We start from the raw sequence: 109,830 nt of genomic DNA on the forward strand, positions 1-109,830 counted from the left end.
CTTTTGTCAATGTCATGGCAGCTCCCCAAGGACTTGTCTGCTGCAACACCCAAAAGTTATAACAAAAGACCTCGATGATAAGAGAGAAAATTCTAAACATGTCCAATGAGAACTTCCCACAGTTCCTTTTGTTTTAGGGCTTTGTGCTGACCCAGGGAAGTGGAAAGGAAATAGCCGCAGTTGTATTAAATAACGTGCCCCCTGTGCTGTGTGAGTTAACTTTGCAATACAGCAAGCTGTCACCTTTTAGCTGAAGATATCAAAGCACTTTACTAATATTAATTGATTAAACCTGACAATGTCCTGATGGACACATTATTAGATCTATGTTACAGAAGTCAGGACTCAAGTGACGTTCCCATGGCCACACAACGTATCACATGTAGCAACAATAGTTTTGCTCTAAACCCTATGTCCACGCTGCCTCCCTTGCCAAAATAGAAAAGGACCCGCAGCTGAAAGACATGGGTCTGTGAACTTTTTCAGGGTTTGTAGGTACTACATTTTAAATGATGTATAAGCATCTATGCACCCGCACACACATGCACGACAGGAGTTCGAGGACAATTATTCGATTTCTTGAGGAAGTCTCCAGTTTGGCAATTAACTTCAGCACCCTGTGATGGGGTGAACAAACCCCACACTGGGCCCAGACTGGTTAAAGGACAATACTGGGCCCATGTAGCCCTGCCCCTCCAGACCTACAAATCATACTCCATTTGGAGAGGAAGATTAAAAGGGAGCTACCCTGTTGAGTCAGGGAGAGTCTGGGGAGGAGGAGAGATCTACCCTGAGGGCTCCTGGACAGGGTGCCAAAGAAGCCTCAGGACTGCACGCTGAGCCCAGCTGGGACTGAAACTTTAGTTGTCTTTTCTTTTTCTTTGGTTACCTTATATTGGACTTGGAGCCATGGGGGGAGAGGCAGATGGTAGGAAGTGACCCAGGGACAGTATTTCCAAGGGTGTTCCAGGGTGCCAGACACGGTTGACTCTCATAGGTCCCAGGGTTGGAGCCCAGTGGATTGGGAGGGCCTGGGCTCCCCTCCTAACTGCTCTCACTGCAGGAGGTGCATTCCAGTCTTACTCCTCTGCTAAGAAGTGGGCAAGGTCATTGCAACCTGAGGTGAAACTAACCCCATCCTCCGGGGAGGAACTGGACTGAAAGGATTTTACTCTGAGAGGGGATACTGGGTGCACTGCCCACTGTACCACCTGACCCTCCGAGGGCTCCCATACACGCCCACTTAACTTGACTTCATTTGGAATACTCACATGCTTAAAGTTCAGCACCTATGCAAATATTTTGCTGTATTAGGGCCCAAGAAAGGACTAAAGGGCTGAAGAAGGAGAAAAATGAATGCTGGGACTTACAGAAGTGAGTGACATTGCATAGATCTGCTTTGTCATTCTTCTATAAGGTCACGTTGATTTGTTTGTATATTTCAAGCACCGTGCTTTGGTGCTTGTTGCACCATTATAATGGAGCAGCGTTAGAACATGTTGCCTTTTATTGACAGTAACAGAAAAGAACCAAGCAGACCAGAAAACAGCTGCTCTTCCAAACAACTATGATGGAAACAAGCAACCTGGGAGCTACCTAGGACTCTGTGTATAACAGCTAAGCAACATGTTTGCACTGAATGCTCTGCACATGACACTGAGAGCACATAGCCAAACCAATTTAAAAAATCTTCTATGCCATTTCACAATCTGGGCTTCCCAGTTCATCCCATTTCTTCTGTTCATTTGGAAACTCTGATAAATATTAATATTTATCTTTTATTTTTATTAATAACTGCACTGCACTTTAAAACTTCAGCATGATCAGCGGTGTGGGACAACTTCTACCTCCCACTCTCCGCAGCTACCAAACACTATGAATTTCATGCGACCAGTGTGCTTCCAGGAACCGATACAGCAGATCTATATCCCACAAGTGCCTACAATCTACTATGGACATAGCAATCAGGGACCTATGGGATCACAGAAGGAATGTGGAGTCTCCATTGGTGCTCTGTCATCGGGGCATAATCCCCCAGCCCCTTCTCCATGCAACAATCCAGTTATGTAACTATCTCCCTTAGAATTTCCTTTCATGCCCACGGTACCTATAATCCATTTGTTCAGACTCTATGCTAGGGTGAAGATTTGTTATTATTGTTTATTTGTACTGCAGTAGCAACTAGTGTCCCATACTAAGGTCAAGATTCCGTTGCTTGGGTGCTCCACAAACACATAGTGAGAGATGTTCACTACTTGAAGAGTTTAGTCTAAACAGAGACGTGAAATGAGTTGGCCAAGGTCATGCAGCTAAGTGGTAGAGGGAGGAATAGAACCCAGCTGAAAATGAAGATGTGCCAAAGACTTCCCACATAAAGCTAGTGATGGATGTTTCAATGTTCTCTTCTAAGAGACACCACAAGTTCATGTTATATAGCATGCTGCATCAATTCCTCTCTGCCAACATGGCCACACAACAGCTTTCCTGCTTCTCCCTGCTTCTCCCTGGGTCGAAGGGTTCATGATATCTTGTGTTCCTGTTTCATAGGGTCACAGAGTTTAAGGCCAGACAGGATCATCAGATCATCTAATCTGACCTGCTGTATAACACAGACCATAGAATTTCACCCAGTTACTCCCGCATTGAGCCCAATGACGTGCATATGGCTAAAGCATATCCTTAATATCTAAGGCATTGTCACATTCTCCCCTCTGGACTTCTTTTTTTTAACACTATCTTATGCATTTCCGAAGACATCAGAAATCACCTGGGAACGGTCCATTTATGGAAAGGAACCCAAGAGCAGCCATGAACTGAGACAGATGGATTTAGCGAGATGTGGGATTGGAAACTAATTTTAGTTATTCCACTGCAAGCTCATCACACTGTCAGTGTCACGCGCTTTTTATCTCCCATATCACATCCAACAGTTACCTCATGCCAGAGCCATCTTCTGATGGAGACCATTGTAGGGAATTTTCCTAATATTTTCCTACCCATATTTTGGAAAACGTCCTACCACATGTCACTGCCGTCACTAGACCAGCATGGGTCGCATTGCTCCATCACTTCCCTGAATGGCACATGCACGGGTGTTGTCATTCCAATTAGAGAGGGACCTTGAACCAGAATCCTTGCATTTGAGCACTCTCAGATTTAAGGAAATGTGCAAAATCTGCCAGATCTGAATTTTTTGAATGGCCCTTATTTTTATATTGGCTGGGCTAAGGAACCCCCTGTATATTGAATGTGAATTTTGAGATCTGACCCAAACACTGTTATAGAATGTTATTGTAGCATCCCCTGTCTGACTTTATCCTGCAGTGGATAAAATGTGTGTATTTTTCAGAAGGAGATTTATTAGTGGATTTATAAAGACAAGCAGTATTTGGCATCATGGGCCTTGAAATATTGTACATGCTGACTCTGGAAGTAAGAGGCATGCACATTATCCCATGAAAATACACACGTTTCACCTTCATTAATCTTACATTGCTTGAGTGGAAAAGGCCCATCATGACTGGGAGCTAGAGCACTCTGTTATTCATTGAAAAGGCACTTATTCTTGAAAGTGAGACAAGAGAGGGGTTTTTAAAGGGCGGCTATATCATAAGCCACAAACAAAATGTTCTTCGTATTGAAAGGCAAATAACTTGCAGAACTGGGAACAGAGAGCATATCTGCTAGTGATTAAAGCAGGGCACTGGAGCGGGATCCCTGAGAGCTGGGTTCAAGTCTTGGCTCTGCCACAGATACCCTGTGTGACCTTGGGCAGGTAATTTAATCTCTCAATGCCACACTTCCCCATTTGTACAATGAGGATAATAATATTTCCTTTCTCTCACTCTTTGTCTATCATGCTTATTTAGATTGTAACCTCATCAGGGCAAGGATTGCCTCTCACTACGTATATAGCGCCTAGCACAATGTGGTGCTGGTCTCAACTGGGGCCCCTAGGCATTATTATCATGTAATACTAATATAAAATATTTGTTCACATAGTGAATACTTACAAATAATAGATACACCAATAGAAATATGGGTCAGTTCATGAGCAATTTGTAAGCAGAACAGAAGGAGGAGCTTTAAAATGAATTCCACGCACAATGAATATTATTTGCAATGAAGAATTCAAGCAGCTGTAACAATAACACAGAAAAGTATGAGGCTTAATTAAATGATATTTCGACAGTTCTTTGAGATCTTTGGATTCGAGCTAGGTATGCACCAGATACTGGTTCTGAACCTCCTTGGATTTGGAGGAAGTTTGGGATTTGGATCTGGAATTTGCATCTTGACCTCAGCTCTATAAGAAAAGTTCCAATGAGAACACACTGGATCCAATCCCTGTCATACTCTGGGAAAGTTTAGAGCTGTACTGGACCTGAACACATCCCATCCTTAGCTGGGATGAAAGGTGCTGTGGAATATACTAGAGGTGATCAAAATTTTTTCATTGAAATGTTGTTTTCATTTGGGTTGTTTGGTGGTGGATTTTTTTCCTGGAAAATGCCTTTTTGATTAAATAGAAATTTTTGCATTTTTTTTTTAATATTTCAGATCTTTGTCAGAAAACTGAAAAAATTTGCTTTACAGTTGCTGAAAACTGAATAACGTTTGGTTTTCAGGTTTTCAGTGTTTTGATGACAACCAAAAAAGAAAGGTTTCAACAAAAATGAACAAAATCTTGTAAAGAAAAAAATAATTTCCTGACCAGCTCTGTATATAGATGCAAAAAATTATTAGAATTCTCTAAAGGAACTAGTTACTGCATATCTAAAATCTACCTTACTGGATTCATATTGTGAGAAAGACACAAGATTTTATTATACCTAACTAACAAACTTTTGTACCAGACTTGAAAAAGAACTACCCACAAGTTCAAATCCAAAACTCGATGGCACACATACAGTCTCATACTTTTTCTCCAGGGGAGGCTCAGTTCTAGACAGGGTAATGAGAACAGATGATCGTCAGTTAAAAAATAATTATACTAAAGAAAGGTGGGACCCCATTAAAAATCACTTCACATTCTTCTTCCCCATTTCCTCTTGCAAAAATAAGGATCACACCCTTTCAATCATCGCATATCCTTGCCCTTGACACTTCTTAAAAGCCCTGCTTCTTTTTCTAGCCTTTCAGCACCAAGCATGCGTCACACATTCCTTCAGAGACCCCTGCAATTCCACTGCCTCATGAGAGAAGAAACCCAGAGTGGCCGCTGCTAGGCAGAAGGTGTAGGCGACCCGAGATCAGATTTCATTTTGGAGCCACTTCCATTAGGGAATGACCCTCTGAAAAACAGAGCTGCTCCAGGGAGCTGTGCTCCTTCAATTCCCACTGATGTTAACTGGAGTTAAGGGTGCGCAGTATCACCCCTGACATGCTCAACACGTAAAAGGGGGAAAATCCTTTCTGTGGTCCATGGATTGTTCCAGGTTCCCCAATTTTCATGGGGATATAAGAACTGTGATATCAGATTGGACCAGGGGCCCATCCTATCTCTGGCAAAGGTCAATATCTTCAAGGGAAGGTCAAAATATTATTTAAATAATGTCAAATGAGCCATGCTACATGTGCTGAGGAGACATTGTTCCCTGACCCTGTTGTGATCAGCTTAAGTCCAGAAAGAAGCTTGCGATTTCATTAGCTATACCGTACCATGCACAACTACAAATGTATTAGTGGGGAAAAAATTATCCCATCCTTCTTTGGATTGTCAGTCACATCGCATAACACATCTCTGGGAAGCGCTCTGACACTAGGGTAGAAGAGAATTTACAGTATCATTAATAATAAAAATACAATGTAGCTAGCACTGTAAATTTACATGGCACTTATCAGCCACCCCATGATTCTGATCCAGGTCCCTTTGAAGTCAATGAGTATCTCTCTATTTATTTCAGTTGGAGTGGGATCAGGCCCCATGTTTGCAGAGACATCACTCGCTTGCTTTAATCCCAAAATAACTACCTGTTAAACAAACACAGCAAAAGAACAGAGCTATATCTACCACTTGAGTGCTAATTAAAATAATCTTTCTGTTTTTATGCTATTCCCTCACCTGAACTTCCCTAAAGTGCCTTAGAGTGTTTTGTCCAGGTTAGCTACCAATAACAAAAAAGGTAAATTAAATCTGATTTTAGATGAAGGAGAAGCCCAGTTTGTATGTAACACTGGCCTCCATGCATGCTCAGTAAAGCTCTCTTCCCAACAATGCGGCCTACCTGTCATGTCACTTATTGCTCATAAACAGGCACACTGTTAATGCCATAAAGTTAATAACAGTAGCAAGGATCAGTAATATTCCCTCTCCTGCTAGCCTGCTTAATCTGTTTAGCATAGGTTTCTGCGTTTAGCTCAAAGGACGTTTCCTTTTCCGCTCATCTCTATCACACATATGACGTGAATATATATGAAAAAAAACCTATAATTCTTTTAAATGAGTTTCAGTGGAAAAGTGAAATAAAACAGCCTTATTTCTAAGCTGTGAAATCCAGCCTTTTAATTCAGCAAGAAAACTGCATGGTTTAAATTCTTCATCCTGCAAAGCAAAGGAAACAGGAAACTGTTTTTATACCAGATGTCATGTAGTGGTACTGTACGTCTGGCAACCACCCAACAGCTGTACGGGGCTAAGTCATGTGAGCTAAGCTATTCAGCAGTGGCTTGTTTGTGTAAGACAGTAGGCTGTGTTGCCCTTAGGAGAATTGTTCAAAGAGTTATCGGACAAGAGGGGAAATGCAAAGAGATTTAGAATGTTTGAGCTGTAATTCTGCTTGTAACAAGGTATTAATGAGAGATGGCACATTTATAGGTTTCAGAGATATATGTCAGATTACCTTGTATACTCCAGTCTTTACTTATGACTATGGTGTCTGCTGGCTGTGAAATGTGACAATCATTGTAATGCTTTGTAATTTTATAGCCAAATAAACCAAACTTACACTGTAGGCTAGAGATTCTAATCTACAGTGGCATGAATCTGGAGTGACTCCACTAGAGCTACTCTGGATTTCTGTGGGTTTAACTGAGAGAAGAATTTGTTCCAATATGTGGCCAAAGACCAAAGATAATCCCTGGAGTTATAAAACACAACTCACAGCCATAGAGTGAGAACTAAACCAAAACCTTGGTTCCTAACAAACAAACACACACAAAACCCACTTCCAGCTCTGAATCTCATGGCAAAGCCCTGTCTTTGTAATGGGTCAGAGCAAAACCATAGATTCAAACACTTCCCAGCACTTAAATGCAGATCTGCATTTTTTTGCTGGTGAACTCTAGCAGCAATTTCTGTCCATCTGTCAAGGAAGAGCCAGATATGACCATGTACTGATGATAAGGGCAGTTAGGGCCCAATCCTGTGAGTTGCTGAGCGATTTCAACACCTCTTGACGTCAATGGAAGCTGAGAGCATACACTACCTCTCAGTAGATGCTCACCTCCTTGCAAAAGGTATGCACATTTATATGCAAAATCAGTGCAACCTTCGGGTGTTTGACAAGTTCCATGCATGGCCCTTGGTGTTGACCACATCTGGTATATCTGAAATAAATCCTGATACAAAAAACAAGACATGGCAAGAAGCTAAGAATGCAGCAAGAGACTGCCAAAGATGGAGGGCAGAGGTGAGGGTCCAGTGTTCTGCATAAGCCAAGTCAATAAAAAAACAGGACCTTTTGAAACCACCTCTGTCTGTAGCTAGCAGCACAGCCCTTGTGGTAAATCTACACCCCGTCAGAACATATTTTTCCAAAACAGTCTAAATGCCACAATTCCCGCTTGGAATGGTCAGACACAGACGCTCTGAGATGGAAAACCATGAAGAACTTGTAGGCAGTAACTTGTGACTTCCTTAATCTCAATTTCATGATGGACGTAAGGTCACTCTCTTCCCCCCCCCCTCCCCCATGCAGCATAGCCAAGAGATGAATCACTCAAGAAAGGAGCTTTGCGCTTTCACTTTTTAATTAATAAATAATGACGATCTGGGTTCAGATCCAAAACCTCACTAAGTTTTGGGCTGCTCAGATCCACAAAAGCATAAAATTCAGATACAGACTAAGTTTGGGGGTTCAGGTTCAGATTCATAGATAGCCATGAAATTCAGATCCCGCTCTGAATGTTCTCCAAGGACTGTCTGATTCCAGCTGGGCCTATATGTAACAATAAAAATGAGCTTGGTCATTTATTTTGTTAAACTTTCATAGTAAAATGTCAAGCTGTTTGAGAGGAGAGTATTTGAATGAAGCAAAATAACAAAGGGTGACATAAATGTATGGCTCGATGCTCTTAATTAATGAAAATTCCTCTCTGTGAAAATAAGCTGAATAAATACAATTGTCCTTATTCAAAATTGCATAAATGAGTGCAACATTAATGAAGTTAGCTAGAGTTGTGCCCCTTCGTTTTATTTGTTTGCCTGCAGTACTCAAACTTTTTGAAAATTCAAAATTCTGAACATCCCCTCTCCCTCACCCCCAATTTTTTTTTTTTTTTCTGAAAACATGTTGAACATTTTCCATGAAAATTTTTCTGTGGTTTTCAACCCGTTCTGGTCACAACGTACTGCCCCTCAGCCACCGTGCATTGATTTACAGCAGTCTGTGGGCCTTAAGGTTTCGTTTCATGCCAGTTAACACAAAGCTCACTGGTGGGAAATGAAATGAGGACACTAGATGTAACACAGCTCATCAGTGAATGTCATCAGTGAACCTGCCAAGCCAGACACATGAGAAGCAGTAGTGGCATAAACATTTTATGAGCCATTTGCAATGGTTTCAGTGCTCCCTGCTGATTTTGTTTCTAAACATTTCTGTGGAGGTCATCAGAGCAGAACTCCTCCCCAGTCAGCTGGTGTAGCTGTTTTGGGTTGAACGGGAAACAATGGTTTATAAAGAGAATAACTAGCTAAAACAAATCCTGCTAAAAACATTTGCTAATTGCCCTTTATTCATATGGGCCAAAGATGGTGGTGCCAGCACAGGTACACAGTGTCCGTATGTAGGAGAACCAGGCACAGATCTGCTGGCCATGCCAGAGGCTGTCCCCTGCCTGCATTTCTCCTGTCCCCAAAACCTTTTTCCACAATGCATAAACACAAGCTCACAGCTGCAGTGAGTGCAAAATTTCTGCCTTCTACTGCTTAATATAATCACACCAGTTCCATTGTCTTCAGGGCCTTCCGTGGTCTTATTATTGTCGTTATTATTTATTATTTGTATTACCATAGTGCCTAGGAGCCCTAGGCCTGGACCAGGACCCCATTGTGCTAGGTGCTGTACAAACAGAACAAAAAGATGGTCCCTGTCTCAAAGTGCTTTTCATCTAAGTAAAGCCTTTACTTGGGCTGGACAATTTATCTCTGGAATAGGGGACAAAGGACACAGGTGTAACTCTGTTAATATTTAAGTAGGCTTTTATTTACTGTTGGTATAGAATACAGAATCCTAGACCTAGGCTCTGTGTCATTTGCATGTTCGGTTGAAATCATAACAAAGCTGCATGGACAAAAGTTGGCCACACATGCCAAAAAAAGTCAGCTCCAAGGGGGAAAAGGAAGGGCAGATCCAGTCCAAGGAGAAAATTGGCCTATCTCAGAGGGTCCAAGTGCAGAATGTTTACAAAATGCTCATTAAGGGAGAGGGGGTTTGTGAGATAGCAACAGAAAATCTGGTGGACAGCTTACACTACAAGAGATAAGAGAGGCAAGGCTACCATAGGAGAGAGCGTGTTATATCCAATTACTGAGACCTGGTTTTGGATGGTGTGGGGGGAGGGAGAGAGCGCAAGCAAGGACTGATCACAAGCTTCAGGCAAGGGCTTCCAAACTTGTCAACTCTGTGACACAAGCTGCACACAACCCAGAGGATAAAATAGCCACTTAGCCCACACGAGAGCTAAATCTTGTTGAGTGCGGTTGGAGGTTAGAGCGGAGGAATGGATACTGTCACCATTCAGCTGTGGGCAACCCTCTCTCTGTTGGTGCACCTTGCAGCTTGCAGTCCCATCATGAGCCTGGAGCAGTCTTCCCTGGAGGAAGATGTGCCCTTCTTTGACGAGCTCCTTTCGGAGCAGGACGGCGTTGATTTCAGCACGCTGCTTCAGAACATGAAAAACGAGTTCCTGAAGACATTGAATCTCTCTGATATTCCCCTGCATGAAACGGCTAAGGTGGAGCCCCCAGAATACATGTTAGAGCTGTACAACAGGTTTGCCACTGATAGGACATCAATGCCATCCGCAAATATTGTTAGAAGCTTCCAAAATGAAGGTAAGAGCCATACTCCTCGGAGTGAACTAAGAATGAGTGGGCATTGCTTATAACCAACAAGACACCTGTTTACAATGCGTGGCGCATGAAGGCTGAATTGCGGGGGGGAGAAGTTTATAGTGATTAGATAGAGATGCAACTGGAGTTAACGAACTAACACGGCATATGCCTAATCAACCAGCTCACACTGCTTTTCTGATGTAACCTTTCCCCCCATCCTTTGCCTATTATATCTTTGAGACAGTAAGCACTTTGGGGTAATGTCTTCTTTTATGTTTGAATATTATGGGTGTGTAATACAAATAAATCGTCACCATCCCAGGAAGCATGTGAATCACTTATTTGTTACCTTCATAGGCATCCTATTTTCAAAGAGAGACGGTAACTGAATTAATGGGAAAAACCCTCTTTCACAACCCACGCAATGGTACAAATTCTTGTTTGGGAAGCCCAATTTCTTCATGGATTCCTAACCAAACAATGAATGACTCTCTAGTAATATTTTCCCAATTTAGTCTTTAATGGGTCCCAAGGCTTGGTGTGTGAAGTAAAGTCAGATATAGAAATATCTGCAGCTAGCAGCTCTCTATGATGACTTTTGCTAACCCTTGGTGCTCATTTTGGGGGAAATAAAGTATTTTCTATTTTTCAAAAAATTTCAACTAAAAAATGCATAAAATCATGAGTTTAGACAGTTACACATATCGTGCAATTGAAAATTTCCTGCAATAGCTACATAACGAGAGGAATGTAAGGCTCACGTACTAGCTGCTGATGATTTCTTTATGCTTCATGCATGAGTAACAATGTAGGCTATATATTTAAAAGACTTTTCAACAAATCATTTATGCCCCAGAAACATTCTGTTTGCCAGTAGGATTGAGATGATTTTTTTTAACAACTCAGCTTTACGTGTGATAATTCAAATAAAAATGGCTCTTCTATCATGCCAGTCTCAGTTTTACTGATGAACTCCAAAACTACAAGATAACAGAGCAAACACTGAGTATATATGACCTAAATTTGACAACTCAGCTAGATGCTCTGACTAATTATGGGCTAATCTATACCTCATTCAGATGTGTGCATTCTTATCCAGCTACATGTTTCTGGTTTTAAAAGGCTCTGCCTTAAAGTTCAAATCCACTTTAATTGTGCATTTCTTCAACATATAGATAACATTTAATTGACTGAGGGCTGGATTGCAAACCACTTATGCGTACTGAAGACCATGGGATGAGTGACTGCTCATGAGCGTAGAGAAGGCATTCACAATCTGGCCCTGAAGGAATATGGAATAATGAGTATTGTCCTTTTCTGACCCTTGCAATTTTTAGATGAAAAAGTATCAGGAATATAAATGGACTATAATTGGGCAAGTACAGTATACTGACGGGGAAATCCTATGTGTTTTACTAGTGTAAATCAGCAGTCATCCTTTATTTTTAGTAAATGGAACAATGCACAGTTCCATTCATTTTTGTAAACACAACAGAGATGCCAAGCATCCTTTTCACCATTACATGAAGTCTGCAATGGCCATGTCAAACTCAGGATAACTTCCTACCTTCTTGGCAGATTCCTGTCCTTTCTTCTAGTCCAGAACTACAGGCATAGATTCAGATACTCATATGCTAATACAAATGCTTTCCACATGCACACATACAGTACAGAGGATTTATTTTAATTCTCTCTCCTTTGTATGTCAAGAAAGTCAATAACAACTAGGGAACCTGAATTTTATGTCTTATGGGCCTTTTAGATGGTTAAAAATAAAGTGCTTGCAATTACATTGATAAAAGAGATGGAACAGATCACACAATGCAATCTTTATACTTATCTGCTTGTGTTAGTAGAAGATAATAATGGAAATTGAATGGCTGGAAGCAGTAGAACTTTATGACGATTGCTCCTTAGCAGTTTTAGCTCATGAAGCAGTCCGGCTCCATTGCAGATATGATTCTAATGTGGTCATCACTTACAAATTTAAATAAACTTTTCTGGGCTAAATCCTCCTCCTTCAGACACCAGTGCATCCTCATTGACACCAAGTAAGATGTATAGGTAATAGTTAGAGGGGAATTTGACCCTTTGAGTTTTCCTGCTCAGCCAGTCTTGTGGGCAGATGCCCATCCTGACTTATTTTTCTCTCTAATCAGGAAGTGAGACACCCAGTTTCCCATAAGGGCGTGTCCCTAACCCCTTCCAATGAATTATTCATGTCCGTCTTCTATGCAGTCAGCTGACTTTTCCCCACCCCAAGACCATACATATCCCCATGACAGTGGACTTGTTCTCCAGCATCCTGCAGCCTGGGAAGCTCTCGAGGTCACTCTAAGTTCTGATGCCACTTCCAGTTTTGAAGTGAGTCACGCTCACTAGACATGCATCTGGATTCTGAGTGCTTTCAAACTCACAACTAAAGTCAATGGGAAGAGAGGGCAAACGGGACCTCTCATGTTTGGCCTCTTCGATATTTTTTTCTTTTTAAACAACAGATGGGTTTGCAAACATCAGAAAACACTGAAGTCCAATTAAAGTCAAGGGCTACTCATGTGCTGAAGTGCTTTGCTACTTCAGGGCAAATATTTGTAGCTGTGACAACCAAATGTTTCCATAAATATATCAATCCCAGAGTCATAGAAATCAGAGATGGGAAAATGTACAAATTCCATGCAGTCCATTCCCTCCACCCTTGTAGACATGTCCACTAAGTCTATATTTCCTAATTTGGTTTCAGGGTTGTTATTGATATTAGGGAAATGCAGCAATAAATACAAACATTTTTCTAAATTTCCTATATGAATGAAGAAATGCAGATGGTGTATGTATAAACATAGATAGATTAGATTAGATTAGATTAGATTATTTGCTTGTTATACATTTGATTAATTAATACTCTCAAAAGCTCCTAAGTAAGTACAGCAGTTTTCTTTTGCTCCTTTTAAGACAGATCCAAAACCTATTGACATCAAAATGGGAATATTTCCATGGCTTCAGAGGGCTTTGGATCAAGAAAGACCTAACTTCCCATTCCGCCTAGTTATAAGCCTTTGCATCACCCTAAACAACTTGTCTCTATCCTTGGTGGTTGCAGTCTTCAGACACTGGTGGAAGCTTATGGTATCATTTGTTTCCATTGGGAGATCTATGCAACACTTCATCAGAGACAGCAGATCAGCAGTAGGGATTTTAATGTGTTGTATCAGATCACCAGTGAAAATACAAATTCACCATATATACCTGAGGAGTGTGGCACTGTAAATAGGATAATTGAAGGTAAAGGAGATCACACTATTTATGAGGGGATCTACTGGATATTCCATAGAAAGACAGATCCCCTCTTAATAGACAAAAAGATACGAATGCAGCCTACTTTTGCTGCAGAAACAGTTTGTGTCATTCTGCCCATCTCCAATCCCCCATGTCCCTTCAGTTGGATATACACCTCTACCCCGATATAACGCTGTCCTCGGGAGCCAAAAAAATCTTATCGCGTTATAGGTGAAACCGCGTTATATCGAACTTGCTTTGATCCGCTGGAGCACACAGCCCCGCCTCCTCAGAGCGCTGTTTTACCGCATTATATCCAAATTCATGTTATATCGGGTCGCGTTATATCGAGGTAGAGGTGTAGTATTCTTCTTCACTTCCTGTCCTAAAATTTTGTGTAATGTTGATATTCACATGTTAAACAGCTGTTGTATTTGCACTCCAGACGTGGCTTCCTTTCAGTGCTGGGCAAAGCGATTCCTATATACAATAAATATAATGTGTACAATCAGTAAGGACCTTTTATAAAGCACTTCAGTAGCCACGTTGGAAGAAAGAGAGCTATAAATCCAAGTTCATTGCTATTATCATGATCTGACCTTGTTTTCCTTGAAGATCCAATACAAATCATCCACCTCACTGACGACACGAATAAAATTTTGTGTGACAATCCATTATTCCTATTTATTATAATTTTCCTGTAACTGTTCACACTGAAACCAAGGAATACAAGTCATGAAAGGCTGAGTTCCATGCATGCATATTTCTGCTGGAAATATTTGCAGTTCCAAAGTATTTATTTACGTTGATCTTTGTCATTTCTAGATCTGACTTCCCACCCTATTGGTGTCACAGGAATCCGGAAATACCCTCTTCTCTTCAACGTCTCCATCCCTCACCATGAAGAGATCACGATGGCAGAGCTGAGACTCTACACACTGGTGGAGCGGGACAGAATACTCTATGATGGGCTGGATAGGAAAGTCACCATTTTTGAAGTACTGGAGAACAACCATGCGGGGAGAGAAGGAGAGGAGAGAAAAATGGTGGCACTTGCATCCAGGCAGATCTACGGCACCAACAGTGAGTGGGAGACCTTTGATATCACAGATGCCATGAGGCACTGGCGTAGGTCAGAGTTGACCACTCACAGGCTGGAAGTGCAGATAGAGAGCAGAGAAGGGGAGGAGCCAAACGGAGAGGGGAAACTCGATATTGACATCAATTCCGAGGCCAAGCATGTGCCTCTGTTGATTGTGTTCTCAGATGACCTGAGCAATGACAAAAAGGAGGAGAAGCAGGAACTGGACGAAATGATAGACCATGAGCAGCTGCTGGATTTGGAGAACCTGGGCATGGGCAACTTCCACAATGGGCCAGGTGAAGAGGCGCTGCTCCAGATGCGCTCCAACATCATTTATGACTCCACTGCCCGGATCCGGAGGAACGCCAAGGGCAACTACTGCAAAAGGACTCCACTCTATATCGATTTCAAGGAGATTGGCTGGGATTCCTGGATCATCGCACCGACGGGATATGAAGCCTACGAGTGCCGGGGAGTGTGCTCCTACCCTTTAACTGAACACGTCACGCCAACTAAACACGCCATTGTCCAGACTTTGGTTCACCTGAAGAATCCTCAGAAAACTTCCAAAGCCTGCTGTGTGCCTACCAAGCTTGATCCCATCTCCATCCTCTACTTAGACGCAGGGGTGGTTACTTACAAGTTCAAATATGAGGGAATGGCAGTTTCAGAGTGTGGCTGCCGATAGTAGAAAGGAATGCATGCCCCATGCGTGCACCAGGGGAGTATTTAATAATTCAGTCTGTAAATTTGTACATTTTGCATTTCCTATTTAATAAGGTTATTTAATGAGGCGTGTACAGATAATTGTATGTTTCATGTCTTAGGGAACGGGCAGGTCATATGATTGTACGGAATGTATATTTTGTTCCAGTGCTTGCTTCTTCTTGCTGTTTCGCTTCTTATGAGAGAAGCTTCCTTCATAAACAAAATAAAGAAGGAAAACCAGATCATTGGGTTGCTGGGGTTTTTTGCCCCAAAATAGACAGCTTTAATGCCATGGAATAACACTCATGGATTTTAGTTCTTAAAAAAAAATGTGTTGTGGTCAAGGACATTGTTTGAAATGCATCCCCACTACAGGGATTAAAACATGGATTGAATGAACATAATAAAGTCATATGTTACATGCTTTATATTATGACATATTCTAATAGGTGCATTCCCATCCCTGCCTTCCCCCCACGAGCCCAAGTTAGCATTTTATTCTCAGGCATGTTCCTGGGTATTTATGCGTCGTGTTTGAAGTCAGTTAAAACAGTTTTGAAGTGATTGTGTTCACATTAAAATTTGCAGTCAGTTAAACCTTGAACCTGATGTAATACCCACTTGAGAGTTTGGATTGAATAATTGGCTAAGATGGAGAGATAAAGTCTTTGTCAAATAACCAAGTAAAACATTTTGCAAAATCATCCCATTTGGTGAAAACTGGTACGTTTCAAAGGGCAAACGTCATGGGTAGATGCTTAAAGTGAGTTCAGAGCCTAAATTCCATTTCCCAAACAGATGGAAGCACTTAGGGCCAGATTTTCAAAGGTACTTAGGTGCCTAAAGATCCTGGGATGTTCAAAAGCACCTAAAGGAGTTAGGTGCCTAATTCCCATTGAAATTACTGAGAGTTAGGCTCTAAATTGCTTAGGTATCTACTGGGATTTTCAAAAGTGTCTATCTAGATCTTTAGGTACCTCAATACTTTTGAAAATCTGACTCTTCAGAACAATCACCCCCATTAAGAGTCAGTGGGACTTAGGCTTCTAAGTCATTTAGTTGCTTTTGAAAATTTTACCCTGGCTCTTTAAGAAATATCTTTACCAACCTGGGGTTAAACATAAAAGCCATTTTAGCAGGGATAGTTTAGCAGTATCCAAAGAGAGGGATGGAAGCCATGAAAAGAAAGGACATTTCCCCTCTTCTAATGCCCCTATCTGCAATGTTAGGTGGGGCAGTGCTCTGGCAGACTGCCCCTTTGCTATTACACAAAGCAAGAAATGTGTCTACCATTTGTTTATTATTGAATCCCTTGTATATAACAGGCAGGGGCGGCTCTATGTATTTTGCCGCCCCAAGCACAGCATCAGGCAGCCTTCGGCGGCATGCCTGCGGGAAGTCCGCCGGTCCTGCGCCTTTGGCATACCCGCCGCTGAATTGCCACCAAAACCGTGGGACCAGCGGACCTCCCGCACGCATGCTGCCGAAGGCAGCCTGACTGCCGCCCTCACGGCGACTGGCAGGCCGCCCCTCGCGGCTTGCCACCCCAGGCACGTGCTTGGTGCGCTGGTGCCTGGAGCCGCCCATGATAACAGAGCTGCTGACTTTGGATGTAAAATTCCACATTTGATGCATGTTGCATATCAAGGGCCAGGACTTTAGCTGGGCAAAATCTGCATAGTAGCTTTATTGAAGTCCTCAAAGATACACTGATTTACACTGGCTGGGAGCCTGCCCCCCATGTGGCTAATATGTTATGTATAACTAAATCTATATAATCCAACTCAAATGGCAAGTAACACTGTGCTTAGTCTATTTAAACCTAGGCAGAAAAGGAAATCCCTCCACCCCAACTACGCAGAGAGGATCTTTCCTTTCTGTACGTGTTGAAGTTGTCAATTCATAAAGACATTGCTCCCGCACACACACACACTTAAACTATATATGATGGAGTCACATGCCATGTTTCCGCCACTCTTCTGCAACAAATCATGGTGATAAGAAGGTGTCGGAGCTGAGAAACAATAGGCCCGTCACTTTATTTATATTAAGCTGCAAATTTGTCAGATTCTTGGGGAAGTGTAAGTGACGTTGACTCCCCCAGCCTCCGCCAGAGCCTACTGTACTGTCCTGCATCTGTTCTACACTTTTAAGGCAAAGTTATCTTCACTGGAAGTGATAAGAGACTTGTCTTTGAAAGAACTGACTCTGACACTTCATGGGAATGAACACAAAGGACTTTATCGAGCACCAACTGAAACCAGTTTCACCGCCATCCACGCAAGCCCTTCTGTGCTTCCCATTATTTATTGATCTATTTATTGACTGTCTGCCTTTGTAATATAATGTAGAATACAAAATGTTTTATTTTTGTGCTCATATGTATTCCCACTCCGATAAAACCTTGTACTGAACAACTTATATTTTGAGGCCTTCTGTTGAGCATTGCTCCAAAGTGGGTTGTGTTTTGTTTTGTTTTTTTGGTATAGATCTTTGTAAATATAGTACATTATTATCATCTTTCCTGCCTTCAGACAATCCATCACAGTGATTTAAGAAAGCATCTTGGAGAATGCATAGTCTTGTCTGATAGATACAAGCTCTATCAAGGATATAATTGCTTTAAGTGCTCTAGCTATGTAAAGTAGTGCAGAGTAGGTGGTGCATTTCCAACTAGCACGCTCAATCAATGGAGCTACATTGATTTAGATCAGCTGGGAAAATGATTGTCATTGCCTTATGGACCATTCCACTTTGCAACTTCATAATTTTAACCTTGAATAAATGGCAGGTTAAAAACATGTAATAGATGTGAAATTTTCTTAATCCACTAGCATGAATCATTTTAAGTGAGACCCCCACAAATACCTTTTAATATGGCATGCCCAAACTATCTGCAGTTCATATGAAGCTAGTACAAACCATTCACCGTGTCAGTGGTATAACAATTATTGTTTGCACTAAGCCATCATTTATTTTATCATTTCTTTTCTGCAACAGGCTTGTGTATATTTGTACCCCTTTCCTCTACTGAATAACATCAGAAAGGCTCAACCGCATAGCCAATGACCTATACTGTTAACAGCCAGTGAAGAATCTCCTTTAGCTTGAGCTCAGGTAGTCGGAGACTACAAAAGGACATGTGTTCTGTTCCCGCACTTGTCACCATGTGGTAAAATAATGGATTGTCATAGATTTGTTACATTATTGTAAAAAGGGTAAGAAAAGTCCCATTGCCTATGGTATACATGCAGGATAAGGTCCATGGTACGAGTCAACAAAAAAATAGAATGTAGGGATCAATTCTGCAAACATTTATGCACAGGAGTAATTTTACCTGTGAGTGAGTTACATGTATAAGCATTTACAGGATCAATATATAGGAACATAGGAACCAAGTCAAATTAGTACAGTGGTTCATCCAGTCTATTATTAATTAACCTTTATACTGCAGTACAACAAACCGCTAAGGTACTAGTAGAGTGCCAGGTTTGCCACAACTCAGGCAAATGCTGAAGGCACTTCAGCTACTAGGCTTTATAGGCACTAGCCCTGGCTAGTAGTGGCTGCATCTTGTCTCTGACCGCAGACAGTCAGAGGAACCCAGGTATCAGAGGAATGTGCAAGAAACCCCCTAATGGCAATTAGTAAGAAAATAAGAAACATCTTATTATGATGTTCTTTGGGAAAACATTGTTAAACCACAATTTTAATAGCTCATGAACCATGCATTTGTGTATGCTCTATATTGTTCATAACCTGAGATTTTAACGAATCAGAATATTTCATTTCTTTGTAAGGTTTCTGTTTAAAATAAGGACATTTGCTTTAATAGAATGACTTCAACCCAGTGCAAAAGATAACTGGGTAACTACAATTTCCTGGTCTGTGCATTGCAATTACAATATAAATATTGTTTATATTATGACCATGCACAGTTCAGTGGGAGTATGTGGTCTATTTTTTTTTAAAGAGAGTTTTTCTTTGTGCCATTTTTAAATTAATAAATAAAGCCCGATACTTCAAACACATACATGCTTAACTTAAAGCATGGGTGTTGTCTCCCTGAGTTCATACTTTATATTGCAGCATATAGCAATGTGTTTGGAGGTTCAGGGCCTTGGTTGCTAAAAACAATGCTATACAAAATGTCATGTTTCACATGCTGTTAACAATAAATAACAAATGAATCTCTTGAAACATTTTCCAGGGCTGGGAAGAGATTAATTATATTAATGAAAAAATATAATTTATGATTTCTGCTTCTTACATTTTTTACACATTTATTTTTCACTTTAATTCGTAGCCTAAATTGATTTTCTTTTCTTTCCTGACCTGCTTGATGTCAATGTTAATGGACTTTTGACTCTTATTTTTTAAAGCCAAATAAAAAAGAAAAGGTATTCCTAAGAAAATAGTTTCAATTTTGGAGTGTTCTTTTTAAATAAATTTTGCAAAATATCCCTAAAATGTTGCACATTACCAAAATATATATTCTTTGCAAACTACCTACTTCAGCAACCTTTGCTCACATAAACTATCAACTTCAACGGGATTCCTACTTCTGACGGTTTATTATTTATATTGGAGTAGCACGTACCATCTGGTCTACACTTCAAATTTAAGTCGCCATAGCTGCAACTCTCGGGGTGGGAATAATCCACACCGCTGAGCGCCATAGTTATGTCAAGCTAATCCCTGGGGTAGATGCATCTAGGTCAACAGAAGAATGCTGTTGTCAGCATAGTTACTGTCACTCGGGAAGGCAGTGTTCCTACAGCAACAGAAAAATCCCTTCCATTGCTATAGGATGCATCTACACTACAGGCTTTTGCTGGAGTAGCTACAGCACTGTAGCTATGCCTCTATAGTTCCAGTGGTGTAGACATAGCCTTGGTGTCCCAAGCAATTTTAGGTCCCCTTTGTGCTAGGTACTTCTACAAACATAGTGGCAGACAATCCTTGCCTTGAAGAGCTTACAACCTAAGTAGACAAGACAGACGAAGGATGGGAGGGGAAACAGAGGCACTGAGAAGGGAAGTTATTTGCCCAAAGTCACACAGCATGGAATAGAGTGTAAATCACGTGTTAGTAAGGCTCGCTGATGCGAGTGAGGGTTGCAGAGTTCTGCTCTCAGATCAACACATGTGGTTCTGGGTGAATTTGAACCTCTGAGAGTTTTATTCTCCCCGGGGGAAAAGGTTCAGCATTCGTGGCCAGCTCAGATACGCACCTAAAAGTTTTGATGTTTCTCCAAACTATCTACATCTCTTGGGTCTGCAAAACTGGACTAGAAATTGCCCCCAAAATAAACTTTCCCATGTGGTTTTCTTGCACTACCCCTTCTAGGCCTGGCTGAAGATAACAGAACCCAGGAGTCCTGACTCATGGTCCCATGCTCTCTCCACTAGATCACAGCCCATCTCATGGCACTTTGCGGATCCAGTCATCCCCATGCTCTGGAACTGCAGCCTAACTTGGTAGCTCAGAATCTCCTTCCCCGGCACCACTGCCCCCAACTCTGTATGACTCCCGCCCCTGAGATTGAGAGCAGTCTGAAGTGTTTTGCTGAGCCAGTAGGGCAGGCAGAGCTGCATGAGAAAACCACATGATGAACTGGCAGCAGATCAGAGCATTCTCTCTCCCTAGCTGTGGCTGGTTGTTGTGTGAGGGGAATAGCACCCACCAGTGGCCCCGCCGATCAGCGCTTCCCCCTCCCCACCTCAGCGCCTCCTGCTCGCTGCGATTAGCTGTTCAGCAGTGGGCAGGAGGCACTGCAGGGGAAGGGTGGAGCGAGGGAGGGCACACTCAGGGGAGGGGCAGAATGGGGTGAGAAGAGGCAGGGCAGGGTGGGGCCTTGGGGGAAAGGAGGTGGAGGGGGCAGGACCTGGGGCCTGGGGCAGAGCAGGGGTCAAGCACCCCTGCAGAAATTAGAAAGTCGGCACCTATGAACCGGGCCATGACTCCCAGCAAATCACACCCCCTTATTCCTGGCTATCACCTTCCCCTATTGCCAGGGCTGGCCCTAGACGAAATGGCGCAGCAGGCGAGGAGTGTCTTCAGCGCCCCTCCCCCTCCATTTGTTAAATGTTTGAATACCTTAATTTTTATTTCATGCACAATTTGCATGCATGATTTATCCCTGTCATATAAAACAATGAATTTGCATGCTAGAATCTGTAAATCTGTACTTCTACCTCACTGACTGACTGGCAACACCTCAGACCTTATACACCTGTGAGGGCATTCTAGGTTTGAGGAAAACGTAGTTCTCAGAAAGTCTGGAAGGTTCCACAAGAGTCTACAAAGGCCCAGAACATTCTAGGAGGACAGTAAAAAATGAATCCACACACTGAATATTTGAAACATGTGACTTCAAACATTCTATTTTCTCTTTTGTTGCTAATCACAAAAACAGCCCCCTGAGTCCAGCGCCACCAAGCCCCGCACCCCAGGTGGTTGCCTGGGTTGCCTGCCCCTAAATCTAGTCTCTGTGGTGCCCTGGTTTGTCTTTGAAACCCCTCCTGGCTCTTTTTAAATCTGAGGAAGAGGGAGAGCCAGTTGCTCCAGTTTTAGGTCCTTGATGTGGCTGCCTATGGGGGGAGGTCGGGATGCACCCAGAAAGAGTGGAATTAAGGAATCTGGGCTGCAGCAGCCATCTGTGAAGCAAGAGGTGGCCGTGAGGTAACTGCACCCAGATTTGGGATTAGCCATTGGTTGGAGGTGTGAGCCCGGACAAGGGGAGTTTGTCTCTGAAAACCCCTCACACAGCCAGCTCTCTGACACTCAGAGCTGAGGGGAAAACAGAAGATGACTTCAGGTAAGGACACATTGCACTTTTCTAGCGCCCTCGGTAGCACTTCACAAACAGGGACTCACTGGCCATCACCACACTCGGGGCTGATAACTAATATCATTGCCTCTGTTTTCCAGACAGGCAAAATGAGGCACAGAGAAGCTAAGGCCCAAACATTTCAAACCTGGCAGCTTCTAATTCTAGGTGCCCAAATTGAGATTACTGATGCCAACAGGAAGCCATAGATATTCAGAATCTCTGCTGATCAAGCCTTATGTTTCTTCAGTGGGTCGCCCAAAAACTGAGGCCGTTTCAAAAATGTTGTCCCTAAGTGATTTGCCCAAAGTCATGCACTCAGAAGGCAGAGACAGGAATAGAACCCTGGAGCCCTGACTCCTACTTCCACTAAACAACTAAACAACACTTCTCAGGATGCACAGAGATCTACCTGAGAGCTCTGCCTACCTGAAAGAGGGGATTTAGGCTGGAATTTTCAAAGGAGCCATGAAAATCAGTGGGGGTTGGGTGCTAATTTCCCCATGCCCTTTGAAAAATCCAGCCTTAGCCGCCAATAAAAGGAAAGATACAATGAAGCATTTTCTCTACACAACACTAAGTCAAATCCTCACTACGCCCTACATAAAAAATCATTTTCTGGCACTTATAACATCTGCTCCAAGTGTTTGAAAAACTACAGCCCAATGTTAATTTAAACTTCCTTAGGACCCAGTTCAGCGTTTGGGGAGCAAGCACAGTTAATAGGATGGGAACTGTGTTGATGCTGGGTTGCTTACTATGTCGGGAAACAAAGCCAGAACAAAAACCAGCCTGAGATAGAGGTTTTGTTTATACTGCTGACCCATCTGTCTTCATTAACGCGCTATTTACAGGAAAAGTTAAAAAAACGGCTTCTGCTCCTTCTTTAGCTGCAACAGCAACAAAAAGAGGCAAAAGGGTTTGTTTGCCCCCAAACTAAAAATGGAAATGCTTATCAGAACCTCTAGGAAGGAGATGTTTATTATAGGAATTTTATTATTGTTGGTTACTAGAGTTGAACTCAGGCATTTCAGCCAGAACTTGTTCGTTTCTAGACACAGAAGCCCAGATCCTCAAAAGTGCCTAGCTCCTACTGAAATTAATGGGAGTTAAGCACCTGAATACTTTTGAGGGGCAGTGCTTAATTTGTGCCCCGGCACCTATAGGCCTGGGAGTTCATCGCCCCGGCACCTCTGGGCTTGCTGCGTCAGTTATGAAAGTAAAAAAATTTCTTGAGTCCTGGCACCTCTTTCATTACAAATGAAGCACTGCAGAGGGGTTTAGGAAGGGTGGGTATCCCAGTGAATATTTTGCTCTCCTCACTCTGAAACAAGCAGCCACCTCCAGCATTCTTACAAACAGCAGATCTTTGGCAGTGAAATGGAGGCATTGATGAGCCCTGAGGTTGGCCTTGCTTCATTAAGCAAAATGTGTGTTCATACCTCACATCAGTTTACGGGATTATATGACAGGGTTGCCTGTAGCTGCAGGGGACTGGACTTGATGACCCAAGAGGTCCCGTCCAGTCCTATGTAACTAACATGAGGTAAAACCCTAGTGTAGTTTTTGCACAAGTTAACGGGTTGAGGTAAACCCTAAGCTCTCCCACAGTCTTAACCATTGACCTACTAACTTGTGTCAGAACTACAAACTGCCTTGTCTTCACAAGGATTTTCCTCATGTTAGTTACCATGTGTTAGCAAACGCCAGGTAAGCCCACACCTTCACACATCACCAGGTGAGATATTTCACCTGTTTTCATCCTTTCCTTAATACTAGCTTAATGGAACGGGTAGGGCCACCGCCAGAATTTTGCTACGGAGTGGGAAGAGGTTATCTGTCTGGCTGCTCCAATTTTGAGTAACATGACAAATCCATGCACCAGGTCGCAAAGCCACTCACCAAAGCTTGGCCCACCTGCCCCTCCGTCATGACAGGGGGCGGGGTGGGCCCGGCAAATTTGAGTGAGCGGTGTTGTGACTTGGCTCACAGGGTCACATCATCACTTATGTAAATTTGGCCCAGCCACGCCTCTAGTTTCTAATCAGGAGCTTCCCCCACTGCGCCCCTGACAAAGGCGGAAGGAGGGTTTAGTGATTAGAGTACTAGCCTAGGAATTTCACTATAAGCTAGAAAGTGCTTTAGTGTCTAATTTCTGTAAAGGTCTAGGATACATCCCTATTCATACTTCATTCATGAGTCATATTGATTAGCCTCCTTTTCAATGTTTTAGAGGCTTTGCAGCTCCTTTGATTGCCTTTTCTTTCTAATAAACAAAGGAACTGTGAAGGTTAACACAGTAATTAATGCAGCCGCAATAAAGGAAATGATAGGAAAGGAATGGGTTTCCTTGGCACAAAACAATGCTTCCTGAAAAGAATGAGTTTTTTTCTCTAGCTCCCAGAAGAATTGTGGTTTCTCAGCACTGGGAGTGTGTGTGGGTGCACGAGGTCTCCCCGGCTCACTCTCGGTATTGGCGGTGGCCGGTGATGTGCTCGATGTAAATGTCCCGGGACCAACGGATAGTGTCCGAGACCATTAGGCGTCTCATGAGCCGCGCGTAATGACAGCCCACCCCACAGGTCCTCAGCACGCGTTCGTTACACGGGTCCCAGGCACCCAGGGCCCCAACGAGCAGAGCGTCGACGTGCACCTCGTAACCCTTAGTCCGCAGGGTGTCAGCCAGGGGGGGCGTATTTTTCGAGCTTGCGGGCTCGGGCTTCGCGGAAGGCCGGGGTCCTGTTCTCGAACGGAATCGTTACGTCGACCAGGATGATCTTTTTCCCCACCTCGTCCGTGACGACGATGTCCAGGCGCAGCGGGCTGTCGGTGCCGGGGACGGCGCGGTTGACGGTGATCTCTCCCAGACGCGGGTTGATGGCCTTCACTAGACGGTCCTGGACGGCGTTGTGGCGTAGCTGCCAGGCTCTGGCATGGGGCTTGCAGCAGCATAGGACGTGGGGCAGGGTTTCGTTGACGTACCCGCACTTCCTGCAGCGTTTGTCCCGGTTCCCGTGGCGGATGGCACCGTTGAGCGGGACGCAATTCAGCCGGGCGCGGTGGATGAACCGCCAGTCGGCGAACCGGGTGAAGCTGCCCGTGGGGAGGAAGTGGTTGCTGGAGTCCCACTTGCTGGTTACTTCGAAGACTTTACCCTGGTCCGGCTTTTTCTTCAGGGTGTCCACGTAGAGCGCGTGGACGGCGGCCTTCAGTGATCTCTCCAGCACGCCTCTGGCTCCAGGGGTGACGATGATGTTGTCCTCCGTTCCGATCCGCGGTATCAGGACTCCCAGCTCCTGCCGTTCCTCGTTCCATTCCCAGCGGCAGCCCAGGCGCTTTCCCAGCCGGCGCGTGGCATTGCGGGCGCGGGTCCACAGCGAGGCGAAGTCTCCCCTCTCCCGGGCGAACTCGCCATCCAGGGAGCCGCTCATGAAGGTGGCCACATCTTGGTCGGAGGGGGGTCTGCCGATTCGTTTCTCGGTGGCGGCGTGGAGGGCGGTCGTTGCAACGTTCTTCACTTTGGCGTCCGGGCACGTCAGGAGGCGGAAGGCGTGATGAGGCAAAGCGTGAGACGCAGCCAGTGGGGAGATTTCCCCTTGACTTCAGTGAATTTTAGATCAGGCTGAGATCCTTTCAAACTCAAATCATTTTGCTCAGTTTTTAGGAAGCAAAAGGATGTGGATAATCGTAGAATCCTAAAAATATGGGGCTGGAAGGAACCACAGGAGGTCAACTCGTCCATCACCCTGCTGCAGGACCAAGTATACCTAGAAATAAAAATCTACTGCAGATGTCACATTCATAATAATGTTATGCTGTGCCCTTGGGCGCATCATCGGCAACAGAGATCAAACCTGGGAATCTTAAACATCAGCCTCTATTGCCGGAGCTAGAAGACCCAGCTCTAATGAGTTTTAAAGGAGTATTAAGCCTGATTTTTTCCATCACATACTCCCATTTTTTAATGGTCATGACTCCCCTGAATTCAACTGAGTTACTTCAGTCTCAGCCAGAGGAGAATTGGGGCCTAGGTCTCTTCTTTAGACAGAGAGAAAGGGCCTTCATCACCTCATTAACTGTTGCTGCAATTCATGCTGCTCTGGATGCAGACGATCTCACACCAAGGCAATAGGCCCTCGTGAGTACAGAGAAGTTTATGAGCCTTTAGATATCATTGTAAACAAAAAAAAATCCTTTTTTAAAAAAGTTCTCCTTTGAAAAGTGGGCGGTGTGGACAGTTTTGATGTCTTTTGCCAGTATAGCAGCTGGAAGCTCTGTGTTGTGAATCAAACCTTAGCTTACCCTGATCATGCCTTTTTGCTGCTTAATATGATACATTTCAGTGCTGGTGTGTTGATTGAAAAGGTGGGGTTTGATTATAGGATGTAAAGGCAATGTGTCAGTGGAGGTGCTCCATTGACGTCCTTTGAACAACACCTCACAACCACCAGTGTCAGACCCAGATTCAGCATTGCATTTAGGCATGTACTTATGTCACACTGAATGGGACTTAAGCACATCCTTAAAACTAAGCAAGTGCTTTGCTGAATCAGGGCTCACGTAAGTGAGAGAAGAATCAGACACATGGTTTCTCAGGGCTGTCGATCACCCTGAACTACTATATTACCTTGAAGATTACTTAACACAGGATCGACTTCATTGAATTCATTGAGTAGGTAGCAAATATTGCTTGAACCAAATGTGACCTGCAAATATCTTAACAGGGCTGTGCTACCAACAATTTTTCTCTCTCTGAGTTCTTTGAATACATTAGAAACAAACAAACGTACCAGGAGCCAGTTAAATGTTTGAGTGCCAGGCATGGAAAGTCAACATCAGATAAAGGAGATATTGTTGAGATCTTAGATGATTTCTTTGCTTTAGAATTTTGCTTTATAAAAGAAGTGGAAGGTGACATCCAGGGAACGTGGGTAACATTTCCTTAATGAAAGTGAAAAAAGGAGCTCTGTTTTTTGAGGAAGTTCTATAGCCTGTGTCATGCAGGAAGTCAGACTAGATGATCACAGTGGTCCCTTCTGGCCTTGAAGGCCATTAATTTATGAAAGCCTCCAAACCTTTGCATGGTCTTTCAAACTACATTCGTCAAGTGCTGCAAATGTTGGACTTAGATTCTAAGATTAACTAAGGGCTTATTTTTAAGATGGTCAAGTTAACTGTCCCTAGATATGTAGCCATAAGAATGCCAGCTATGTTCTGTGATAGTGACATTTATATCGCGTGGACCAGATAAATGTCAAAACCAACCCTCTTTCTCAATCATTATTATTTCTTCATGTCTTGGATCAGCGTGCTCAGTGCTGAACAGACAGAGGTAGAAGTTTGACAAAAATAAACCGCCAAATCAGTTGATTGAATGCCTCCGAGGACTTGACAGAATGTGGAAGGCTGCTGGCTTGAATCCCGCTCGGGCTGATGGTGCCTAAAAGTTATTTCCATCTAATGGCTGACTGGTCAGTAGCCTGGGAGCTGGTAATCTCAGTCCAGTCGCTAATGGACAGGTGCCCCCCTTCACAAGTGGTACTATCTCAGTCGAGAAGCCCAGGAGTGCCTGGGCACAGAAACTGAATTAACCCCTCGCTCTTTGGAGTTTGTTCGTCCAGTGTACAGCTGCTTGAACTATATTAATGAAAGGCTACTCTTTGCGTTGCTCTGGTATCTGGTCTGTGGAGAGCTGGGGGGAAAATCTCAGTCTTCAGAGGCAGTCAGAAGGAGAATCTTTCACCTGCAGTGCATTCATTTTTAAAATCCTTCATCTTAACTAGATCACTCCTTTATCCAGCACTGCTACAGCAGAAAGGACTTACAAACACACATGCCATGGATCTATTCCTGCAGACAAACTCCTACGCCTTTAGTGTCGAGGGAGTTCCTGGCACTTTTGTCTGCAACAGGATTTCAGGATCAAGAGATATATAGACCTGGTCCGTTTTATGCATGTGCACGTACGCACACACACATTATTTTCTTGATAATTATTATGATCATTTAGCACTTTAAAAATCATTGATACTTAAAGTATAATCTCTTTGGGGCAAGGACTGTCTTTCTGTTCTGTGCTTGTACAGCCCCCAGCATAGTGGGGTCCATGATGGGGGCTGCTAGATGCTACTGAAATACAAATCAGAACCATAACAACTCCTTTCAAGGGAGTTCCTGGCACTTTGTCTGCAAAAGGAATTCAGGATCAGGCGATGTATGGATCCAGGGCATTATATGAGTTGCCATAGACACAGAGACCTAGGCTGCTTGGCTTCTTTCTTTGGAACTCCCAAACAATGTCGTTTAGCTGTGTGCTGATGAAGCTAACCAGGATGCAAGCTTAAGCTGGTGTTGAAAAGATATGCGTTGAGTTAAGTGAGAAGGTTCTAAACACAGGGTGGTCTCTGAAAGCAAGAACAGTAGTTCACTAGCAACCACAGCTAAACAACAATCCCATCGTCCGTAGTGCTCAGGTTTATGTTGGCTTTGCTGTAGCAACTCCTTATCTTTTTGGAGATTAGAATATTTGAGATCAGGAGTTGCGAGATTTGGTGGGATCCATTTTCTGAGCTGCCGCTGCAGGCTCATCAGGCAAAGTCGAAATACGAAGCTTCAGGAGACAGCGGTAATGCTCAAATAATGAGGATATTCAACTAGCTGCTAGGGTGAATGCCATTTACTGAACATCAGACAGAATACTCAGCCAAGGGCAGTTCTGCTGCCTAAAGTTTAAGCCACCTATGCTGAAAACAGAGTGAACATCATACCCCAGCAATAAATGGGACCGTTTATCATTTTTGCAATCCATTGCTCACAGAAAGCAACCCTGCCAGTGTAATTGCCAGTGCTTATCCATTCCCAGGGATTATAACTTTAGCTGTGTGCCCACCTCTTCCCGTTCAAGTCTCCCTGGCCGCACCACCACTGGACACTGAAATGCTCTAGTCTTCAGCCTTGTGAAATCCAAATTGCACTGCTGGGGAGTGTGAAAGCAGGGAGCAGGCGGTGAACCCAGACTCCAGCAGAAAATTGGAACAAAATTAGGCCTATATGGGAAATACACAAAATGACATGACATGACAGCATAGTGCACAGTTATGACGGGCATGTTTCTGGGGCTGACCTACATAACTAGCTCAGCAACTGCCTCAGAAGAAGGCCAAAGATGGACTCTCCTTTGTGCCTTTCTACAACATGCTCTGAGGGCTTCTCTCCACACAGAAGTTGCAGCAGTTTAACTTAAATCGGTTTAAAAGCCAATTTAGCTAAACAGCTGTGAAGCCTGGTGTGGATACATTTATATCAGTTTTAATCTGGTTTACATTGATTTAATTACGGCTGTTACAGGTACAAGCTAGACTGATAGAATCCACGTTTGAAGCAATTTAAGTGTGTCCACATATAAAGTTGCTTTGGTTCCATTCAATAGTTTTAAAATAACATCTTCAGTTAAACCAGTGGCTACCCAGCGTTTCTTTTCCTTCTTCCCTCTAGGTTACACCAGTTTACACCATGTCTCACTGTCTTGTCACTCACCAAGGTATAGCTTCCACCAGCTCTGAATTTGCCCCAATAGTATTGATTGCATGTATATTTCCTAGGCTTCAGAACTCTTCTGGTTTCCTCTTTCATCCCTAATTAGGATGTCAAAGATAAACAGTGCCCTCTGAGCAAGGACCTTGCTCCCAGTTAATGGCAGGACTGGGAAGGCACAGGGGATGAGCCGTGCTTTGTAAAATGTAACCCATGGAAGCCCCTTCTCTACGTGGGCTGCAGCATGCATTCCTCTGTGACATTGTTCAGGGCACTGTGAGTAACACTAATGAGCTCCAAAACAGGCAAACAATTTAGACAGAGAGCCCGGCATACTCCCCAGAGATGCATTAACCCCTGCACTTTATTCTTGATGCAGCATCATAATAATATTTGAGACGCAGCCGTCATCCCAGTAGGATCCTGCTGCGTGTCACGAGCTGCACATATAGAATTCACTCACCACTGGAACATACTCACCTCTGGGATTGGTGGGAAGTAGGCAGCGTACTGAGTAGCAGTGGAAGTGAGAAGCGATTTGGGCTATGGATACCATGACTAAGGATATACAGTAGACAGAATGCCCCTGAATGAAGTCTCACCTGAAAGACCCGTTCCCAGTGGTGCTCAGTTCAACTGACTCTACAAGGATTTCAGTGTAAATTGCTAACGGTCAGAGTAATTAACCAGTGGCACAATATACCAAGGGTCATGGTGGATTCTCCATCACTGGCCATTTTAAAATCAAGTTTGGATATTTTTCTAAAATGTCTGCTCTAAGAATTATTTTGGGGGCGTTCTCTGCCCTGTGCTATACAGGAGGTCAGACTAGATGACCACAATGGTCCCTTCTGGCCTTGGAATCTATCAATCTATGAGCTTGTGGGTCTAAGGAGTTTAGCTCTTATATACCACAGGGTTAGGCCACAAAGTCACCCATCCCTCAGCATGACAAACTAAGGGGAAGCTCTATTTAAATGCCACTTAAAGAACAAGGGTTTGAGTCAGTCCCTACAAACCTGGATAGCCAGTGGAACACAAGCTGTGGTCTCGCAGAGACAGTAATGGAATGATGCAACTCTCATGCCATTGGGACTGGCCAGAACAACCTCATCAGTATGTGGAGCAGAGATGGATTGATCCAGTACTTCTACTGGACAGCCTCCTCCAGTGAGACGCCAATGGATTTTATGGCTGCTTTCCCTTGGAGGAAAGCTACAAAGCAGTGCAGGTGTCTCCTTGGGTTGAATTGACACTCCTAGGGCTGGATCTGGCCCTGTAGTGAATGTGAATTATAGTCATGTTTCAAGGTGGTCTATGGTGAATACTTGCTTGCTGGTTGACATTTCGCAGCATATATAACTGACAAATATGTGTATTTCATAAGCATTTTGGAGATAGAACAGTGATCATACACAAAGGCTCATAAATGTTTATGTCTAACTGAATAAATGCTAATACAATGAAGAGGCTGATTTGGTTAGTTTTTTTCCCCTCCCCAATGGTCATTTTCTCTCTGCCCAAGGCAGATAAGCAGCTACTCAGCATCATCTAGCCTTTGTGCTGCCCCTTAGTTAATGGGTAACCTGGCAGAGCGTTTTTGTGGTCAAAGGGACCATTGGTACCAAAGCTGGCAACCTCCTGCCTCTATTCCTCAGCCAATTGATCTGTGGCAGCAGGAGGAGGTCAAGATTATTTGGAGGCCACCAAAGTCTGGTCAGAGCAGGTAGTTTAGTTCTTTTCTGGAGCTATTCCCTACTTGCTCTGTAACTTTGGACAGGTTGTTTAGATTTAAATTTTCAGAAGGTCCATAAGTTTTGTGTATCTCAGTTTTTGGGAGGCCAATTTCAGACACTAGAGCTAGATATTCAGAGGCACTGAGCAAGCATCGAAGTTAATTGGCATTGTGGATGTTCAGCACCAATGAAAATCAGCCCATGGTGTCTCCAGTTGAACACCCAAACATGGAAACTAGTGTTTCCTAGGTTGGGGAATGTGTTATGTTCCCATGAAAAATGTCAGTGAAAACCAGGGAAGAAATCATTCTGTCTAAAATTTTCTTCAAAAGTTCTCAGGTTTTTGTTCGAAAACTGAAAAATTTTCAGCTGAAATTTTTGGTGTTTTGTCAAAAAACAAGCAAAAATTGGGGGGGTTGGGGTGTGTGTGTGCTGTGAGGCTTAGTGAATTAATGTCTGTATAGTATTGTGAGATCTTTGTATAAAAGACACCATGTTCCAGCATTTATACTGTTGGTCCTTGATCGAAAGGTGCCACAGAAGCGCAAGATGTCGTTTGTGTTGTTGCTACATGTTTAGCTGCGCTCTCTGCCACAAAACTGAATTGCAGCCATCTTCTTCAGTGTCCCTCTATGTCCTGTGCTGTGGGAGACCAGGCATTATTCAAACTTGGGCCAATGCCCCCAGGGACAGTCCCATCTGAAATGTTAGGCCCATACTTGGGGCAATCAGCCTGTCCCACCACCCTTGCAGCTGCAGCTACACAGCTGTTTTTAGCATGCTAGCTTGATCAAAGCTAGCCCAGGTATGTGTACCCGAGCTGGAAATTACAGCTGCAGTGTAGATGTATCCTTAGTCTCTCTGGGCCTCAGTTTCTCATCTGTGAAATGAGGATAATAGCACTTCCCTACATCGCAGGGGTTACTGATGGAGGCCATATAACTATACACGAAAGAAAGATGGGGAACACAGGTACAGAGAGACCAGTCGCCTTGCTGAAGGGCACACAAGAAGCAGGAAATTGAACATGGCCTCCTTAGCCTTAGGTTAATGCTCCAACAATTGACCATCCTTCCTAAGTGAAAGCATGGATGCAGACAACATTATATCTCGGCTGTGCATTGTGTTAGGTGCCAACATGCTTTGCCCCCAGTCTGAATCCCTGGGTGTTATTTCTGAGCTATCGAACGAAACAGAAGAATGACTCTGCCGTGAATTCATTTATAAAATCCATTTTGCTGGCCGCTCTCTTTATATTTTTGCTTCACTCTCTGAATAAACAGGAACGGTTAGGAGTGGGTGACAGCAATGTAATCTCCTAGTGCTTTTCCATAACTTCTTGTGATGTTCTTGACCCCAAGCCAAGGCCCCGACACTGCCAACTGGTGGGAGGGTCCAATCTCATTGTGCTAGTAAGTTTCTGAACCTGCATGTCAAATGTACCAAAGGGTGTTGCTTACCTCAGTGATAACAAGAGCTGATCCCAATGATCAAGACAACTAGACAAATAAATATCCTGATACTCCTTTCACTCATATCAGCATAAAGCTGGAGCAAAGCCATTAAAGTAAATGCAGTTATGCAGGTGTATATGAAAGGGGAATCAGGTCTTTATATGTATGGGTGTATAAGGGAGACTAGCCTATTCAGGATACAATGGGTCAGCTACAGGCTAAAGAGGAGGAAATAAAAATTCAGTACAAATGAAATGAGATGCTGCCAGTTATGAGACCTGATTCTCACTTACACCAAAGCTCCTTTACACTGCTCTGGTGTAAATGTAATTTATAGAGACAGTTCACTTTGGCTGGAAGATGAGAATCTGTGTGGCGGAGTAAATGCAAACCAGTGCAATACAGTGTTAGGTCCCGATGCTACAATGCATTGTGCAGTCATCTGCAGGAGCAAGGGTCTTATTTGCAGAGTGCTTCTCAAACAAATGGTATCCTACAATGGATTTTAAAAAATGGAACTATAGAGTGAAATGGCAGATGCCAGCAAAGGGCGAGAGTGAGGAAGAATGACAGGCAAAGGAGATATAATCAGCTGAGAGGTGAAAGGAGATGGAAAGTCAAACGGGCACAGCGATTCAGGAGCTGCTTAGTGAAGGCTCTGACTTCAACCAGCAGTAGCCAAACTGCAGGAAAGGGCACAGCTGGAATGCCTGCATTGGATAGGGAGAGGGCAGGGAGCGGAACAGAGAGAAATAGAGAGAGAGAGATATGTTTGGGGCTTCTGATTTTAGGGTTTAACCGATAAACACCAAGAAACAAACAAATGAAATCAGTGTTTATCCAATAAACACAGAAAAATTACCAGACATGGTTACTCAATTCATGTTGGCTTGTCTACATGAAGCAGTAATGCGGACTATGGAGGGTGTGCTGACTGGTGTAAGGTCACTCTTCCATGGAGTTGCTCCTGACTTACGCTGGTGTAACTCAGTGCCGAAGCAGGCCAGGAGTTCTATTAGAAGGTTGGTTTTTGCGCTGTGGAAGTGGTTTCAGACAGGCTATCCTGACAACCGCAGGCATTTGTGGTTTAGCAACTCAAAAGCTATTCTGTGCAGTAAATTGCAATAAAGTTACGTGAATAACTAAATAACAACAGAGAGGCAGTGTTGCCAAGTGGATAGAGCACAAGACCTGGGTTCTAGTTGCCGATCTGCCAGTGGGTAACCTTTGGAGCTCTGTGCCTCAGTTTCCCCATCTATAAAATGGGCATAGGGATACTGACTTACTTTGTAAAGCACTTTGAGAGCCACAGATGAAAAATGCTCTATAAGAACAAGGTGTTATTATAGCTATGTGAAAGGCATCCTGTGTCTTTTCTTTGTCCAGTAAATGCAGTGCTTAAAGAATGTGATAGGGTGAGTGAGGGCCCTGAAAACCACAAATCGCTGGCCAGGATCATGGGCAGCTGCAGAGCAAACTTTTCCTGTGCTGCCTGTCACATCAATAAACCCCCATCACTCCTGCTATGGAAAGAACACCTCTAAGGGTGTGAAAATACTTCAGTTTCCATAGGACATTCAACCCTTTGCTTCTCCGCTACGCCTGCCAACAGGGGTGTTAGATCTTGTGTTCTGGAAAACTGTCTACTAGGTACTTGACTGAAGTCCCCAACTAACACCATTAAAAACCGCCACACAGATTCTCGTCTTCCAGCCAAAGTTAACTATGAGGCAAAGTAATGATCGAGCAAATTTAGGGTCCAATCCTGCCGTCATCACTCAGGTGAATAAGCCTCAGAACCCAAAAATTGGGCCAGGTTTTCAGCAGACCTCAGCACACTGGGCATGTATATTGGGTGCTGAGCACTTTGGAAAATCTGACTGCAAATGTGGCTGTTGGAATCTGGCCTTGGAAGTCTAGAGGTTTTACTCACGTGAGTAATGGCTGCAGGATAAGAGTGTCACAGAAAAGAAGGATAGAATTAAACCTTTGCTGTGCATAGATATTGACTAGGGGACTCAGGCAAAGCCCACTGAAGTCAGTGGAAGTCTTTCACATTGGATCAGACCCTGTGCCAATTATTATCACAGGGGTGAGAACAGAATGGAAGCAAGGAAACATTGACTGGGGAAAGGAAGAATTAGCCACTCGTGTGCTCAAGAAGCAGAGGGCATACACTTTTATATCTGTGCTAATTTCTTTAATAAGAGACTAACACTCCTCCCCGTTCCCCTCCTCCCCACTCCAGCTGTTTTACCCATAGTTAAATGCACTGGTTTGAAAATAGCTCTTTGGATGCAGCAACAGCAACTCAGCCAGCCGAAGAGATTAAAGGAACATTCCCCTGTTCCCAGTTCCTGTTATCGGAACATTGTGTTAAGAGGGTCTAAATATCACATCATGTTTTTACGCGTGATAAGGCAAATTTGCACAAGCCGCACCAGCGGCTGCAGATGATATTACTGTACGTAAGAGCTTGCTCCATCGCTTCTAATAGAGGGTCAGGAAAATATGCTGGGTGAGGACAAAATAGTGCCACTGTTTCTGAGAGGGCTGTATATAAACAGTGAACGGCTCTGCTTGTGATGGATGGGAGTACTCCAGTATTGAAAAATTCCCTGCCCAGCATTTCCTGTACACTAGGCCAATCCTGTACTCATGGGGTGAATTGCTTGCAGAGTACGCTATCTGCAATCTAAACTCTTTCAAGTTTAAACTATCTGAAGTGTAAACTATACATGGTGCAAATTACCCATGCTATGTAGACTATCAGCAACACCGATTGTTTGTGGTGTAGACTATCCCTGATGGAAGCTATCTGCGGTGTGAAATCACAGCACAGTTCCTCAGTGTATAAAATAACTACAGTGTAAACTATGCACACTGTCATTACCCAGGGTTTAAGCTATCTGCAGTGTATATTATTCACACTACAAATCACCCCCGCTGAAGCAGTTATTTACACACAATCCTATTGGGATTGCTTGTGGAGTAGCTAAGGGATTCCCAGTCTGGCCCTCAGTCTTTTTACGACTCAGCTCCCCATCTGTAAAAGGGATGGGGGGGATAATGCTACTTCCCTGCCTGTCAAGATAAATTCATTAACAATTGTGCGCAGTTCAAATTTAATTTTTTTTATTAAAGCTAATGTTTAAAATCAAATTTACACAAGTTAAGAAGGAAGGTACTGTACATCTGGGGTCAGGCTTGAGTTATGAGAGACTATAAATATCGGTTTCAAGGTTCACAAGATACATGCACAGTACATAACCAGCATAGACCCAGATTGGGGTGTGGGAGTTTTTAAAGCATCAGTGAATAAGTGATCTTGGGTACGCCACCCATAGAGTGTATTTAGAGTCCAAGCCAGTATTGGTGTAGCGAATAGGTACATGGGTGGGGTGCATCCCTTGGTTCGTCAGGGAAGGAAGCGGGTTAATTCCCTGACCAGCGGTCATGGAAGAACCTAACTAGAATTCTATATTGGTACAGGCAGTACTGTTGGGTGACTGTAGAGGGCCACATTGTACCAGCCTTACTATCACTGAATAGTAGCTTGAAAACAGGCGACTACTCAGAGAGTAAGGGATTACTCAGAGTAAGGATGGAGGGGATTTTCAAAAGCACAAATGGAGATAGATCCCCAACTCCCATTGGGTTTCAATGGCAGCTGGTCACCTAATCAAGGGCTAATTTGTCAATTCTTTACTCATGTTGCTGGGAAGTTATTTGCAAGAGTAGCCCAATTTTTTTTTTTCTAATTTAAAATGAGCCCCCTTTGGAGCCCCGGGTTTTAGTTATTAAGTAAATCTAGTGGTGAAAAACATGCTCACTGTCTTACTCTCCTCTCTTATGGACAAGCCCTGGTTAATGTCTAGATAGCTTTCCCTCATGTCTGTCTAACCTTTCTTTCACAAAAAAAGAAAAACTTTCTATTTTATGCAGCAGCCAAGCTAAAAAAAGAACCATTACAATCATGCCAAAAATGCAACATTGATAAAACTTGCAGGGAAAAGGCAGCCTAAATGTGACCGCTTTCAGATCCAAAGAGAATCATGTGAGAAAGAGGATTTTATATCCTCACAGCGTGTGCCAAATAGGAACATCTCCTTGGGTCCAAGGATGCAAATATACAGGAGCAATGGAAAATGGATTGTTTCCGTTAATCTGACAGTGTCAGGTAGAGAGAGCAGACCTATTCTCCAGATCTTTGGCCTGGTAGATGTGATGTCCTTTTGCTCATTCATGCATAGTTAAAAGAGTATAGAGCTGTTCAAGTATATGCGGCAAGTTATAATTGCTCCAAGTGTAGAAAACTCCTACGGCATCTAACAGAGGATGAGAATCTATGTTTTTCAAAATAGTCTATAGAACTGAAGAGAGAATTCTGTTCCTGCCATAGGATTCCCTAGGGTGAAAACATCTTAAAAAAGAGACTGCTCTTTGTTAAACTCAATGGGCCTGGTTCTCCATGACCCTGAACCTTGCACAACCAGTTATACCTGTGCAACAAAAGGGCCCAGTGGATGTAAAATGCTGGCACATCAGAACGGCAGCTTTGCACAGGTGTAAATAATAATAATGCCCGGTTGTTATCCAGCACTTTTCATCAATAGATCGCAAATCACTTTGCAAAGGAGGTCAGGATCATTATCCCCATTTTACAGATGGGAAAACTGAGGCACAGAGAGATTTGGGGTGGCCGGTCCAGGCAAAGAGTACATCCCTCCCCCCCCACCCCAAACTAACTTCCACAGGAGAGAGAAAACACGTGGCTGCAAGCACAGAGGGAGCGGCTAATACTCAGCACTCCTGGGGGGTGGGACGGGGAATGTCCAGCAAGGCAGAAAGCATGGCTGTGGCTTCCTCTCTTGGGCCCCATCATGCCCCAGCAGTGAATTTACAAGAACGAGAGAATTCTGAGACCCTGTATCAGTTTGCTAGGGCCTGTTTCCTTTCTTATACCTGCAACAATCTCCTGAGACTGTGCTACCCTCTCACCTGACAAGTCAGGGCAAAGGTGTGTTGACAGCACAGTATGGCAAGCGTGCACTGCCTCGGTCTATGCCATAATTCTCCCATGGAGACCAAATTCTCTACTGGATCAGTCCACTGAAGTCACTGCAGTGACACCAGCAGAAGATCTGGCCCACTGCAACTTCACTGATAGTACCTGGCTCTTACCCATATTGGGGAAGCACAGTTAAGCTGGGTTTAGCCATGGCTCCAACTGAAAGGACTGGGCCAACGACTGTGGACAATGGCAAAGGGTGTGAAATGCGTCTGTTCCAGGGTGGGATCTGATTTTGGGATTATCAACAGCTGTTTTGTGTGGGCCATAGGCACAGAGTTCAGATTCAGACCTGCCTTTGGTTCAGACCCTGATGTAAACCTTCCCCGGGTTCCGGTGTCTTCAGAGACAGAGTGTGGGTTTGGGCCATGTCTAATACAAAGTGAAGCCAGATCCCGAATACAGAGTGAAGTCACATACACACACCAACACTAACACTCATTTGATGGGATGCCTATATTACTCCCCAGAGCTGTTTGCTCACCCACCTCCCCACCACCGCCAGCCCCATGCACTAGGAGTTTCCAGCTTGCCCAACCTCCAGATTAGAATGTGTGCATCTTTTAAATAGTATCATTGCAAACACTGCAAATTTTAATGGTCAGAAAATCTTTGAGGAGGTTTTTCTGATCTTCGGAAACAGATGTGGTTGGACAGAGGTCCTTCTTTCTGGCCTATCTGCAAAGGAAGTGGTGGAATTTGTAGTTTATACCAAATTAACATGCACTTGTCCTGATCTCAGAGACCTTTGAGACCCAGCCAAGTTTTCTCACGTCACTAAGATCTGCTGTTGGTCTATTAAGGAATTAGCTGCCTCTTCATACGTTTGATCTCAACAGAGAGGACCCTGTGACATTTCCAGCACAGATGTTAATATTTCCCATAGACCTATTTCATGTTTCCCATAGACCTATTTCTAGTTGTCCACCAAATGGTAGCACACGGTTCTGCCCAACCGACTAACGTGCTTTGACTCTAAATGAGGAAGAGCACCACTAAGAAAAAGTCGTAATGAAATCCAGTGGTTGGAAGCTGAAGCTAGACAAACTCAGACTAGAAATAAGATGCAAATTTTTAATTGCAAAGGTAATTAACCACTGGAACAACTTGCCTAGGGGCATGGTTGGATACTCCATCACTTGCCGTTTTTAAGTCAAGACTGGATGTCTTTCTAAAAACTATGCCATAGTTCAGCCAGAAGTTAGGGGTCTGATGCAGGAATTACTGGGTGAGGTTCTTTGGCCTGTGTCATGCAGGAGGTGATCAAGATGGTCTCTTCTGGGTTTCAAATCTACAAAAAAAAGGGAGTTCAGTCTCCAGGGCCTATTCAGCTCTTGGCCTCTCTGATTAGGGTTACCAGATAGCAACTGTGAAAAAACGGGACAGGGGGTGGGGGGGTAATAGGCGCCTATATAAGAAAAAGTCCCCAAAACAGGACCGTCCCTTTAAAAACGGGACATCTAGTCACCCTATCTCGGATGAAACTGCCAAAAATGGGGGGAAGGGGCATGTGTGTGTGTGTGTGGGGGGGGGAATTAGTGTCAGTTGTGAGGCTGAATTTTGTGATGTGGACACCTAGCACTAGATGGCACCCACTTTTCAGAGGGTGATATATGCCACTGTTGCCTAATACTTTGGAAGTAGGAGGATAGCAGAAAGGGTTTGTTAATGGTAATTTTTAATACATTATTTTAAAGGGAATCAAGTTTTTATAGCAAATGCTAGAACAAAGAACTGAACGTTTTAGCTCGGAGCAGGGCCGACGAGAGGGGGGGGAAGCTGGTACAAATTACCAGGGCCCAGTGGTCCGGAATGGGGCCCGGAGCCCGGCTTCCCCCCCCCCCACCCGTAGGCCCTGTTTAACTGGTCCGCCCTTGCTGGAGGGTCTGAGAAAAATTTTTCACCGGGGCCCGAACCCGCTCTTGGCAGCCCTGTCTAGGAGGAGGAAGAAGAGCCAGAAAACAGCTGGTAGGTGGTAACAACTTTCTATCATTTCTACTGAGCGGTGAAGCAGCTGAGTCCGGAGTTTCAGGGGTCCCATTCACAGTGAGGCGAACGATGTTTTTCAGTACCAGCAGAACACTGCAAGTGTTAAGAACTGGACTCAGGAAGCCATTCCCATTGCGTATCAACAATATTGAACCTACTAACTTATGACCAACACTACCTATTTTTGTATGCTAGTCCCTGGCTCTTTTTATATTAGCTAGCTACATATGCACATATCTACAACTATGTACCTACCTTTGATACAGGACTCTTGTAACTGTGAGCCTGGTCTAGGGAAAGCAAGTTAGCACCTTTTTGAGCATGGGGGAGAAGTACATTTAAAATAGTTCTGGCTAACACAACTTCTCTCTAGTGTAGACTGGGCCATTGTTTGGCATGGAGAAGATCTGCATACAGTATGGGGAAGAGAGCCAGGGCTGCTGATCTGACAATTTTCACCAGTAGCGGGTTCACTTTAAAACCTTGGTTTGATTGACTGGTTGATTGATTGAAGTGGAAAAACTTATTTGAGATCAGACAGGAGAGAAAAATGAATGTGTGTAAATTGGGCCCTGAAAAATTCTCGAAAAGCGCAAAAATCAATGGGCACTTATGGAAATGTTTGGCCTAAGCATATAGAAGGTGACTACCTTGAAGACTACCATGGTCTTCTATAAGTGTGGATCATATTACAATGCTAGATGGAGACCTGTAGGTGGCAGCAGGGGTGCACTCAAAGAATTGGCATTGCCATGTATAGAGGATGTACCCTTAGTCTGTATCCGCAAAAAGAACAGGAGTACTGGTGGCACCTTAAATGTGTTAGTCTCTAAGGTGCCACAAGTACTCCTGTTCTTTTTGCACTCTGACAGGCCTTGCAGTCCTATGGATGGGGCTTGGAAGGCAGACCTTGGATGTGGTCAGAATCATTTTATCTTAGATGCTCTGGAGTAGAGCGTTAAACTCTCCTGGGTCCAGATTGGAAACCCGGAGTGAGTCCTACTGTGATTCTGATATAGGCACTTTGGAGATTTCTCCTCCAGGAAAGAGGAACAATGCAAACTCCAGCTGTTTTATCTCATGCCCTCCTTTTAGCTGCTATTCATATTACACAGCCCATCAGCATGTAAATCACACTTGGGCTTTCCATGCACTGAATACCTACTAATACTAATACTGCACTACAAAAAGTAATTTTCCCTCTGTTGATATATGGAGATATACCTATCTCATAGAACTGGAAGGGACCCTGAAAGGTCATCAAGATATTCACCCCTTCTTGTCAACTGCTGGAAATGGGCCACATCCACCCTAATTTAATTGGCCTCATTAGCACTGATCTCCCCCTTCTCCCCCTCCCGACTTGGTAAGGCAACTCCCAGCTTTTCATGTGCTGTGTATTTATACCTGCCTACTGTATTTTCCACTCCATGCATCTGATGAAGTGGGTTATAGCCCACAAAAGCTTATGCCCAAATAAATTTGTTAGTCTCTAAGGTGCCACAAGGACTCCTTGTTGTTTTTGCTGATACAGACTAACACGACTACCCCTTTGAAACCTGTACTAAAAAAAGTATGACTATAACAGGGTTTAAAACAGGGTTTAAAAGAGAACTAGATAAATTCATGGAAGTTAAGTCCATTAATGGCTATTAGCCAGGATGGGTAAGGAATAATGTCCCTAGCCTCTGTTTGTCAGAAGGTGGAGATGGATGGCAGGAGAGAGATCACTTATGTTCTTATGTAAATTGGTGCAAAGTGACAGCACCTTCTTCTGACTTCCATTTCCTACCCAATTAAACACTGGGGAAGGAGTCTTGCCCCTGGGTTGTAAACACTCCTTAGCTGGCCAGAAGAGACTTCGCAAGCATGGGGGTGGCTGGGAGTGGGAGTGAGCGGGATTGCCGGACGCATCACTGGGATGGTTTTGAGTAGCTCTGTGGAGCCCAGTTCACATCGCTTCCTTAGCATCTGTCTGCACCGTAATCAGAGGTGTGATTGGAGCATGTATCGACATACCCAAGCTAGCTTTGATCTAGTTTGCTCGGGTAACAATAGTTCACATGGGCTAGCCACTCAAGTACAAACCCAGGATCCCTGGTGCGCTTGTACAGCCTGTCCGGCAGCAGCTTCACTGATATAATTACTGGAGCTAAATCAGCTCGCTCAGCTTGGGTATGTGTACAGGTTCTTCAACCACACCTCTGACTGCAGTGTAAACATGGTTATGCTAAGAGCTGCTTCAGGCCCTATGGCTGGGAGTTTTGTGCTGTGTCCCTCAGGATGGATGTAGCCTACAGCTTATGACTTACAGTGCTGAGCGTAGTAGCTATATCTAGGTCCTGATCTGTTACGGCCTTCCTGGGTGACCTTGGGCAAGTCACTTATCCTCTGTGCCTCAGTTTCCCATCTGTACAATGAGGATAATAGCACTGCCCTGCCTCACAGGGGTGTTCTGAGGATACACACATTAGAGATTGTGAGGCGCTGAGATACTACAGTAATGGGGCCATATAGCCTGCTAGGCACCTGCCGAGTAACTTACCCCTGTTGTTTACGTCATTGCTGAAATTAGCCCATGAGAGCCTCATCTAATTACTTTTGGTTCAGGCTCTGGCCTACTGGAGGTGACTCTCAGACCAAGGCTTGGTCTACACTAACCCCCCAAATCGAACTAAGGTACGCAACTTCAGCTACGTGAATAACGTAGCTGAAGTTCGAAGTACCTTAGTTCGAACTTACCTCGGTCCACACGCGGCAGGCAGGCTCCCCCGTCGACTCCGCGGTACTCCTCTCGCCGAGCTGGAGTACCGCAGTCAACGGCGAGCACTTCCAGGTTCGACTTATCGCCTCCAGACAAGACGCGATAAGTCGAACCCAGAAGTTCGATTGCCAGCCGCCGAACTAGCGGCTGGGTATAGACGTACTCCAAGTAATTGTGTATTATGGGAAAACTATTGTTTCTCATAACTAAGGTTGCAACAAGGATGCTATCGTAGGGAACAATCCTCCACACGCACCCTACCCCGCAGAGGAAGAGAAAATAACTTAGTAGGTCTTTTTCCATGATTAATTTCTATTGTGGGAGCACAAGGGAGGTGGGGGCATTTACCTCTGTAAGGAACCTCATTTAGCAATGCTTTTACTTTTATTATTTAAGGCCAAAGGTGTAAATAGTGCTTTAAAAATACTTAGAAAGACAAGGTCCCCTCCCCTGAAAATTTGCAGGCTTGCTCTGGTTCTTACCATCTATTTTTAAGTTAGTTAGCGTTCCAGGTACTAAACCACAGTTCAAATGGTATCAATCTTGCTATCTTATTCCGGGTGTGGCTGACTGTATGTACTTGCTGCCTTGGCTAGAGAGTGTTGACTAACCTTTCTTTAGCTGGAAAATCACAGGAAATCACAAACACAAACACCGCCAAGTTATTTTTCAGGGCTGTCTGCTGTTTCTGTTTTCTCATATGGAGTATGAGCTTTGTAGGCGTTAATCTCCATAGTTCTTAGAATAGAAAGAAAGTGATGGAAGGTTCTGAAACAGCTTCCCCTGTGCAGTGGGGACAAACTACCTACTTAGTTCTAAGATGAAGAAGCTCGATAAATTTATGAAGGGGATTGCAGGAAGGGGTTGCCTGTAGTAGCAGGGGACTGGACTCAGTGACCCAGGAGTCCCTTCCCCTCCTATATCCCAATGAAAGGCTGTCCTGTCATCTATTGGCCAGATCCTCAGCGGTGTACCTCCGGATAGCACTGCTAAAATCAATGAACTTTCACTGATTTACACCAGGGTTTCTCAACCTTTTTCTTTCTGAGCCATCCCCCAGCCCCAACATGCTATAAAAACTCCATGGCCCAGCTGTGCTACAACTGTTTTTCTGCATATAAAAGCCAGGGCTGGCGTTAGAGGGTGGCAAGGAGGGCAGTTGCCTGGGGCCCCACACCACAGAGGGAACTGTGAAGCTAAATTGTTCAGGCTTCAGCTTCAGTCCCGGTGGGACTCAAGGCCGCAGGCTGCAGTCCCGTGTAGCGGGTCTTTGGCTTTCTGCCCTGGGCCCTAGCAAGTCTAAGGCCAGCCATGCTTGGTGGACCCTCTGAAACCTGCTCACAGCCCCTCAGTTGGCCCCAGACCTTGGTTGAGAACCACTGATTTACACCGCTGGAGAATCTGGCCCTGTTCATCTAAGTCAAAGCACTACTGTGATGGGATCCACGCTAAGATCCTAAATTCCGAGGCTGATGGGGTAGAGGGCATTATAAGACACAACTTATGATTATCCCCTCTGCTGGATGAGCTGAGTGACTATGGATTGTCTTGCATCTGGCTCTCCTCCCTCAGAAGGCAGGTGACTGTTATATTTGCAATAACAGCATTCAAGACTCCAGAGGCCCAGTTAGAAAAAATAACGACTGCTTTTAATTAAGAAGCTTAATTCAACTGTGCTCAATTCAAACGACATGGGCAAGAACATTGTGGCTTATCCACAGCTCCCTCTCACAGGCTACTGAGTGACAACACACTGGGCCAATAATCATTACATCATCAGAACAAGCTTTTTCCGGCAATGATACAGACTAACGCTATTTCCATCATGTAGGTTTTGGGAGGGCGGCATTGAGGAGCACTGCAGACAGGGGCAGCTCCAGGCACCAGCCAGTGGATGGAGGTCTGCCAGTCTCGCAGCTTCGGCGGTGGGGACGCTGATGGTGCAGCACCGGCTGACCTCCCGCAGGCATGCCACCGAATCCAAGTGACCAGCGGATCACGCGCAGGCGTGCCGCCAAAAGCTACCTGCCTGCCATGCTTGGGGCAGCAAAAAACATAGAGCCGCCCCGGCTGCAGATTTTGAAAGATTCCAGGAGCATTGGCGATAGGTGAACCTGATGAAATCGGAGGTTTTTTGAAACCCCATGAATGACTTTTTTGGGAGGGTTCCCCAAAATAGTTCAACTTCCCCAAACCTTTCTGTTCCCTGTACTTGAAACTCAGATTTATCACGAGGCTGTTTCAGTTTAAAGAAATGCCAGCGTGATTTCTAGCTTAAAGAGCCTGGGCTGAGTGTTAGGGACAGAAGAACCCTACTACAGCTAGGATGGCACAAGTGGATGCTTTATATACAGAGAAGACATTTGTAGTTTGTATTAGCATTGTCCCCACTCCTCACTCCCTTTCAGACTGTCTGCATTCGATTGTTTTTTCTCCGCTTTTTTTTTTCATAGTCTTTCCCAAGCAGAACTTGAGCCAAACTTTTGAGCCAATGAGGTCAGATGACAGCAGCACCATTGACTATACAGTACATGGGGCACCCAGCTGACTGCAATGGAGCTACATCTTGCGACGCCACACCTCATCCCTTTTCATGTCCATTAAGGCACTAGTCCAGGGATCGGCAACCTTTGGCACGCAGCCTATCAGGGAAATCCACTGGCAGGCCGGGATAGTTTGTTTACCTGCAGCGTCCGCAGGTTTGGCCGATCGCAGCTCCCACTGGCCGCAGTTCACCGTCCCAGGCCAATAGGGGCTGCGGGAAATGGCGCAGGCTGAGGGATGTGCTGGCCACTGCTTCCCGCAGCCCCCTGGAACAGTGAACCGCAGCCAGTGGGAGCTGAGATCAGCCGAACCTGCAGACACTGCAGGTAAATAAACCGTCCTGGCCCACCAGCGGATTTCCCTGATGGGCCACGTGCAAAAGGTTGCTGATCCCTACGCTAGTCTGCAGTGCATTTTTGTACTGTGGGTAAGTTCTATGGCCCGTGTTATGCAGGAAGTCAGACTAGAGGACCACAGTGGTCCTTTCTTGCCTTTTAATCTTTAGGTCTATGTATGAATCATTCCCATGTCTGAATGTCCAGTGAAAGAACGGGTTTTCTTGCAAATGTCTTGACTTGATTCCTAATCTGAAGTTTACAGCAGTGACAGAGCCCTGTGAACTCATAGCTAGGAGGAACTGGGCTGCCTGTGAGAGACCCACTGGTGGTAAGCAGAAAAAGAAACAGCCAAAGCAACAAGCAGCCGAGCCAATACCACAAGGTCTTAGGGCTGAATCGTTCAGGCCTTAAATTGAGTCAGTGAACGTGTTGTCTGCAGAAGACAGCCCTGAGGTTCTAATTCTGATCTGAACTGCACACTGGTGTAAATCAGGAGTTGCACCAGTGTAAATGAGAGATGAACCCAGCCTCTATGCTGCATTTTCCACACCCTAGCCTGTCACCAGGGTAAAAAATAAAGTGAAACCATATATAAATTCAGAACTGTTAAACTACAGAGAAGTCTCTCAGGGGAAATGGTGCAGGCCCCACTGGCTGAGCTAGTTAAGGTTGTAGGTCACCCTTTGTATGAAAGTTCCAGTCAAGTACGTAAAATGTTGTTATAGAGAGGAGGGTGATAAATTGTTCTCCTTATCCACTGAGGACAGGACAAGAATTAATGGATTTAAATTGCAGCAAGGGCGGTTTAGGTTGGACATTAGGAAAAACTTCCTAACTGTGAAGGTAGTTAAGCACTGGAACAAATTACCTAGGGGGGTTGTGGAATCTCCATCATTGGAGTTTTTAAGAACAGGTTAGACCAGTGTTTCCCAAACTTGTTTAGGGAAAGCCCCTGGCAGGCCGGGCCGGTTTGTTTACCTGCCGCGTCCGCAGGTTCGGCCGATCGCGGCTCCCACTGGCCGTGGTTCGCTGATCCAGGCCAATGGGAGCTGCTCTGGCCGCCGCTTCCAGCAGCTCCCGTTGGCCTGAAGCAGCGAACCGCGGCCAGTGGGAGCCGCGATCGGCCGAACCTGCGGACGCGGCAGGTAAACAAACCGTCCCGACCCGCCAGGGGCTTTCCCTAAACAAGCAGTGTCCCAAGTTTGGGAAACACTGGGTTAGACAAACACCTGTCAGGGATGGTCTAGATTAGGAGTAGTCAATAGGTGGACTGCGAGCCAAATCCAGACCACCAGACGTTTTTGAACGGGCTCAGAAATCTATATATTTACTTATTATTATTTTTTTTTATTATTTTCTCTGGAATCTGGACCCTGATTATACCTTGACCAAGAAATTTGCACCTTGACAAAAAATAATTGACTACTCCTGGTCTAGATAATATTTAGTCCTACCTCAGTGCAGGGGCCTGGCCTAAGATTGTATCAAGATCTCTTCCAGTCCTCAATTTCTATGATTCTGTGAGTTATAAATGGTTTGTGAAGGGTTAATAAATGACATTATAAGCAGGTTACATGTGTTATAGATGGTTATAAGCACATTATTAGCATGTTATGTTTATAAGCAATCTATTGGCCTATTGGAGTCCATAGCAATCTAAAATGATTGACTAACCATTTATTAAAACAACAGTTATGATTTATTAACCTGTTATAGACTATTTATAAATGGAACCTTAATATAAAGTGTGACAGGTACAATATACTCTGGGGAACAATTGTGCACGGGACTTCTGAGGTGGAGGGGTGCATAAGGTGATCTAGTTGGTTTTATCCATCTTTCTGACAGCAATACTAAAATGTAGACTTTATTCTGAAAACTGTAATTTCACTCAGCCTAGGAGCAGAGGATGGAGAAAAAGGATTTAACCGTAGGGTGCAGTACAATGTCCAACCAAACTCAAAGCAGTCACCTATATAATGATAAGGACACAGACTCTTCCAAATTCCTGGTTCCAGTTTTTCAATGTTATTTTTGTTCCCCTCTGAGAAACTTAAAAACCATCAGTCCTTTCTCCCAGGATGAGTGTTATCACCCTTCAGGCCAGGGAACTGGTGTGTGACAGAGAGATTCTTTCAGGGCCACTGTGAATGGGCATCATGTACAATCAGCACGTGGAACTCCCTGCCACATGGTATTATTCACGCCAAGTGTTTAGCAGAATTCAAAAAATTATTGGCCATGTATATGGATAACATGAACAGAGTAGGATTAAAAAAAAACAAAAGAGAGTTTTGAAAAGGATGTAAACCCTCCTACTTCAGGGCATAAACAAACCTCTCACTACTTGAGGTCGGGAAGGAACTTTCCCTAGAGGAAGATTAACCTGTACGGCTCCTTACACCCTCCTCTGAAGCAGCTGGTGCTGGCCATTCACAGCAACAGAATTCTGGACAAGAGAGACCCCTGGTTCAATCCAGTCTGGCAATTCCTATCTGAAGGGGGAGGATAATCCACCATGCAGCTGTACTCCACGTGTGTGCACATCCAGGTCCGTTCTCTTATTTTCTTTTGTCCCTGGGATTACTCATGGATTTGACAAAGTCCTGGATCTCCTGCTCCAGCACCTTGTTCCTCTTCTCAATGTCTTCCCGTGAGCGCTCCACATTCTGAAGCTTCAGTTCCAGCACCGCAAACTTCTCCTTCTCTTTCTCGATCTCTTCATTCAGTCGCACCACTTTGGCCCAGACTTCATAGTTCTCCTTCTGGAGGCTGCAATGGGAAGGACAGGGGACAGTCCTGGAAGGTCATCATGTGGCTCCTGGTAGTTCATACCTCCACATCATTCAGCAATACAATACTTGGCAGTGCTACCCTGAATGATGCACAGCCTCGTTACACAATCCCATAACACTTTGTCATGTCCAATGAATCCATAGCAACTAAAAAGCTCTGGGCAAAATTATGAGCCAGATTGTGTCTATTGGCTACAGACCTGTACTGGAGGTGGGGCAGAGCTCCAGTGACCTAAAGGAGCTTTGCCGCACTATAGAGATCTACCATAGTGGTTTTCGACCTTTTTTTCATTTGCAGACCCCTTTGGAAATTTTGAATAGAGGTGCGGACCCCTTTGAAAATCTGTTGTCTATATATAGCTGAAATCTGTTCAGTCAGTTTTCTGTCTAAGTCTTTTGCTGACCCTTTAGACATAGTGGGATCTGCAGACCACAGGTTGAGAACCACTGGCCTAGCATGTTCTCCCCTTCACTGGCAACAGCAGGGATGACTGGAGCTGTGAGTTCAGGGTGTCTATGGGTCACTAGAAAGGGATGCAGTTATGTCTGGTCCTTACAAAGGGGACAAAAAGGATGGGAGGGGCAAAGATACATGTACCCTCCTCAGCTCTTGCAAGCTCACAAAGGGGCCTGCGGCACTGGGGCCCTATAGATGGGACCCAACTAGAGCTGGTCGGGTATTTTTCAATGAGGCTTTTTTTGCTGGAAAATGCCAGTTTGGCAAAAACTGAAACTTTTCTTGGGAAAAGGCGAGTTTCGACAATTTCTTGACTCAACAAATTTTTGAAGCAAAGTTTAGAAGGTGTCGACACGTCCCATTTTGGTCAAAATTAAAACAAAACCTTTAGAAATTATCAAAACAAAACATTTGGATTGACCTGATCTAAAAAAAAAAAAAAAAAAATCCGATTATCAGTTCATGAAAATTTTCACAGTTTTGACTTTTCATCCCAATTTCGGATCTCAATTTGGGACAAGAAAAATGTCCAAAAATCTCATAATTTTTTTGTGAAATGGAAAAACTGATTCTCTCCCAGCTTTAGTTTAGCTTTCAGATAAGCTACCCTTAACTCTGCAGAAATTTGGATCCAAATCCAAGTTTCATGGTTGGCCCCTATCTCTATAATGGCCAAGTCTATAGTAATTAATATTGCCTAATATTAATATGGTAATAATATGATACTAAAGAAACATTAGCAATTACAGCTATATGATAGTGCAGTAACACTAGTAATTAGCAGTATTAATTGTACAATATGATACTGTTGTAATTTAAGTAATCACTACTTCATGATACTATAGTAATACTAGTAATTACTCATGTATAGTATCGATACTATAATAGTATATGATAGCAATCTTCGAAATTACAGAATACTATAGTAATACCAGAAATTAATAGTATTAATAGTATTAATGCTATCATATATTACAATAAAATCAGTAATTACTACTATATGATGCTATAGTAATACTAGTAATTAACCCTTTATAATATAATACTATAAGAGTGTGAGTTGAAGTTTTCACACTCTCCTGAATGTAGCACTGAGAATTATTTACCTTAGAGAGGAGAGGTGGGTGAGGTCATATTTTTTATTGGACCAACTTCCAAAAATCATAATAAAAGCTATTACCCCACCCAACTTGTCATTCTGCTATCCTGGGACCAACACATCTACAACAACACTGCAAACCTCCATTTACCTTTTAATTTGGTCTTCATAGTCCTTTTTCTGCACTTCTATTTTTTTTTTCAGCTCCAGGATCACCTTTCGAAGGGACTCCTGGTTCTCCTGACCAGAGCCACAGTCCTCAGCACTGATGTTTGGACCTGATAGTTCCTTTGGCACAAGGCTAGGGCTTTGGTTTGCTAACAAATCTTTCTTGGAGCTGCTGCTTGCTGGGCTGAGAGGGCTAGTACAAGCACTCTCCCCACTCTCTGCCTGGCAGGTAGGGACATTGTCGTAGGTTGAAGTCCGGTGAAGGTCGAGCAACTTAAAAAGATCTTGAGACAATGTTCTTTTGTGTCCATCCGTGGGGGAAGTAGGAGAGAACTGACTTCCTGAAGATGTCCAAAAGTCATTGCTGAATATGTCATTTTTATCGCTGCTGGCTTTCTCCCCCTGAGAGGAAGCAGTTAGGAAGGATTTCCTGTTAGGAAGGGTCTGAGTTCTTTTCCTGGACTGTATTTTCCACATTTCCAACATATCTTTGGGTTGGTTTAAATCATCTTCGAGAGATGCGCCCAGCCTGACCGCAGCTCCAGAGGAAGTGGGACTGCCGGTATCTAGGTCATCTCTCTGAAAATAGAGCCAAGAACATTAGAAAGTAATTTAATTTTCATTCACACACAGTACAAATGCACACGGTGGTGTGCAAAAATAAAGCCACGCTTTATATTCAAGTTCATTTATAACTCGTTAAGAAATGATGAGTGGACATTGTAAGTAGGGCTGTGTGACAAAGTTCCTCCTCTATCTTGGCGGATTTTCTTGCCTCAGAGATTCACTATGTGGGTTTCCCCTCTGGAAAAACCCACGGTCCAGGTCAATTGGGAGGTTTGGGGGGAACCCAGGCCCGCCCTCTACTCCGGGTTCCAGCCCAGGGCCCTGTGGACTGCAGCTGTCTATAGTGCCTCCTGTAACAGCTGCATGACAGCTACAACTCCCTGGGCTACCTCCCCATAGCCTCCTCCAAACACCTTTCTTATTCTCACCACAGGACCTTCCTCCTGGTGTCTGATAACGCTTGTGCTCCTCAGTCCTCCAGCAGCACACCCTCTCACTCTCAGGTCTTGGCTACACTCGCAGATTCACAGCGCTGCCTCGGCAGCACTGTGAAGCGCGAGTGAAGTCGCGCCTCCAGCGCTGCGAGAGCTCTCTCACAGCGCTGCGAGAGCTCCACCTCTCCGAGGGGAATAGCTTGCAGCGCTGCGAGTGAGTGTGCAGTGCTGCAGGCGCTGATTACACGGGCACTTTACAGCACTGCACTCAGGGGGGGTGTTTTTTCACACCCCTGAGCGCAGCAAGTGCAGCGCTGTGAATTGCCAGTGTAGCCAAGGCCTCAGCTCCTTGCGCCTCTTGCTCCCAGGTCCTCACACTGCAAACTGAAGTGAGCTCCTTTTAAAACCCAGGTGCCCTGATTAGCCTGCCTTAATTGATTCTAGCAGCTTCTTCTTAATTGGCTCCAGGTGTCCTAATTAGCCTGCCTGCCTTAACTGGTTCTAGCAGGTTCCTGATTACTCTAGTGCAGCCCCTGCTCTGGTCACTCAGGGAACAGAAAACTACTCATCCAGTGACCAGTATATTTGCCCTCTACCAGACTCCTGTACCCCACTGGTCTGGGTCTGTCACATATCCCTCCCCCCTGCTCAACGCCAAGGGGTTGGCAGCTTGGGACGCCAGACAGTGCACACGTGACAAGCCATCGGCGTTGCCATGACAGCTCCCTGCTCTGTGTTGCACACGGAACTGGAAAGGTTGGAGGGATAAGAACCATCTGGTCAGCCTTGTGTTCTTCTCCTTGTTCCGCTGCATCCATTGAAGAGGGGCATGGTCGGTCACGAGGACAAATCTGCACCCGAGCAGGTAGTAGCGCAATGTTTCCATGGCCCATTTTATAGCGAGGCATTCTCTCTCCACCACTGCATATTTTTGTTCCCTTGGAAGGAGTTTCCGACTGAGGTATAGAATTGGGTGTTCCTCCTCCCCGACCATCTGTGATAGAACGGCCCCCAACCCTACTTCCGATGCATCAGTCTGCAGGATAAACTCCTTGGTGAAATCAGGGGCTATCAGTACGGGATTACTGCAGAGGACAGTCCATAGGTCTGTGAATGCTTCCTCTGCTCCGTCAGACCATCTCACCAGATCAGGTCCACGGGCTTTCACTAGGTCTGTCAGGGGGCTTGCTCTTGTGGCAAAGTGGGGGATAAATCGTCGGTAATACCCCACCACACCTAGGAACGCCCGGACTTGTTTCTTGCAACTTGGTCGGGGACAATTTTGGATGGCCTCTAACTTGTTCACTTGAGGTTTTACCAGACCTTTTCCCACAATGTAGCCAAGATATTTGGCCTCTGTAAACCCTACAGCACACTTGGCAGGGTTTGCTGTAAGGCCAGCTCGCCTGAAGGTATCGAGGACTGTCTCCACCTTCTCCAAGTGGGTTTCCCAGTCTGGGGTACGAATGACCACATCGTCCAAGTAGACAGCAGCATAACTGTTATGCGGGCGTAATAGCTTGTTCATGAGGTGCTGGAAGGTAGCTGGGGCCCCATGTAGTCCAAAGGGGAGGACAGTATATTGAAAAAGACCCTCTGGTGTAGAGAACGCAGTTTTTTCCTTTGCGTCTTTTGCAAGGGCAATCTGCCAGTACCCCTTTGTCAAGTCTAGGGTAGTCAAGTACCGGGCATTACCCAGACGATCCACTAGCTCATCTATGTGAGGTATGGGGTACGCATCGAACTGGGATACTTTGTTTAGTCGCCGGAAGTCGCTGCAAAATCTTGTGGTGCCATGAGGTTTGGGCACCAGTACGATTGGGCTGGACCACTGACAGTGGGATTCTTCGATGATCCCCAACTCCAGCATTTTTTTTACTTCTGCTTTTATTTCCTCCCTTTTTGCCTCTGGCACCCGATAGGGCCTCATTGTTACTCTGGCCCCAGGGTTCGTGACGATGTGGTGATATGTCTCGGTTGTTCGACCCGGTTTTGTCGAGAACACATCTTGGTTCCGGAAGATCATCTCAAACACCTCATTCTTCTGGTCTGGTGTTAAATCGGGAGACACTCTCACCTGTTTGGAAGGCTTGTTTTCCTGGGTTAGGTCTTTTTGGACCATTGTGCATGCCTCTTGTGCATGCCAGGGTTTCAGAAGGTTAACGTGATAAATATGTTCTTGTTTTCTGTGTCCTGGCTGCCGCACCTTGTAGTTACTTCCCCCATGGGTTCAACCACCTCATAGGGCCCCTGCCTTTGGGCCAGAAGCTTGCTTTCTGCCGTGGGTACCAACACCATAACCCGATCCCTTGGTTGGAACTGTCGCACTTTTGCCTGGTGATTGTAATGGGTTCGCTGGGCCTCCTGTGCCTTCTCCAAATGTTCCCATACAATAGGGGTAACCCAGGCTATCCGGTCTCGCATCTGCATTACATGCTCTATTATATTTCTCTCCTCATTGGGTTCCTCTTCCCAGATCTCTTTGGCGATATCTAGTATGCCATGGGGGTGACACCCGTATAATAACTCGAAGGGGGAAAACCCAGTTGAGGCCTGAGGTACCTCCCGGATAGCAAACATAAAGTAGGGTAGTAGGGTGTCCCAATCCTTCTTGTCCCAACTAAACACCTTCCTTATCATAGCCTTGAGGGTTCGTTTAAACTTTTCTACCAACCCATCAGGCTGCGGACAGTAGACCAAAGTTCTCAGGCTATGTATATGGAGCAGCGTACAGAGGTCCTTCATTAGCTTCATCATAAATGGGGTTCCTTGGTCGGTTAATATCACCTTCGGTAGCCCCATTTGGGCAGAGATCCCCACCAGCTCTTTGGCTATAGTTTTATAGGCCGTGTTCCACAGGGGGACGGCTTCTGGGTAGCGAGTAGCATAGTCCAAAACAACAAGTATATATTGGTGGCCCCGAGCCGTCTTCTCCAGGGGTCCCACTAGGTCCATGGCTATTCGCTCGAAGGGGACCTCTATGATGGGAAGGGGTACTAAAGGTGCCCTCAAGTGGGGACTGTGCAGCTGACACTCCGGGCAGGAGGCACAGTACCTCTGCATTTCTTCATGTACTCCGGGCCAGAAGAACCGTTGTAGGACTCGTGCCAGGGTCTTCTCTACCCCCAAATGCCCCCCAAAAAGATGACTATGAGCAAGACTTAATACAGCATTCTGGTGTTTTTGAGGTAGTAGGATCTGCTGTACCTTCTGCCCCTGTACTGGTGCAACCCGGTACAAGAGATCCTTCTTCATTATAAAGTAGGGTCCTGGTCCCTGGGTTTTCCCTTCCACGGGGACCCCATTTATTTCAGTCACCTCCTTCCTAATGTTGTCATACCTTGGGTCTTCTGCCTGGTCCCATCCAAAATTTCCTCTCCCGGGGCTAATCTGTCCAAGATCTAGGGGCCCAGTCTCTGTTGCCTCTACTGGTTCAGAAGCATTAGGGTGGGGGTCAGACTCAGGTGCTTCTCCCTCCTGCGTGGCCTCCTTTTCAGCTGCGTGGGTCTGCCTACCTACAAGAGCGACCCTCTGGCTTTGGGTCAGTAGTCAGGTTCCCAAGGCCTTAGCTGCCCTTCTTTCCCTTTTTGCCTTTCTACCCTGTCTGGGAGTGGAGAACAAATCTGGGGATATTTCAGAGAAGATTGGGGGTTGACAGTCTGCTGTGGATGCCTCACTAATTTTAGGGTCCCCATCTTTCTCCAATCCCCCTACTGGGAGTAAGTTTCCAAACCCTGGGAAGTCCCTCCCTATGAGCACCGGGTATGGGAGTTTAGGGACTACACCTGCTGCTACCTCAGTAGTGTTCCCTGGGATCTCGATTTTTACTGGGATGGTGGGGTAGTAACTAACTGTCCCATGGACACATGTTATCCCTGTATGTTTAGCCTGCAGCAGCTGACTGCGCTTCATGAGCTTCCCTGAGATAAGCGTGATAGCACTCCCCGAATCAACCAGTGCCGTGGTCCCTACCCCATTTAGTTTCACTGGTCTGGTATATATATGTGGGGTTAGCGAGACCCCCACAAGGTGGATTAGGGAGCATGGATCTGCCCAGTTCCCCAGGTTACACTGCATAGGATCCTCAGCATTGGGACACTGTGCAGCTATGTGTCCCCACTCCCCGCAGGCATAACATCTGTATGGAGCCCTAGGCGTTCCCCAGTCTCTTGGTTTGGGCAGTCTAACATCACGATCCGCTTCTCCCTCAGTGCTCCGACTCTTTGTGGCCTCTGATGGGCCTTCAGCCTCTCTCTTTTTCCACCTGGGCCCTCCTGGTGGCCCAGTCACCCGAAATTTAGGGCTTGGTGCTGCTAGTTTAACTCGGGGTACCTCTTCCTTAACTGGTCGGGTCAGCTCCCTCGCTGTCCTTCGCCTCTCTACCAGGGCAACAACCTCGTCATAGGTGGAGGGTTCGTTCTGGCTTACCCAGGCATGAAGGTCTGGTGGTATACCCCTCATGTATCGGTCGATTACCAGAACTGCTAGTATCTCTTCCGGACTCCGGGACTCCATTTGCAACCACTTTCGTGCGAGATGGATGAGGTCATACAATTGGGACCGCGGGGTTTTGTCTTCCCGGTACCACCAACCGTGATACTGCTGGGCCCGCACTGCTGTCGTTAACCCAGATCTGGCCAGGATCTCTGCTTTCAGCTGGGGGTAGTCTGCCGCAGCCCCTTCAGGCAGATCCTGGTAGGCCTTCTGGGCCTCCCCACACAGGAATGGGGCAAGGATGCCAGACCATTGATCTAGAGGCCAGGCCTCCCGTAGGGCTGTCCTCTCAAAGGCCAGAAGGTATGCCTCTACATCATCCTCCCGTGTCATTTTCTGCAGCCAATGGCTGGCCTGTATGAGCCGCGTCCCATCATGGCCGCGATTCAGCTCTGTAAGAGACTTTACCTGGTTTACCAGTTCCCGCAACATAGCTCGGTCTTGAGCAGCCTGGTCCATCAGCAGGCGATTAGTCTCTTGCTGCAGCCGCACTGCCTCCTGTTGGGCGGCTGCCTGGACATGGGTAGCCTCCTGCTGGGCCGCCGTAGCTTGTATCAGTGCCCGCATGACGTCATCCATTGTGGTGAAAAAAAATAAACCCTCTCCCTTTTTTTTTTTTTTTTTTGTTTTTTGTTTAAATCACCCTCCTTCTTCCGCCGCGCTGTGCACCCCAAGATCCCACCACTGACACCAGTGTGACAAAATTCCTCCTCTATCTTGGTGGGTCCTGCGCTTATTGGCGGATTTTCTTGCCTCAGAGATTCACTATGTGGGTTGGGGAACAGCCCAGAGACCTTCCCCTCTGGAAGAACCCACAGTCCAGGTCAATTGGGAGGTTTGGGGGGAACCCGGGCCCGCCCTCTACTCCGGGTTCCAGCCCAGGGCCCTGTGGACTGCAGCTGTCTATAGTGCCTCCTGTAACAGCTGCATGACAGCTACAACTCCCTGGGCTACTTCCCCATGGCCTCCTCCAAACACCTTCCTTATTCTCATCACAGGATCGTCCTCCTGGTGTCTGATAACTCTTGTGCTCCTCAGTCCTCCAGCAGCACACCCTCTCACTCTCAGCTCCTTGCGCCTCTTGCTCCTAGCTCTTCACACTCACACCACAAACTGAAGTGAGCTCCTTTTTAAAACCAAGGTGCCCTGATTAGCCTGCCTTAATTGATTCTAGCAGCTTCTTCTTAATTGGCTCCAGGTATCCTAATTAGCCTGCCTGCCTTAACTGGTTCTAGCAGGTTCCTGATTACTCTAGTGCAGCCCCTGCTCTGGTCACTCAGGGAACAGAAAACTACTCATCCAGTGACCAGTATATTTGCCCTCTACCAGACTCCTGTACCTCACTGGTCTGGGTCTGTCACAGGCTGGTAAAAAAAATGTCCATCAAAGGATTTTCTCTGGAAAAGTGGGTTTTCCACTGAATTAAAATTTTTGTGGAAAGCATCTGCTTTCAAGGGACAATTTTGACTTCTTATCAAAAAACGAAAACTAATTTTTTTAGTTTTTCAGCCAAAAACCAAAAAATTTTCATCTGAAAAGGTAACTTTTTATTTTTTGCTGAAAACGTTTTGGTTTTCAGTTTTTCAATGAAAAGTTTAAATTTTTCATCTAATAGAAACCCATTTCCCAACTAGATGTAGTTATAGTCATATTACAGGGATGAGTAGTATTTGCTGTAAGCTCATCAGTATGATGGGATTATAGATGGTTGTTAGTAAACTCTTGGCCTGTTTGATCCTATAACAAACCATAACAACAGATTAACCATTTATTAAAATGTCCACTAATCATTTACTTACCATTTATTAACTAGTCATCATTTGTAACTTAATATAAAGAATAATCAAAATATCATATGTGGAAATAATGTCGTCACTTGCGTTATTAACAATACATATGGTGCATGAAACAATCCTGGTAGGACACCTGAGTTGCTTAAACATTTGTAAGTTGTCAAAATTTCACATTTTGATGACAAAGAAAACCAGAAAAAAAATCAAGAATAATTCTTCCTCCGCCCCCTTTTTTAAAACACACAGCTCTAGACTGGTAAAATGTTTTGAATTTTTGAAATGTATAGAATATTTGTCATCAAAATTTGAATTTTATTTAAAAAATGGGAAAAGTGCAATAATTCTCTTTATCCCCTCCCTTTTTTTTTAACCAGCACTACTTAGTAAATCTTTCCCATCCATAGAGGCAGTGTTCCCTAGTGACAGAACACTGGACTGTGCCTCAGAATCCTGGATCTTTTCATGGCTCCGCCACTGGCCTACTGGGTGACCATTGGCAAGTCACTTCACCTCTCTGTGCCCCAATTTCCCCACCCATGCAATGGGGATAATAATACTGACCTCCTCTGTAAAGCATTTTGAGATCCCATGGTTGAAACGTGCTCTAAAAGAGCTGGGAATTATTATTATCTCACAGCATCAAGTCTTACCGTTTGGCCCTGGGTTACAGTGTTTGCCTTGGACGCTGGTGGATCTTCTGCAGCATCCCAGCCCACGGAACTGCGCGGCACTTGGATCTTCTTGGAATCGTTCCTTTGGGCGGGTGGAGAAGGGGGTTCATCTTTTGACACGGGGAAGAGCTTGGCATGGTCACTTATCATCACAGTCATCACTCTCTGGATCTGGGGGGTGCCTGCAATAGAAAAGAGCCATGTTCTACAGCGCGCAGGGAGAACTCATTCATACCATTATTTTAAATCAGGCACTCAACTCTAAATTCTTTCCTTCCTAGCATTCACTGCACATTATTAAAAAGAGAGTGGAATTTGGGTTTTGTGTGAAATTTTTCCCTGTAGAAATAGTGGGACTTAAGCTTCACTTTCAGTTGTCACCGTTTCTTAGCTCTATGGAGTGAGCAAATCTTACACACCCAAAGCATTTCCCTATTAGTTCTGGTGCATTTGCCCTTGGCCACAAAGTTCGAGAGATCGAAATGTCTGGATCATCTTGAATGACTATTTTCCAGAGTTCCCTGTGTGGTTGCAAAGGTACGAAAGAATTCCACATCTTTCTGAGACCTAGAACCTTGCTTACCCAACCTTGTATGGATGGAATGCACAATACAAGGGCTGGGTATTATTATTGTAGGGCCATTTGTTGCCTTATTGACTTGCCGTTGTGCTGAGATACCAGGTAGAGTGTTTTCTGTCCAGGCAAGATGGCATTTAGGCTTCTATACTGTGTCTGACTTAGGAAGTTCATTGTTTTAATCCTTTGGATACAGTGATCACTTGAATACTGCAAGGGCTGCCTAAGTTAATGGTGTTACAGGATTCCATTGTACCTCTCATAATAACTGCAGGGTCCTCTATCTTCGGCCTGATGAGATTCACTCCAATCACTGTTGCCAGGTTATCCACACTCATCTTGTTGACGCTGGAGTTCAGCTGTATTTCATGTAGGAACCTGCCGGAATCCAAGGGGAAAAATTCCACATTGGAAAACAAACAGTCTGAAGATAAATCTGTTAAAGATGTTATAAAAGCCTAATAATCCGCACAGCACTTGCTCCAGGCCCCAGTGACAGAAACATAGATACAGGCCCCTTATTATTTCAGAGCACACTGAGGCTTTGTCTTTTACGCATCTCTACAGAAGCCAAATCTGTCAAGTGGTAAAAGAGTTGTGTCCCCCCCAAAACAAAAAGAAACAAAGATTGGTTTGATCCTTAATGATGTTGCCAAAGAAAAATAAGACAGCAAGCAGGGCTGGGCTGGGGCGAAACTCAACAGTTTCACTATGCAAGAGTTTGGCTAAATATTGTCCTTGATTCTGACTCTTGTGGATTCAATGTGCTACACATGGGAGTGTACATACAAGGCCAAATTGAGCTCATTGCGGTCAGTAAATTCATAGGTTTTAAAGTGAGAAGGGGGCATTTTGATCACCCGTTCTGTGGATCATCTATTCTGGCGTCCTCTATAACAGTGGCCAAAGAATTTCACCCACAAATTACTGCATCCAGCATAAAATTATGTCTCCTTTCGCCAGGGCTAGATTTAACCCACAGAGTTTCCCTCTCAGTTTTGGGCCAAGCAAAATTTGTGGCAACCCCTGAATTTTGAACAGATTTCTCATTAAAACTAATTGAAACCATATGTCAGGTAGTTTTTTACGAGAATCTATAAACTGGCTCATTATACTCAAAGCACAAAAAGGCCAGAAAATCCAGACCCAGGTAAGAAACCACCCAAAGTTTGGGAGTGTCCAGATCTGAGATTTTGGTTCAGGCCTTTGCAATGTTTTGATTCAGATTCATGTTCAGATTTCAGACTCTCCCAGTGTCCTGGGGCATTTGGATCCAGGAGGTTGGTGAGAGCCCATCTTTTTGCACCTGAGCTGAATTTCAAGTCTGCAAAAGAAAGAAAAAAACGAAAAGAGAAAACCCAAAGCAGGTGAGTTTTGCATGGTTTGGGATTTACTGGTAGACAATTTTGTTCAAATCTCTTCAGCTCATCTGTCCAGTTACAGAGAAATTCAACTTTGTGCAGGGGGCTCCCAAAAGAGGTTAGTCCCCTGAAGTTTTAAGGGGCACCTGAGTGGAGCCTAAGGCAGTCTAGTGTTTGCTCTCTGCACAAGTGTCAGTTTCACCTTTAGAGACTAAAGCCTAGATCCTCAAGATCCCCAGATCTGGGCCTAACTTCTCACGCACCATGATGAAAGTTGGGCTGTTTGTACATGATGAAAGAGTACATACCTGCAGATATAACTGAGGAGGTTGTAATTGACTCGGGGAAGCAGGGACAGCTGCTTCACTAGCTCCTGATGACCCTAAACACAATTTAAAAATTGCTTTGTAAAGGCTCATAAACTTATCTGAATTCCAAAACATGTGTGAATTTGCCCAGTTTCTCCAAGCACATCCTGGTGTGGTATCTCCTCTCAGTGCTTTCTCGCCTTTGGAACTGAATCCACACACATTATCATAGTCCCATTAGTGTGATGGACAATACCAATTAGTCTGATCCATTATGGCAGTGTTTCCCAAACTTGGGACGCCGCTTGTTTAGGGAAAGCCCCTGGCGGGCTGGGCCGGTTTGTTTACCTGCCGCCTCTGCAGGTTCGGCCGATCGCGGCTCCCGCTTTTTTGGCTGAGTGACTGGAATGTTAAAAGAAACCCATGGGTTCTCAGCTTCTATATATATAGATCTCCCCTCAGACTCCCACAGGTAGTGACACACAATGGCTGGTTGGTTGGATGTGAGAAAGCAAGGTTGAAGTCGTCTGTTGGACATGTCACCCACAGTCCCTCTGCTCTGTTCCTGCATCTAAGAAAGTTCTGACCCCAGTGACTCACTCGTATTTCCCCAAACCATTGTTCCCATCAGCCTTTTGCTTCTCTGTCTCTTCATTTACCCCATCTCCTTTCTTGCTCACCCCATCAGCTCTCCTGCCGACCACCCTCTAGACTCAGAGTGATACGAGGCATGCAGGATGTTGCACTTCCTTTCTCTGATAATTGTTTACACTTTTCATTTACTGCAGGGACTCAGCTAAAACAGGAAATATGAGAGACGGGGCAGCTTTCAGGATTCGCACACCCCTGACAGCTAAACCTTAAGATAGGTAAGCCCATGCGGTCAGATTGGGGAGCTAAGTTTACTTATTTTAACAGCAGTTCAGACAGGAAGACACATTCTGGATTTAAAACCCAGTTAGTCACACACAAACCCCTCTAGCGTGCAACTGAGCACACCCTCAGACACTCTTCTGCTGGAAGTGTCAACAACAAGGTGGGGCCAGCAGGGTGGCTGAGTGAAGGGGTGAAGGGGAGAAAGCAAATAGTCTTTTTCCCTAGGGCACCAATACTGGCCAGGATGCTAGTGTATCTTTTCAGCTACTTTTTTGAGACTGTAAAGCACCAAATTTGTCCCCCGTGTAACTCCATGGCAGTTGGTGAACCCGACTTGGTCGAATTACACCAGAGGGGTAGTTATTAATTATATTTACTACGGTAATGCTCTAAGGGCCAATCAAAAATATGGCCCCATTATGCTAGGCACTGCACAGAGTAGCAGACATTCCCTGACCCAAATTGTCTCTTCTTTTCTATCTATCTAGTCCCATACCCATCCCTTTATCTAATCTATCTAGGTCATCCATCACCATTGTATTTAAGCCTGAATTGTAGATGCTTTTGATTCATAAATCTCTTCAATTTACAACAAGTGTTTTTTTTAAGGGGGGGTGGAATAAATGCATGGTCATTGGTACCTTAATTTCATCAGCATTCAGAAGCATTCCACACAGGAGGAAGTCCTCATACTGCGACCACGGTACAACGGGCTCCGGGAGTTCCCTCAGGTAGAGTTTGAACAAAGAGGCCACCGTATGTACATCTGTATCGCTGTAGAACAAATGGCAAGATTGGAATAAAAGGATCCACTCAAGTGAAACTCAGCTGCTGTTAGCTAGGGAACCATATATCTGTTTTTCTCATCATGGTTGTGTGAATTGAGCGTTCGGGAAAGGTGCCTATTTTCAGCAACAATAGCCTTCCCCTCAGGAGAGGAGAGGAGCCACAAAGGAACAGAGAACAACTAAAGAGTGGGGACAAATCAAAATTGTAGGAGCAGGCCACCAGTGAGGGCACCAGGCAGAGAACCCCAGGCAGCACCCACTGCTTTGAGACTGGACTAAAGGAGACAGTGGAAGAAAAGTGAATGCTTGGCAGATCTTTCTGCTCTACCATAACATTGGTGGTTTCCCAGCAGTCATAATCAGGGTAGTGTTTTCCTAGCCTACATTTGAGTCACGGGTGTTTTTATGCATTTACTTAACAGGCAAATATTTTCTAGCACTCACATATTTGGCAGGCCTTTTCCATTCAGAGTTGGCAAAGCTTGTCTGGGTTTTTAAGGTTAACGGCAATTACTGAACATGTTCTGCTAGGACAGATGTTTGCAGCTTTGCATACCATATAGTTTATATTCTGTCAAAAAGGACACTGTCAAGCTAGGTCTCTGTTTCGACCTACCTTGAAGTTGTTAAACTGTTATAATCTACTGGCAAGAATCCACTAGGTCATTTATTTTTTAGGTTGTTGGGTATTTTCTTTAAAGCCTACCACTCTCTCACTAAGAAATGCTGTAAAAGCCACAATTTTTGTAGACCCTACCAAAACAAAATATCATGAGCTTCATCTGCCTGCTCGGCATCAACATTTCGCTAACAAGCACCATGCCACAGTGCTGTGCTGGCAAAGATGACTATGCAAAAATATATATATATATGGAGACTTGGAAAGGAGACTGAAGTTATCAAATTGTTGCTGTCGTTGTTATATCAAAAGAGCCAGTGACTGGTCTTCCCCAATCCATCCTAGGGATTAAAGTAAGAGGAGGCAGAGGGGAGCACAGCTCTGCTAAAAACAGAGGAGAGCGGTGTATGGAGAATCTTGTCCTTTTGCTTTGATCAGTGATGTAGGTGACCTTACTGTGACATCTACTCACTGCCAAGAGCCTGAGATTTTGCCAACACGCCTTTGCAGAGTCTAGATCGAAGCTGAGAAATGGTAACACCTGTTTTCTCTTGAGTCCTGACCCACATACGGGTAGAGAGATTTATTTCCTATTGCTGCAGACAGCGCAGTCCTATAAACATGGCACTGGGTGTGCGTGCGTGCTGTTGCACCCAGGCTGGCAATACGCTTCATACTGAGCTTTCTAGATCTTCTTTTCAAATCCACGAGTGGCCATGCGCATCCTTCTCAAATAACATCTAGACCAGGGGTTTAGAGCAGGTTCCATTGCTGCCATTGACTCACTGTGGGTGTGTCTACACAGCAAGCAGCAGCCCCCAACCACACGTCTCAGAGCCTGGGACGCCACACTTGGGCTTACGCTATGGTGTTAAAAATAACCGAGTACATGGTCAGGCTCTTAAGCCTAGGGAGCAGGGTGGGCTTCAAGCCTTCAGAGCCTGAGCGCCAGCTCAAGCCACAAAGTGTACCATGGCTGGTTTTGAGTTAGCCCCACGAGCTTGAGTCTGTTGACCTGAACCCTGAGACGTGCTTAACCGCTCTGTGTCTTGCCTCTGTACCTACCTAACGCCTGATCCTGTCAACACTTAGGCCTCGTCGCCACTAAAAAGGAATTGCTGGTATAGCTGTACCAGCAAACACAGCTGATGCCAGCTAAAGTGTGCTTTTGAGCTTATACCAATTCCCCAAAGAAAATAAGCCAAAGGGCTTTTTTCCTGGTGTAACTGCGGCTACACTAGGGCTGTTGCTGGCATAACTCTGTTGGTCAGGGGTATGATATTTTTTAACTAGCATGGCCCTCTGCTTTACTATGAGTCAGTGGACGGCTCACGTGCTAAAAGTTAAGCACGTACGTAAATATTTGCAGGACTGGGGCTCTTCCCAGGACTGCTGTGAGTCGGTCTAGACACAGATTTTGTACTATAGAACTTGTAGTGTGGGTTATTGCTTTTTTTTTTTATCATTAATGTTATACTGGTGAAATCCCTAGGGTGGATTCAGTTATACTAGTACAAAGATGCCTTCTGCCAGTATTGCTAATTCCCTTGCCTATACAGGAGTAGTTATCCTGATATAAGCACTTTATACAGATATAACTGAGTCCATATTATGCAGGTGATACCATTCTAATTACACCAGTATAGCTAAAGCGGTATGACATTTGTGTGTAGACAAGCCCAAGCCCAAGACCTCTGCCACTCAAGTCAATCGGCGTTTTCCCATTGGTTCAGGGGAGCCAAATCACTCCCGATGTTTATAAAGAGCTTAAAGATTCTCAATTTAAGTGCAAAGTGTTATTACCATCCAGTGATTCCTAGGAATTCACATACTGTTTATCCCAAATCCTGTGATACAAAACCAACATTACAGGGCACCGAGAAAACAACGGCTAATCCAAGTTTTTTTCTGTGACCCATTGCAAAGCATTGTTCTGCAAAAAGGCTTTACCTTCCTGCAAACCCAGCACAGGTTGTAACAAGAGGATTTGCCAGGTTGTGATTCAGAAGCTCAGAAAGCCAGAGCTGTTCAGCTCCAACAAGCAAGACCCAGGGAGACCAGGTTTCAAACACAACAGACACAGTGACTTTCAGAGGTCAGCTTGGCACAGGGATTATTCTAAGTGTAAGAGCTGTGGTTCACCTAATTGCCTTTATGTGAATTTTCCTTTCTATATAAAGAAAAATAATGAAAAGGAAGGGTGGGCTTGTGGTTAAAGTGTTGGGCTAAGACTCTAAAAACAGTGGTTCACTTCCCAGTACTGCACCTAGAGGAAATTAATCAAAACTTTCCATGGTCTCTAATTTAGGGGCTCCGCTCTCTTTTTGGGTGCTCAGTTTAAGATACCTAGTGCTAGATTTTCAGAAGGCCTGAACCCTTGCAACGCTGTTTGTTGTCATCAAGAGCAGCCCCTCTGCAATCAGGTTCAGGGGGTCTCAAAGCTGAGCTTCCCCAAAATCAGCAGTCAGTTTGGAAAGGCTCCTGGTCCTAGTGGGAATGTTGCCACTGATGTGAGCAGGACTCAAAGGAGGCGCCGATGCTGCAGAGGTCAGGTAAATAACCCCAGATCTGTCCGGTGCCTGTAGAGAAAGGGGCACTGGAATGTCTGAGAGGGAGACATGTTCATCTATGCCCTGTACCTCCTTGTTTCCAGTATTGTGAGTGGGCTGGGAGCTGACCAAGATCAGAATCCATGAGCCAGGTCTGATCCCCCAGTGCCCTGCACCTCATGGGAGTGCTTACACCTGTGGCACACGTTCTGCGTCAGCAGCATTTTGCACTGCCATGGGTGACTGCACCAGGCTCAGGGCCTGGAGAATCAGACCCTTGTGTATATGGCACCGAGCACCCAGATCCTTCATCCAAAGCAATCACAAAGGGTTTAACCCCATCTCCAAGCAGGTGAGAAGGGTTAGAGATAATGAGACAGGACAGCTCACTGAGGGGAAGGGATTCAATTAGGAACTAATGAGTCAAATCAGGAAGCTTTATAAAGAGAGGCCCAGAAACCTTCTTCCCCCCTTTCTTTTTGCAAGGCCTGTACTACAGAGTGCAGGGAGGGAAGATAGTAGTTTATGCTATTACAAGAACTTCTACAATAGCACATACATGGAGGGAGGGGTGCTGAGGTATAGAATGAAGCCCTTTATTGGTGATTGCTTTGGTTGGCAGAGTGTCTTGAATCTGAACTCTGTGTTAGCCTTGTGTTAGGAAACAGAGCATGGTTTGGGGGGGGGATACAGAGTGGTATGAAAAAAAAATTTTTTTTCCAAAATGGGGTAAATCCTAGGACTGGAAGGGAACTCAAAAGGTGATTTAGTCCAGCCCCCCATGCTGAGGTAGGACCAAATGTTACACCTTGTCATTCATTAATTATTATTATTATTATCTGGATTGCTGTAGTGTAGTGCCTCAGGTCCTTTGTTATAGACCAGGACCACGTTGTCCTAGGTGTTGTACCCACACAAAACAAAAGGACAGTTTGTGCCCCTAGGAGCTGACAATCTAAATATAAGATAAGAGACAACAGATGGGGGAGTACAAGGAGATAGTGAGAGGATATTGGTCAGCATGGTAGGCAATGGTCCCTGCACATGAACAGCCTAGCCATTGTCAAGTTTTTTTTATAGGCATCAGGGCAAAGGAGAGTTTTAAGAAGGGATTTGAAGGCCGATAATGAGGTAGCTTAATGGATCTGTACAGGGAGCAACTCCCAGGCATGTGGGGCAGCATCGGAGACAGCACCGTGGTGCTCGTTAGTAAATTTAACAAGTCGCCAATGGAAGCTAACATCCTGGGCAGATCAGAAGCAAGGGTCGACAGGTCAACCGTGAACAAAAGATGCTACAAAGGGAAAGGGCTAACTCTGAAGGGCCTTGAAAGTGAGGACAAGCAGCCTATGTCCAATGCAATAGAAAAGGGAAAGCCAGTGGTGGGATATACCCGGAAGTAGGAAAGAATCAGTGGGAAAAGCAACTGGGGGTGGGGGGCGCAAATAGGATCCTTAAAGATTTAGGATGAATGAAATAAGACCCACCCAGAATTATAGAATCATAGATGATCAGGGTTGGAAGAGACCTCAGGAGGTCATCTAGATTCATAGTCCAACTCCCTGCTCAAAGCAGGACCAACACTAATCTTCTCCAGTGAACCTAATGACAATCCCCAGTTCACTTCCACCTCACCCAAGCATATCCCTTTAATGTCTGACGGCAAAGGCCAGATGAGAGAAAATGCCATTAATGCTGTATTCCCTCACTTTGGGGCCTTGTTTCCTATCTATCTTTTGGCAAGTAGGAGACTGCATTGTTAAGCTGGCTCCTCATTACAACATTCAGTTCCTCAGCTCTGCATTTGCTGTTAATCCCAGTTTGAAAAATGACAAAATCCTAGAGATTAATGCCAGAAAGGACCATCCTATCTAGTCTGACCTTCTGCACATCAGATGCCCCTACACACCATCCAGCCCCCTCCATAAAAAGCTCAACAACCAAAATTTGATCAAGTATTACATGATGGTCTCCTTTTGAAAGCAAAGTGTGATTGCTGATAGGTAACACCTCCTTGGAATCCTTCGCTATCCTGCCCTTCCACATTTAAAAGGAAAGGTCAGCCATGCCTGAAAGTTCCTATCATCTTTAGCCTATTTGGGGACATTTGTGGAGTGAGTTTGTGGGTCTCAGCCAAACTCCTCATTAGTGGCTGTTTGTCCGCCTAAGTCGCCCATTATAGTCAGTGGTAACAGGTGGTTTCAGCAGATGGGCCAAGGGCTGAATGGGGCATGAGGACTAAAGTCTGCCCTAGAGGTGGTTCCTCCGGGCAGGATTGGGGCATGTTGTCAAGGCAGAGTTTGCAGGAAAGATCTGCACTGCAGCTGTTTGCTGAGCATGTTCTGAAGGTAAAGAGGGGACCTGAATTTCGGTCAGTCCAGCGCCTTTCCCCACAGGGGGGCCCTGGTAACTTCCTGGGATTCTTCTCCTCCAAAACAATGAGCATTGTTGTCTGCCCAGTTATCCCTCCAACCCTGCTCTCACAGCCCAGGCTTTGACTTTCGGTTAACCCCTATCTTTTTTTTTTTTTTTTTTTTTTTTTTGAACCCTCCTTTCTAATTGGGGGAATGATCTTTCTTGCACAATGGGCAGAGTCTTATCTGCTTCTCCACAGAGATCAACCAGGCCAGTGACTTCCACAAGCCTGCAGTTAACAAAAGCAGTAGATAGACCGACTGAACCCTGAAGGTCTTTGCTGGGTGGGATCAGGAAATATAAACATTACCGGTCAAAAGATGGCCTTTCCCCAGCGTCAAATGCATCCCTCAGCTGCTTCACCAGGTTGTCCTGGCCAGGCAGTCGGAAGATGCCCTCCTCATTCATGCCGTGCTCGCGTATGAACTCTGCGCATGTCTCCACCAAGATGGGGACCAGGTGCTGCCCGAATTTCTGTTCATATGCCACAGTCTCAGCCAAGCGCTGGCCAAATACCACTAGATAGAAGAAGGGTATTGTTAATAAAGGATAGAGGTAGGCCCAGAGGCAGCGGTGGGATTTATCCCTGGTCCCTTGTAATACTGTCATTGTCTGGAGCTTCTTTCAAAGCTGAACAGAGGTTTGGTTGGTAGATGAAAATAAAGGGCCAGATCCTCAGCTCAAACACCATGGACTTTCATGGAGCTATGCTGATTTACATCAGCTGAGAATCTGGCCCACTGTGTCATCAAAACTTAGAAACTGCCAGACCAGACCAGAACTATGGTCCATCGAGCCTAGTATCAGTGGCCACTGCAAGAGGCTTCAGGCAATACACCGAAGGGTGCAATGGAGATGTCGTCTTGATGCTTATATGTGGCTCAGCTTATGCTTTGTCTGCCCGCTCGTTGCAAACTTCTACTGAAACTCCCTTAAAGGAAATCCCTGCCCTCAAATAAGCAGAAAAATTCAGCTCTGAACTTCCCCAAAGTTCAGGGTTTGAGATCACGGTTTCAATTCATTTATTCATGTTTCTGTTTATAACAGTGGTTCTCAAACTTTTGTACTGGTGACCCCTTTCACATAGCAAGTCTCTGAGTGCGACCCCCCCTCCTTATAAATTAAAACACTTTTTATATATTTAACACCATTATAAATGCTGGAGGCAAAGCGGGGTTTGGGGTGGAGCCTGAAAGCTCATGACCCCCCCATGTAATAACCTTGTGACCCCCTCAGGGGTCCTGACCCCCAGTTTGAGAACCCCTGGTTTATAAGATCCCTCAGCACTGCACAGCAACCAGCTGGAAAGGTTAACATGCCATGGCATATGGAGATTGGTACCCCATGCAGAAGTTTGCTTTATCTTTGTCTTAAAATATCCAGTGGCAAACACTTTGTTACAAACATTCCTCCTGAGTGTTTGATGGCAGATACATCAGGAGAAAATCTAAGAGAAATCACTGAAGAAATGATGGAAAATAAAACGTCTTCCGATGAATTAAATTAGCCTGTTAAACCCTTTCCTGCAAAGAGTGTTAATACTTTACATCTTCAAAGGACCAAACAAATGTTAAGTAATCCTTCCCCACAACCCCCTTGTATTAAGTAGTATTGTCTCTGCTTTATAGATGGGGAGCCTGAAATACAGCCAAGATGGGGATATAAGAAAAATGCTGGTGGGGAGACTGAGTGAATATGAAAAATGTCAATAGGATAGCAAAAATGCGGAGGGCTGGGGATATGTCATTTCATTAGCACTGCCGCTGACAAACACGCAGAGTGAAGGTACCTGTGAATTAAGAGCCAGATTATATGGGTTACTTTGGGGATCTGTCTCTTCAATCTCCCTGCCACTGTCACACATCACGGAGATACCTATGAGTTAACTCCAGGTGAAGTCAACGGCTCAGCAGTTCTAAAAACTGGGCCCTTCCATGTCGAGCAAGCTGCTAACATCAAGTCAAATGTCAGAACCAGGCTAGAACTCAGAGATTCTTGGTTTCCAGTCCCCTGCTGGACCTCACTGACTCTTTTATTTGGAGATGAGAGATCACTAGTAAAACAGAGGTCTTAAAACTAAGATGGCAAAAGAAAAACGGCCTCGTAATGCAGCTCCAGCTGAGTTTGGGCTGGGAGCCTTTCCCTAGCCTAATCCCTAATGTGTCCTCCGCCAGTCAGCTATATTTTTAAAAAGGGGGCAGTACCTTTCCTCCGGAGCAAAGGCTTTTTCCTCCTGAACTCCCAGCAGAAAACCATCCCTAAGGCTGGAATGCAGCAGCCTTCATCCCAGCTCTTCATCCTCGGGGCTTTAGGCATGATGACAGCAGAGATGCCCCAGACCCAAGTGGCTCCAAAATATTAATGACAAAGGGTCCCACAGCCTCCTCCTAGATTTTACCACGTAATGTGTTCACCTCCTGTTCCGAAGGCTGAAATAATCTCTGTGTATCTCTTGCAGATCAGCATTATGCTCATAAATACTCCCGTCTGAAACCACAAGACTTGTCAGCACGTGCCTTATGGTGGTTTTTTTTCATTGACACAAGACTCCCTTTTGCTTTTAAATAATGAACATAAACCTGTCATTGTATTCAGTAAAAGTATAAATGGCTTCTTTTTCTTAGTAACTCATTATCTGCCCTCACCCTGGAGGATCATAAAAATCCAACCCTCTACCAACATGGCTCTATACATCAGTCATTCCATCTGACACACTGTTAGCATGTCAGCCAGCTCAGAGACGCTCCTTGGGTGTCAGGCTGGTAAAGGGGCTCGGAGGCATTTTGAAAGGTTTCATTTCACTCGGCACAGTCTCTTTGCTTTTTAACGTGGAGCAAATTAACAAACAGCTGCCTTATCTATGTGAATCACCAGGGGCATCTTTCAAGGGGGATGCAACCCAAGCCTAAGGCATGCAGATGTACAAAACAGTCTGTGTCCTATTCTCAGGTTTGCTGTTTGGGAAGGAAGGGATAGCTCAGTGGTTTGAGCATTGGCCTGCTAAACCCAGGGTTGGGAGTTCAATCCTTTGAAGGGGCCACTTAGGGATTGGGGGCAAAAAATTGGTCCCACTAGTGAAGGCAGGGGACTGGACTTGACTCAATGACTTTTTCAAGGTCCCCTTCCAGTTCTATGAGATAGGTATATCTCCATATTAAAAAAAAAAAAAAATCCCTTAACCCCCAAGTTAATTGATACCATGGCATGGGTCAACATCACTGAAAAGAGGCCTGGATCCTCATTTATGGGGAGGCCCCTCTACGCTCACTTCACCCTGCCAGCGCAATTCCTTGGTGTAAAAGAGCAGCAGGCCTGGAGTCTTTATTTGCCATCATGTGACTTTTTAGGGGGCTGATCTTGGAAATCCCTTGCTCAAATGACCCTAGATTTGAACCCCGGATGGTACTGCAACTTTCCAAACAATCAGAGGGGGGTTTAGAGCACTTAGAAAAACTGGCTTTTAAACATTAACCTGACCTACAGCAGAGTGAGCGGCTTGGCTAGAATAAAGCTGCTCTAATCAATGCCAACCACTAACATCAGGTCTTCATCTGGGTATAGTTATTATTTGAATCACAGTAGCACTGAAAGGCCCCAACTGAGATCAGGGCTCTGTTGTGCTAGGAGCTGTACAGTCACATAGTGAGAGACAGTCCCTGCCCAAAGAGCTTAGAGCTTAAATATACAAGATGGACAAAAAGAGGAATGGGGAAACAGAGGAGGAGAGAATTGTCCAGGTCAGTCAGAAACACAACCCATGTCTAATCCAGTGCTCTGTCCATTGGACCATGCGCTCTCTCTCTCTCTCTCTCTCTCTCTCATATATTTTTATATAAAATACTCAGTTCACTCCTATATGAACTACAACTAATTCTGAAGACGAATCATTCTTGATTGCAAAGCCCGTCAGTCTGAGCCCACCACAGAAGGTTCCTCTGTTGTAGGCTTTACCCCAGGGCTGTTACAATGTCACTTGCGGGGAATGTCAATAATGCTGTAAGATCATGAGCAAAATATTAACTTTTTTTTTAAAATGTCTAGTTAGTATTATAAAGCACTGTCATGGTCAGATACCACAGTGATGGGCACTCCTGGAAATCCTTAAGATAGCTGGATGAGGTCGATACTCCCGTTGCCTCTGGGTGTAGCTACAACAATGACAAATTTACAGAACACTCCTTTCTAATTGGCTAGTCTCCCCTTCCTCCCCCTTTGCACAAGCATAAATAGCTGCACAAGGTGCTGGGCTGTGGGGAGCCGGATGCTATAACTCTCTCCTGCACCCAGCAGGGGGAGGGGAGATGACCAGGGTGCCCAAGTTACAAAGACAAACCTTGTGACTCTGCTGAGAATGGGCGAGATGGCTATGAGACAAAGGGAGGCAGTGTGGTCTAGAAGTTAGAGCAAGGGAATCTGTATCTGGATTTCCTGAGTTCTATTCTTGGCTCTTCCACTGACTCACTGATAGCTCTGGCTAGAAGTTGGTCTAGGGCTGGATGCCTACTGATGTCAATGGGAGTCTCTTTCCAAGGGACACTGGATCAGGTCCATAGTGCCCCACTTACTTTTGGGCTGCTATTTACTTAAAATGCAAGCTCTTTGGGGCAGGGACCACCTTTTTCCTCTGTTTGTACAGCGCCTGGCACAGTGAGGTCCTGATCCATGAGCAGGGATCCTCAGCTCTTGCACAATACAAATAAATAATAATATATAAATAAATCACACATAACCCTTCCATGCTCCCATTACAACAACTTACCAACATGGCAGCTATGTTGAAAGGTTTAATTAGCATATGTAAAGCGCTTTGATTTCCTTGGGTGAAAGTTAAGAACATAAGAATGGCCATACTGGGTCAGACCAAAGGTCCATCTAGCCCAGTATCCCGTCTTCTGAGAGTGGCCAATGCCAGGTGCCCCAGAAGGAATGCACAGAACAGGTCATCATCAAGTGATACATTCCCAGCTTCTGGCAGAGACTAGGGACACCATCCCTGCCCATCCTGGCTAATAGCCATTGATGGACCTATCCTCCATGAACTTATCTAATTCTTTTTTTGAACCCTGTTAGTCTTGGCCTTCACAACATCCTCTGGCAAGGAGTTCCACAGGTTGACTGTGCACTGTGTGGAAAAAATACTTCCTTTTGTTCATGTTAAACCTGCTGCCTATTAATTTCATTTGGTAATCACTAGTTCTTGTGTTTATGAGACAGAGTAAATAACACTCCCTTATTTACTTTCTCCACACCAGTCATGATTTTATAGACTCTATCATATCCTCCCTTAGTTGTCTCTCTTCCAAGCTGAAAAGTCCCAGTCTTATTAATCTCTCCTCATATGGCAGCCATTCCATACCCCTAATCTATGCTATAGAAGCATAAGATGTTATTGAAAAGCCACCCCCAGGGCCATTGCAGCTCCCCTTTACCTCCTGATGGAGATCCCACCACTCTTCGGATCGACTTAACCCACTCATCCATCTCGGACTGGGAGTTGGCCATCAGTACATAGGAGTCTTGTCCTGTTCGATTCTGGTCTCCCGAGACCCCTGCAAAAACAATTACTCGTAAAGGGAGTTGGGGGTGGAACAAAGACACATGCCCTTATTGATTTCTTAGCTAAGTGCTATGGGCCCAAAAAACCCATTATCCCATTCATCTCGATCTAGCTGTAAAATGAGGTGGTGTCTCAGGGAGACGTGTTGTTTACACCATCTCTAAAGCTTTCCACCAAGGAAATGAACTAACAGAAAATGAACATCACGGCGGAATGAATAGTTATCCTGTTTTCTCTGAACGCTTTGCTCGGTGCATTTACCTGGTACCTTCTCCCAAAGTATTTTCCAGAGTGACTTACAAATTTGGAGCCTGATTCTCTTCCCCTCCCCACCACCCGCCAACAATGTCATTCCAGCAACTTTAGCGGAGATACTCCTGGTTTACCCTGGTGTAAATAAGAGGACAATCAGGCCCCATATAGACTGTACAGGAGTCCCTTAGCCACCAGTGAAAAGCAGCCAACTCGGGAGTGGAATGTGGCAGTTCTTTATCAGTTTAAGACTGAGTGAAGAACACATGGCCAGTTGAAATTAGTCATTTTTAATTAGACCCAAATTGGGCACTTGTCAGGACACTGGAGTTCTATCCATTTTCCAGCCAGCTCTACTCACTGTGGGATGTCTGTCATTTCCTGACATTTCAAATTTTGTTTTTGTTCTGAATCAGAAACAAATTGAAAATGATGAAATTTCTCGCAAAATGGGAATTCTGAAAAATTTAGATTTGGAAGCATTTTGTTTTGATAATGTTGAACCATTATATAATATAAAATATTACATATATCAATAAAATATAAGATTGAAAATAATATTAGACTGTTAGCAGCTGAAAGCCTATGCTATCGCATGGATGTAGTTTGTAATATCAAATGGCTGAGAACTTAAAAACTGGAAGGTGGTAAACTGCGAATCCCAGTGATGGTTGAACCTGTTCATATTCTGAACAAAAAGACCTCTCGACCATGTTTGTAGCAATTTCCATTATTTCACACAGAGTCAACAGACATTCTAGGCTTCAGAGTAATGCACACAGAGTGACAATCCTGGAATCTTATTATATAGACAATATAAAATTCAACAGGAAGTCAAATGAAATGAGAACATTGAAATAAAACATTTTACTGAGAAAGCCAAAACCATTCATTTTGATACTTTTCCCATCAACATTTTTGCCACAATCGATTGTTTCCAGAAAACATCTAGATGTCAACAAAACTTCATTTTCTCACAGAAAACCGTTCCATCAAAATTTTTTCAAGCAGCTCTCCCAGTGAGTCTCCCCCATGCTTGGTGGATCTACAGCTGGGGCACCATATTAAGCCGTAAGCATGGGATGTCTAGCCTTTAGAGACAAGAAGGAGACGGGAGATCTCTGTGTTGTGTCATGGTGCTCACCCGGAATGATTTCAAAGATAAACTTCCCCGCTTCCTCTGGGTTGCTGACTGCCTCCTTGATAGTGCTTCCCTGCAGAAATAGGCAGCCCTAGAAACAAAGACAGCAATAGCCTTGAATCAGCCATTTAAAAATAAAACCCTCCTCTTTGGACCATGTTGGTAATGAAGGATCGAATCATAGCAATTTTGGGCTGGAAGGGACCTCCAGAAGTCGTCAGGGTCCAGCTGCCTGCACTGTAGCAGGACTACGTAAACCTAGACCATCCCTGACAGGTGTTTGTGCAACATGTTCTTAAAAAAACTCCAATGATGGGGACTCCACAACCTCCCTCAGAAGCCTGTTCCAGATCTTAACTACCCTCATAGTTAGAAAGTTTTCTCTAGTATCTAACCTAAACCTCCCTTACTTCAGATGAAGCCCATTACTTCTTGCCCTACCTGCGGTGGACATGGAAAACAATTGATCACCACCCTCTTTGTAACAGCCCTAAACATATTTGAAGACTGTTAACAAGTCCCCTCCTCAGTGTTATTGCTCAAGACTGAACAGGCTCAGTTTTTTTTAACTTTTCCTCATAGGTCAGGTTTAAACCTTCATCATTTTTGTTGCTGTCCTCTGGACTCTCCCCGATTTGTCCACATCTTCCTTAAAGTGTGGTGCCTAGAAATGGACACGTCACTCCAGCTGAGGTCTCGCCAGTGCCTAGGAGAGCATGACAATTACCTTCTGTGTCTTACATACAACACTCCTGTTAATATATCCCAGATTGACATTAGCCTTTTTTTTTGGTTTTTTTTTGCAGCTGCACCACATTGTTGACTCTCATTCAGTTTGTGATCCATTGTAATCCCCCAGATCCTTCTCAGCAGTACCACCATCTAGCCAGTTATTTAAGAAGAATATCCCTTCGGCTGGCCACAAGGTGAGAAGGTTTGAGGAACATCTTCTTTAGCCTGGATACTCTCACCGTGGATTTTAGGGAAGCACCACTTTCAAACTGACTGAGCAGGTTACATTCCATTACGATAAAGGCTACAACAGTTAGATCAGTCAGTATCACCAAGATCATCAGGCTTATGACTTTTGCTTCCACGTCATCAGATCACATGTCCAACCTAAAAAGGGATGTGGACCCAGGCTGGCAGACATAACTGCATGAGTCAGCACAAGCAATGTCTCAGAATAGGGCTGCAGAGGGGAGTAGGAGGTGGTGCCATGGATGGAAACAGACAGGGCTCTAGCTAATTACATGTTTATGTAGCCCACTTTGCTCAGGCCACATGTGGGGGTTGCACCCAGCATCTTGGCAGTGCTAAAAGAATGAACCAAGTTGCTATGGTAATACCAATAATAATAATAATAATTAATAGTGAACTTCTACTGCTGCAGGCCGAGGTTCTCAACAGAAATACGGATGCATAGTTCCCTTTGACATTAATGGGAGTAGATCTCTACGTCCCCTGGGTAGCTCTGCCAGTCTCCGTGTTCTAGCTAGAAGCAGTAGTAGACGCATATCTAGAGTTAACAGGAATTTTGTCGTCATCAAAGGAATTTCAACAAAAAAATGGCTTTACATTTTCCACAATTTTTTGGTTTTGATGTAATTTTCATTGACATTTCCTACAAAAAAAGCAGAGTGTTTTTTTGTTTTGATTTGGGGGAGGAGGACCCATGAAAAAAATCAGTTTGGGGTAAAAATGCTTAATTTTTAGTTGAGTGATAAATGGTTTTCAGAAACAAAAAAAGTCAGTTAAAAAACAAGAAAAATTGCAGGACATTTTGTCCAAAATGGAAAAGGGAAAAAAAAAATTTTTTTTAATTTCCTCCACAAAATATAAATATAATTTTTTTTACCAGCTCTACTTGTATGTGGATCAGCCACTATCATGGGGATGATATCATATCATATTAAACCAGGGATTATGTTTATGTTTTGGAGACAGCAGCTGAGTTAAAGGCAGTCTGGATGTTAAAAGCTGACTGATAAAAACACCTTGTATATCCATTGGGATGGAAGACAAGGTACCATGCAGAGAGGGGCTGGTCCTCTCCATCGGGAGGGCCACTCTTTGACCGGCATGCCATACATGGCCCATCATAGCATTTCATAAGACCTGTGGCCTGCTTCAACACACTATACTAATGGCCAATTTATTAGCATTTTGTTATTATGTTTACATCAGTTTCGTTTATACAAGTATGTAAATAGACAATACTGTACATAGAAACAACCTATCTAAATACACACAAAACAAGCTGAACTTTAAAATATAAATCAGTATAGGTGACTATTCATAGTTTAATAAGATTTAAAATCTGTTTGGCCCACTTGAGATTGTGCTTAGGCCCTCCTGTATAATAAGTTTGCGCACCACTGCTCTGCATTATTAATCTTCCTTCCCACAAGGAGACACGGAGCTATAGAAGGAGGCAGGGCCATGTACCTGCTTTACTACCCTGGGAGTTTGTGATGTTCCATTTTTGTGTCATTCAGAGGGGATTTAAGCAGGTTCAGAGACCCAGCTTGGAAGAGTCAGGCAGCTCCTTTAAAAGAAAGATCCTGCAGCTGTGGGTGAAATTACTTCTAAGTCACTGGAGCTGTTCCCCTATATACCAGCAGCAGTAGCAGATGAAACCTTTGAAGTCAAGGGAGCTGAACCTAAATGGACCAGCAGGAAATCTCCCCACCCCCGCATGTGGCCACACAAGTGAATCGTGAGCTGTCCAAACATGGCCTTGGCTTTTTAAAGGTGGTTTGAAATGTTAGCTGTTGTTAACACCTCTTGTGCGTTCAGCTGTGTTGCAAATTATGTGGCAGGGAGGGAGGAGGGTGAGGAGGTGGAAAGGGATGCTAGATAAGTGGCAGGGCATGAACAAAGGCCTTCTGAGCTTCCCTCCTATTTTGTGACTATGGCAATAAACCCTTAGGGAGCTGGAGCCCACAGAAATCAGTAGAAGTCAGATCTACTAAAGAATATATTTCTGAAGAGCAAATATCCTGGCCTCGGAATGCATCAGATTACACGGTGTTATCACAAAGGAGCCCCTTCCCAAAGGGTCATCCCTGCTCTGCAAAATTCAGACTACATTTTGCCCTGAGGTTTTTTTGGAAGCTCTATTTCTTGCCCTTTCATTCTTCACCTTATTCCCTCCAGCCCTCTTGGGTGACCAGGCACACAGCTGTGGTGGTGGCCACCTCAGGGTGCCAGTAGCTCTGGAAGCTTGTAAATGGGCCCCATACATTCCCTACAAAGCTGCATAATTCATTCTGCCTCACTGCACATCTACTTAGGTCCTGCCCCCACTCCCTATTTCATAGCCAAAGAGAACAGAGTTCTACATCAAGGCTTGGCCTGAACTTAAACCCTGGAGCAGAACAACCCAAAGGCAGGACCTGGAACCCAACATTAGAGAGGCTTTCTCTTCCCAGATCTCTAGCTGTCAGCTCAAGTGCTAAAACTGTTCTTAATCTTCCCCATCTCCTTTCTCAATCACTGTGAACAACTCCACCATCCTATGTTACTCAGGACCATAACCTGGGCATCAGCTTCGACTCCAACCTCTCTCTAGAACCTCCCCAGCAGGCTATGTCTAAATCTTGCCAATTCTTCCCACATCACGTCTCTAAGACATGGCCTTTCCTATCCATCCACTCCACTAAGACTCTTGTTCAAGCTCTCATCATGCCACGTCTCCGTCACTGCACTGTCCTTCTCACTGGCCTTGACAAATGCATTCTTGCCTCTCTCCTAGGGTGACCAGATAGCAAGTGTGAAAAATCAGGATGGGGGGGGGGGAAATAGGAGCCTATATAAGAAAAAGACCCAAAAATCGGGATTGTCCCTATAAAATCAGGACATCTGGCCACCCTACTCTCTCCTATCCATTCAGAATGCTGATGCAAAGATCATTCTCCTAGTCTGTTGCGTGGACAACATCAGCCATCGCTGCCTCCCTCTTCTTTATCACCTCAAACACAAGCTGCTTGTCTTCACTTCCAGGCCCTTCACGGCCCACCATCACCACTACCACCCCCCCCCCATCATCTCTCAGTCACTATCAAAATGTCGACTCCCACCTCAGCTCAGCCCACCGTGCCAGCCTCTATCGTCTACTTCTTACATTTTCAAACAAGCAGCTTTGTGCTTTCTCGCATCCTGCCCTTCACACTTGGGATAAACTTCCCTTAAACAGCTTCAAAATGAATTCGTCCACCTTTTCCGAACCCTCCTTAAAGCTCTCCTTTGCCACAAGGCCTAGAAAACACTCGATAGCGGTTAGCACGCCGGTGTGCTGAGACCACTGCCTGTTACACTGACCAATACTGTCTCATTGTTACCATTGGTCTGTCTGTATCCACCACTTATACGTATCCAAACTCTTATATGTAGCTTGTAAGTGGCTTGGGGCAGGGACCCCTTCTGTGTTCGTACAGTGCCTAATACAATGGAGTCTTGGTCCATGAGTGGGACTCCTCAGTGCTATGGAAAGACAAGTAATAATAAATAGTAATATCAGTATGGCAGGGGGCAGGATATCCAGGGGCTTACCTCTGTGCTACATCCTCCCTGCCAAAAAACATCTCCCCTATGCCTCCCTTCAGGACCCTTCCTAGACCTAGGATACAAAGTGCTGGCTCACTGTACCTGGGGCTTGGCATCTTCCTCGTCCTTGTAGTAACACAGCTGCTGGCCCCTCAGTACAAAGTACCGCTGCTGCCAGTTCTTGACGATGGAGCGCTGCTTCTTCAGCCAGCCGATCTTCAGGGGCCGCTCCAGCAGGTTGGGGGAGGCTGCCCAGTTGCAGGCCGCCATGGGATCACTGGTCATCACGCTCCTGGAACGAGCTGGAGAGAGGAAGACAGATACATACTGACAGAGGGACATGGGATTCAAAGAAGCTCCCAGGTAGAGATTGTCAAGGCTGTCCCATTAGGGGAAAGCCCACCGTAGCATGGAAAGTGGGTCTCTTCAGATGGAGTTAAGTAAAACCTAAAATCAACTGCTCTGAGGCAATCAGAAGCAGCTATCTGTCCCCTCTGCCTGCGTAAAGCCAACGGGCTAGAGGCTTTTAAAGGAAGTGGCTGCAGTATCTGTCAAAATATGCTTCCTTTTTCCTGCGTGGGAGTTACTGTCTCACAAATGAGAGAAGAGAATAATTAGCTTCTATATGGGACTGTTTCATTTAGACCCGTCCAAAAAAAAGACACAGCAGTGATGGGGGAACTTTCAAAATGTGTTTTAAAGCAGTGGCTCTCAACCAGAGGTACACATACCCCTGGAGATACACAGCGGTCTACCCTAGGATACCTCAACTCATCTTGATATTTGCCTAGTTTTACAACAGGCTACATAAAAGCACAAGTGAAGTCAGTACAAACTAAAATTTCATACAGACAACGACTTGTTTATATCACTCTCTATACCATACACTCAAATGTAAGTATAATATTTATATTCCAATTGATTTATTTTATAATTATATGATAAAAATGAGAAAGTCAGCCATTTTTTTCAGTAATAGTGTGGCTGTGACACTTTTTTGTACTTTTAGGTCTGATTTTATAAGCAAGTAGTTTTTAAGTGAAGTGAAACTTGGGGGTACGCAAGACAAATCAGACTCCTGAAAGGGGTACAGTAGTCCGGAAAGGTTTAGAGCCACTATTTTAAACTATTTATTCTGGGTGACACTTCTAAAGGTGCCATCTGCCTTTTGAACAGCTCACACAACACGTAACATCTGAAAGGCCAGTGAGATTGCAAACTCTTCGGGGCCTGGGCTGTCTTTTATTGCATGGTAAAGAGGTTCCTGGCACAAAGAGATCCTGATGGGTCCCTCTAGGAGGTACAGCCATGTTGAATACCGATCCGGGGAGATTGTTTCCTAAAGAGGAAAGGTATCACTGTTCCTTTTATTTTCATCTATGGGACAGTCATCCGGGCACCGAAATAGCTGTGCATCACACTCTCAGCATCGCAGGTCAGATTGTATTGTCGTTATGTGCGTGGACGATACCGTAAATATACAGTGCAACTCTGTTTTACTGTTCCCTGCTTGTGGTAGCCATTTGACTCTCTGGGTGTGATTCTCCTCTCTCCTCATCAGCATAAATGGGAAATAAGTACACTGACGTCAACAAAGTAAAGTTGCTGTGAGTGACCTAGGACTCAGGCCCTCTGAATCATCAGTCACATTTCAAAAGTCATTTCCTGTTGGCATGAATGTTCTTGCCCTTTATGCAACAGTAATCATAAAATCTACGTCTCGTCTAGTGCCTTTTAGAAAGGAGGTCAGTATTGTTATCCCTATTTTACAAATGGGGAAACTGAGGCACACTGGGGTGAAGTGACTTACCCCAGGTCACCAAGGAGCAGAACCAGGGATAGAACCTAGGTCTACTGAAGCCCAGTCCGGTACATTGGCCAAGGCCACAGTAGGCTGTTCCAAGAGGTTAATGTCTGCAAGGTTAAAGACTTTCACACCTTTTCAGAGCTGCTCAGTTGCTCTGTCCACCTATCTACTGGTATGGTCCCCACTACCATTTGAGCGGTTCCCGTTTACAAGTAAAAATAATAATGACTCTCTCTCTTCCTTTCCAGCTTGATTTGTTTTCTGTTTATCTGCTTGCTTCCATCTGTGCACATGGTGAGCAGGCACATCCTATGTCTATATGTGCATACATGTGCATGTGTTAGGCGTGTGCGTTGTGCACATGCAAGTGTGTGCTGTGGGCTTGTGATGGTGCACCTTGTGGTGGAGAAATTATTGAGGGAAGTCTGAGCCAAAGAAATGAGTTATGTGCAGACTTCTGAAAGTGCTTTGTGGTTACTTCTGTGGTCAGGGAGTGTCAGGGGCGCTGGAGCAATTTATACAGTGGGGGTGCTGAGAGCCATCTAACCAAACTGTAAACCCTGTGTATGATGGAAACCACTTCAAGCCAGGGGGTGCTGCAGCTCCCCACGCATCCCTAAGTCTAGCACCTTTAGGGAGCGTTTCAGTTTAGGGGACTGCCAGTGAGGGTTAAATACAGCCCAGCTCCCCCACTTTGCCATTAAAACACCTCCAGAAGAAGAGCCCACTCTGTCATTGCAAGACAGAAGCCTGCCTCTTTCGACTCATCTAGTCACATGCACCTGTGTGGAGTGGCTGCACAATGCTACCGGTCCAATTATGTTTCACACTCACTTTGCATGAGTGCAAAGAACTCCTCCAGGTGTGACGCAGTACAGAATCAGGGTTCTTGTTCCTGTGCATATGTTGATATGGGACATTCCCCAATATATGGATCTGGATTTAGGGTAGGCTTTTCAGAAGGGACCTGAGTTAGTCTTTCAATGGGATTTGAATTCCAGACTCCTTTACAGTATATCTACTGTGCAAAGATAAACCCGCAGTGCCGAGTCTCAGAAACCTGGCTCCAGCCTGAGTCCAAATGTTTTTAAGTGAGGTGAAACTTGGGGGTACACCTGCGCTTTTAGCCCTGCAGCCCAAGCCAATTGACTCAGGCTCTGAGATGCAGTGTAGACACACCCTGAGACCACAGCCTCAACAAGCATGATCAAAACGGGTGTTTCCTGATCAGAACCTCAGCAGTTAGAACTATTCAAAACTCTGTTGCTAACACATCCCTGTTGTTCAAGCCCCATGAGAAAGGTTCAGAACATGTTAACAAAACACCTGCTAATTTACAGGGGCATTCCTGTTCCCTGATCACATCCCTTCATGCCACACAGGGGATGTTAACTACTCAGTGGGTTAGGATTTTTAGAGGATGATGCACAGCAAGAGGGCTGGATGGAGTGAAAATCTGACTTCATTAAATTGAATGTTGCTGTCTTGAGAGCACAGCACCACTAATGCAGAGGCCGTTCTGCAAATGTTTGTTTTGCAAAACCACAACCCGCTTCTAACGTGTTAAACAAGGACTGGGCAAACTTGAAACCATTCCATCTCTGTTGTACTACAAGCCACGCTCCCGCGCACAGCAATCAGACAAGTGCGAGCTCTTGGCTGACAGCTCCGTTCTGATGAAAAGCGTCATCCAGGAGGCTACCATAACATGTCAAATAAGCGGGACGAAAGGTGCTGTCTATGCACAAGTATTCACTGCAGAGTTAGCCTGGGGTAGTTTAGCGTGAGTGGAGTGTCCCCGCTACAAACATCTACCCAAACCAGACCCATGTGGCTGCATCCACCATGGTTCTGTGCTGGCCCATGTGCCGGGCCAGATTTCTAGCAAGACATCCTGTGGTTTTTAGTAGTGCATTGAAGTGGGCCACCCTATGACCTCATTTGTATAGTATTGTCTTGTCTGTTCTTCCTACGGTAATGCTCGTGTGGGTCTTACTGACATCACACCACACCAGAAGGCAGGTATATCCGCTTCTGGCCAACTGCAGCACAGGGAAAGGGTTTCTTGAATGGCATGTCTCTGTTCCAATGCTGTCCAAGTGTCGCTGAAATGGAGCAGGGATAGGCTTGGCAGACTAAGCACCTGGGCTGGATGAACCTGAGTTCTCACTGCAAAGTAGGCAGGTTGCCAGCCTGGGCTGAACTAACACCCAAGCTGTAGCCTATAATCTCAGCCATGCCTGCTAGCCTGATGTGAAAGCACCCTCAAGCCTGGGTGAGAGGTTCTGTGTAGATTGAAGGGGTTGGTGCAACACTCAGACTAACTCTTGGGTCATCCTGCGTGCAGAGTGCTACTACATCAGAATGCTCCGGTCTCAGGCGTGGTACAATGGAAGTGAAGGGGATGGTCTTATGGTTAAGGCACTGGACTGGGACTCAGGAGATTCCTGGCTCTGCCACAGTTTCCCTAAATGACATGGGGCAAGTCACTTTAACCTCGCTGTTCCTCAGCTCCCCATCTATACAATGGGGATAATGATACTTGCTTTCGTCCACCCTTTGTCGGTCTTGTCCATTTGGAGTATAACTTAGGGACTGTCTCATACTACATGTATAACAGCACCTACCGCTCTGGGGTCCTGACCTCAATTGCAGTCTCTAGACCCCATTGTACTGCAAATTTTAATAAACGTTATACTCACTTTGCACAGGCACAAAGGACTGCACGAGGCAGCAGGCACTAAATAATCAGGCTCATCATTTTCATCATTATATCCCAAGCCCATCTGTGGTACTGTAGCTGTCATATCTCCAGTAACGGTGATTCCTCATACCTCCCTCAGCAGATTGGTCCATTCTCTAATAGTTAGGAAGCTCAGTGATACCAGATGACAGAACAAGGAGCAATGGTGTCAAATTGCAGTGAGGGAGGTTTAGGTTGGATATTAGGAAAAACTTTTTCACTAGGAGGGTGGTGAAGCACTGGAATGGGTTACCCAGGGAAGTGGTGGAATCTCCTTCCTTAGAGGTTTTTAAGGTCAGGCTTGACAAAGCCCTGGCTGGGATGATTTAGTTGGTGATTGGTCCTGCTTTGAGCAGGGGGTTGGACTAGATGACCTCCTGAGGTCCCTTCCAACACTGATATTCTATTACTCCTCTTTAATATTAAACTTGAATTTTCCTTGTTGCAGAGCAAGCCCATTACTGGACCATGAGCTCTGGCCTCCTTGACTAATGACCTCTTTACAACCCTTCCCATTTCTCTAGATAGTCATTGTGTGTCTTATTTCAGAGGCAAAGGTAGCTAATGCGGCAGCAACAGCAGAGATACCCCAGTGGTAACAGCAGCAGTATCTCCTCGCTCTGTACAATCTACTAATCTACCATCTCCTAACAGGCATTGCCGTGCTGGGATGGATCTAAATGAATGCATAGGTTTTTAGCCAGCAATGCAAACCCTGTGTGTTGACACGATTTGCACGAGTGCAGTCTGACACCAGTACAGCTATACCAGTGGCCTGGTATGGACAAGGCCTTCAATTGCTCTTCCAGGTGCTATAGCATCACTTGAATGTAGGGTGACCAGACGTCCCGATTTTATAGGGACAGTCCCGATTTTGGGGTCTTTTTCTTATATAGGCTCTTATTAGCCCTCCCACTCCCGTCCCGATTTTTCACATTTGCTGTCTGGTCATCCTACTTGGGTGTGAGCCACTGAGATGTCCACTCTCATTGGAAAGCAAAACAAAGACCTGCACAGAGCACTGTTACGTGAACTGAATGCCAGCTTGAGCTTCCCATGCCACATGCTAATGCACTGAGAGCCTGGACTCCTGGCTTCTCTTCCCAGCCCTGCTTTTCACTGGGACAAGTTACTTAACCTCTTTGTACCTCACATTCTCAATCTGTAAAATGGGGATTTTAGATTTACCCTGCCATGCAAGGTGGTTGTGAGGAGTAGCTAACTAATGGAACACTCCTCTGAAGGCCTGTCCACACAGGGGTAATACGCTCCCTGGAGTCTGATTTCTGAAGCACACTGACATGCTGCACACTGAGCCAGTGTAGGAGTGCAGGTGGCCCACGCCAGCAGGGGATGGGGCAGAAGCAGCCAGGGAGGCCGTGGAAACCTGCAGCTAATTAGGGCAAGGCTTGTTAGGAGCCAGACAGGAGGCAGCCGCTGGGGCAGCCCAGATATAAGGCGCTGCCCAATAGAGCAGGGGGGAGTCTCTCCCTGCCAAGCCAGGGAGGAGGACTGGCTCCCAGGGATGGTACCTGAGATAGAGCAGTGCTGGACAGGCTCAGGGGAATGGAGGGTGAGCTCTGGCCTGTTACCTGCTAGGCTGCAGGCCCCTGCCAGAAAGGGCCAAGAAGGTGCAAGGGCCAAGGGGAAGTGGCCCAGGGACGATAGGCAGACAAGGGGAGAGAAGGAGGGCAGAGAGAGGCTGCTGCTATAGGGTCCTTGGGTCGGGACCCAGAGTAGCAGGCGGGGTTGGGTCCCCCCCTTGCATACAGCACATTACCCCATCATGTAGACAAGTCTCTAGTTATGCTAGTCCAGCATTTAGGATTTAGTCCAGTATTTGTTAAATGTTTGGAGAGCCTCAGGTGAAAAGTGCTATAAAACAGCAAAGCATACTACTAGAGCAGTGAGAATGACTGCCTGATTTTTCAGTTCACTGATGGAACCAAATAATCAGAAGGAAAAATAATTGTTTTGGATGGGCCTAAGATGTTTCTTAGCCAAAAGTCATTTTGATTTGAAAAATTGAAATTTTCATGTGGAAAATGTCAAAATGAACCGTTTCTATTTTTTTTCCTGAGTTTCTTTTTGTTTTATGTTTTTTTCTGACTGATGCAATTTGACATAAATTCCTAAAATGTTTGTTTAAAATGTTCCGGGTTATTCACGGATTTTATACCCTGCAGTTCAGTTCAAATTCAGCCCTGAATCTGCATTTTACGGGGGGGAGGGAAGTTTGGTTTTAATTATTACAGTAAAGCCTTCAATGGTGATCAGTAGGTAACCTAGTAGGTACAGATCTTTAACAGTGAGACAACGTTGTCCTGGCAACTTTGACGATCCTTTAAATCAGTTACTCAGCCCAGGAAGTTACCAATTTTTTGAATGTGTGGGGATGGAGCTTGGTTAGGGTTACCATTCATCCAGATTCTGCCGGACATGTCCGGCTTTTTTGAGTTAAAAATAGCGTTGGGGGGAATTTGTAAATGTCCGGATTTCCCCCCATGCAGAGCGCGCGCAGCTGACAGGGCAGCCGGCCGGATCGTGCCACTCGCACGGGGCTCCGGCAGCCAGAGCCCCTCCTCCACTTCCCCCTCCTCTCCCCTGCAGCTGAGCTCACTCCCCTCCTCTCTCTCCCTCCCTCCCCCTCTCTGCATTCGCAGATCGACGGCTGGCCGTTCGCCTCGGGCCTCCGGCAGTCTGGAGCTCCGACCCCTGCTCCCCTCCCGCTGCTGCCGAGCGCGCTGCTCTGCAGCACTCTGTTCTGAGCGGCACGGTAAGGGTGCCAGGGAGTCAGAGAAGCGGCAGGGAGGTTCTGGAGGGGGTAGTCAAGAGACAGGGAGCAGGGGGGACGGTTGGATGGATCAGGAGTTCGGGGGGGGGCTGTCTGGGGGTTGGGGGTGTAAGGTTTTGGGCAGTCAGAGTACAGGTGGAGGAGGGTCTCAGGAGGGGGCAGTTAGGGGACAAGGAGTGGGGGGGAGTTCTGGGGGGCTGTCAGGGGGCAGGAGTGGGCAGAGGGATCGGAGCAGTCAGGGGACAGGGAGCAGAGGGGTTTAGATTGGTCGGGAGTTCTGGGGGGGGGCTGTCAGGGGGTGGGGAGTGGTTGGATGGGGCATGGGAGTCCCTGGTGTCTGTCTGGGGGTGTGGATAAGGGTTGGGGCAGTCAGGGGACAGGTAGGGGGTAGGGTCCTAGGGGGCCAGTTAGGATGGGGGAAGGTCTCAGGAGGGGGCAGTCAGGGGACAAGGAGCAGGGAGGCTCTCTTAATGGCTCTCCATGCGTCTCTGGACCCTCTCAGCTGTCGGGCTTGGACGGAAACATTGCCTGAGGGTAGTGAGAGAATGGGTTATCGGTGAGGTGGGGGTGGGCGTGAGCCCGGTCAATAGGGGCAACCCCTACCAAGATCTGAGCCTTTTCTCACACGCCCGTTAGAGCTCGACATTATGCTGTTTGGGACCCCTCTTTGAGGAAAGCCTCTGGATTGCAAGTCCAACCGCTACCTCCTCGTGGTGAGAGTCGGTAACTGGCTTGGATAGCCAGGCGGATTGCGGAGGACGAACCCACATCCCACATTCAGTGGGGTGTGGGATGGGGTTGGGCAGCCCCATATGGTGCCACATGGATGCCCCCCTGGTAAGGGTAGCCTCCCCCAGGTACGGGTTGACTCCCCCTGGTAAGGGTTAGATTCCCCCTGGTAAGGGTAGTCTCCCCCAGGCACGGGTTAGTTTCCCCCTGGAAAGGGTAAGTTTCCCCCAGGTACGGGTTAGTTTCCCCCTGGAAAGGGTTAGTTTCCCCCTGAGAAGGGTAAATCTTTTAGCTATGGAAAAAAGTAATTTATATTTTTATACCGGATTGGCGCTGGACCGGGTTAATAACGCCCCCGCTGTTGGCTTTGATGCCCCGGCTGACAGTGTTAAATATATTAGGGGTGTGATCAGGGTCGCTGGACCAATGGATAAAATGGTGTGGACTATAATGAAGTCTCATGAGAATGAGAGTGAGAATCAAGTCCTCCCAGTGGAGCATGGAGAGGAGGTAGAGGAGAATGTTTGTGATGATCATGGTGAGGAGATTTTATCTATCTTACCGATGGTTTTTACAAGGGACACTTTTAATGATTTAACTATGGACAGTTTTAATCCAGATTTTAAGTATTTAAGTACATTTGATGATCCATATGTTAGGGAATCAAGTACTGATTTTAATAGGGATTGTAATAAGGATCTTAACAGTATTGGTAGTAATATAAATATATTAGAAAGTAGTTCGTGGAAGGATGGGGTTTTTTATTTAGAGTATCCCGTTGATAGTTTTAATTGTCCAATATGTCCCCAGATATTACCAACATTTGGTAAATGGGCCAAACACATTAATGTGGTTCATAAAAGTAAAGCCATACGAGTTGTATGTAGTAAATGTGGAAAATCTTCTCAATATCATAATATAGCTTGCCACTACCCCAAGTGCATACCCAAGAAGGCGGATACCCCAATGAAGAGCCATACGTGCTCGGTCTGTGGGCTTGGTTTTCATACTAGATCTGGATTGAGCCAACACTGTAGACATAGACACCCTGCTGTGAGGAATGAGCAAAGAAAAGAAGATATGGATGCTAAAAGTAAGATCAAAGAGGGATCGACTAGATCTCGTATATGGACTAAAGATGAGGTTGCGCAGCTTATACAGTTGGAAAGGAAATATATTGGGAAAAGGAATATAAATAAATGTATTGAGAGCGAGATGAGGACCAAAACGAATAAACAAATATCAGATAAAAGACGAGAATTAGCAAAGAAGAAGTTAGTGGTAACAGGAGATAGGGAGGAAGTGACTGAGGTAGAGGACATTAGAGTAAATATATTAGAAATTCCGCCCCCAAGAGAGAGGATTTTCCCACTAAAAGGACATCCAGAAGTGGATTTAGTGGAGAAAATATGTAAACGGGGAAAACAAAGTAGGGAGGGAAGAGAAATAATAAATAGTTTAGGGGAAATTGAAGGATTATTAAAGGAGGATTTAACAAAAGCTCTCGGATGGGCAATGTTGGAAAAATTATGTTATTCATTAGTAGAGGGACAGGACCCTAGAAATGAAAGTCAAATAGAGTTGAGGAATAAAGGAAAAGGGAAGATTAGAAAGGAGGGGAGAAGGAAGCAATTTAATGCAATTAGGAGATATGCTACAAAGAAAGCTAAGTATAAATTCTATCAACAATTATTTGATAAGGATAGAAGAAGATTGACTCGCATTATAATGGGAGAGCCAGATAAGGCTAAGTGTGCTATCCCTATGAAAGAAATTGAGGAATACTATGTAAATATTTTGGGAACAATTGGACATGGTAATATGAGAGGGTGGCCATCATCCACAGAGAATGCGGATAATGATATATTAATGAGTCCGATCTCTGTGGATGAGATTAGAATAGCTTTAACAGAAATAAGAAAAGATAGTGCTCCTGGCCCAGATAAAGTAAAAGTGAGCAATTTGTGGGATATTTTTAATTTAGACTCCTTAATACTTACAAAAAATTTTAATATATGGTTTCTAAATAGACAGGTACCAGATGAATTTAAGAAAAATAGAACGATTTTAATACCAAAGACACAAGATGAGGAGGAAATGAAGAAGTTAACATCTTGGAGACCATTGACAATTGGGTCAGTTTGGATTAGAATCTATACCAAAATATTAGCAAAAAGACTGGTGGAAACAGTTAAGATATGTAGTAGACAAAAAGGGTTTATATCCGCCCCTGGGTGTGAGGAAAATATTGCTATATTAGATAATTTGATTAAAGGGGCTAAACGAAATGGGAATGAAATTGCAATAGTGTTCGTAGATCTGGCTAAAGCATTTGATTCTGTGGGACACGGACATATAATAGCCGGGTTGAGAAGATTTGGTATAGATGAACATTTTATAGATATTATTAGGGACCTTTATGATAATTGCACAACTAGGGTATGGGTGGGTGATGAAGCTACTGAGTCTATTTTAATTAGGAGGGGGGTCAAGCAGGGTGACCCGTTGTCCCCAATTTTGTTTAATATTGCTATGGATCCCCTTTTAACTAGATTAGAAGTAGAAGGAAGTGGTTTTTATGTTAAGGGTAATAGTGTCACGTCATTGGCTTTTGCCGATGATGTGGCAATTTTAAGTAGCTCATATAAAGGAATGATCAAAAATTTGGGTATCTTAGAGGAGTTTTGTAAAAATACTAATCTCTCTGTTAATGTGAAGAAAACGAAAGGCTTTCATATTTTAACTAAACATAAAACCTATGTAGTTAATCCTAAGGATAATTGGCAGATAGGGTCAGAGAAGATTGAATATGTTCAACCAGGGGATTTTGAAAAATATTTAGGGGCTAGAATAGATCCCTGGATAGGTGTAGGGGGACCGGTACTTAAAGAAAAATTGAAAGATTGGAGTGAGAATTTAATTAAGGCCCCATTAAAACCGGCCCAAAAAATATTAATTTTACAGACATACATCTTACCGAAGCTATTTTATAATCTTCTTTTAATAGAACCCCCTTTTAATCTTTTAGACGATCTTGATGTGTTAGTTAGAAAAATAGTTAAAGAGATTTTACATTTACCTCAGTGTACCACAGATGGGATATTTTATTCTAGAGGTAGGGATGGTGGTTTAGCTCTCACTAAGTTTAGTGTGCAAATCCCAAATATGTTAATTCGTAAATGGAGGAGACATATTGTCTCGAGAGATGATTGGATGGACCTATCTTATCTATATGCAGGAGAAAATCTTGTGGATAAAATATTGTCATTTAGTGCAGTAACATCTCATCCCAAGAAATGGAGGGAAGAGGAATTTTTAAGATGGTCGGAACTGAGATGTCAGGGAATAGGGATAAAATATTTTAAAAATGATTTAATTAGTAATTCGATTTTTAGAAACTCTAGTAAAGTTAAATAGTCAGCGTATATCGCAGCATTGCAGCTTAGGGCAAATATTTATCCTACTAGGGAGACATTAGCAAGAGGAAGAGGAGGTGTGAATGCTCTTTGTAGATGGTGCGGTAAAGTGCGGGAGACTGTTCCCCATATCTCGGGACAATGTTATAAGACTAAGAATGCTAGGATAAAAAGGCATAATAGAGTAGTGTCTGCAGTTGTGGATAAGGTTGGTAAATTAGGGTGGAAGGCAATGATAGAGCCCCATTTGAGAAATAGTAAGGGTGAGTTAAGAAAGCCGGATATTATATTTATAAAAGGAGATACAGCAGTGGTGGTTGATGTTACAGTGCGATGGGAGGATAATGCCGGAAGTTTGGAACAAGCCCACAGTGAGAAGGTGGCTTATTATCTTGAGTTAGAGGAAGAAATTAAAAACTTAACGGGAGGTAAAAATATCCACTTCTTTGGTTTTGTGCTTGGGGCGCGTGGCAAGTGGAGTGAAGGTAATAATGATTTGTTACAATTATTGGGAATGGACAGAAGTAAAAATTTTAAGGAGAGTATATGTAGACTTGTTTTATATTCCACTATTGGTATGATGGCTATATTCAGTGACAGGTAAAGATCCCGGAGTTTCCATTCCGTGTATCTTGCCAAAACTAAATTTTAGCTATTTTGGTTTCCATGCTCTAAATTTTCAAATTTTTAATATTGTTTTGAACATTAACATATTTAGTGTTATTTAATATCTGCCCTTCAATAGAATGGTTTTAACTATAAAATAAATACTTATTAATGGATGAAATTCCAATTTAAATTATTAGTTTATTTATTTATTTATTTTAACTACTGGATGTGGATGCGGACTGGCCGCGTATAGTAACCAGGAAAGGGCAGGTAGTCACGCCTGTACATAAATAGGGGGTGGAGTCCTGGGGGGCAGTTAGGGGCAGGGGTCCCAGGAGGGGGTGGGCAGGGATCCCGGGGGGGGGGGGAGGGTTGGGGGTTCTGAGGTGGCGGGAAGTGGGAGGGAGTGGAAGGGGCAGGGGCGAGGCTAGGGCAGGACGGGGGCGGGGCTAGTGCAGGGCTCCTCCCGTCCTCTTTTTTGATTGTTGTAATATGGTAACCCTAAGCTTGGTCCCATTTAGGCAGTTGAGTAAGGCCCAGATTTTCAAACATGCTCAGCAGTGCCCGGTATGTTAAGCTTTTTTGAATATCTGGCCCTTAGGCCCAGGTTGCTGTATTACTATTGCTGGTATTATTAGCAGCTCTAGATTCTCCCATACCCAACAATACTCACTCTAGGTTTTCAGAGTCACCTGCCTCGCCAAGGCCAGGCTGTTTGTACAAAGTTCAACACAGGGGCACAGCTGCCTTTATTTTGGGCATGGAAGAAGCAGTCAGATGGGCTTTATGATGGCTCTTGCAAGCTAAACCCTGCCGCAGTCTACATTAGGGTGAGGTTAGACTGTAAGGGTAAGTCTACACCGCAAGGCTCCCAGCTCGTGTCCAGACTTGTAGGGGCGACGAGTTATATGGGCCCCTGGTGCTGTGGTCCAGCAATATTCAGGGCACAGGGGCCAGGCTCTCCCAATGTTTGGGGCCAGGTCCCTTCTCTGGCCCCGCCTGCTGCCCCATGCGCCTCCCATGGCGCATCCCCGCCTGCGCCCTAGGCAGCGGGCGACTTCCCTCCCACTCCTCTCCGTGCTCCTTCACAGCCGCTGCTGGCCACAAAAGGGAAGGGCACTGGCGGCAGGCTGAGGGAGGAGGGGAGGAGGCGCACACATGATGGCAGCCCCCTCCCGTCACCCACCACAAGGGAGGCGAGGGGGCCCTAAGAGCACGTGCAGTGACAGTAGTGCGGGGGGGTCCTCCTGGGGGAGGGGGGTGTCCCCTGGAGCTCGCTGCTGCCGGTGGGGAGAGGGCTAGGGTGAGTCCTCCTCTCTGGCCCCAGCCCTGGGGCAACCTGTCTGCACCCCAAACTCATCCTCCACCCCACACCAGAGCCTGCACCCCCAGCCAGATCCCTCACCCACCCCGAACCCTCTGCCCTAGCCCATAGCCCCTCCCACACCCCAAACCCCTCATCCCCAGCCAGAGCCCTCATCCCCCCGCCCCTCCCGCACCCCAAACCTCCCTCATGGGGAGGGCGGAACTTGGACCTATTCTGGGCACCACCAAAAATTATACAAACCTGCCACCCCTGCAGACTTGTGTTAGCTGGACTCGAGCTAGCACGCTAAAAATAGCAACATGGCCATTGCAACTCTGGCTGCAGCTCAGGGGGAGTCGTGTGGGTCTGAGAGCCCCAGCTCCACCCCGAGCCGCAACATTCACACTGCTATTGTTAGCATGTTGACTTGAACCCCGCCAGGGTGAATTGGCTGCCTGGGCCCTACACATCTTGCTCTTCTGGATTTTGTGTTTTGTATGGAGCTGAATGCATTGTCCACACTTAACAAAAACACCATGGCTAGAACACTTCCCTGAGGAACCTTCATTAACCCCATGTTAAATTTGGTAAATCCCAAACTGGGGTTTCTTCCTTAGCCAGAACAGACTCTTGCTGCCCTGTAGTGCGTTCCAGGTGCCCGGGCACTCATTCCGTGAAAGCACTGAGACTCAGTCATGAGGTGTACAGCTAGGAGCTTTATTGCACCTCATGGGTATCCCTCTTGTACTCCCCAAATCCTGTCCCAGCATCCACTGTCCTCCGTGTGAAATCTGGGATGGATTCTCTGAGTGGAGTGGCGGGATAAGCCTATTCTTTGGTTGTTCCAAAGTCCTGGTCAGGGACATTGGAGGGGTTACACCCTGCAGTCAGGAAGATGCAAATGCAAATTTTTCTGGAGGTCGGATTGATGAATTTGGTTTAGCCCTTACAGAGAGAGAGAGAGAGAGAGAGAGAGAGAGAGAGAGAGGCCAGCTGTGAAGTTTTGGATCCAGATCTAAACTTCCCAAAGTATAGTGTGTATGGAGCCAGGTTTTGCTTTGGGCCCACCTCTAATGAAGACCCAGACAGAATGCCTCTTTTTCTGTTTGTAGGCAGCATAAGGCTGAAGTGGGGATGTGTCAGATTATATACTCCCCAGAGGACCTGGAAGTAGGTAGGGTAGGAAAATCTCAGGGTAGGAAAATCTGTGCTTTTTACACCTCATAGGAATATGGCCCTAAAACCTATCCCATTCCAATGACTTTCCCAGTGTTTACATACTTGCAAATAAGTTCAGGGCCTGGGAAACAGCTGTTTTCCTCGTCAGCTCTATCATAAAGTCAGTGAGTAACTTGTTTTAGAACCATTCTGTCTGAAACGGGGTAGATACTGTCTGCAGGCTGTCAAAGTGAAGGTCAGTGCTGTGTTCATCTGTAAGGCACCACCCCCTCCAGGGAGGGATGTGTTAGCCACAGTGGAATGTATATTCTAGTGTGCATAGAAAGGAAGCGGCATCAGTTTGTTTTCTCAGCATATTTACAAGCCTCTCCAACCTCGCTAAGCTAACAAAGCCTAGTGAAATAGGCCATGCTTGGAGCTAGAGTTTTGCTTTGATCCCATCTCTAATCTACTATTCTTTGTTAAGGTTTTAAGGAGTAATTTAGGTACCGTGATTACTGGTCGGCCAATAAAAATAAATATGCTACCAGCACATTTGGAGGGGAAGGAGATTGAAATCCTGAATTTGGGCCCCAGTTTTGCAGCTGCTCCCCAGCTGTAGAATGCACCAAGCTCCAAACTTGTTTGGCTTTTAGAGGTGCTGAAAATCCAGACCTGTCTCTGAATTTTGCAGTACAAGCCCCTATCCACTTGTGATGTCTGATGCAGAATGGAATGGGGTAGCTGTGAGGTAACCACATGGAGCTGTAATAAGGGTAAATCAATAGAGAGTCACACCAGGGGGGGCAGTGTTGTCTAGTGACTTGGGTACTGGACTGGGAGCACAGCAGAAGTGGGTTCTAATCTTGGAGCTACCACTGACTTGCTATGATGTTATGTCAGTCATTTCCCCTCTCTGTGTTTTGTCCATTTAGACTGTATGCCCTTTATGGTAGAGGGTGTCTCTCACTATGTGTATGTGCTACCCCTAGCTTGCTGGGGTCTTGATCTTGGCTGGAGCCTCTAGGTGCTACTGTAGGGGGGGATAGCTCAGTGGTTTGAGCATTGGCCTGCTAGACCCAGGGTTGTGAGTTCAGTTCTTGAGGGGGCCATTTAGGGAACTGGGGTAAAAATCTGTCTGGGGATTGGTCCTGCTTTAAGCAGGGGGTTGGACTAGATGACCTCCTGAGGTCCTTGATAGTTTGATTCTATAAAAAGCTTATGCCCAAATAAATTTGTTAGGCTCTAAGGTGCCACAAGGACTCCTTGGGTTGTGTGGTTTGTTTGTTTTTACAACAACCAAGGAAGCTTTAGGCCCTGTCTATGCTACAAATTCTCTGAACTGGTAGCCAGTCAGCGGCATTGACTGGCTGCAAACCGGCTTCACACCCACTTACAACATGCTGAGTACCTGGTTAGTAACTATTGTGCCTTTGGTCTCTACACAGCACTAAGATGATGAAACCACACAGATAATGTGGGTCCCAAATAACTGTTTACTGGCTCTATATAAACATACAAGGCGTACAGATACACACAGCAACTGCAGCTCTGTTAGGTTCTGGTGGCTTCTGTAATAGAAGACAGAGAGGTAGGCTGACCAGATAGAAAGTGTGAAAAATCTGGACAGGAGGTGGGGGGGTAATAGGCACTTATATAAGAAAAAGCCCCAAATATCAGGACTGTCCCTATAAAATCAGGACATCTGGTCACCCTACAGACAGCCCCCAAAGTAGAGGGCTCCCAAGCTATTTAAAGGGATACCACCCAATTCCTATACCCTGTTGTAATTATAACAGGACGTGTCCATACCAGTGGCCTGGGCTGTGACATAGTTGTTTGCCTGTGGGAGTGGGGTGTCTGGTCCTGCTGCTGCCGCCCAAATAGCTGTGCTGTAGGGGAAAGCAGTGCCCTGTGTGCTACAGGCACGGCTCCCTGTGTCTTCCCTGCAGGCTTTCTGTCCCCTGCTGAGGCATTATGGACTAGCTTTCCTAGCCTGCAGTGATTACAGTCTGGGTAACAGATGGGATGGAGTGTGGGTTGCATGTGGCTGTGCTGTGGGGAAAGCAGCAAGGTGGACCCAGCACTGCAGGCAGCTCAGAAGAGCGTGTCTCAACCGGGCTGTGAAAACACACTTGCACTTCTAAAGGTGGCAGGGCCAATCATCCCTGACCCCAAAGCTCTGTCCAGGGCTCTGTCTAGTGGCAGGGCTGGTGCAACCCATTAGGTTACCTAGGTGGTCGCCTAGGGCGCTAACATTTGGGGGGCGGCAACTGCAGCGGCCGGATCTTCGGCCGCCCCGGTCGTCATCGGTATTTCGGGGGCGGGACCTTCCGCCGCCTCTGTCGGGGGTGGCATTTCGGGGGTGGGACCTAGGGCGGCAAAAAAGCTGGCGGCGCTCCTGCCTAGTGGGCTGTACGAAGCAAAGAATATCTGGAATGCAGCGTACTCCAACCAGAGCCCAGCCTCTCACTCCACACCATCCGCCAATCCCTAACAGGCCCCCAGCCCTGGGATCTGGGAGCAGAGCTGGGAGCTCCCTGGCTGGGAGTATTTCTTGAGCCTGTTTCCGCCCCCTTTAAGGCCCCTCTATGCCAATAGGGGACTTAACACAATGGAGAGTCTTCTGTAATTCACTCTATGTGCAGAGCCATGCAGAAGACTGACTCCCTTAGCAGGTTTCAGGCCAGAAACCACAGGAGCTCTGTGGGTTCCCGCTTTCACAAGCTCGGAGCCCAGCCCCTGTGTGCAGAAAGGCCCTCTCAGGTTTGTGAACGAGGCCGGTTTAAAGCTTTCACCTTCAACCCATTTCCGCTCCTGTGCTTTGAATTGCCAGTGCCCGGGCACCTTTGCCTCTGCTTCTCTGGATGGTCCCAGCGGGTGGGCTGGTAACGGTTCGGCTCGGCCCTCTTTTGGCCGCTGTTGCAGAACAGGAAGCTGATAACAACTGTGAGCTTGGCACATTCTGAGCAGCTTCCTTTTGTTAAATGCTTCTGATTTTGACTGTTTCCCTCTAAACACCCGGGCTGCACCTCCAGCTAGGAAACAATGGGCCGTGTCCACACGCATCCTGCCTGGTCAGTGCTGCCTCTTCACTCAGCCCTCCGCCCTCTTACACGTGCCTGGGAGATGTGCTGCAAGCCGTGGTGGCGCTCTTCCTCCTGACTGAGGGTGAAGCCCATTACCCCAGCAGAGTGATTGCGGGGTTACTTTGCAGGTGGCTGAGCTGCCTTCGTTCCAGTAAAAAGTAAAGGAAGCTCTGCACAAAGCGGGGTTTAAACCCGCTGCCCTGATCCTATTCAATTTGGGGGCGTTGCCTCTTGGCTGCCTAAAATTCCACCTGCATGGTTTTGGCGAGCCAGGCTTCTCCTTCGCATTCAGCACCAACTTCCTGGCCAGAGTTGCTGCTGTGTATTCATAAGCAACGGCTGCATGTCGTCCCCTGAAGTAACTTGCCTTCAGTGACAAACTGGGTAAACTGGCCATTCAGCTCCCTAGTGCCCATTTAAAGTCCTGCTTTGTACAGAACAGAGAGGCTGCCACAATGCCGTCCTCCCCATGAAAGTGGAAACACAACTACAGAGCGCCCTCTGCTGGCTGTTGGAGAAGCTGACAGGGAAGTGGCCAGATTTTTGTACCGTTGCAAGTTTGATATATGCTTGGTATCCATATGGTAGGGTTGCCAACAGTCCCTTATTACAAGGCGCGTCCCTTATTTTTTCATCTCTGTACAACAAGTTGCTGAGTGCTGCAAAAAGCAGCAAGAAATACCCCTGGGGAATGTAGGTGAGTACCACTTATTATTATTATTATTTATTTATTATTATTAATTATTTTTGATGATAATATTAGGAGGTAGGGTGACCAGACAGCAAATGTGAAAAATCAGGACAAGGGGTGGGGGATAATAGGAGCCTATATAAGAAAAAGACCCAAAAATCAGGACTGTCCCTATAAAAATGGGACATCTGGTCATCCTATTGGGAGAAGGGGTATAGTTAAGGATATTTGTTCTTTGGATATTGTCAGGAGGAGATCATAGAATATGAGGGTTGGAAGGGACCTCAGGAGGTCATCTAGTCCAATTCCCAGACAGATTTTTGCCTCAGATCCCTAAATGGCCCCCTCAAGGATTGAACTCACAACCCTGGGTTTAGGAGACCAATACTCAAACCACTGAGCTAAGTGGCAGGGCTGCTAAGAAAACACTCCCTTATTTTTGAAATACAGTGTTGGCAACCCTAAAACATGGCGATTATGGGTGTGAGGTTTTTACCACTACCGTGTGGATGCCATTATGCCACCATTCAGATGCCGCATCGTGTTAGTATAGCTTGTTCCTCTTCCTGTACTAGAATAAGCTATACTGGTTTACACTCATTTATATTGGTGTGACTGTGGGTAGGTCTACACTTACCTCCGGGTCTGGCAGTAAGCAATCGATCTTCTGGGATCGATCCCGGAAGTGCTCGCCGTCGACGCCGGTACTCCAGCTCGGCGAGAGGAGTACGCGGCATCGACGGGGGAGCCTGCCTGCCGCGTCTGGACCCGCGGTAAGTTCGAACTAAGGTACTTCGAATTCAGCTACGTTATTAACGTAGCTGAATTTGCGTACCTTAGTTCGAAATGGGGGGTTACTGAACCACTTAAAAAGTGACGTTGCTGAGTCAGTAGGTGGCACTCTTCCTCCCGGGTCAGGGCTACACCCATCCCCAGCATGGTTTTTAGGGGCTACTTGGGAGGTGCATAAAATGAAAAGCTGCCATCCTTCCAATAAAAAAAGCACTCTGACAGCATCGTTATTGCAGTTCAACATTTCTGTGTAGGCAAGACCTTAGAATGCAACAATGTCCAATCCGTTTTGGGCTGGTTTAGTAAGAACATTTATTGATTGATTGATTGATCTTATTTATTTAAAAGTATCCAGACAATCAACAAAAGTTCCTAGTACTACTTCTGCTGAAAACATCCATTTTCCTTGACATTGAAAAAAAGAAAAACCTGAAAACCCAAAATGTTTCAGATTTAGGATTTTCAACAAAAACTCAAGACATTTCAATAAAAACAAACAAACAAAGCTTTAATTAAAATGATGAGGAGTCCGGTGGCACCTTAACTATCTGTTTGTCTTTAAGGTGCCACCGGACTCCTCATTATTTTTGTGGATACAGACTAACACAGCTACCCCCTGATGCTTGGTACCATGCAAAGCTTTAATTGAAATTCTTGTCAAAAAATAATTTGGTTTTTTTGTTTGTTTTGTTTTTTTTCCAACCAGTTCTAGTTATAGTTTTGTTCATTTGTTAATGCGTAGCCTAAAATAGCATTTGTGTCAAAACCATCAGGAGACCTGAATTTCATACAGTTTCATAGAATAATAGGAATGTAGACATCATCTAAACCATTCCCCTATACTGAGGCAGGACCAAGTGAACTTAAACCATCCCTGCAGGTGTTTGTCTAACCTATTCTTAGAAACCTCTATTGACGGGGATGCCACAACCTCCCTTGATAAGCTATTCCAGTGTTTAACTATCCTTGTGGTTAGAAAGTTTTTCCTAATATCTACCCTAACTCTCCCATGCTGCAAAACTAGGTGATGACTCCTTTGGTGGAACTGGAGAACAAATGATCATTGTTCTCTTTATAACTTTTTATATATTTGTAACCCAATCCAAAGGGCTGAGTATGGGCTAAATGGAACCTACTGGCGTTTCAGTCTGTGGTTCCTGGAGTCTAGGTGTTTCCTTCCTAAAGCTTAGAAGAGAAAATCCATCTCTCTCCATTAGCTATAGAAAATGACAACAATCACATCCCTGCTTGAAGCTAAGAGAGATGTGAGCTGAAATTAGGATGTGGGCAGGAGACCAGTGAGGAGGGCTGAGAAATCAATGAGTAGATGGGCTGTTGTAATTATTTTCCAATGGGCAGTCACGAGAGAAGATTAAATGAACAACTCTACGGACTGGATTGCTGTCTAAAGAACCCTCCTTACACAAGCGCAGAAACCCTGCTCTTAAGGGGACTCGTGGCATGGGCAAATCAGACACCACCCTCCTATTTATTTGGCATTTCTGCAGCACAGACTGGAAATTGCTGTGTTTAAAAACAAGCATGAGGCGCTAACCACACTGTGTTAGCCCCTAATAAGCTGTACTCTGGCGATGGCATGTGTGCTTAGAGTCAGCCACTGCAAGTCCCCTGCAGAGGAGGAGACCAAAAGAGCTGGGAGCCCCTGCAGCTAAAGCCATGGGCAGGACCAATAGGGTAGTTGAGGGTAAATGTGGGTAAGTGGAGTTTTCCCACGTCTCATTGGGGAAATATGGAGTTCAGTTTTGGGTAGTTTAACCACTTCTCTTTGCTACCATTACATCCCTGGGCAGGTAAATCACTGGGCAGGTCATCCGTCTGATTTTTAAACCGGACAATCCTGCTTTTCTTAGGTTTGTCCCCCATCCGATACTAAGACAAAACTGGAACATGGTATAATCCGGTATTGGACAACACCATTCGGAAGCATGCCCCTGCTGCACCCGGCCAGCATGACCTCACACGCATAGTCACGAGGCCACACGAACGGGGAGGTGGGGTCACACGGGTGGAGGCAGCTGGGGCAGGGAGCTGCCCTCTCCAAAAGGGTGTCTCCTGTGAGGTGTGACCTTGCACTCCGGTATCATAGGAGCTTCTCCCACATTTCTGGCCCCTCTGCTTTTGTTTTTTCGTGACTAATGCTTTATATTTTGGAGGTAACCAGATATAGAGCCAAATCCTGATCCCACTGAAGTCAACAGGGTTTTGTCCTGACCAAGGAAGTGCAGGATTTGAGCCCAGTCTCTGAGCTTTGCAAAGGCCCTGCTGTAAATATCGGCCCCCGGTTTCCACCAGAGAAGAGGCAATTTGGCTCCTGAAGGCGAGTGCAGCCATCGGCTGAGATGGGAGGTGCAGGGTGCGGAGGGAATAACACTGGAGAACAGGAGTGGAGTGGCACTAGTAGCAGCTAAGTTCTGGAAGCCAGTTTCATGAGGCCTTCTGTACCCATCCCTCTATCTGCTCATATTGTGGGCAGAGTAACATCTGCAAGTTATCAAGTCATTTCCTGTTGCTCCAAATGCACACTGCAAGTATGCTACACACCTCTCAGGCAAGGAGAGTAGGCCTGCACTGCAGAGTTAACTCAGGTCTCAGCTCTCAGGTTAGCCTAGCCCAGCCGCACTGCAAAGCCCTTGCTGAGACATTGCTTCTTCCCCGCTGTTGTGCTCCTCCGTAAGTGGCGGTAAGGACTTTGGGGGCCATATCCCAGTGGTCTTTGGGCTGTGGTGAGCTGAACCGCATGGTGGTTCTTTCCCAGTGAATTGTGGGAGAACTTGTCTGTCCTTCTGGGCACAGGAGAGGAATTGTGGGAACTGGAAGGCACTAGGAGACGATGAGCACTTCACTGGATTAGCCTGCATCCTCATCGCAAAGTGGCAAGTTCCAGACCAAATGAATAAGGCCCCAGGCTGTAGCCAATACTCCCAGTCAGGCCAGCTAGCACCACTAAACTCAGATGAGAGTGTTTTTGTGTGGACAGGAGGGGCTCAAAGGCAACACCCAGGTAAGAGCCTGAGTTAACTGTGAAGCAAAGACAGACCACCTAATGTGCAAGAGACCCAGGTGGGGCACGATGGAGCAGCCTTCAGATTCAAGCCCAGCACAGTTGAGACCAGATCATCCTTCAGCTCAGGGGAAATCAAGGGTGTGATGTAACAACTGTTGTGTGGAATTCACCCTTTTACAGGGAGCCAGTACCACACTTTTGCACTTACCAAGTGGTCTTCTGCACACCCACTGCCTATGATGTTTGAAAGTTCAAAGCACCCTACATGACGTCTCCCCTCACTCCATCCCAAGAGACAAAAGTTTATCACTTGTCCCATTTTGTAGATGGGGAAACTGAGGCCCTGAAAGGCAAAGTGACTGAACCCAGGCTCACAAATGGAGTCAGTGTCAGAGCTGGGAATGGCCCTCAGGAGTAACAGGCATCCGAGTCTTGTGCTCAAACCACTACATCATGTGAGCTAAATGCCACAGTGACTCAACCAGAGCTGCTGTGTAATACTGACCAGAGCAGGTAAATAGAAACATAAGGAGTGATCATAGGGAAACTAAACTCTCAACATGCTAGATCAGCAGGGTCTCGAAAAAGCCTGTTCCATCATGCAAGGTCCTCAAACTGCTGCCTCTCCTTGGGACTGCCAGGTTAGGGCAAAGCAGACCCGAGGCAGACTTTTATCCCTGGAATTGCTGTTGGAATTTGCCTTTCTTTTGCTCTGGGTTTGTACAGCACCTAGCCCAGTGGGGTCTAAGTCCACATCTGAGGCACCAAGGTGCTGGGAGACAAACACTAGCTAATAACTCTCTCTTTCAGAAGACCTGGCCCCACGCCTTCGAACAGGAGCAGTGGGGGCAAACAGCTAGTTTTAAGATGGAGCATGGTAAGTTTGTGAGCTGGATTATAGGATGCAGTTGTCTGCCATAGCAGGAGAGTGGACTCAATGACCCAGAAGGTTCCTTCCAGTCCTATGTCCTACATTCTGAAGCCCCTAGTGGGGCTGGGGGCACTGATTTTAGCCAGCAGAGCCATGTGAATTCATTCACAGCATTAGCTGCAACCCTGGTGACCCCAATAAAGAGCCAATGCCCCCTTTAAATGTCTCAGCCTTGTGCCAGCCCTGACCCAGCCGATGACAGGCGAGTCCCTTAGCACAAACTCTCAATGGGACTGGAAAAAGCTGGTTCCTTAATGGAGGTGGCCTTCTAATAAAGGTGGAGCCGAACTGTGCTTACCAGATGTCAGATTTGGGGAGGTCCCTTAAAACAGGAGATTACCTAATAAGGGTGGCGCATTGCATAGGCCTCTCTGTATGAAGGAACTCTTTGATCATTCATCAGAGGCGGCTGGTAACATAGGCAAGTGGGTCAACAAACCCAACGCAGAGTCACTGTTTCCTCTGGGCGTGGGACCCTTTTTCTTCTCTTACTTTCATTCTGACTCTGGTTTGTACAGGCAGCTGAGGGGGTACAGTTCTGTATGCATCCTCAACCCCCCTTCCACAATGCAGAGCATCCCCAAAGGAGATTCCCCTGGCTAGCGCAGACCAAGGCCACAAGACAATGCTATTTGGTCCTCGCTAGCCAGGTCTGTTTTCCAATAGATCATTCAGATTTGTAATCAGTGAGAAGAACATCTAGTGTGTCACTCTAATTTCTTTTCAGGTCTGAGTGTATAAAGGATGTCTAAAATATCATGACATCAAACGGTCTTATTGCAAATCAAGGAGAAATGATCTTGCCAACAATATAGGGAAGGGTCTGAACCAGACCCCTGAATCCAAACAACCCAGTCTTTAACCGGAAGAGATGGAATGTATCTAGCTACCTGTCTATCTGGGTATTTATACTGTGTCCATCAGTGTGGATGCAGGGGAAGGGACAGCTCACTGGTTTGAGCATTGGCCTGCTAAACCCAGGGTTGTGAGTTCAATCCTTGAGGGGGCCACTTAGTGATCTGGGGCAAAAACAGTACTTGGTTCTGCTAGTGAAGGCAGGGGGCTGGACTCAATGACCTTTCAAGGTCCCTTCCAGTTCTAGGAAATGGGATATCTCCATTAATTATTATTATTATTATTATTAGTGTGGTATCTGAGCAGCTGTATCCAAACCAGAATCTGATACCGAATTTGTAGCAACCTCTGGGTTTAATAGGCCAAACTGAATACCTTGATCTAAACGTGTAACCCACACACCTTCTGGGTGTGGTGTTCTGTTCAACCTAGTGGCCCCGAGACCACTTAGAGCGAGAGAGATAAAATGAGTTTGCTCTACAACCTTAGCTAACAGCCACTTGGCTTTTAGCTCATGCACTAAGCTCTAGAGGTCCCAGATTCGATCCCGCCCACCGACGACCGGGGTCTGTCGGTATTACAAGTGGGGGCTCGTCTGGGATTTCAACTGGGAAGTCTCTGAAGCTCAGGATGTGGTTCATCAGTTAGAAGTATGTAACCCACACACCTAGAACAGAGTAAAACATACCTGCTAAATGGCCCACTTGCTAAAATGGTTGACTCCCTTCTCTTGTGGTAACTAAGGATTCTAATATCATTAACCCCATTTTACAGAGGGGGAACCAAGCCATTGAGAAATACAGAGCTAGATTTTCAAAAGGGCTCGGACAGATTTTTGAGTGCTTAGCATTGAATGTGGGTGCTGAGCCCATCTGAAAATTCTGGCCTAAGTGACTTGCCCAAGGTCACGCATCAATTGAGTCAGTGGCAGAGGTCAGGTTTCCCCATTCTCAGTCCTGTAATAACCAGATCACACTAGTGGGCCATCATCATGAGCCTTCATTTGGTCAGCAGTCTAGAAAGCACCAGGCTTCAGAGAATGAAAGCACAAAGCTGTTGCCAACCCCTCTGAATCCAAGCAAAGGCGACTTTGAGAAACACGCTCAAACGTCTCAGATCTCAGGCTACCACATTGCTTTGCCCTAAAGCCCTGCAGATCCCCAGCTGATGTAAAGCAGGGTGAATTAACATCCACAGAGCTATACTGATATACTCCAGCTGAGGACCTGGCCCACTGTGGGCACAGAGGCTGAAGTCACTTCATCAGATCCATTGGCCAGACAGGCCCCTGATTCAAGCAGGAATTTAAGGGTGTAAAAAAATAACGGTACCTATTTTTGCAGCATCCAGTTTCAGGTTGAAATCCCAATTCCGCGGCAGCTTGAGGGACATTTTGAACCGGGGTTTTATTTTGCTTTTTAAACGTGGCTATTTTTCCAAGCGTCTCTGTACTGTGCCACTTCTTCTAATCCCGGGCCCTGTTTTGATTCCCTCCAGAACTCGCTTGAAAAATGAAGTCTCGCTTGAGGTTGATTTGCCAATGCACTTCCTCCTGGGCTCGGCTGTAAGCAACCCCATAAAAGTACTTTTCTATCTTTCTTCTTCTTTTTTGCAAAGCTTTCTCTTTTGCTTTCCAGATGCACCATAAGCCTCTTGGTTGGCCCTTTTGCAGGTCCCCCTTTGGTAATTCTTCAGTCACACTTTAATTCAGAGAAGCTGAAGTAACGGCTGCATTTCATCCACCAGCCCCCGGCTTCACTGAAAAGCACTGATAAATAGCACAGCTTCTGGGTTTGTTTTCTTTGCATTTGAGGAAGTGGGTGTCCTTTCTGTTCAGTTGATGCGCTCAAAAAGACTGAGCGTTTGCCTCGTGGTTGAGGGGTATAGCCCAGCATTCAGTTTCGGGAAACGTTAGACTTAAGAGCAGACTGGCTGCTCTGGTGACCTGCTGCAGTTTTACCAACTAGCTCATCGGCAGGTCAGCTTGGCTGGGCAAATATGTAGGTAATAGCTGTGCCTGGCCTGGAAAACTGCATTTTTTCCAAAGACACAAGGGTCGGTTTACAGCTGTTTGGTACCTTGAATCATCCTAGACATACGTGCAAAATGGGCATAGGATGGTGCCAGATCAGAACGGCAGTGCTTGCACACACTTTGCACTAGTGCAAACAAATGCACTAGGTGCAGGGCACTAGTGAAGCTGGCCCGACTCACCCAGACCTCGTGCACTCTGCAGCACACTAAGGCCTGTTCCCACCGCTTAATGTTTGCGAGGGCTGAGCACCAGCACCTCTAGGCTTGGCAATTCATACCCCCGGCACCTCTGGCTTGCTGCATCAGATTCGAATGTACAAAAATTGCTTGAGCTCTGGCACCTCTTTCGTTACAATTTAAGCACTGCCTGCTGCACGGCCTGCGAAGTGGGGGCTCATGGACTGAGGGACCAGAGGGGACTTAGCAGTGAAAGCCGAAACACTGTCCTGGAGGGTGCGTGGTGGATGGCCGATGGAACTCCTACTCCTGAGCAGACTTCGGAACGATGCGCTCTGCTGCGGGGGAATGTGAATTACTCTGAGGGCGGGCTATGATTACAAGCAAGCAGCATTATCCAATGGTTAGAGCAGGGGCCTAGAGATGAAATCCTGTCCCCATTTAAATCAATAATAAAAACTCCCATTGATTTTGGCAGGGCCAGGATTCCACCACTGGGTTCTCTACCTGACTCAGCCCCTGACTCAACATGTGGCCTGGGGAAAGTCACTTCCCCATTCGGTGCCTCACTCCTTCCTTCTGCAAAATGGGGTCAATACTGACTATTAGCGGGAGCGTCACATGGACAGCACCGCGTGGAAAGGGAATCGGTGGCCATTTAGGATTTCACAGCTGTCTCGATCCTGCTCATTCATTCATGGAGTGCAGCTGAGTCATACCCCAGAGCATCCAGCTCCAAGAGACTCCACAGGCGCTAAATAGGCATTTATCTGTGAGCAGTGCGGGGTCTCTGACACACATCCTTGCAGTTCTGATTCCATCCAGCAAAGGGCAGTGATGTGCATTAACCGATTCATACCAATACTTCAGTGCAAAGCATCATTATTTGCATGGGGACTAGGAGACTTTGTTCATTTTGAAAGGCTCACCTAGCATTCCTGAAGCACTGTGCTTCACCTCTGTGTAAAGAGATCCATTGCAGTATAAAAAAGGAAAAGCAAATTCACCACCTCCCAGTCCCATCAGTTAAGAAACAGCTTGTCAAACACATGATAATGTAGAGCAATCATTTCATGGACAAACATCAGTGCACACACTGGGAACCCCCTGCAGCAGGGGCAGAGGGAAGTTGCCTTGATTAGGAGGAACAGCCAGGCCATGAGCACAATGCAATGAAAGCAGGCATGCTCTGTGTTTCCTGTTACAACTCATTGTTCAAAGGCAATGCATTTCAGAAGCGTGTATCTGGGATGCAGCAAGCAGGCGGTAGGTGAAGTGCAGCATATTACCATAACATCAGGCATCACACCACGGAAATGTCTGTATCCACATACAAGGCATGGTTCTGCTCTGACCACCCTGTGTTGTAAGAGACTGTCTCATTGAGCTCCATACGTATCCCCAATTCTAAGGCACTGACTCAGTGTTGCCCAAACATCCCCCGCAGTTGGGCTCAGAACACAGATATTCAGGCTATCAAATGAAATATAAAGAAAAAGTACATAGCGAGACAGTGGACACAGCAGGGCTCTGGGAGACGGGACTTTTAGGTTCAATCCTTGAGGAAATGCAAGGAAGATGCCACATTGTGGTGGGTTTTGTGATGTAGAGATTGCGCTCCTTGAATTGAAGATGCTAAGGGCTTGTTACACGTGAAAGACAATCAGGAATATATGAATTTAAAGCAGATTAACTATTTCTGATTAACGCCATGTGTGGACACACTTTTTCCGAGTTATCCTAATCCACGTCTAAAGCGGATTAAGATAATTCAGAATAGAAAGTGGATTAAGATAATCTGGAATAAGAGCATCCACATATGGAGTTAATCACTCAATCAGGAATAGCAATTGTAGAATAACAATTCCCTGTAAACCTCACAGGCCACCATATAAGGCTCACAGGCGGGCCCATCTGAACTGGATGTGGGGATGTAACTGATAATGTTGAGGTGAAAGCTCCATGGCTTATTACTCATCAGCAACCCGCTCAGCCGCCACTTCCCCTCTAAGGGATCTTTATTGTTCACCAAAATAACGAAGCCAGATAAACATAGGCTACTGCAGTGTGTTTATTCTTAAGACTACTTTTCCTGTCATTTAAATGCACTCTGCATGTATACTAAAGGTTAAATTAAAAAATAAACGTATTTCTATACAGGGCAAGCACTTTACTATGGACAAGCCATATAAACCCCAGGTTCCTGTAGCCAGAGAGACAAGTCAAGTATTCCCCAGTCTCAAATATTCCATTGTGAAAAACACTAATACATGAATGACAACATGAGACAGTTATGGAAAGTACAGTCACCATGGCAGAGCAGCAACCACATTAGCTTCGCCTCCATTTCTGAGCCTGAAGTTCATTAACCCTGGAGTCTTGGCCAAACTCCAGCTTTGCATTCAGGCTACGTAAATTCCCCCTTGGGTTGCAAATGGATATGATAACGTCCTATCCTGAACTGTGGTAGAGTCCTGCCTTGCACTGTTCTCACTTCCCAGGGCCCACCCCAGAGGTAACTGCATGTCAGTGGGGAGTGAAGTAAACCCTCTCTGTAGTTTGGCTCTTTGATTTCAGTTTGCAAAGCATGTTGGGAGAAAGGGGGCTATTCTGAATGATCTCACAATAAGTTTGTTCACACATGGAGTTAATCAGGAATAGTTAACGGCATCAGTGCCGTTGCACACACACGGACTAGAACAGCAGGTTATCCAACAAGGTTTATTCTGAAGATCTGATACAACTGTGGGCTAGGATCTGCTTCCTTTGTGGCTAGCAGGCCAATAGAATCTACTATCCTTTTTGGATATTTATATAAATCAATGGAAAGGAAAGGCTCTCTGGATTTCAATTCAGACACCATTTTAATAGCTTTTTATTTTCAAGAGTTTCTTTCATCATGAAAAATGCATTTTGTTGTGTCACAAGGCAGCATTTGGGCTTTTGCATCATCTGGTTGTGTGAACAGGATGTCACAATGAACATTTCTGTCATTAAAAGAAAGGAAATTGAAAGTATTTTAATGTACTCAGATTAAAATTCAAACAAGAAAACTAGCCCAGGGCTTTTTGCAGATTCCATGTGCTTGTTACAGCTTAATTCGATTCAGCACTACAATTGCAAAAGAACATTTCACCGAGGGAAATGTGAAAATACCAACTCATAGGACGCTTAAGACCTTAAAGGCCTTATAATATTACTGCTTGTTGGGCAGTACGTATGAAATACTCCTGTAGATTTGTTTGAGGTTTTACAGAGCTTAGTAAGAAATGAGTTCCTTTCTACAGAAATATTTAAACCACCCTATAGCAATCAGTAACGACTTCTATCTTGACTGTGGAATTCTATAGGCTGATTTGAACACTGAATAGTAAAGACCTCATTCTGCATGACATTTTAGAGGGCTGCTTTACAAAAAGCATGCAGCATGGGTGTCTTCCTCTGGAAGAAGATTGGGCTTACTGATGAGGTGATAGTTATAGAATATCAGGGTTGGAAGGGACCTCAGGAGGTCATCTAGTCCAACCCCCTGCCTAAAGCAGGACCAATCCCCAGATTGATTTTTACCCCAGTTCCCTAAATGGCCCCCTCAAGGATTGAACTCATAAGGCTAGGTTTAGCAGGCTAATGCTCAAACCACTGAGCTATCCCTCCCCGCAAGTCAAGCCAAGCGGGATGTAATCCCACCTATGAGAGACACCACACAAGTGACTGTTGTTTAGTTCAAGGGTAGAGGCCTGTATTTTTCCAAGGAGAAGGTCCAGCATTCTAGTCCCTGTGTGTGCAACAGTACTGATGATGTCTATATAGTCCACTAAAACTGATGTCAGCGAGTTTGTCAAGCAGGTTATCCAACAAGGTTAATTCTGAAGATGTGACACATCTGTGGGCTAGGGTCTGCTTCCTTGGTGGCTACCAGGCCAACAGACGAACACTCAAGACACCTGAGCTGCAGAAAATTATCCACTAAACACATGTGTAGCAGGCCATCTTGGTTTCAGCTTGTCACAGCAGAAGGATAAGAATGGTGACGTGGCCCTGAGATGACAGGCATGCATTAGAGAACGTTGTTTTCACAAGGATAAAAAGTGACCTCATTTTGAGCAATGTGTCTCATTCTCCACTGTTGTGTAACTACAATGTGCTTATAAGGGCTTAGTGTGGGACTAGAGGTTCCATTGAGCATGCTCTAGCGGCTGGTTGGTGGCTTGTTCAATTAGACAGCGCACAGAGCCGAAAAGCACAAACTCTGTCATTGCTGCAAAAATAAGGGGTTTCTCACACTGAGCTAGCGAACTCAATAGGACGAATGGGGCAGTGGTTAGGGCGCTAATCTAGGACACTTGAGTCCAATTCCCTGCTCTAACATAGGCCAGGTCTACATTGCATACTTACTTCGGTATAACTCCATCACTCAAGGGTGTGAAAAATCCACCCACTGAGAGCCCTAGTTATAGCGATCTTAACCCCCAGTGTAGACAGAGCTATGTCAGCAAGAGCACTTATCCTGCTGGCACAGCTACCGCGTCTCGTGGCGGTGGAATAACTAAGGCATCTTCATCAAAGTGGTGCAGCGTTTGTAGCGTAGACCAGACCTGACTGT

At 45.3% G+C, this 109,830-nt stretch overlaps 2 protein-coding genes across 3 annotated transcripts; one reads left to right on the forward strand and one right to left on the reverse strand.

Annotated features, from left to right (window-relative positions):
* The first annotated feature begins 9,787 nt into the window (after positions 1-9,787).
* BMP10 (bone morphogenetic protein 10) lies at positions 9,788-18,504 on the forward strand. Its single transcript, XM_005285196.5, has 2 exons — positions 9,788-10,276; positions 14,375-18,504. Exons 1-2 carry the CDS (start codon positions 9,943-9,945, stop codon positions 15,319-15,321), a joined length of 1,281 nt encoding a protein of 426 aa, XP_005285253.1. The 5' UTR covers positions 9,788-9,942; the 3' UTR covers positions 15,322-18,504.
* Positions 18,505-47,278: 28,774 nt separating this feature from the next.
* ARHGAP25 (Rho GTPase activating protein 25) lies at positions 47,279-104,873 on the reverse strand. 2 transcript variants are annotated; one of them, XM_008168673.4, is made up of 11 exons: positions 104,348-104,873; positions 79,174-79,373; positions 74,527-74,614; positions 73,003-73,122; positions 67,884-68,091; positions 61,844-61,976; positions 60,327-60,400; positions 58,914-59,035; positions 58,060-58,262; positions 50,105-50,700; positions 47,279-48,374 (listed from the first exon to the last, which is right to left on the reverse strand). In XM_008168673.4, exons 1-11 carry the CDS (start codon positions 104,406-104,408, stop codon positions 48,164-48,166), a joined length of 2,016 nt encoding a protein of 671 aa, XP_008166895.4. In that variant the 5' UTR covers positions 104,409-104,873; the 3' UTR covers positions 47,279-48,163. The 2 variants fall into 2 exon arrangements, with proteins under 2 accessions (XP_008166895.4, XP_065440520.1); XM_065584448.1 differs by lacking the exons at positions 73,003-73,122; positions 74,527-74,614; positions 79,174-79,373; positions 104,348-104,873 and adding an exon at positions 69,778-70,023.
* Positions 104,874-109,830: the final 4,957 nt, after the last annotated feature.

The sequence above is a fragment of the Chrysemys picta genome, chromosome 2 (assembly GCF_011386835.1).
Source record: "Chrysemys picta bellii isolate R12L10 chromosome 2, ASM1138683v2, whole genome shotgun sequence".
In the NCBI taxonomy this organism is placed as follows: domain Eukaryota; kingdom Metazoa; phylum Chordata; order Testudines; family Emydidae; genus Chrysemys; species Chrysemys picta.

Bases quoted from the DNA above. Each gene is read 5' to 3' on its own strand.
- BMP10 (XM_005285196.5), top strand. From the start codon at position 9,943: ATGGATACTGTCACCATTCAGCTGTGGGCAACCCTCTCTCTGTTGGTG. The intron at 10,277-14,374 runs GTAAGAGCCATA...TGTCATTTCTAG, and splicing joins TAGAAGCTTCCAAAATGAAG to ATCTGACTTCCCACCCTATT.
- ARHGAP25 (XM_008168673.4), bottom strand. From the start codon at position 104,408: ATGTCCCTCAAGCTGCCGCGGAATTGGGATTTCAACCTGAAACTGGAT. The intron at 61,977-67,883 runs GTAATGTTTATA...TTTGTTCTACAG, and splicing joins GAAAGGCCATCTTTTGACCG to CGATACAGATGTACATACGG. The intron at 50,701-58,059 runs GTAAGACTTGAT...CTCTATTTTCAG, and splicing joins CTGTAACCCAGGGCCAAACG to AGAGATGACCTAGATACCGG.